This window comes from Conger conger, chromosome 1, assembly GCF_963514075.1.
Source record: "Conger conger chromosome 1, fConCon1.1, whole genome shotgun sequence".
Classification (NCBI taxonomy): domain Eukaryota; kingdom Metazoa; phylum Chordata; class Actinopteri; order Anguilliformes; family Congridae; genus Conger; species Conger conger.
Genome location: NC_083760.1, coordinates 74696649 through 74838967, shown reverse-complemented (window position 1 = coordinate 74838967; position 142319 = coordinate 74696649). Strand labels below are relative to the sequence as shown.

Genomic DNA, 142319 nt, shown 5'->3' with positions numbered 1-142319 from the left:
CAATGCAGGGTTAAGGGCCTTGCTCAAGGGCCCAACAGCTGTGCGGATCTTATTGTGTCTACACCAGGATTAGAACCACCGACCTTGCGTGTCCCTGTCATTTTGTGAGGTTGAGGAGGTGCGGAGAGCCAGGTGCGACTAAGGGGGCGACCCCTTGTAAGCGGACCCACAAACGAGCCCGCCACTAAGACCCCGGGGGGGTAGAGGAGACAGCACTGTACACGGAGACAACTCCGCACAAATAAAAGAAAGAGCCCCAAATAACGGCTCAGGAAATAAAAACTACCCTCCAAAACCAGGGCGAAAATCACAAACGAAAAATGAGTGCGTAAAGGCTAGCACTACTGCCCGGACCGGGGAAAACCCAAAATAAAAGTACAACCCAGTATAAAAGACTGGGCTAACGAAAATAAAGACTCAGGAGTCGCAGCTCCGAAAAAACACACAAACCAAAATACAAAATACCGGGGACAACGTCCCTCACCCACGGACTCACACGAGCCGAAAACAAAACGAAACAAAGAACCAAAGAACCTTTAGGAAGGCGTCTGCTTGTGCACACTGCACTAACGAGCTGAGCGCCTTCCTTACCTTTTTCTTTAAATAGAGAAACGAAACCCCACCAGCACGATACCTGACTCATTTGGTTACCGAGTCTACCGTGTGCTTTACCAGCTTTGAGCCAGAGCGAACAGTGGACACCAAAGCGGAGACTGAGGGGAAATGAGGGCTTTAAATACCTTCAGGAGGTAGACATCAAGTAGGCACTAACGACCACCAGGTGAAAGTAATAAGCCCCCCTGGTGGCCACCATCAGTACTACCTCCAACCCTGACACATTTACCTTAACCACTACGCTACAGGCCGCTACAGGCTGATGTAAATGTAGCTACTTGCATATAAAATGTTATACAGCACTTGTATGTCTCCTGGCCCTGATATTGTAAAGAACTGTGGCTCTTTGATAATGACCATTTGATCTTCCTCTTACATGGATTTTCCATTTTTTCCATTTTTTTCATAGTGAGTGAAGGTAGGGATATTGGCTATTCAATAGAAGGAAGTTATTTTATGCTGATACATTTTAATAATTCTTGTACAGTTTAGTTGAGAACAGTAGGGTAATGAATTGTTTAGAGATTTACATTGTCCTTGCCTTTGCTTTGTCCTTGCCTTTAATTGTTGAATAAATACAACACATGTATTAATTATATATATCTATTCTTGGTATTTGGTGCATACTGTAGTGGTATTCAAGGAAGGATTTCATGTTGTGCTTCACTTTCGTTTAAATTTTAATAACAACATGTAAGTGTTAAAAATCTTTTTAAAAGCAGCCGTTTAATAACGGTGAGGATTCAAGATTGTCCTTTCCTGTTCGTTTTCTCCCCATTCGGGTGACGCGTGGTGTTGGCAGATGATGTCTTGCCCTGTGGGACCCCTGACCACAGGCAGCACAGTCACAATCCTGATTTGATCTGGACCATTGTGTGTGTCACTGAAGGAACAGCAGCTACCCATGTGAAAGTCACCTCCTGCTTCTCAATGGTTCACTGGCACATAGACGCATCTCTCCTCGCCAAGTTCAGTGCTTTAGACTTCATTCGGATTTGTATTCCATTTCAATGACACCGTTTTGCACTCTGCTGTAGCTCATTCAGGTCAAAATGAGACCTTCCTCATCATCCTTCAAACATGTTAGTCCTGTTTCCTCAAAACAAAGCTAAACTAAGAGCAACAATGACGGAATGCTACAGTACTGCACAATGATCTAGAACCACCGAGGGGTGGCCTGTAGCGTAGTGGTTAAGGTAAATGACTGGGACACACAAGGTCGGTGGTTCTAATCCTGGTGTAGCCACAATAACATCCGCACAGCCGTTGGGCCCTTGAGCAAGGCCCTTACCCCTGCGTTGCTCCAGGGGAGGATTGTCTCCTGCTTAGTCTAATCAACTGTACGTCGCTCTGGATAAGGGCGTCTGCCAAATGACAATAATGTAATGATCTGAACTTTACTCCGGCTACCCTATTACACTATCCTAACAGTCATCGCTGTGAGCTTGTGGTGCTAGGGCTTTAAATCTAATGAAACACATTAACCTATTTGTGCTATTGAAGTATTATTGTTTGTCACAGTCGTTTTTATTGCTAATAGTTCATGTAGTGTATATGAATTATTGAGAAGTGTGGGTGATAGCTGTCGCTGAGGCAATATGAGTTGCTCACTGTGAAATAGTTCCAGCTGGAATTAATACTGGAAATGACCTAACAGACCTTTTTGCAGGCTGATTTGATACGTTCCACGGATTATTTCCAGGCTCTCTCTTTTAACAGAAATTTTATGCACACCATGCAAATGAAAAAAACCCCATATTATCCTGCATGAGGTTTGCATTTCGCAGAAATTTGATTCTCCGTGAGCAGCTGAGATTTAACTGGTCCGTGATTAAGACCAAAAGTGCCATAAAATTGAATACACTTTCTAACATAAAGCTGCAAACAGAATCCTCGAGCTCCCCGCTGGTAAGAAGATTATTTTCCATACTGCAGATACAGTAGGTGTGTTTATTCTGTTATGTTAGGTGTGTGTATTATATAGGTCTGTGTATTATTATGTGTCATCTCTAGATGGCTTAACATGACTGAGCTTTGGTCAGCGGTTAATATTCTGCTTATTTTCAGGGAATACTAAACTATTCATAACAGAAATAAATAAATAAATAATATTTAATATTTTTCATCTAATATGCACATTTAAAATAGATTTTCAATAATATAATAAATATAATAAATATCTTCACTGCCACAAAGGCTTTATTTTCCAAATGTATATGGCCTGCATATGAGAAAATATGCTTTTTTATTATATAATTGCAATCAATGTTTATTTGATATTTCACAGGCACAGATTGTATAAACTAATTAATATTAACTTGCATACGCGATCCATTATCCCCAACATCAACAGCAACACATAATAATATACTTTTAGAAATCATGTGACTGAACCACAATGTTTTTCTAGTAAAAAAAAAAAATTACATTTAAACGAGGCTGGCTAAATCCAAAATGTAATACAATCTTGACATAAAGTCAAGATTTGAAAGTAGTTTGTGTACTATCTAATGAAAAACTGAATGTTTTTATGCTCAATATGGATATCTTTAAGACAAAGTTTGGTCAAAATTATAGATCATTCTAACAGGATACATGAAATTAGAGATTTAAAAAGATAACAACAAATGAAATGTTACAGTGAAATCTTTGCATTTTGTCAAATAAAGTCACATATTAAGTAATAGACCACTTTCAGATAAAAACATGATCAAGGCTGGGTAGCCGGTGAGATGTCTGCAATAGAACTGTCTCCAGTATGTCTGGTATAACCTTCCATCTGATTTTCTTATAAAACTGCAGGACAGTGTACCAAAGAGAATTGACGCAGTTTTAAATGCAGTAGTCACAACAAAAGGTGATCACAATAAATATTGATTTCATATTTTACTGTTCATCGCTCTTTAAACTAAAACTTTATACTAAAGGTTTCATTATTCTTTAGGGATTTTTTTTTACATGTGCCTAAGACATTTGCACAGCACTGTATTTCGTATTAAATCTCCTATGATGCTCACGACTGAAAAACTGTTAACTTTTCTGAACAAACTGTATCTGTACCAGTGACATTAAGGTTGATATTTATTGTATAGACTTGGACATTTAGGACTGGAATATTATTTTTGCCCTGTGGTGAAAAACCAAAGAGTCTTGTGATTTGCACAATGGGGTAATGTTTTATTTTACAGTCCATTAGTATTTACTGGGGAAATACAAGCTACTTATATCATTATTAGGTAACTATTTCGATTTGAGGGGTAAGTACTATGAAACGAACCATGAAACAAACTTGTTTAATACTTTGAATATACATACATTCATTCATAACAATGGTAAAGCCAATTCCATAGCACTTACTTAATAATTACACATTAAGTAGCTGTTACTAGTAATGTACTTGACGGTACATTATTCTTCAGACAACTTTTGCCCCATATATTCTGTTCACTGATCGAATGTCTCTATGGAACCTGTCAGCCAGCATCAGTTCAGCCTTCGTTAATGGTGATGTTATTGAGTGGCATGTTTTGGGAGAAAAGCAGATTTCCATGCTGTGGTTGTGAACAGACTGGGGCATTGTGGAGCCCTGGCAGCTGACTACCCCGGGGAGAGCAGGGCAGGATGGGTACCCACAGCTCTGGTTTGTTTGTGGGTTTTCTTTTCTCATAGTCATGCAAGAGCATAAAATCCCTTTTACTGTCTATATTTCAGAGAACTGGTTTCAGGGAAATGTCACAATCAGTGCAACAGAACAGTGAGGTGAGTGTTATCCTGCTGTCTAAAAGTGGAGGTGCCGTTGGGAAGGTCAGGGCTCGGAGAGCCTTTAGACTCAATCTGGGCCCTACTAATACAGCATAAGGCCATGGGGTGGCATGCCCAATGTTCATCACAACTGACTCACTCCTAATCTTATTAGGGGTTACTTGGTGTATGGAAATTATGTCTTTTTTATTTTGTAAGGGTGAGGAATTTATTTAAAAAAAAACCCTGTGCATGTATTTCTTGGTATGGTACATGTTATGCTGATGCCTTAAAAAAATAAAACAGAACTAAATGAAATTAAAGCCTTGCATTTACTGAAAATGTACTGAAAAGCTGTTATGAATACAGACTGATGCACAAATTGAGGAATTGTGCCCTTTGACCTGCGATGTCTGCTCTCTGGTTGGTCCAGGAGTCGGTGGTGGGGCGCCTTGTGCGTCTGCCCCTGTTCAGCTCCGCGCTGGAGATGGCGAGCGTGGCGTACGCACACGTGAAGAGCCGCTACGCGCTGGCGGACCTGGCGGGAGGCGTGGCCGAGCTCAGCATCCGCAGCGTGTCACAGGCCGCTGCCCGACAGGCCACGCCCGTCGTCCGGAGCCTGGAGCCGCACCGTGAGTCGAGTGCCAGCCCCACTCTCCTCACCAACAACCACAGCCTCTGCCCTCTGCTTTATAGGCCATATTCACAGGGACGGTTCACTTCCTACAGTTTAATATTAAACAGTCTAATATTATGTTGGTGTAAGTGTCTGTTTTTGACAGTTTACAGATAAAGAGTATTTTTAGATACTTATTAAAGTTTCTCACGACTTGCCAGCTTGGCTGGTATAGAGGTGTTGAGTGTGAAGCTGACAGGTCATGAGGAGTTTCTGTAAGCATCTAAAATATTCTTCCTCACAGAAACATCTGCAGCTTGTCCTTTATCAAAGAAATGGAACTATATGCTTCTGTTGTTGTGACAGGGTGTGGAAAAATGAGACTTGTTATCAAAAATTCTAAATGTAGGTTTTCAAAGCTTATGGAAGTGCACAAAATGTGGAACATTAATTTAAATAAATGAATTATTTGAAAGTTTGCGTGGTGTGGATACTTGATAGAGCCTGTAGGTCTTCATATCAGGTCGGGAGTTTCACCGATTATGCATCAATGATAAACTTAGGGTCAGACGTTGTTGACTTCTAAGTCAATGTATAGTAACATTTTCAGTGTTAAATCAACACAATGCGGCTATTGGATATCTATTGGATATCTATTCTGAGTTTTAACACTCTGCCGGACAGAACATTCTCCATTTCTCTGTTCTGCGTCATCTTCCCACAGTCAGAGTGGCCAACAGCTACGCCAGTGTGGGTTTGGACCAGCTGGAGAAGAGGGTTCCCATCCTGCACCAGTCTGTGGAGGAGGTGGGTGCCACAGGCCTGGTGGTGTGTCTCACGCCCGTCTGCACGGCTGTGACTCACCGGGCAGCCTGCCCACATCCACCTCCCCTACTGCTCCTCAGACCCCCGGCTGACTGTGTGCCACACTCTCTCAAACCTCATTCCCACCTGTCCTTCACTGTTCTCTCTCCTCTCCATTCCTCACTGTCTGAGAATACCACTCCATCCTCACTGTGGCCTGTTTGAGCAGCTCTGCGAAACACTGAGGAATGGTTTGGGATTTTGTGTCCAAATCAGAAGGACTAGAAGAGGAGTTATAGTGACATAATTCTATGCAACCAGTTATAATTGACAAACAAAAAGCATACACACACATGCATGCAAACCCACAGGCACATACACACACGCACACACACGTACACACAGAATTAAAATGTAGTATGGTGTTTTTTCCCTGCGCCTGCACCACACTGCCCTCTCTCAGGTGATGGGTCACCTGAAAGACGCCCTCTTCCTGACCCTGGATGACCTGCAGATACGTGTGAACGAGGAGCTGGACAGGGTTCAGGACGGAGCAGAGTGGCTGGTGGAAGGGACCCAGAATACCTTCAGGGTCTCACTGAGGATAATAAGCACCTCCTTCCTGGGCACAGCCTTGACATCAGGGCTCGACAACTTGCTGACGTATTCTGAGGAGTCCGTCGACTACTTCCTGCATCTTCCCCCTGAATTACGTGAGTGAAAGAGAGTGAGCACAAAACCCGGAACCCTCCCAAATCTGGAACACGGACTGCAGTAAAAAGTCCTGCTCTGGGTTTTACTCAGTGCAGTAAAAAAAAAGTATTCTGGCACTTTTTAACTGCACAAAGTAAAACCCAGAACAGCTCTTTTAACTTCAGTCCATGTTCCAGATTAAAACCTGGAGGAGTCCAGGTTTTACTCCAGTTAGCCGGCTCAGTAATCCTGCCTGGTGATACAGGGCCTAGCTCTCATGTTTAGATATTACATATTTTGCAGCAGGCGAATACTATCATTTTCCTGTTTGTGCATCTGGAAAAACTGTGCTTATTTATCCGGCCGTTTAATGAACTATTCAAACAAGCAAGTGACTGCGCAGTTGTATGGAGCTTTACAATCAACAAGCCTTGCTTCAAACACTTCATCATACAGGCACAAGAGGGCAGTGTTACACTGTGCCGAAGCTATAGTTGTACCATGATGTTCTAGTACTCAAGTATTTGTCCATTCAGTTACAGGAAGTGGCTGGTGTAGATGCAGGTTTTTGCTTCAGCCAGCACTACAACACCGGATTCAACTTTATAACATGCTCCTTTGTTCATTATTCTATATTTAGTGGCCTACAATTTGGTTATTTAAAGAGATCTCTTGGTTGTGTGTTTTGTCTTTAAAAAGCTTGTTGCAGTCCATCTTTCCCATTGTATCAGCTCTAGTACTTCTGTTCTGTTACTGTATTACTGTAGTCATATTTGCTGTGAATCACATTCTATTTTCCAATGCTTACACATTTTTGTTAGGCGCTGTGGGTTTGTCAGTGTGTGCCCTGTGCCCTGGATGACTGGTCTCTGTGCCCAGGCTGACTGTTTATATGTGTCCTGGCTAATTACCTTTCTGTCCCTGGCTGACTGTGTCTCTGTGTCCTGGCTGACTTTCTCTCTGTGCTTGGATGACTGTCTCTCTCAGTGTCCTGGTTGACCGTCTCTCTGTGTGCCATGGTTGACTGTGTTTCTATGTGCCATGGCTGACTGTCTCTCTGTGTCCTGGCTGACTATGTCTCTGTGTCCTGGCTGACTGTCTCTCTGTGTCCTGTCTGACTGTCTCTCTGTGTCCTGGCTGATTGTCTCTCTGTGTCCTGGCTGACTGTGTCTCTGTGTCCTGGCTGACTGTCTCTCTGTGTCCTGGCTGACTGTCTCTCTGTGTCCTGGCTCACTGTGTCTCTGTGTCCTGGCTGACTGTCTCTCTGTGTCCTGGCTGACTGTCTCTGTGTGTCCTGGCTCACTGTGTCTCTGTGTCCTGTCTGACTGTCTCTCTGTGTCCTGGCTCACTGTGTCTCTGTGTCCTGTCTGACTGTCTCTCTGTGTCCTGGCTGATTGTCTCTCTGTGTCCTGGCTGACTGTGTCTCTGTGTCTTGGCTGACTGTGTCTCTGTGTCCTGGCTGACTGTCTCTCTGTGTCCTGGCTGACTGTGTCTCTGTGTCCTGGCTGACTGTCTCTCTGTGTCCTGGCTGATTGTCTCTCTGTGTCCTGGCTGACTGTGTCTCTGTGTCTTGGCTGACTGTGTCTCTGTGTCCTGGCTGACTGTCTCTCTGTGTCCTGGCTGACTGTGTCTCTGTGTCCTGGCTGACTGTGTCCCTGTGTCCTGGCTGACTGTCTCTCTGTGTCCTGGCTGACTGTGTCTCTGTGTCCTGGCTGACTGTCTCTCTGTGCCCTGGCTGACTGTGTCTCTGTGTCCTCAGAGCGGGAGCTGGAGCTGAGGATCCAGCAGTACGAGGAAGACAATGATGAAGAGGAGCCGGGAACATGGACCCGTGTGCGGGGCCTGCTGCTCTACCTGAGCCTGTACCTGTACCACCGCACCCTGCTGCTGATGGCGAGCCTACAGAACATCCAGCACATCCTGGGGGGCCTGTATGACATGGTGAGCAGAACCCCTCCCTTCACTAAGACCCTTAAACAGTCAGTATAGGTGTAGGCTACCACAGAGCCACCAGAACTGCTGGGCATAAAATCGGCAACCAATTTAGATCCAACGAACCAGGTATGGTGAAGTAGCTGTGAACTTACCTGCTTTAATGAATCAAATAAGCGCACTGTGTATTTCCAGGACCAGGGTCAGCCACCCAAAATTCTTGTCATTATTTGCATCGCAGGGGCCCTTTCCCCGGACCATTAGCTCATGCCCAACATGCTGTCAGTTTACACCGCTGACCAATCAGGTAAAGCATATGGAGGGGATACAAAAAGCCATTGGCAAATCAAAATATAATCACCATCTCTTCACTTTTGAAGAGAATGCAGTGTTATATATTTCACATGTAAAAGCTTACATTTGCCCTGAGAAAGTGAATATGGGAGACCATGGTACAGATCAATATGGGAATTTTGCATAGTTGCATTTGCCCAATAATGATGGCTTTGTTTTCACTTATGTATTATAGCAACCCACTTCTCCTGTGTGTGGCAGGGCAAATTGAAAAAGAGTTATTAACAAATCTGTGTTTTAGACCAAAGTGTTTTTCAATTAACAGATGATGTGTGAATGCCACAGACTCCAAATACATGTAATTTAGGTCACTGTCTTATGAGTTATAATGCAGTATAGTTTTGGCACATTACACTAGCAAGCAGAGACTGTCAGCCATGCAGTACAATTAGCACAGCCGGGGCATGTTGAAACGTTGTGTTCAAACATTCCCCACCTATTATAAATGCATTCCACGTGTACCATGCACTTATTTGGTCCTATTTAGCACTCACTGTTCATTTCTTCCCAGACATTCATTACATATTAATGTTGTCTTATGCGGTTAGTCTAGACAAAATATAGACCATTTCTACAGAACAATTATCAGATGAAAAATGTAAACGGTAAGAAATGCTGGATTAACCAACCATTGACTAGTATTAAAACATTTTGAATGCTGTTTAAATTTGCCTCATAGTCGAGGCATGTTGGAACAATTTCACTCTTGCTACTTTCGATTGAAATGTAATGGCCAGGAATGTCCTAGAACCATACTGATGGTCTATAATTATAGCAAAGCCAGGCATTTTCTTTCTGGATGAAAAATATGACACAATGAGACGGCCCTCACAAGGCTAATCTTCAGCTAACAAAAATACAATAAATAATATTGCATTAAATTATGCTGCTATACTATATATATATATATATATATAACATATTAGAAAGCTATAAGTTACCACATCAAATATTGGAATTAATTAAATGACATTAAGCAACCTGTTATAATTGGTTTATTGTTAATGACACTGAAAAATCTATATATCCTTTTGACATTGGAAATAATGAAAAGCAATTCGATACAAAATCGAAAAATGGGTGGGTTAATATGACATCATTATCTGCACAAAGAGAAAAGGAACTTCACCTGCTGAAACAAGAATAAGAATAGCTGTAGCATAGAGGTTACATGCTGAATGTCATTTCCTCTGAGACTGTCATATTGTTCTGCAATGAGAAGTACTAGCCTTCTCATCTAAGAATCTCTCTCTTCTCCATCACACTCATAGAAATGTGATTAGAGGAGCCAGACACCCATTTGACAGGTCAAGAGCCAAATCACCAGCACCTTCAGGTGAAAAGCCTGACACAGCCTTTGTTCAGCAGTCAAGACTGAAATCAGGAAATCATTTTCACAAGTAGAACTATATATTTTCACAAATATAATCATTGATATAATGAAAATCCCCATGATTAACGATGTATTTATCATTTTATAGCAGCTGATTAGTGCAGCATATTGTAAGTAGCATTGCGTAGCAACAGTACTGTTGTGAAAGTCATTTCATTCAACTTTCTTCATTTAAGCAGATTTATTTAGTAAATAGTAGGGTTGGAATCTATGGAAGCCATACAGGGCTGTATCATTCACAGTGCACAACATGTGACATGATTCCTGATGAGGGAATAATTTCATCAAATAATTGTAACTAATTATACAATCAAGATCTGTGGCTGCAATAAAAAAACAGCATACACACAGCCCTCCATGTCACTGAGTGGAATGAAAGCAACACAAAACATATTTATTTACAAAACCCATAATATTTTAATATTTTCAGGTGCAAATTTAGCACTTCATCAAAGCATTCAGATCTGCCCATTATCAATGTCTAAAGAGCTTCAGTGGGGTGTTTTATGGATGGTTTTCAAGGCCTGAAATAATGGGTTACTGATTGCACCTTTGTGAATGTATTACTAATGAGAAATACACAAACACAACAACAGAACACACTCTGCTTTTCTAGTGGAGATGTCATGGTAACACATCACAAAGAACTTGTTCTTTAGTGGTTCCATTAATAGCTGACTGTGTTCTGATTGAACTTTGGATTGTTGATTGAGGTTAATGACAACTTTTTTGTTCCATCACATCAGATTTTCTTAGTTTTGTTGTTTTTCCAGATAAAAACAATGTTATGAAATAAGATGGATTTTTCTTTTTAGCACAGCCAGGGATGCAGTCCACACATTTTTTTTACGTGCTGAAGATAATAATTACAAAGCCAAAATAAACATTCAAAATGGAGGATGGTGGTATTCCAAGCCTGGAGCCAGTGATAATGTCTCTACCCACCATGCATTTCCTTTGAAGGAGTCTTGAAGAACATCAAAACACCCTTCCTCTCTTTAACTCAATCTGTTTTGGAATGAAAATAGCTCTGCTACGTGCCCAGTACCATGGCTTGGGCAGCCAGATGGCTCCTGGCACTCACTGCACTTCCTGTCTACATGAGCAGAGGCAGGGCCCTGTCTTTGGAGAACATGACTCTGCTAATTAAATGTTCTGGGTTTGGGTCCCAGGGGGTCTGGTGAAGAGAGGGAGGGAGGGAGGGAAACCCCACCATGAACTCCACTCCTACTTTGAGAGGAGAAGAAAATAACACAGACAGGTGACCCATAGTATACACCATAACAATTCTGCAACATACCCATCTGCTGTATGTTCTTATACCCTCTTCACATATATCCAATTATTTGAAGGACAGAATTATGAAAATGTATTGATACAATTGTGTGGCCACCCCTGGTCCAAGTCTATGTTACAATGAATCAACAACAGAGGTGTTCATTTGGTGATGCTGTGAGAAGATTTCAAACGTTAAATGTATGTTCAAACACCTATTAGCCTATTTTCTCAGAAGGGTTCTGACTTGAGGTGGCTGCAGGAAATCTTTTGAAGATCTGCCAAGCACTAACTGATATGGTGCCAAGTAGGAACCTTTGCGCAAACCTTTGCGTATGCAATGTCCACTGTTTATTTTCAGTCAGTAGTGAGTACAAATAAATAGCAGCCATGCATTAAGATTAGCAGAAAGAGGTCATGTTTAAAGGTTGAGCCAAACCAGAGAAAATGGGGTATGTTTCTTTTTGTCCAAACGGCTACATGGAGCCAGTCTGTGAGAGGGGGGAGAGTGTGTGATTGTCTGGCCTGATAGGGCAGCAGAGACTGAGGCTATGCCCAGGGGGATGTGGGCCTACGTGAGGCATGGAGTTCGCTGCTCTGCACAGACGCAGAGATAAGGAATGAGCCTCAAAGGGCAAAGGCAGGGGCACACCAGCTTGGCACACGTTGCCCAAAACAAAGTGTGTCTGGTTTTAAGTTGTGGGATAGTGATTTGCAATCATCTGTGGAAATTTGTTCTATTACCTTCAATTCTGTAAGTCTCTGGATTAGAGGTGTTAAGTAAGCATAATGAATGATAGAAGAAAAGGTTCCTTATTTGTGCTCAAATTACCACAATCCAAATAGCCTTCAGTCAGTCATTATTGAGCCATACCAGTGTTACTTAACCATCTTGAAGTAAGGTCTAATTTAATTCCCCCTTAGTGGAAACACATGTACTATGTAACTTAAAGTACAGTTCATGAATATTTGACATTTGCTTTGGTATGTAAACAATTGCAACACATTTTTATTACACTCATTATTTAACTATATTTCACTTGTATATAGTGAGTTATTACAAATGAAAAAGATTTCTGGCCATTTCATGGAAAAAAGGCTAATTCAGTGGTACACTCATATCAATCATGCATGCTAGATGCATACTGTCAAAGGATAGATTAATTTTAGCCCAAAGAAGAGTCCAAGGCCTGAGTGCTCTCAAGCCAATTAAAGCTTCATAACACTACATTAATGCGTTTAGCAGACGCTCTTATCCAGAGCCATGTACAAGAGGAGATTGAGAGGATGAAAGGATGAAGAGAGATTGATCATTTCTAGATAATGTGGTGGGTTTTGCCAGCATTCGGTAAGTGGGTGACTGGTCTGGTAAAGTAAGATGGAAGCACCCAGCCTGAAATAGGTGGTGGGAAATGGTGAGATTGGCAGGTGTGGGTCATTCTGTAGGACCCCTCCCTGTAAAAAAATAGTCAAAATAAATAAACAAGAGGTCAGGGAGGGAGCTACAATGTTCTGAGTGCATGTTTGCAATTAGAGTAGATTTACACAGAAGTAGGCCTACTTTAAGCCTTTTCATTTAACATTTTTTTATTTGCCCTATTCTGAAGCTTCAGAAAGTAGTTGCCATTTTGGGAAATATGTGTGAAGAACTTCTGGACTGAACAAGTGAACACAAACAGGCTCAAAATAATGTTCTCCTTTCAGGCGGCCAGCAGGCCATTATGCAAAAAATAGTTCAGTGCCGTGTGTTCCTTTCAACACTGCTGAGATCTGAGCCAGCATAGATCAACACAAATATCCGTACGTAACAGTTGGGAAGGACCACATTTCTCATTCACCAAACTTTACATGACCAACCCTCACATAAACTAGTTTCTACCAGTGATCGGTCTGTGACTCCCTATCTCTCTAGACCCCCTTACCTTTATCAGTCAATTGGCAATGCATTTGGCAGTGTTCCGTCTAGGAAAGCACTGCCAGTTGTGCATATGTAGCTGAACTACATAATCACTGGATGTAATATTTCATTAGCATCATTTATCACAGGTTTTCAACCAACCCACCCCCCCAGTTTGTACGTTTGAGCTGGCACTTTTTGTACAAGCAGTGAAAAAATCACTCACAGTTTGGTCTACATACAGTGCTTTTGTGCTGTGTGAATAGCTCTGAAAAAGTAAACTTGGTAAAATTCTCGTTAGCAATTGTGATTGTTGTAAATGTTGGAATTGTATTTTTCATCCTGATTTTGTTCAATGATTCCACTCTCTTCTATTGTTTCTACTATCACCCTTTATTTAGAAACACATATCAAGTATTTTCTACTGCAATATTAAAGTATTGTAAAAACAACTAAACAGTGAGGTATTGCCTAATCTAAACAAATATTCCTATAGTATTTCATGATAAATTAGTTATTTGAACTGATGATTTTGGAATTTTTCGATTTCGGTTTTTAAAAAACTGAGCACAAATCTGTGAGACTAGTGCCAAAGTGATTGTAAAAAACTCTAATTGACTGTCGGCCCATTATCACATCCACAAGGGCACAGATCTCCCATGGCAGTCAGAAGGCAGGAATGTCTGAATGATAATTATCTTCGCTTATGACGTAAACACTGCAGAGAAAGCACAGGCAGCTGCTACCACAGGGAAGAAAATCTACACTATTTGAAAAATTAGCAAAAGTAAAACAAATAGAAAATAGAAGCAAAATCATATGGATAAGCCTGTATACCACACTATACAATTATATATTGAATAATATAAAGCCCAGAACCGCTGGCTTGATGCGAAGAGGGGCTTTTAGACAGCTTTCCCTGCATTACCTATGCTGCACACTGCATTGGAGTGGCCTACATGAACTGCCCCTTTCTTTTAACCTAAAAGCTAGACGTGTCGGCTGTGTCAATAGGGACATACATAGCTATTTAAAGCGCTTCCGTCTCCCAGAGACCACCCGTGTGGAGGCCCATATTCATATCATTAGCCTGACTTCTGTCTTACTGCAGCAGCCCAACTGCTGCTCAGCACCCTACTGCTCCTGTGGCTGGGCCATAGAGGAGTGGCTGTTCTGTGCCCTCGCTAAACAGCAGAGAGGCTGGCCTGCCTCCTGAGATCAGTAACAGGCTGAATCCCAGCTCACCTGGCCTCCTGAGATCAGTAACAGGCTGAATCCAAGCTCACCCTGCCTCCTGAGATCAGTAACAGGCTGAATCCAAGCTCACCCTGCCTCCTGAGAGCAGTAACAGGCTGAATCCCAGCTCACCTGGCCTCCTGAGATCAGTAACAGACTGAATCCAAGCTCACCCTGCCTCCTGAGAGCAGTAACAGACTGAATCCAAGCTCACCCTGCCTCCTGAGATCAGTAACAGGCTGAATCCAAGCTCACCTGGCCTCCTGAGATCAGTAACAGACTGAATCCAAGCTCACTCTGCCTCCTGAGAGCAGTAACAGGCTGAATCCAAGCTCACCTGGCCTCCTGAGATCAGTAACAGGCTGAATCCCAGCTCCCAGCAATGAGGGGTTAGAGGTGTTTGTGTGTGTGTCTGACCGTGTGTGTGTGAGTGTGTGTATCCGTCTGTGTGAGCGCGCGTGTGTGTGTGCGTGTATGTGTTTGGTGTGTTATCTCAGTGATTCTCCTTTGCCCTTATTCACCTGATTGTATCTAATGCAACATTATTCATTCATACATTCATCCCTTTGTAAGAAATGCGATGTATGAGTCATCTCATTGCCTGGTGTTGCTTCGCATTAATTAAAGTCATCAATGGCATCACGTTTCGTCCATTAAGATTGCTACTGTTTCAGTAAATGTCAGTATTAGGTGCTTGTGTGTGTGTGTGTGTGTGTGTAGTGGCTACTATTCCAATTTGGCTGTAATGACGCTCGTTAGAAATCGTTAGAAATCGTTAGAAATCCCACAGGCGCTCAGAAAGGGAACGATCAGAAACGTGACTCGGCTAGAACCTGGCTGCTGGGTCTCCACCAGACCGCCAGCTGTCATCCAGGCAGTGGGGTGTCACGTTTGACCCACATTACTCTGCTCTCCAGAACATAACCCTCTCCTCAGGAACCTATACTGCTCTGACAGGCTCTGACCTGTCGCTTTGTCCAACATATTTTCTGCATTAAATTAGGGGCAGAGGGCGGGAACTGAGGGAACAAAGGAAGAAAGAAGAAGGTTTGCTGATCTGTGCCTGTGTTTGCCTGTCTGGCTGTCGCTCTACAGATGGGGCACTGTGGTGTGTCTGACTCACGTGCTCAGCTTCGTGGCACATGAATGTGATCTTTGTCTGCTCCCTATTTATGGAGGAAATTTGGGTCAACTCTCCACTGTATAGTTTGAAAGGATGTATTGTGGTTTACAGTATGTCATTTGACAGTACTTTGACGCTGCAGTGTACTACATTCACATTATAATGCATGACAGCACAACACACTTAAAAAAAAAATATATATACATTGTGTGCTGTCAGCCCTTTCTACTGCTTCAGACTTTCTGAACCCCGCTGATTAGATGAAATACAAAGAGTTTGTGTCCTACAGCAAAGCTTTGGGAAAGGAGGCTTGTGATTGGCTGGGATTTGGGGTGATGAGAGACGGATTAGTGCCTCCTGCAGAGACATATTGTACCAGGGAGAGAGGGAGAGAGGGAGAGAAGGGGTTCTGTTATGATGATACAAGGCAGGTCACTCTTCACACCAGCTTCATTAACTCCATTCATGAATTATAATCACCTTAACTGTGCAATACTTCAGTCACTGCAGCTGTGATTTTTTTGCAGATGAGAGCTTCCTTATGGTAAATACTGGTAAATGGTAAATAAGTGACTACATTTATATAGCGCTCATATATATATATATATATATATATATATATGTATATATATGCTTCTCATTCACCCATTCACCCCCACATGGCAATGAGCTGCCATGCAAGGTACCAAGCAGCTCATCAGAGGGGACTGACCCGGCAACCTTCTGACTGCCTGATGACCACTCCTACCTCCAGAACTAATGTGGTCCTTATGCTGCTCAGTAGTTTGAGGATAGTCACCTTCCTCAGACACACCAGATGGCTTCCCTCACAGTTCCTTGTATTTTGCTCAAGTTGGGTCAATGGCAAATCAAACCATTTAATGTAACATCCATTTTGCCTCTCTCCCCTACCTCTCGTTGATAGATGGGTCTAAACCAGGTGGTGGAGGCAGTTCTGTTGCTGTCTCAGCGACTTGTGGCCTTCACCGTCGCCCAGGGGCACCAGCTGGTGGCGCTGAAGGATGCGGTCATAAGCCAACTCTCTGAGGTGACCCGCATGAACTTTGACCTTCCACCCATCAGCCAGGCTCTATCACTGCCGGGCTGGGTCCGGGACAACCTGCCGGTGGCCCTGAGCGACCTGCAGGTGCTCAGCAAGCTACTCCTCCAGCTGCTGATCAACACCACTCCACTCTACAACATGGTGAGGACCCCAACTTCACAACATCATATCAGGGCATTCATTCACGTGGGGTCTGTGTGCACGTACATGTTTTTATTTACTTTTGTGTGTGTGTGTGTGTATGTGTGTGTGGGGTGTGTGTATGAGTGTGTGTGCTATTCATATATGCATATTATGCCATAGTATGCCAACTCAGGATCTACTGTAACATATTACCAGATTACATAGTTCATTCACAGCAAAAAATGTAAGTAAATTAATATTTCATGAAATGGTAAGTCAATTAAAAACAACCATGAGACTCATCCATGAAGTGGACAACTCAATGTTTATAAATCAAGTACTTTCATTTGTTCTGTAGGAAAAACATATCTTGTTTTTCTTTTTCTCTGATTTAAGAGGTTGAAGTTATCATCTGCAGAAACTTTCTTAATATTTCGAAATCAAATTGTGAAATGAAATGCTTCTAAACAATGCATAAATCACTTTGACTTACTCAGTAATGACTTAATAATGCTTTTAGAAGCTAGCCATTCAAAGCTCTTCACTGTGGTGCTGGGGGCTACACTGTCAATCTCAGCTAAAGGATAAAACATTCAGCGCATGTCATCTCCTCACGTGCCTCTCCTAGGTTAGCAATAGAGCGTGACCAGGTGTGGAGCTAGGTTCCTGACGGAGGCTGTTGAGTGAGAGTGACACGTTGGCCAGGTGTGTGAGAGAGAGGAGAGAGGAGGCTTCTGTGTTCTGCTGCGGACCTGTGTGGCATCACGGTTCTAAAATGTCCGGAATGCAGAGACACAGGGCAGTGGTGGGGATGTCAGGAATGTCCATGTTTTAGCTGCCATCCAGGCGACGTTTATCTGACCCATTTATTTAAAAAGGGATCCTTGTTTCGACTGGACTGCATGCAGAAGGGGGAAACACAACATAAAAGGTATTAATTTGCCTCGTAAATGATGGCAAAAAATAATGTGATCAGTTTTTATAACACTAATGCAACATACTCTTCGATTCAATCTTTCTGTCAGAAGTCAAAGGGCCACAGTGAAAATCTCTGGTAGGCCTTTTTTTTTTTTTTAGCACTTTCTATATTGATGAATACTTTCGGTGGGGGTGAAATGTACATGATCCCATGATGTGTGGGGCAGGTGCAGTATGTGCTGCACTTAGGCACTTAACCTATTTCAGCAGGGCTTAGTTCACACTCAGATATACGCAAAATGCCAAATGCTACTATCTCAGCCAAGGAGTCAAGGAGCCAGTTATAGAGAACGGTACCAACTGTATGTGACTGTAAAGCATATGTAAAGTAGCCAATGTGACTGCTTTTGTGTGGGCCAGAGTTTCTAGTCTGTCTTTTGAGGGAAGTCCTGAGGGACTGTATGTGTGTGTGTGTGTGTGTGTGTGTGTGTGGGTGTGTGCTTATGCCTGTGCTGAGGTAAACTGGAGATAAGAGAGGAATGATAAAAAACGTGTTTTCCGCATTCCCATTGTTTACGGACAGACACTGGTTTAATTTCCTTCAGGTGCTGTGAGATTGATGATATATTATTTGGCTTCTGTCTCAATTGAGGAAGTGTGCACCCCAGCTCAGAGAGATAAGCGCTGTTTCCACGGTCTCAGATGGGGCTCCCGGATGTTATTTCCTGCACACTGGTAGCAGATTTTCAGGGGATGGATGTAATGAAAGATCAGTCTTGAGTCACCACCTATGAACAGCTGGTAACCACCAGTTCCTCATGCCTCTAACCATAAATATTAATGATTTGTCCCATTTTTGGAAATAAAATAAAGTTGGAAATAGGCAGCACTCCCATAAATCAGTTATTGGATAAACCACAGCCTAGTTTCACATCTTTATTGTCAAGAATATTTACTAAAAACTGCTACAATAAGATATTTGCAATATAAAGTATATAATAGTGATGCATTGTTGGGACGTTTTTGTGTATTGCTTGATTTTGTTTTTTCAAGCCTCTAACCATAAACTTAGAACACATCTGTATCGTGTGTGCATGTGTATGTGTGCCTGTGTGTGCTTGCTTGTGCCTTATTTGTGAGTGCCTGTCTGCAGTAAGACAGTGCAGTGACAGATGTAGAGATGACAGGGTGGCAGGGTACCCTTCCTGTTGTATTTAATATGGGGTGTCATGAGCTGGCAGTCTGCATGGAGTCCTGCATAATGCAGTAGAAACTGAGTATTACAGGTTTTTCCTCCAATAGCTAAGGTGCAGATATTTTGGTTGATCTATTATGAAAGATGCACACTGTAGGAAGGGGTATACTGGAGAGATTCTCCACCCTAGCACTGTAGAATTATGACACTACCTGCTTGCTGCGTATCATCACAATTTGGTACCTAGTAATTCTTTATCTTTTCAGTAATCAGCCTAGAGGAGATAGATCAATCTGGCATGCTTTTATATCAGGATTTGAGCCACAATAAAGGGGAAAGTACTGAATCTGAGTCACACAGCCACGGAATGATGAATGGTGATTCACAGAAAGTAAATCTAATCAATAGAGGCGGTTTGACCTCTCAGAAAAAAGAACATGTAATTGCCCTCATTATGGCCTTCGGTTGAAAATCACAGGGGGTAAAGCTGAAGAGCGCAGTTGAGATGGTCAGATGAGTCATTCATTAACAACACTATGGACACTATACATATGCTATACATATACTCCAATGATTCAAGTGGCTCAGGCAGTAAGAGCAGTCGTCTGGTAGTCGGAGGGTTGCCGGTTCGTTCCCCCGCCTGGGCTGTGCCTCTATATTTTGCTTGTAGTTTGGTCCCCTGAACTGAACACAGTACTAAGTGTGGTAGACAGACAGGAACCCTTTAATTGACCTAATGCAGAAATACTTACCAACTTGTGTAGCTATCATTTTCAGTGTTTGGTAAAGAGTAGTGAACAAATTAAGATTGAATGTCATTGCTATTTAGTCATCAAAATGGATGGTTCTGTGTCTCTTTAGCAGGAGTGTGCTCATGCATTAGACTGGCTCATAGTCAAAGCAGCACGCTCCTTTATACACATACACACATTTGTCGGTAAAGCAGTTGCTTTTTTGGGAACATTTGGCCCTCTCTTCATTCATTCTCACCCTCTTTGTGGCAGGTGGTTTAAATGTGAACACGGTTAAAATGGGCTATGCCGTCTCTGTCCACATTGTTCCATTGCTGTTCTGTTTGGGTCTATTTAGATTAATTTTTACTCATCAAAATTCATTTGATGAATTGTGCTCATCATTATTTAACTGCATAGAAAAATACAGAAATTAATTTGCTTAAGACAGCAAATGGTTTGGAGATCTGGCGTGGTTGTGTGGAGAATGATCAGGGGTATTTCCTCTCCTCTCAGTGTTCTCTTTGTTATCCGGGGGGCAGCCTGTAGTGTAGTGATTAAGGTGCATGACTGGGACCCGGAAGGTTGGTGGTTCTAGTCCTGGTGTAGCCATGATACATCCTCTGCTTAGTCTAGTCAACTCTATGTTGCTTTGGATAAAAGCACCAGCTAAATAACTATAATGTAATCCACTGTCTCTCCTATCACCGTTCTCTTGCCCAATGCTCTCAAATGTGTCCTCCATACTACATATACCTCTGCCCTTTCACCTCAACTTATTCCTCCTCACGTATGTGTAATTTATTTTCTCTGCCGGTACCCGCTGACTGCTCTCTCCTTCCCTCCCTCTACGCTCTCCTCCTCTCCCTCTGCTCTCTCCTTCCCTCCCTCTACGTTCTCCTCCTCTCCCTCTGCTCTCTCCTTCCCTCCCTCTGCGCTCTCCTCCTCTCCCTCTGCTCTCTCCTTCCCTCCGTCTGCGCTCTCCTCCTCTCCCTCTGCTCTCTCCTTCCCTCCCTCTGCGCTCTCCTCCTCTCCCTCTGCTCTCTCCTTCCCTCCCTCTGCGCTCTCCTCCTCTCGCTCTCTCAGCTGCAGCGGCCGTCGGAGCAGCAGCTGGAGGACTACCTGATCCAGGAGTACCTGTCGGAGAGCAGCTCCCCCCGCCGCGCCTCGGTGAACAGCCTGCTGCTGAAAATGGCGGACGGGCGGCCCCGCCGGCGCCGGAGCCTGTACGCGCGTTTCCGCCGCGGCTCGTCCGGCCCCGGCCCCGCCAACGGTCGGCGGGGGAGCCTGAAGGAGGACAGCCTGCCCGCCACGCCCTGGGAGCCGGACTGCGCCCCCTCCACCAGCACTGTGCGCCGCCGCTCCTCTGCCACCGAGGTCCTGCTCGCCCCCATCAAGCAGCTGGTGTCCCAGGGCCAGCGGGCTCTGGAGTATCTCAGCCCCACGCCGCACCAAGAGGAGACAGAATACCCTGAGAACTAATGCAGTGTGTGTATTCAGTACTGAGCTTTTCTTCTTTCAATACCACCGATCGTTTAACAAATAGATAATATTAGCTTAGGTCTGGAATGAGTAACCCAGAAATCACTGTTGGGATCTCCTAAATTTGAGTCTTGGAGCATTGTCAGCCACAATTCCCTCACGTATGTTTATGTTTGCTTACTAGGCCACACAAAGATATAAATCGGTAAAATAACAGTATGCGGCAAGTAAAGTGTCTCCCTATGGAATGAGGGTGAATCTTATTTATACTTTATCAACAGGAAGAGCACTAGAAACTAAGAATATTTAAATTGGAGTAAATTGGCCTCTATCTTTAGACTGTTTAAAGTAAAGATTGCTGTAGATGGTAGATGCTGTCAGTCCTTACCCCCCTCCCTGCTCTGACACAGCCTTAATGAGTGCTGGATGTGCTGGTGCAAGCACAGCGGGATTTCTACTGGCGGGAGCGATTGGGCCCCTAATTTAGACTGCATGACAGTTATGTACTACAGTACTACATCAAGCCTCCTTCCCACCACCATGACACTGCTGTTTCCTCATTAAGAGAAATGCTTTTTATCCCCACCTCAGTGTTAACCCCATTCTCTAATGTGTAGTTCCACTCCTCTCTTCCTTTTTCACTTTCCCCATCCTTTCTTCATTGGGTTTTCACTGTGACCTCAGTAATGCATACCCATGTTACTGTATCTTTCACCTCAGCTTTCCAACTGTATCTGCTTTACCTCTCATGAAAAAAACAAAAGATTTCACTTCCATGGAAACCCTGCGTTTTATGAGTGAATCACCCTCAGTGAAAGCATCTGCAAGGTGAACAGGTTAGCAGGCGTTGTGTCCCCGGGCCCTGGTAATGAGATCTCATGTCTGAGTCAGGATAGACTCACGTAGTGCCTTCCGTACCCTTTCCGATTTCACCCACTCCTTCCCCACCTCCAGACAATGGATACTCACACATCTGAGCGTCCATCATGCTTCTTACGTAATCATGAGATGCCTTTTATGTCAGTGTTAAAAAGGAGCGGAATACCATTACAGGCCCTGTGGGTCAGTCGCGCGTTGCTGATGACGATTGGATAATGAGAGGTAGAGGCCTTGACTGTGTGCGTAGTAACAACCACCCACACTCCTGCCCCCACATCAGGGAACACGCAGAGGAAGAATTGTGTTTAGCCAGGCATCTGCCACTGTGTTGCTTATGTTTGGTTTTATATTGGTCACTGTGAGGGGCTACCATTTGCCCTTCTCACCTTCACTGGTGTGCAAAACATAGAAATGTGTGGTGTACAAGCAGACATGAGACATTTCCCGAGTGAAGTACAAGCAGACATGAGCAGTTCCGGTGTAAGGTAGACCCTTTCCAGCATCTGCCAATCTCATTTGGTAATTTGTATAATTCCAGGCATACACATTTGTAGGATGAGCTACATCAACTCAAGATTTATGAGAGTCTAAGCATGTTAGAAGACATGATTTTAAGGTTAACTTGTGGTAAACAGGATAGTAGCTTGGGTAATGTGTTTGAAATTGGAATACATTTGCAAACAATTTTAAAATATTCTATAAAATACAAAAAAACATAACTGGACACACATGGAATATATGACTATGGCTAAAGTTCAAATGTACTTTCTCAATATCTGAAACGTATGTGTTGCTATGTTTGCTAAAGTTCCGGTGATATATGTATTTTTTGAAGGAAGATATGGTTGACTTATTAATATTAGATATTCAGGACATGGTTTAATATTAGAAAGTAATCAACTCAAGTTAAATAAAATGTTTCTAAATACATTTTTGCTTATCACAACTATAATCTTGATATTCATATACAATTCATACCTTCACTGCCATTTCTGGTAATATTTTACACATCTTAATTTGTATTCTTTAATGAGTTATTATTTTATGTAGAGCTGTGGTGTCCACTTAGTTTCTGTTCTTTAAATTTGTCTTGTACTCAGGTTTAAATCAGTTAAAATCAGAACCTCTGATTTTCTGGGAACAGGAGTCAGTTTAGGTGTCTGTCAGCTGATGGGTGGCAACAACATACAGTGGTTATTCTTCTGGATAATTAACCAGAAGCATGTAGGATGAAATCCTGTGTGGGTTTTTGATCTGAACAGACTCTGGAAATGTACAGTTGGATAAATGGAAAATGTGTTTGGACACCTCATCAGAAAAGCACTTCTGGCAATAATATTAATAGTAACAAAGATTTAAACCTTCTAGACAGTGGACCTCCAGGACCTGCTGTGGACACCACTGTTATGTTACCCGATGCTAGTAGGCTACATAAAGGCTATGCAAATCACCTTTATATTGTGGGACCTTTTACATTTTAATCACTTGATTTCAATAAATAAAAATCTTGAATTCATGGTGTGGTATACATTACATGCTGTTTATGAAGCTGATTTTACAATGTACATCTCATCACTTCACAAACTTTATATATCTCTTAATGTCTTTCTGTAATGTCTCTTCTCCACAAACTATATAATGTTCAAATCCAAACTTAGGGACATTAAGGGAAAGCCAAGAACACAAATAAAACCATTAGTTTTCCAACCATTTATTTAGCAAAACAGTAGGAAATTACATTCTGAATCAGTTTCACTTCTCAATGTAAAAAAAGACAGCAATCCAAGCAATAATGAACCCCCACCCCAAAAAAAAAAAACCTAATACTGTAACATTTTCATACTTTCCAAACTGGGGAAAACGCTACGGTCATATAAAGTCCAGGTGCAGGAGCTCATGTCAAATGCAGTTCTGTCAGATCCAGACACTGGCTGCCTGTGCTTCTGCCCCTTTTCACCTGCTGCAATTAATTTTGGTAAAATAAATGTTTTTCTTTTTCTAAATTGGTATGCCCTTTTCTCACTTTGAGCACCTGCACCTGAAAATGTCTCTGTCATGGCCCTACTCCATGCCATCTGTTGCACAGCAGACTGTGAATTTGATGTACCCTCATGGAACATTTATGGGATTCACAGTTTCACTTTCAATCAAAGCCAAAACACATTTTTCCACCCATCATATTGGAGTGGAATTACTACTGAACATCACTCAGATTGCATCAATCCTTCAGTGTCAGCTACAGCTTCAAATACATCTTTTCAGTTTGAAATGATGGCTAATTGAGCCATTAAGAAAAAACATTCTTCACACAGAGCCCAGGATTCCTTTCAGTTCAACATGCCGACCGCCTTTCATTCTCAAAATGATTTCCTATTGTCAAAAAGGTATGAGAGTAGACATTTTAAAGCCATTTTAGAACTACTCTACCTCCCCAGTTCAAACTTGCAAGCTACATAAAACCAATCCCCTTTCACATGCTCCACTCGGGGCCATGGATGCAGCACGTGGGTATCCTCCAACAGGCTCGGTCATCTAGCAATTCAAAACAACAGTTTTGAAAACATGCATTTCTTACAATATCACTCAACCAGTAGGGTATGGCTGTACTACTCAGTGCGTTTCCTCCCAAAAACCGCCGACATGCTCCTTACGATGCCCTTGAAGCCACCCTTCTTAAGGGCCCTTGCCTCCCTGATGAGGTCGAACAGTTCGTGGAACACCAGCAGAACGCCATGGTACGCTTCAGCAGCCGAGATTTCAAAGAAGCCACAGTCAGCAGACAACGCCAGGAGCCGGCCCTCTTCACTAGACACAGTGCGTTGGTGTTGGAGGTCACGCTTGTTTCCAACGATTATGATGGGTGAAACTCCGGAGGTCTTCTTCGCTTGCTTGATGCGATGCACCTGTTGCCGGACCACTTCAAAGCTTGAGCGGTCACATATGCTGTACACCAGAATCAAACCGTCGGCCCATTGCAAATGCTTTTCAGTGATCGATTCCGTAGTCTCACAGTTCTGAGAAGGTGAATGAATGAATGATTATAATTTCATTATAATTTCGCTCGTTTCTGGAACCACCGTTACCAATATCCAAAAACATTAAGCTGTTTTGTGCTTTTTTAAAAAGCTTTTTATGATCTATAAAGACTAGATGATTTTCACATGTTCAACCACAGAAAAAACATCATTACCTGTGGGTACAGCGAATCCCAGATGTTGAAAGAAATGTCCCGTCCATCGATTTTGTCGTTGTGATTGTATATGGATTCTGTGTATACAAGAAGAAGTCGGATTATTAAAGAATCCTGCGTAGCCCACATCTAAACTGAACAACAACAGCAACATTGGGACTGATCAATTCACCAAAGTTCTACACAGTAGCTTACCTATTTCGCCGTACTCGCCGATGAATCTTCGTGTGAGAAATCGTACAGTGAGCGCTGTAAACAGATGAAAACGCACGGTAAATGTGACATTAATGTAGTCCAAAAAGTAAATGTACACTTGTAAAAACAGCTAAGCTAAATCTTCAGGCTCGCATCATGATAAACACTAAACACAGCTTTGCTCACGTGTAGGTTAAACGATGCTACACAAAATATGACAGTAACCTAGTAACTACTCAACGCACCTGACTTCCCCACATTTTCGGCTCCAAGCAGCAATATGTTAGCTTCCACTTTTTGCTGCGCTCCATCCATTGTTTTGCCGCTATGATTTGTGTTGTGTTTGACTTGAACCACCATTTGAAAGCCTCGTACTTCCGATCTTACTACAAAACGTTTTCACTGTCACTGCACACGCCTGCACCCACAGCTGAGCTTATATATACTACACAGACGGGAGGATCCTATAAGGAGGTTGAACTTCAGCTGAGCCAATGGGAGAAGCCAGTTGAGGGAACTCACAACAGAGCAAGTGGGATGCCCGCCATGAAATGGTGAACAAGAAGCTACTCTCCCGAAAGATACGGACAAACTGTTAAGAGGAAGTGTGAGAGAATGAACAGACTTGAACTGTCATTCTGTCTTGGAGAAACAAATAAATTACACCGTAAATCAACGTTTGAGCGTTGTGTCAGGCAAAGCGACATTTAAAGTCACCATGGCAGAAGTGAATTGCTTGAACTTTGTAGATTGGACGCACTATGAAAATGTAAGCAGCTGGTTATAAAGGAAAATGAACCAGACTGTTTGAACTGTCACCATGAAAATAATATGTATAAGTCATCCTTACTTCACCAGTGCTTATCACTATAGTACCTACATAATGTAATGTAGGATGCACGTTATTCCAGGTGCTTAGATGCTGTACATTTTGCGCGAGCTTAAAACAGTATGTTAAACACTATTGGTCGATTACAGAATAACTGAAAACGGCAAACTAGCATGAGACCAGGCGGCATACCAATAGGACACTCTATTTGCATACATTAATATAAGAATTCTACAGTTTCATGAAATTACTTACTGTACGTACATACTTTACACACAAACTACATGGTCCACCTCAGACCTGATAATAAAAGAAAAAAGTAATCAACGGGGCAGGTTTTTAATCGGGCTAAAGCAGGGCTTTTCAACTAGTGGCCTGCTGGCCAAATGTAGCCCAACACAAATTGTACCATTTATTTGTCATTTAGATCATTGGGAATGGACAAGTATTATTCAGATGCATCACAGCTTGTGAGTATACAGTCTGTATCTGTCAGTGTTTATACCATCAGTGCTTGAATAATATCTATGCATATTTTATGAAGGCAACTGTTTTGATGACTGCCAAGTACAATACTTTATGTTTTATGTTTAAAATTATTCATAAAGTGCATTCTAGACAGTACATTGAAATTTCACCGAAGAATCTGCATCCCAAGGAAGTAGTCTGGGTTTACAGCAAGATGAGAAAACAATATGGATCATGACTCCCTCTGGTGGAACAATCCTCAACATAACAGAACTTGGTGGAAATAAAAGCTAGTTGCAGTAGCCCGGCAATATGTTTGGTTTATGACCAAACTGGCCTTGCCAGTGCCCTTACGGAAAAGCTGCTAGCGCATTAATTTATTTTCAGTTATTGTCTTACATGAACTCAGAATTCTAACATGATAAATAATGCTGAGCTTACTATCTTTAGTGATCTGGTTATTGGTCATCACGTGAATACATTTTATATCAATGTATAATTCCAGGAAGAAATTTGGCTTTAATACATTTTTTCCCAGCCACTAACAAAACATTGCCAAATGATATCAAAGTGTGCATAGTCAAGTTTTTATTCTGTACAATAGCAAAACACTCCCAAATTGGATGAGCAATTGAACAGACAGCAAAGTGCAAGTAAATTTCAAATGTTAGGAGCAAGATAACTTATATGCATATAAATATATATACAAAAATGTATGCTTTTAGCCAATATAAATGCATTCCAGTTAAAATTCCATCTATACTGTACCTGAGGATTTAAGACATTTCCACCAATGCCCAGAAGTAATCCCAAAAGGATACATTTGGAATTTGGGAAGTCTACCATATAAGAAAAAGATGACATAAGATTGTTTGACCCCATTTATATACTTATTATGGAATTAATGAACTGTTTGTTAAAATAGTTTGGAATATTGCATAAAAATGTGCAGACAAAGAGACAGTGATTGAACAAGTGATTGTTCTATAGGAAGCCATATGCAAGTCCTTTCCTGTTTACCGTTTGAACACTTGCAGGTCCATTTTTCTTATGCAGACAATAGTTTAAATATACTCCCAGATACCATTCTTACAAATTAAAAGTCAAGACCAAAATACAATAACTGATTAATTATGTTAATATTAATATTAATACTAATTCACTCATTTCAAATCCAATGGGCTGGAATACAGAGGCAAAACAAAAATAGTGTCACTGTCCAAATATGGACTCCTGTAGAATAAATGTCCTAACAATTATTATTCAACAGTGTACTGTTCTCATAATCTACTCAAAATCAACAGACAGAAATGATCATTTCTGAAACTTCAAGTACTTCTGAGATATAAAAGTGAAGTCAAATTCCCAAATAAATGAGCTTTTCCCCACCAAAGGGAAATTAATTTATTAGCAACAAAGGTTTAAACAAAGATGCTGCCTAGAGCCCAATATAAATATACAGAGAAGAGACCCTTAAGGCAGTGTTCCCAAACTCGATCCTGGGGGCGCCGTTTATAATGGTTTTGGTTCAAAACACAGTTGCAATTCCAGAATTTTGTGCGCTTCATGTCTTGAGGGATTAATTTACCCTCTTAATAGCTAAACATTCCATGAAGAATAATAGTCTTATGTTAATGTTGTGCTTATTATGCTGTATTGTATATTGTATATGCTATAACTCATCACATTAAAGACTGGAGTGAATCAATAGGCTAACTGCTAAAATTATTCTACCAATAACCATTTGGTAGATAATGAAGAGTTCAAAAACAAAGCAAATAACGAGTCAAACCGGCAATGTGTTAATAACAAACTGAAACACATGCTGAATGACCTAATTATGAGCCTATTGATTCACCTAATTTGGTCCATTTATACATTTTTTGGTTTGCAATAAGGATTATTACTCTTCATGCCATGCATAGCCATTTCTGACATAATATAGTTAACAAGGGTTAAAATAATTCCTCTAAACATGAAAACTAACCTCTTGTCAAATTTCAGGGATTGAACCAAAACCAGCATACACAGGGGGCCCCCAGGACTGAGTTTGGGAACCACTGCCTTACACAAGATACTTGCACAAAAAAAAAAATCATTCCTATAATGAACCAAACGGACTGAAAGGTGAACTTCACCACCAAAATAGAAACACCCTCACACTGACCCTCACCCTCAGTACTGCATTAGCCCCCAAACAGCAACAGGTCTTCAACAGGCTACAGGAGTCGCATAATGCATGGAACAAAATACTGTATAAAACATCTTTGTAAATCAATCGTAAGGGGCTCACATGGCTTAGTTCATCAGGTGTTGGCTATGAGAGCAGATTGGGACCCTCACCCAAAACACTGTAAATTGTAGCCTCATACATGTCAAATGTTGAAACTTGTATGCGTTTAGCATGTAGTGCAGTGTAAATTGGATCAAATTCACATAATTCCAGGCCAATACTTTTTACAATGGTAATAACCAACCCTGTTCCTGGAAATCTACCATCCTGTAGCTTTTCATTCCAACCCTAATTTGGCACACCTGACTCTCTCCACAATATCTTTATCTGTTGAATGCGTTGTGCTGGGTTGGAATGAAAACCTACAGGATGGCAGATCTCCAGGAACAGGGTTGGTTACCACTGGTATTCAAGGTCACACTAGAACAGTGCCGTCTACCAAATGTGTGAACGGAGATGGTGGGAGTTTGCATGACGTTTCAGTGTTCTCCTATGCACAAGGAGGGCCTGAGGTAGATCCTTAGAGACATGGCAGGACAGCGCAGAGTCAGTGTCTTTATACAGAGTCCCGGCTCTCTTCCTTTGGCTCCGTCCCCACGTCCTTGCAGACTTTCTTGGCCAACGCGGGGCGGTACGCAGCGATGAATTCCCGCATCCTCTTCAGCGTCTCCCGGACTTTCCCCGTCTCAGCCCCGGCGTCTGGCTCCGTCACGCCGTCCTCCGCCCCGGGGCACTTCAGCAGGGATGGGTGGAGCGCGTCCCCAAACGCTCTGCTCAGCTTCTTCTGGAAGTATTTCTGCATCCTGAACACCAGGCCGCTCTCCTGAGGCAGAAGCAGATGTTAAGACAGACGCAGCTTTGCGTACGTCTATTGCTGTTCCCGGACTGCACTGTGCAACATGACGTATGAAGCATCTGCCACACTTGGGTAAGTAATGAATAAACAGAAAATACATATTAAGACAGTAAAGGTGCAGGATTCATACCTCTGAATTCTTTGACAGGGTTTCCAAGAGAACCCATATATCAGAGACAAACTCTGAAGGGGTCCGATATGGAGGAGACAGCTTCTGAAGCAATCGTCCACGAATCAGTGTGATGTCAATGTAATGTGAGGACAGCTGAACAACGGACAGAAATACAGGTTCAGAAATACAGAGCCAAGTTAAAACGCAGTGAAATTCAGTACCTTTGGAAGGCAGCCCAATTGAAGTTTTGAACACACCCACCTCTACTTTGCGATACAGGACACTGCTGTACTTCTTACACATCAGGGCGAGAAGGAGATGCTCACATTTCTGTTGTCATTGAGAGAAAGACAAAATGAGGACTCAAAATAGAGCACTGCAGAACACGAACATACAAGGATACAGAGTCTCTGGAGCTATGCCTGACATACTTCTCTTCTGGAACTACTACTGAACAGAATTCACCGTTAAAAATCTTGCGGGACCTCTAAAATTTAACCAATCAGAGAGCAGAGGTGAGACCCAATAGGGGACCACAAAGGTGGGCTCTGCTGGGCAACGGCCAATTGCAGTGTCAGGGCTAAAGGCAGAATGACACAGCAAGCAGCCATGAGCAGAAATGGTAGCATTAGAATGAGAAGTGCAGTGGCACAGACTGGACAATCATACCCTCTGGTCCAGGAGGCTGAGAGAGGGCAGTCTGGGTCTCTCATCGCTGTACAGGTCCCCTACGTCCGACAGGTCCCGACACAGCATACACTGCCAGTCCGCACTGCTAGTTAGCACAGAACCAGAGAGCTTTACTGCTTCATGTCAGCAGTCACTAGCTAGTTATCCACTAAAGTTAGTTTGCTAACTAATCTAAGTTTGAGTTTTTTTCCCCCCAACACAGGGCTTAGTATATCAAATTCCCAAACTCAATTTGGAATGTCCAATCATCTGCAACAGCAGCCATGTTCATGCAAGGACCCCACTGTCGATTTGAGAGAATGTAGACATCCACAGTGCCCCTCCAAGCACACAGTATCCTGAAACTACTTCTGTATAAACTGCAGACTACATCAAAGCTTGGACAGAGTGGAGTCGGAAGAAGACCTTTCCTATACAGCTTTAACTGCATCCACGAGTGCCTGCTCGACCAGCAGGGGTAGCTAGATAGCAATGAACATGGAAACCCAATCCGACTGAACCCTCCCATTCCCTTGACGAGCAATCGTCAATAGTGTGTTACCCTATTACAGAGCTACCGGCCAGTCAGATCGGCATTGATCAGGAACCGATCCGAGGTCACAAGGCTCATCCAGGCCCCATAACAATGTTGTTAGCTATGTAGCAGCCCCCTATATGACCATGAACATATACAGTATAGCTGAATGAACATGAACATATACAGTATAGCTGAAGTGAATTCAGCCATGTTGTTTAATATTGTAACTTTGGTGAGAGATAGTGTCAGTGCTTCCACAGCCTTTGTGGCGGTGGGCATTCACCACAGCTGACCCTGGTCTCTTCTGGGCTCAGGGAGACCTGGAACAGGAGTGTCCCACCTGGAGGCGGAGCTGATTGGTGGGATGTGGCAGTCCCTGTGGAAGCCCCTCCCACACTGCACGCACACGGTCAGACCTCCAGCTACCCGACAGGCAGCGCAGCACAGCCGCACGGTGTTGTGGGTAGACTGGGTGGGACGGCGGCTTGAGCCCTCAGGCTTGGAGACAGGCAGTTGGAGAGCGAGGAAAGGAGAGGAAGTTAACACCTGCATCACCGCAACTGAAGGAAGCATTGATATTACAGGCGGATAGAAGTCATACCAACACATATGTGCTGAAACCACAGAAGAAAAGGGAATGTGCTTTCAGACAGAAAAGAGGAAGGATGACAATGGGGAAGCTTAGCATGCACAGGGAAGGAGAGAAAGCGTTGAGCTAATTGATGAATTAAAGGCTTTTAAATGTGACAGCGGCAGTGCTTGATCTACCTGCAGAGCAGGGCAGTGATTGGCTCTTTGACGAGACTTTCGGGGCTGAGTGGGGTTGGCTTTGGGGCCTCTAAGCACAATCAGCTTTGCCTTTGACTGATCTGACAGCCTCTTCTTAGTAGCTTGAGCTGATTGGCCGTCTGGGAACTGAGGTGACGGGAGTCAAAAAGCAACAGCAAAAGCAGACAAACGGAGCAGTGGGCAAGCCAGGAATATTAGCACATGCACGCACACACACATGCACAAGCCCATTTTGTTAATTAAAAATTTACATGAACCAGATTTTGAACATTGAATTAGCCAAACCGAATGGAAAAAAGAACCATAAGTCACTTGAATGGGAATGTTTATAATCTCCAGGCAAAGCAGAGTGCAGAATTGGTCCAGTCGTACCTGATCATCCTCGATCATCTGGAGCAGGATTTCGTCTTCAGTTGTGCCAGGGAGCAGTCTGAACTGGGGCATTGGGCCACCAGAGGGGGGAACAGAGATGGGCAACCGCATCACAGAGACCCAGGGAAGACAGGGCCTGGGAGAGAGCAAAAGATTAGAGCCTAAAGTGCAAGCACGCACACACATACACACACACACACACACACACACACACACACAGACAAGCACTCACAGACAAGCAATCACACACACACACAAGCACTCACACACACACACACACACGCACTCACGTGCATTCACGCATTCGCACACACGCACACCGCACTAAAATACACAACACAATAGACACTTGCTCACATATATAAACACACACACATACATATACAAATAATACCTGCTAATTGGTCCTCCTGATTCCTCATCTACACCAGAAGCATTGAGACAGGGAGAGACAGAAAATATCGCACCGGTCAGTCCACAGTGGGAAATATATACACCGTTTTAAGCATATATTTGGATGTCCAAGAGTCGTTACCTTTCAGCACATGTGAACTGAGACATTGTGGTTAAATCTAGTGCATGACCTAGTGACCTCTGGCGTAATTTAATTGGAACTTCTGAATTTGATTAAAAAAGCCTAAACTCACTCTCACTGTTGAGGCCTGTGCCAAAATTGTCTTCACCATCTTCATCATCATCAGTCTTCTCTGTCTATTGAAGAGAAAAGGAACACCAAGGATGAAGTGCGTACTGGCAGTGACTGTGTGGACTGGCAGTGACTGTGTGGACTGGCAGTGACTGTGTGGACTGGCAGTGACTGTGTGGACTGGCAGTGACTGTGGACTGGCAGTGAATGTGTGGACTGGCAGTGACTGTGTGGACTGGCAGTGACTGTGTGGACTGGCAGTGACTGTGTGGACTGGCAGTGACTGTGTGGACTGGCAGTGAATGTGTGGACTGGCAGTGACTGTGTGGACTGGCAGTGACTGTGTGGACTGGCAGTGAATGTGTGGACTGGCAGTGACTGTGTGGACTGGCAGTGACTGTGTGGACTGGCAGTGACTGTGTGGACTGGCAGTGACTGTGTGGACTGGCAGTGACTGTGTGGACTGGCAGTGACTGTCCCGCAGTCTGCAGGCTCCTCTGATAAACGCACCTCTACAGGGGAGCCGCGATAGTCTGTCTGGTCTGTCGCCACAGCCTCAGCATCGGGAGTGTACTGTAATGTAATGGGAGCGCCCACAAGCAGCTGTCGTAAAATTGGATGTTTCTCGGAAACTGCAGAATCTTCCAGGGAGTGGTTAGCTTCAAGTATTTCCCTTAAAGTGGCAGGCAGCCTTGCGGTGCACTTCTGTAACTGACGCACGCGGATTTCAATCGGTCCCGCCCTGATGGGTGGGGCCTGTTGACTGGCAGCTGACTTTGAGTCACAGTTTCTTGAGCTGGAGGCCTTGCCCTCTTCATGCTGCATTTTGATTGGTTGGAAGTAGGGTTCTTCTGCAGGCTTGCTGCTGTCCTGATTGGAGAGTTGCAGGCTGTGCGGATCCTTCAGGAGGGACAGTGTGGAGGGATGGTCAGGCTGAGGACAGGACTGCACTCTGACTTCCTGTTCAGAGAAACAGTGAGTGATGTTTAAAAGAGTAACAATTTCTAGGTTTTATATGCAATTTGCACAAGAGGGCAATGGAGACAAACGATGAAAGTATTAAATACATCCGTTCTTTAGTTTTGGAGAAGTAAGCGTTTTAAATGTATCGGCCTATATTCAACCGGTTGAGAATGTTCTCCTCATAGCGTGTCACACGAGGATAACCACTCCCCTTATCCCTTCCCTATAACTTGTGACCCATGGTTTGCACTTCTGGCCTCCAGGCAAGACAATGAAAATATTTGACTAACATTATCTTTAGCATAAATGTTCACTTAAATTACAGTGCCTTTAAAGGACTATTTTAAAATTTCTGGTTATATTCATTTAGCATTAAGGTAAAAAAAAAAAACGTGTGGAAGTGGGAGCACAGTCTGTCAATCATAGCTAATTGACAGTTCTCATTACCACGCTCAAACAGGCTTCGAAAAATGTTTTAAAATACATTTAAATGACTGAATAATAAAAGAAATGTATGCACATTCGTTTTTTTGTTGCCTAAAGACAACTGATGAGTGTCACATTCAACCACTAAGTTACTCCTTTAAAACACAGAAGACAGGACATCCTTAACTCAGGAAACAAATCACTGTCATTGGTTTGCCTGTTTTAGCAGGGGAACAGAACTGGAACACAGTGTACGGGATAAACAGTATGACCCTAATGGCAGCAGGAGAAAGAGGAGCTGGGAGCTCTGTACAGCCAAAGCGAACAGACGTGCAAGATGGCCGACAGCTACTAACAGCCATCTTGGGAGAGAGGCAGGGGGGCTACACTAACGGATGTTTGATGGGACCGGACAGAACGACACTCCAACTGGGAACACTGCAGATCCTACACCTGGGGAGCCATCACACCGGATTATTCTCACTGTCTGTCCGATCAATAGAGTAGAGCTGCTGCCATTCAGCTGCAGGACATGAGAACCCTCAAGGACAAGCACCGTCACTGAGAGGCTCCAGCACAAGGGTCTTCAATTACCCAGAATGGGCCAATATGGGTGCAGGCTTTTGTTCCAACCACGCGCTTATACACAATTCAACTAATAAACCACCGAGTCCTTCCTAAGGACCTTGAATCAGGAACGCTACTTGCTTGGTTGGAACAAAAGCCTGCACCCACACCAGCCCCTTCAGTTGGAAGATTGAGGCACACAATCACATCACACACATGGAAACACGAGAGAGAAGCACACAGAACAGCGTTAAGACACCCACCGCCTGGTTCTGGAGGGAGTGGCTGAAGGTGGGAGAGCTGTGGCCTGGCTGAGGCTCTCGGGGAGCCCCCACAGTCACGACTAAATCAAGCGTGGGGACCGAGGGAGCGTGGGCCGCTGTAGTGTTAGCTGGGTCCTCAGGGACAGCTCCTGCGTGCCCCAGGGCTGCTGGGACTTCAGCGCAGAGCGGAGCGCTGGTTCCGTTGGTGAAGGTGGCGTCTGTGTCACCGGCACGCCAGCTATCAGGTGACCCTGCGGCGCAGGGAAGCTCCGCCCCCTCGACCTGAGGAAGCGCGGCGTCCGTTTCCTTCACGGTGGAGGTGGGCTCGTTCTCGGTGGCGGGAGGGCTCCAGTCGGCCGTTCTCTCGCAGCCAGCAGGGGGCGCCCTCTCGCACGGGGAATCCGCAGGCGCTTTGATGGGCAGGACGCACTGCAGCGGCTTGGACTGCTGCTCTTCTTTGTCAGGCCAAACGCGGCCGGTTAATTCGGCCAGCTCCGTGGAACAGATTTCAGACCAAGGCCCGTGTGGGGCGGTATGCGATCCAGCCGTTGCGTTTGGCACCGCGTGTGCGTTCCACTGCTCCGGACAGGTATGGAGGATGCTGGGAGCCAGCAGGGAGAGGACCACAGGCAGGACAGAGACAGGGGGGGACTGAGACTCAGGGAGGGGGGAGGGGGCAGGGGCACTGACCCTCCCCAGCTGCTGAGGAGGCTCAGCGGAGCAGGGGTTTGGCTGCTGCCCAGCCAGTTTGTCATTTTTGGGTTGGTAGGGATGAAAGGACCAGGTCTGCTTGTTTCTGCGCTGTCGAGAGGGCTGACCCTGAGCCCTGGGGAAGGAGTCGGGGGCTGAGGGAGCTGAGGTCTGAGCCCGAGCGGAGTAGGGGGGAGGAGGAGTGATGGATGAGTTGGAAGGGAGTGTCGACGCGGAGGAGGACTGATGTGAAACGGACACTAGGGGGGCGTGGGAAGCGGCAGTAGACTCCGAGGTAACGGACAAACTGCACACAGAGGTGGGGGTGATTTGGGGAGAAAAGAGGGGGCTGTGCGAAGGAGAGGGGGCAGGAAGGGTAGTAGAATAGGGTTGATAGGAGGAGGGTGCAGGATGAACATTTTGCCTTTGAACAGGGGGAAGTGATGACTTCTTTGGAACAGCATCATGTCTTTTGCGGAAAAAGGGGACTTCGTTTGACACGATTTTACCTGCCGAGAAAGGTAACACAAGTAACTAACATAGGCTGAGACTAAACTGAACTGTCTGATAACTGACAAATGCATGCAACTTAAATGTGGGTGTACGTAATCAAGGCCGATAAGTTCAGGGCAATAAAGCATAACAAAATAGCATTTAGAAGAAATTTCAGGAAGGCAGTCTGGCAACTGGGCCATTGACTAATAAAACGTTTCTTAAAGGTCATAGATAAGTGGATGCAAAAATATTACAATTAATTATGAAATCTGGGCTGTAAGCAGGATCTCACGCACTTATTCATACAGAGTGGAGAACATACCAACTGTGGCGATTTGGCAGCAAGACTGCTGGTCGAATTGCAATCTCACATCTATCATAGAGGCCGGGGGAAAGGCACTTTGGGACAGAAGGTCCTGCAGCTGGGACTGGATCTGTAGGTGAGAAGAGGTAAGAGTGGGACTCAGGCTGTGACTTAGACCCCAGAAGGCTTTGTGAGGTACAGTACCTTTGCTGAACATGTACATTCTACACATATTTGCCATAACCGTTGTATTGCTACTTCTCGGTAAATTTGTCATCTGATCACTCTGTAATGGTTCAAGTTTTTAATCTATGTGGTCGCTTCTACACTTGGACCTGTAATTCCTTCAAGGGGTTTCAGCACACGTGTCCCTGGTTATGGTTTTGCTCTATTGTACGTCACTCTGGATAACAGTGTCTGCCAAACGACTGTAATGAAATGTAAATGTAAGATTCTACATTTGACATGCTCATACATTAGCGTGAGTCTGGTTCCACAGGAGAGACCACATAAGCGCACACAGGAGTAATGTACCTGTTTTTTACAGGAGAGCAGAGCCGAGTGGTTCTCCATCTGTAGAGCTCTCTCTGTGAAGGACAGGATGTACTCCTGTCTCTCGTCCATCGTTCTCAGATCATTCTGCCGCTCCGTGATTTTCTGCGCCTCACACCCACACAAATCCTGAAAACCAATCAGCCCATGGCTCAGTGTACACGTCGCAATGCACGCACACCTGCAAGCTGACCAAGTTCACTTGTTGGCAAGAGGTTGAGTTGTTCTGAAGATGTTACCGTCTCTAAACATTCAATGTTTAATGCCCAAAGCTGTCCAATTACTTTTTTTTAGCTCCTTTTCAGAAAATGTGGCCTGAGTAACATGGTACAATAAATAAATAAATAAATACACCGTTATAGTAAATGGAAGCCGAGGGAAGAACAGATACCTGAACGTTCTTAAACAGCTCTGCGGTTCTCTTCAACAGGGCACAGCGGATATAGATCAGCATTTTCTGCAGTTTACTCTTCGCTTTGGATTTCATGTCCTGTAAGTCCTGCAGTCTGGTGGTTCATGCAGAGACTGTTATCAAATACATTTACTAAATTCATTTAAATTGTATAACAGGCTGCTCTTTCTTAGATTGATCCAGGCACAATCAACACAGCGACAGATAACAAAGAACAAATCTCCCCTGTAACCAAGGCACAGTCTCAAATGGCCTCAAAGCAGTTCATAGTCAGGATGAAACTCGATTAAAGCATGGCATTTTATTGGAAGGCTCGTCAGCCCATTTTCCTGCGTGCATCCTAAATCAGCAGTGAAGTTGCACAAAGCTGTCACTATTATAGTTGACGGGGTCCTGTGCATTTTGTTGGCATTTTTTTTTGGTTCAAGATAATTGTAGAATGTTTTATATTTTGTTTCACATTTGGCTCATTTTTTCAAGCAGTACACGACAGTGCCTTGAAAAAAACACCAGGATTTGAACAAGAGTGCAGAATATACCTTCAGCCCTCTACAGTATGTTAAACTAAGCACCTGAACATGGCAGCCTTGGTATCTAGATGCAGATAACACTGTGGATTCCATGATGACATCACTAAATGAGCCGTGCAAGCACAGGTAGAGACTGCCTGACGGACGGGGTTCAAAACACCATCTACCTTCCATCCAAGTCCAGCAGAGTCTGCTTCACCACTGCACGCTGCTGTCTGACCCTCACCATCAGAGACTCAATCTGTTCCCTCTGTGCAGTCACCGCCTCATTCAGAAACTGATAGCTAAGGGGAGAATACAGGGGAAATAATGCTGCGATGAAAGAAATGCTTTACAGGGAAAGAAAATTTAAGATTATGTGTACTGCTGTATGTGACTGACATACCCGTGGTTCCTGTGATAGGTCAACTGGCAATCCCGACATGTCAGCTGATTGCATGACACACAGAACAGCTTCATTGGCTCTTCTCTGTGTGTGGGGCAGTATAAGGTGGGGATGAATCCTGGGGAAAGGTAACAGTGGGTTTTAGATTCACAGAATGTCGTGTCTAGGAAACGAGTCCAAATCTCCAATTTGTCGAAAAACATCTTCACGAGGGAAAAGACACCACGGCAGCAAGCTCTTCAGGAAAATCTGACTTTATTTAGCACAAGGGCATAAAGCTGGACCAGTTTTTTCATAAACATGGACCTGGACTGTCATTTTTACACCCATTTTATACACAGTTACTCCTCCTACAACTGCTCCTCAAACTTCATTGTGGCAAATCACCCACACTGTTCTTATCTTAACTCCTCCCCCCAACAGGTGCAAACATCATTGTGGCAAATCGCCCAAAGTCCTCATGCTCTGCCAACTGTGTACAAAGTTCAGTCATGCTCTGCCAAAAGTCTATAAGTCTATAAAGTAAAGGGCGCCCCCGCCCTCGCGAACTGCCTCTAACATACATGTCATCCATGGTTTTTTCTGAGCATACACGTCACTCTGTATTTTTCCACATATGGGTCACTTTTCTAAAATGAACTAAGCAGCAGTAATCATTGAAAATATACAGACATACTAAACATTTGATTAATATTCTCTTCTAATATACAGACATACTAAACATTTGATTAATATTCTCTTCTAAGTGAGTAAATGTACGTTGCATTCTTTGCTCTCATTTCAACAGTTTTCACTGTGGTTTCTTGTGTTTTCATAAGCTCAGCTGTAATTAATGTTCTAGGTTCATTTGATTTGATAACAAGCAGCAGTTAATCAGTTTGAAACTGTACAGGTTACATATCATACTTTCATATGGATATACTGCTACACTTTTAGCATACATCATCGAGAGTTTTGGAGGAACCAGCCTGCTCATCAAGGTTGAGTCTGGTTTTGACTTGTGATTGTTTATCATGCTTTTAGGAGGGAGGTCTTTTGTTCTGTGAATTTTCCCCTACAAGAACACTGCAGTGACTTAAGCTGGTGTGGTTTTTCCACTTTGTGAAATACCTGGGGGTAGTTTCTGGGGCAGGACCGTGTGCTCACGGGTCACCCGCACCCTCTGGTGTGCAGACACACAGATGGAGCACAGAGCCTCGCCACACTCAACACACCAGCCACTGATGGCTGTGTCCTCACACCCCGCACACTGAGAGAGAGAGAGAGGGAGGGAGAGGGAGACAGATAAACCCGTACTATAAAGCAACAACATACTGATATAGCTAAAGGCAAGAGGAGCGCCTGGAGCTGGAACGCACCTTGGCAAGTCGATGTGTACCCGGTCCATTGGTGGAATCCTTTAACAATGGATTGTCCGTGACCTCAAGGGTATTATAAGACCTTTTGCAATTGGGGCACTCTGGGAAGGTGTTAAAAAGGGATTGTTTTACACAGGACGTACTCAATGAGTCAATAATCTCAATAATCATAACAAACAATAGTAGGCTGTACGCAATCAAGAGATGGCCTGAACTCTGACTTAGAAGTAAACGCAAGCTCTTCTACACAAAATGACATTGGGGAGTTAATTGTAGCGATTGCTTATCTCACCAAACGGTGCCTGTGAAGAAAAAAGGAAAACATCCTGCTTTACTCATCAGTCAAAGTTGAGAACAAATGTTGATTGAATACCAGCTTATATTAAAACAGCACCTAATGCATATGGAACTTGATTGTGGGGCCCTGGCTGAAAATGTTAATAATTTTTCTCAAAATTTGGCTCTCATCAGTCTTGCTCGTTTATATTATGAAAGAAGCTTCATCATTATCACAATATGTTATTGTTTCACCATGTTACAGCCCATTGGGATCGCAAAATTAACACTGGTCTGGGTTAAAGGGTTAGGGATGGGAAAGGACTGACTGACTAATGACAGGTGTATTAGTGCTTGCGACGCTATTTCTGTGTAGGAAACCACAGTTGCTGCACGCAAGTGGAGTTAAATCACCAGTGACTAGGATAAGCACAACCCAGACCTACTCAGTGTAACATTCCAATCCGAGCATGCATTCAGAATGAGGGTAGACGTTCATATAAGTGTCTTTGAACATTCGTTTTAATTTAACTCAATACATTCCATCCCACACACTGTCAATGACTACTCAAGTTTATGTTCACATATCTGTGATAACAAGCCACACAGACATAATGTAGCTTACCTCTCTTGCTTTCCTCGACACCCACTGGCGGTGGTACGCACACTTTACACACAGAATGCAAACAAGGAAGAAGTTGAGGACTTCGACTAGGCCTTAATATTGTCCCGCAAGCGGCACATTTTTCCAAAGAAGGTGCTGCTGCAGGGGGTATCACGGGTGACACTGCGTCAACAACCTCTGAGAGAGGCGCCACTGGACTTCCACGATCGGTGGACAACATTCCTCACAAGAGAACGAACAAAATAAAATGTTACGCATAAGAATTTAAGCGACAGCTAGACATGTCACTTAGCTAGCATTAGCCCGGTAACAACGTTAGCGTAACTTACCTATTTTAAGTCCTACGTATATAGAGTCCAGCGCAGTTCAGCAGCTAGCTAGCTACAAAAAAGATCACGGATTCACCTCATTATATTACATTTTTTGTGTAGGCTATGACAATTTGCATTTCAAATTTATTTGCGCACTTTCACTTCACTATTCGTGACGCGAAGTTAGCTGAAATGCTAACTAAAAGGTTTAGCGAAAAAGTTTACGCACGAATGCTCTGAACACAATCTATCCCTCCTTATTCAAGCGTTTTATCAGAGAAGCTACAGAAAGCTCACAGAATGTAAAGTTACTGAAATATAAAAATACAACTGTAACACCACCAAAATAATGAAACACTATGTTAATTTGTTAGGGATCTCAAACAGCTTTATTCCGACCAATCAAAAAAGCATGAGGGGGGTGGCGTTGTGGGTTACGTCACAGTCCAGGCACTGACCGAGCAAGATTGGAAAAGAGGAAAGTAAAAGTCGTGGGTCTGTAGTGTAGGGTGTACCCAAACCCCGCGCTGGGTGCCAAATTATTTATTATATTATTTATAACAGCCGATTATACAATGTTTTTGTCCTTTAAAGACAAAAAATAAAATAAAATAAAATGTTTTGCCCTGAAATTAGAACGTTCTATTTGGGTACTAACGAGTACCTTTTACAAGCAAAAAAGCTACAAAAGAAGGTACTGCTTGTGATGGAAAATTTTATTAATCATTGCAGTGACAAGTGTTTGTACATTCATTAGGAAGTTTTTGATACATTTGTGAGATTGCATGAAACCATATCATTTATGTTATTGTACTGGCCTAATGAAATTATGTGCTAAAGTGACTTGGAAAAAAACCTATTGAGTGAGAAAAATAATGGAAGATATGGTATGATATTGTAAGGCTGAAATTATTAATCAGAGTATTGTCACTCATCAGTGCACTGGTCAGCTCTTCAGCTGGCTTGCTGACTTCCTCTGATGCTGTGGCAATAAAGTGGCTGTAAAGTAATTGAACTCTCCCCCGAGTGGCACCCATACTGTGGGGGAAGGTGCGAAAGAACATTGCATTGGCCCAAAACAGCAGTCCCCCCCTCCCCCCAAATTACCCCCTCCTCTCAGATTCTTCATTTTCATGTTTGGTATCATTTTGCTTGGCTCAGTGTGACTGGTGCAAACAGTACACCTCAGACATCATAACCATCCAGGAACCTTGGGAAAACTGTGCAGAAATCTGTCCCAGTGAAAGCCATTTGCCTCGACTACCTGGCCAAATCCCACTGCCTGGTGAGGTATGCCAATCTGGGAGATCTTCTAGCCAGACTCTCATGCACATAGTGCATGTAGTTTTCATTGCCAGGTATGACTTTTAATACTCTGTAATTTGGTTAAATATTTTCTTGTAATACTTGTATTTATGTTTAATTTGAAACGTAATGGAATTGGCTTTAAGTAACCTACCTGGTAAAATAAATTGTTAACACTTGATGTGTATGGTTTCTCTTACTGAACACTCTCTGTTATCTATACAGGTAGCTAATGTTGGTCTTCTTGGGTCCCTGAGGCGCTAACATCCATACGTAAAGTAGTAGCTTTCTACGCAACCTCTGAAATGACGTAGATATCTAGCCAGCTCATGAGTCATGCACATAACGGCCGATGTGACATGCGCTGGGACCAGAGAGTTAAGATACAGGATTCCTTTAGCAATCAAGTGTAAATTATCAATAATATACTGAAATTTGATATATGAATTACATACATAATTGGAATCAGATAATACAATTTATTGGTGAAGATTTATTGGCCCTATTTTGAAGATTCTTGGTCAGCCCGGACCAGTATAAAGCGGAAGGCAGAGTGGTACTACTGTCTTTGTAACATTGTTCATTTATTGGCTGATCTAGTCCCTCCGCGTAGTGGTAATTAACATTTAACCCTACTAACTTCTTTCAGCAACACCAGAAGGACAAGCATGTAGATACCTTCGTGCCTCGCTAAATTCCGTCGTTGGGTTAGCGCGGGGCAAATTTTGATATTACTCAGCAATGGTGACTTTGAGTTACAGTAACTCCACTTACTTGAATTGAAATTCACTTGATCTTTTCAGTACCTTCCATACACAGCAGATAACATTCATAAATGTCTCCAACATATATTTTCAAAGGTCTGCACATTGTGTTCAAGAGCACATCCATAAGCTATAACAAAAGCAAACAATCAGAACAAAACTAAATAAAAAACTAAATAATTTATTTAAATATAGCTCTTCGAAAATGTTTTGATCTCAGTCACCGTTCTTGCTCAATTGAATGTCCTCAACAGAATTTGCTGTGATTGAATGGTTTTTCATTTTCTCAAATATTGTCTGCTTTTGCTGAGTTAAAACAATCTTCCATAAAGAGCTTCATAAAAGAGTCTAATTACAATCTATTTACCCTGAGGTACCATCTGTTTGTTCTTTATAAATGAAACGAGTCACATGCTATATTACACAGGACTAGATTACAGACATAGAACGATGCACATTTTTTTTGTGTGAATTTAAAATAAAATAAAATCCTGCAACTCGTGACACAGCTGACTATACTGAAGGTCTGCAGAAAGAGAGAGCAGAGAGGCTGCCCTTCTTACATATGTATGTTTAAAGCTTTATTCAGACAGTGGGAAACAAAGAGGGCCACAGTGAGGGGTATGATCACAGTACAGGCTGCTGTGGTGGGGAGGTGAGCCCCTGTTCACACATGGGGGATTTGTAAGTGGGTTGAGTTGGCCAGCCCATGGACAGCACCACATGATCCTGTTTCATTGATTGATCATTTCATTGAAGTCTAATATAAGACTAATGTAGAGCAAGGGCTTAAAATAGGAGACGGTTTTAATATTTTTCTTGTGTTCACATTGAGTGACGCGTTAATGAGAATATACTTAATGAGAATATAAATAAATGTGCAATGGGCCTTTTACCCCTCTGACTGACTACCTTATTTGTAAGTAAGCAGCGGCTCTACTCCGAGCTCCCTCCAGATGTCCGAGCTCCTCACCCTATCTCTAAGGCTGAGCCCGGCCACCCTATGGAGGAAGCTCATTTCGGCAGCTTGTATACGCGATCTCGTTCTTTCGGTCACTACCCAAAGCTCATGACCATAGGTGAGGGTTGGGACGTAGATTGACCGGTAAATCGAGAGCTTCGCCTTCTGGCTCAGCTCCCTCTTCACCACGACGGTTCGATGCAAAGCCCGCATTACTGCTGACACTGCACCAATCCGCCTGTCGATCTCACGCACCCTTCTACCCTCACTCGTGAACAAGACCCCGAGATACTTGAACTCCTTCACTTGGGGCACGTACTGAGAATCCAGACGGTGATGATAAATGCAGTGTGCCAGAAAGCATAACTGTATATGGTGCTTTGAGATCTGGATGGGTAATTACTATGCACTTCCCTCGATGGGGGTTTATGGCAATGGATCAGCAGCAGGGATGACACTACTAAAAGTCAAATTATTAATGCATGGAGAAATGCTTAAAGGGACCATTAACCATCCAGAGTTTTTCATATTATTTCAGTTTTACTGCATATTTTTTGCTTTTTCACTTGTCTGAGATGAAGAAGAGTGCAGGCTTTTGAGTTTTGTTTAGACTACAAATCCCCAAATGCCTGATACCCATCATTATAAAGCCCACGGTTTGTCAGAAATGTCTGTAAGTACTGTATGTAAAATATTCTTCATCATGCACAAAAAACTGCCGGGGCCAACTGAAAGTCGGAATCGGAGTCTGGTTGTCGGGAAGTTCAGGAGAGACTGATACAGAGCTCAATGTTCTGTCTGTAGCTACTGTTCTCTCAAAGATTTAACATTTTAATCATGTTTACATTCTCCAAATAATAGATGCTGGCTTTAAATAGGGTGCTGGCCAATATACACAATACTTCATATTTATGCATGCTATTTGACCATAAAGAACATTTATGTTCATACATTAAAAAAAACAGTAGTTCCTTGTATCATTCAAACCATTGTTAACTGTGGGGTTGCACCTCCCTTTCTCTAGAATCCATGACAGGAGCAGTTGGATGTAAAATAACAGAAAAAAGCTCAGTAATGACTGAAATAGTTAAAACATATAAATCACCTCCTGACACCACGTGTCATAGAGTAAAAGGCACACAGCTGTTCTGGTAGTAGACTGATCTTCCTGCTGGGAACATACATTTTATGATCTAAGAGAAAAGCCTTGAGTTTATGGCAAGCAAAGCCCACATAGAGAAATATAATGTAATTCATGGTGATGAATGTATCTATTTATAGCAGATTTTACAAAAAGCCTTGGGAAAATGCACAACTCAAATGCAGTGCTCACGAATGAGGGACAGAGGTTACTCAGGTTTCTGTCGCCATCTTGGCTCTAGTCCTCCTACTTATCTGGGAAACATGCATCTTGATTTCCACCAAGAAAGTGGGAAAAGCTTTAATTGCATGGGGATGTTAACATTAGTTGCAGAGATTAGTTTAGACATTAGTTTATGACCAGTTCTAAGTTTTTAGAAAACAGTAAAATGCTTTTTTTCTTTTAGAAAATAGTACAATGCAACATTCCCCACATCATTGTTCCTGTCTTTCTCACAGGCGTGCACTATACGGCACATATAGAGAACATTTAATGACTTTTATTTCATATATTAACATTAAATATCAGGTTTTGGGCAGTTTGATTCTCTCACATTTTGTTTTCAGTTTATTGTACTTAACCTGTTCATCTACAGAAGCCATACACTGCAGTATCTGCTATTCTCTGCATTTTCCGTACTTTAATTCTTTGCCTCAGCCAGACCCTAAAAAACGACCTGTCTTCTTTTCACTAGGCAGCCCACAAACTTAGCAGTGAGCAAGTGAGTTGGGAAATGTTATCTAACAAAAAACATCTAACAAAAGAAAGGCAAATGACTCGTTGTAAACGATAATTAATTAAGGCATTTTACTTCCAAGTAGTTTATTCATCTTTTATTCTCACAGTCTGTTTCAATTACTAAAGTTATCTGTTACTAAAATATATACTGAATGCCAAAACCTTGCGCCTTATTTAACACTTCACAAAACATTTCTACAGTAGAACAAAGTGGTTCAACGTGTTTTATGGTTTTATACCTTTTTCCTCTCACCACGTAAACTACATTGCGGGCATTGTGCCCTGGAGGATCAAAGCTCCTGTGGTGTGATCTTCTCAGCAGGGGGCCGCTGTACTAGGGGGTCTATGGTGATGGAGTGCAGCTCCTCTTCCTGGGACAGACTGCTTCCTGGGGAGGAGGAAAAGCTCCTGGCCTCTGCCTGGATCTCCTGGGCTTTCCTGGCGCACACATCCAGAAACAGCTGGGGGTCGTGGTCGCTGGAGCTAGAGTTGTCCATAGCAGGCTTGTCCTGGTATGCCATGTCTGGCTCGCTGATGGAAATGGTTTATGGTTTACTCTCACTGTTCTCATGTGTATGTTCTCATATCTGCTTGAGTAAGTTATACATCTTATTTTTAAATCAAAATGTGTTGACAAGACAGATATGATCGTGCTTATCCATATTTTCCACATTCACAGTAATGGCTTTCAGTAGTGCTAATCAGCCAGTCACAAGTCAGGAGCCCTTTTTCCACCAGCTGCATTATACCTAACTGATGAATAGTGCAGTGTGCTACCAACTACTAAGTCTTTTTCAGATCATATCTACCAGATACTGGTGATGGGTGATGTACTTACAGTAGAATACAGTAGTACCTAAGAGACTGCTCACTAATATCTCACTTGCCAGAGACATATGTCTGTCATACTGAGCATCAATTGCACCACACATGTGGAAATTTGGAAATATAATGCAGAGCTGTTTCCTGTGTAATACACATTAGATTACGTTTTATTTAGCAGACGCTTTTGTACACGACAGATAATACAGGACCCCCTTGTGGCGTACCTGTGGTCAGTGTCGCTCTGTGTACTGATGTCACTGCTTGTGTCATTGCCTCCATCTGTGTCCACCAGCCTCGCTCTCTCATTGGCTGCTGCCTGGCTCCTCCCACCGTTGGTCCGGGGCCTCCTCCTGAGAGCCTCTCGGATCCGGCCCTTCAGCACTGTCCTGGCCCCGCTGCTCTGACTGCTGGGGCCCATGTTCCTCAGGGCTGCTGTCCACAAGCCCAGCTGCTCATCATCGCTGGAGTCTCTGTGGTACAGTCACACAAACACACAAACACTGCTCATCATCGCTGGAGTCTCTGTGGTACAGTCACACAAACACACAAACACTGCTCATCATAGCTGGAGTCTCTGTGGTACAGTCACACAAACACACAAACACTGCTCATCATCGCTGGAGTCTCTGTGGTACAGTCACACAAACACACAAACACTGCTCATCATCGCTGGAGTCTCTGTGGTACAGTCACACAAACACACAAACACTGCTCATCATCGCTGGAGTCTCTGTGGTACAGTCACACAAACACACAAACACTGCTCATCATCGCTGGAGTCTCTGTGGTACAGTCACACAAACACACAAACACTGCTCATCATAGCTGGAGTCTCTGACGTACAGTCACACAAACACACAAACACTGCTCATCATAGCTGGAGTCTCTGACGTACAGTCACACAAACACACAAACACTGCTCATCATAGCTGGAGTCTCTGACGTACAGTCACACAAACACACATTGTAAGAAATATGCCTCTGATGCCACTATGTCTGCTGGCCATAAATTACCTTGAACTTATCAGTATTATAATCAGTTGGTACAATGGAATAGAATAGCGGGAGAGATCAGGAGCTACTTGAGTCAACAGACATGCTAATTCAGTACACAGCAGGATGGCAAGTGCGTTCTTATATAATGTGTATTGGTTAGGGCTTGTGATGGTATGAAAACTAATCTCTGCAAAGGTTCTGGGTTCAGACTAACTCGGAATCCAGAATAAGTTTCATGTATTGCCATTACTGTAAATAAAAATAATTTTCATGAAGTTGAGAGACCTTCCTTTTTCTACTCAAACTGTGTATCTGACGTGCAAGCTGATGTTTGCGTGTAAAACTGGGCCCACTCACAGCTCCTCCTCGCAGTCCTCCCGGTACATCATGGGGCCCATGCAGACGGCACACACATCGTCCATGCTGTGGAGACAGGGGTGGCAGAACAGGCCTGTGGAGCGTCACACGCACGCGGCCTGGTTAGAGCAGGACGCCACGCTAGCGCCTCTAAGCGTAGGCCTCTACACCACTAACATGCAGGAGGCATAAGCTTCACACAACCCCTTCATCCTGCCCAGTCCTGTTTCTGGAGACAGATTTTATACTTCAAAATAACTGGATCAGCATATTGTGCCTTTCATATTTTGAAGTCTGTAGTGTATTTCACAACTACCATGTGTGAATGACGCTTTTGCAAGAACAGACCAATGCCAGATTCACCTTAAAATACAACAGCATGCAGTGGATTTTGGCATGAAGTTTGGGGTACCTTTGCATTGCGGTGTGATGCAGGCGAACATATTGGGGTCCTCCCTCCCTTTCGCCAGCTTTCCACAGGCCATGCAGTGAACCTCAGGGGCCTTAAAGAGTTTTGAGATGCAGGACCCAGCAGGAAGGCTGTAGATGGGGAAGGCCCATGAGAGACTTTGCACAAGAGGCCTGGCCTCGGATTATCACGCAAGGACATCTTTCTATTCTTCCAATCATACATTCCAGTGAGCACTAAATCAGGTATGTATTAGACTAAGTCTTCTGCTTCTGTAGCCTATACACTTACAGGTTTGATGTGCTGTGTGTTGATAGATGCTCTTCTGCATACCACTGTTGCAATGTGTGGTTATTTGTGTTACTGTCACCGTACTGTCGGCTTTGACCAGTCTGGAACTTCTCCTCAGACTTTTCTCATTAACAATGCATTTCTGCCTGTAGAACTGCTGCCCACTGGATGTTTTTTGCTTTTCACGCCATTCTCTGCAAACTTAGAGACTGTTGCGTGTGAAGATCCCAGGAGATGAGCAGTTTCTGAGATACTTAATCCACCCTGTCTGGCACCAACAATCAGTCCATGGTCAAAGTCACTTAGATCATGTTTCTTCCCCATTCTGATATTTGGTCTGAAAAACAGCTGAACCTCTTGACCACGTCTACATGCTTTTATGCATTTAGTTGCTGCCGCATGATTGGCTGATTAAATATTTGCATTAACAAGCTGATGTACAGGTCTACCTAATAAAGTCATCACTGAGTGTATATTTACCCCTCTATGCATTAGACTTGCTAATCCAAAAAGAATTATCAATTCATCCAACCACAATCCACTGATCCATCTTCACTCTGTTAGTCATCATATTTATATTCAACTACTTTGCTGAACACAGCTAATCTGAGTGATAGCATAAAGCAGAGTCTTTATACTGAGCTACCCTATCATATATGGACTTTTTCCTATATCCCTGGAACAATCAGGTATCCACCCAAAATATGAGTATATTTATACAACAAATTCAAATATGTTGATGATAAATAGGCTGGTTTAAACGGTGCCTCACCAGGCTGCTAGCATTTGCAGTAGGTTGCCGTGCACCTCGTCAGCCCTGCTCTGGGCCACAGACCGTAGCAATGCCTTCCTTAGGGACGTACGCTGGGTGAGAATGCGGTTGTACAGGAAGAAGATCCTCTCCTGTCCCACAGAGGAATGGACATTAGACATTAGATCTTAGAGGAGTGACATATTGTTTCATTCACTGGGGTCTTCCGTTTTGGCTACTGTGAAGCGCTGCAGTATCAAGGCAAGGACATTTTTTCAGCTCAAATTGTTTTCCTAACACATACACAAGCCTACACGAGCCTATCTATTTGAAATTGCCATATTCAAGTGAGTTCCTTTTTGGTGATGTCATATCTATCTTTGAGATTAACGTAAGTGAAGTGTCTTGATTGGTTTTTGGTTCGGTGGGATTGTATTTATGTGAAACAATTATGGCCTGAAGCATTGCTTATGGTGGTGCAGCTGTATAAGACAAACCTTTTGGCATTACAATTGAGTATAATATGTAATTTTATGAGGGCGGCACGGATGGTGCAGTGGGTAGCACTGCCGCCTCACAGCAAGGAGGTCCTGGGTTCGAATCCCTGTCGGCCGGGGCCTCTCTGTGCGGAGTTAGCATGTTCTCCCCGTGTCTGTGTGGGTTTCCTCTGGGTACTCCGGTTTCCTCCCACAGTCCAAAGACATGCAGGTTAGGCCGATTGGAGAGTCTAAATTGCCCGTAGGCATGAATGTGTGAGTGAATGGTGTGTGTGTGCCCTGCGATGGACTGGCGACCTGTCCAGGGTGTATTCCTGCCTTTCGCCCAATGTATGCTGGGATAGGCTCCAGCCCTCCCGCGACCCTGATCAGGATAAGCGGGTTCAGATAATGGATGGATGGATGTAATTTTATGGACTCACTCGTTCACGTTTGGGGTAGTAACTGGCACAGATAAACCTCTGTAAACGGCTGCTGTAGCTACCAGCCATTGCAACAAAGAAGGAGAGACCATAAAGGAATCCTGTGGCGGAAAAGAGAATTCAAACTGTGAGGGGTCTGTAGACATGAACGTTTCACCCTGTATACTTGTTTAAGCATTATAAGGTCTTTAGATCCATTTTGAGTATTTAAGACAGAGCCAGTGTTATTTAATCTGTGGTATTTCAAATAAAATTGTATTTATACACATACTATTTGTAAAGATTTTGAATTTTTTTTCTTTTTCTTTTTTTTACATTTAAACTGTTTCCTTTCCCTTATGTCATGAGTTTGGTTTGAACCAGAGCTCAATTTTTTTGCTGACCACTAGATGTCAGTGTTTGCTAGTACAGTACACCAAGTACTCAAGCTCAGCACAGTTTCAGGTGACGTTCCATGTTGGCCATGACCTTACCTATAATGAGGTAGCCATAGTAATCCGGTTCAGAGGGCAACATCATGCACTTTTTACTAAGAACAGTAATATTGCTTTTCTGCAGGATTTCAAAAGACGCCACAAGATCCTTGAAGATGTCTGAGGCATAGCCTGAACCATTCACTTGCACTGCAACCACAATAGGGGCTGGGGAGACACACAATCCATAATAGAGCTTAGTGTTGTTTATTGTACACAGTCCTTTTTTAACTCTGCTCTTCTGGGTCAAGGTTATTTGAGCATTTATTTAGTATGGACATTTGTGCTTCAATTGTTACACAGATTATTTTGGAGGATGACATGGTATTCTGTAAAATAACATCTTTACTCAAAACAGTTAGAAACTGGGTGGACTTGTGAATGTACACCCAGTGTTTCATACTGAATACCATATTTCACTATACTCCCCTTCTAACAGGACCACGCTCACCTCTGGCTACAATCTCCCCCTGGGCCAGGTGCTGCACTACATCAAACACCCAGAAGACAACGAGGTCCAGCAGAACCACCAGGCAGCCCATGGCAACATGCCTGAGGATAGATACTGAACTGACAGCCGCTCGCTGACTCTCTCTGGGCGTCAGGGTCAGAGAACCTGGGGGCAGACAGCGGCATGAAGAGGGATCAAATCTCACATCTGTGAGAGGCGCATTACATAATGTGGGGCTGACTCGCAGCACCTTCCTTTCCAACATCCTGCTTCGTTCTTCGCTTCCTCTACCTCTCTCCGTTACCTGTCCTCCCTGCTCCTTCTGTCTCCTCTATTGCGGCACTTCCTTCCTGCTTTTCCTCGTCTCCACGACCAATACGTTCTCAGCGCCACCCATTACGTTTTGAGACCAACAGCACTTTCACCTCTTCTCATTCCACAGCCCTGTCCGTACCCCCCTCTCCACTCACACGGTCTGATGTAGATGAGGTCCTCTTTGTCTGTGAGTGGCAGCACAGTTGGTTTCCCTTGCCTGGATCTCATAAGGTCTATCTGCACAAACTGTTCAGTGATGTAGATGTTGTCAAAGTCATCCTGACGGAGGAACCTGCTTTTGTACAGGACAGCCCTTCCCCACAGGCGAGATAAGTGAACAAATGTGTTTTATCGTGCAATTGTCTTTCATAATGCAATAGAGGAGTTAACAAGACAACCAGCATCATTTTGAGCTGTTATATTAGACTTACTGCAGGTACATGAGCAGCAAGAGGAACAAGCCTACATATCCCAGCAGCCCCATGAACTCCTGGATGCGATTAAGGTCCGCAGAGACCTCCTTCATGATTCCCTGGGCCACCTGTTGTAGAGACTGGCTGCTGTTGAGTTGCGTGTCAAAGTGTATGGAGGCTGAGATGTTGAACTCAAACTCCCGCTTCATCTGCTCAAATGCAGCAATAGTTGCTTAGAGGAAATAGAATGACATCAGAAAGGGAAGGGTGAAATGACATTCTATCTGTGCTGCAATCACTACATGTCGTAACAGCGACAATATTCAAGGCTCAACCTATCTTTACAATGAACAGCACTGAGGTACGTATGTGTCTTCACAACTCAGTGCTAAGAGAATTTCTAGCCACATTTGGGTATATTTGTTTTAGTAAAATATTTTATAAAACAATAACTGTCTTACTGATGTCAATTAAGAGTATGATATAAAAACAAAATATTTTTTGTTTATTTCTCTTAGATTGTCTCACAATATGATATATGGCATCCACAGAGATCTTTAGTGGTTTGGGAGTTGTACTTACAGGCAGCCAGTCTGGTCTTCATATGGCTTGCTATATATTTAGGTATTACACAGAACAACTGGAGCACTACAGTGAGAGAGAGACAGAGCAGTACAGCATATGAAATACAACAGGAAACTTCATGTACTTCATGTACTAAAGTCTGTTGTGTCTACTGTGTCCCCATTACTTGCTTGACTTTTCCCGCAAACCAATATTCTGGCTATCCCTCAGGGAAATATAGTTCAAAAACTTGACTTTCTTTAGTCACTGTTAGCCTCCTTGTGTGTTTTTCTTTCCAAACTTCTCCATAGTCCTTCTTTATTTTGCCCTCCTGCTTTGACTGACATTTAGACATTTATCAGTGGCAATGCTGTTGAGATGATAGGTTTAATTTATGTGAGAGGAGTGCACAGATGGTTCTTTCAACCCTTTTAAATATTGAAAAGTATTGCAATCACAAGGACTGGGGAAGTTCACAGATAGTTATGCAGGAGATTGAGTAAAAAAAAAGGACAAGGATCTGTGGAGGTCACCTCATCCTGCCTTTGTCTTTCCTCTCTCTTTAGACCAGAGTCATGTTTATATTAATAATCAATGGCACCAGTTGGACTGGGTCAGGCAAGAAATAGTAGGAATGATGGAGCTAAATAAGTTTAAAATGGTTTTCTTCCTTTTTAAGAAAGTGGTGATGTTCTATACTTCTAGACTGAGCACTGGGAACTGAAGCCCAATTTCTCTCACACCTTGTCACACTGCAGCCAAAACAGCCATCTCCAGCCTCATTCCATAATCCAACAGACCTACTTTTAAAAGAAAATCAATTTAGCTCAACTACTTATCAAGGGAGCCATTAACTTGTGGTGAACCTAACATAATCACCGACACTCCAGCCTGTGCAATAAATTTTCACACAACAGGGACCTTAACAAACCAAACAGTGGGACATTTAATGACCCAAACAGTGGGCACCACAGAAGTCTGGAACAGAGGAAAACAAGAGCAATGATAGCGACCTTCTAGCTGTAAATAACTGACTGATACCAACCCCGAGCAAGACCACAAAGTGGGCGAAAGCCATCCACCACATGGCAGAGGAAGGAGAACACAGACAGGAGTTCCATGCAGTTGTCACGGGCCTCATCAAATAACATGTTGCACTTCCTGTAGGGGGTACCCAACTTGTCATTGCACACCTCTCCAATGTTGACCAGGAAGTGGAGGACGTTCCTCAGGGTACGAGCTAGGAGGGAAGAGAAAAACAGTAGTGGGGGTCAAAATGATACAAATGAAAGACCTGAAGTTCCAGAAAACACAATCTGTGTTAATGATGTATGTAGGGCAATATTTTATGCGAACTATGGGTCAAACAAAACTGCCCAATACTAGGCAACAATGACTGAAGCACTCAACTAACATTCATCACACATTGTGTGTATGAATGGGTGAATGAGAAGCATCAATTGTACAGCGCTTTGGATAAAGGCGCTATATAAATGCCGACCATTTACCATTTCTTCTACTCAATGAGAATCAAAGTGAGCTGTAAAGCCCTGTGGACTACAGGGCCTCTCTTTTGCTAAAGCAGCTCTGTAGGTCACTGACTCACCCACGTGTCTCACTGACTCTGTTAAAGCCTGTATGAGGTTCTGCACCCTCCCTGCAACCGCATAGGTGTTCCTGCTAATCTGCTTTATCTTATTCAGCACAGCTGTGAGGGGAAACAAATGTGCCACGGTCAGCTGCCTTCAGGTGATCTGCAAAATGATCTGGAAGAGATGGACTGCTGATGTTGCTTACTTACACATTCAGATATACAGTACGTGATCCTATATATATATATATATATATATATATATATATATATATATGTATATATATATATATATGTCTAATAATAGTCTGAGGAAGCCCTCTCGGCAAAGCCTACTGTACTGTCTAAAAAACGCTATCTCCCTGCCCATCACTTTATTTTGCTGTTAATATCTCATTCCAAATCAATACTTCACATGACCGCATTCATGAAAAAGATGCAACTGATTTATTCTGGTAAATTCCCAAATTGTGACATGATTGATATTTTATGATCACACTGTATCCAAGTGCGAAGTGGGACATATTACTCAATAACTGGGTTATTATAGTGTTATGTCCAAGCAGTCACTGATGTATTGCAGATTACATTTATATACATAAATATTGAACATGTAAATGTCTATGCCACACAACCAACCTGGCACTGTCAATGGTATCCAAAAGGCAATAATACATTAAATAATATAATGAAATATGCATGTCATCCAAGAAATTCAATAATAACATTAACAACAAAAATGTAATGCTATTTGCAAGTTGAAAACAAGAGGGACAATCCAAGCTGTAATAAAAAAAATAGATAAACCATAATAGCTCACTCGCAAGCTCTTCTATCACCACTCTATCTCCCCATCATATTACAGCCAGCTAATCTAATTTTCTTAGAGCAGACAGCCTCTTCCCTTTTTAAACCCAAAAGCTGATGTATTTCTCACACCAACTTTATACCATGGTCTGGATGCAGATGATACAGACTTTTGATAAGGACATTATAGTAACTGAAAGAATAGCACAGAAACATAATTGCTATTTTTTTAAACCACATTATATATGTCATATACATTTTTAAAAATAGAGTATGTATGTGCCCAAATAGGATATATTTACCCTTGCCTCTGATCATTTGGAACATGGCTATTGTCATTTACATTATGCACATTTTAAATAAACACTTTTGCAGGCAACTAAAGTTTGAGCATGATGTCACTACTCCCAACTTAATCTACACATTTAATTATCGGACAGAAAAGAAAAAAAAACAGCTTTATTGTGTTTCATAAATAATGTTTTTTGAAATAGTCAGTCTGGCAAAACGTAGCCTATAAATCACGTAGTGTAGTGCAGGCTACATTGTTTTTCGGAAAAACAATCCAGCACAGGACAGGCCACTTCCTTGTGTTTTGTAACAATATCCTATACCCACACCTATATGCGATTAGATGGCTTGTGGTCATTTTTCATGACATTTAAGTGACTTTTGAGGACCACATTTTCTTGGAAACCTTGTCTATATGGGACCGGTCCATTAAAACCATGTGTGTTTTGAATGGGTACTCACGAAGCAGTGGTGCTCGGGCTCGCTCCATCAGCTGACGGGTCTGATTCATGGCCAGTTCAGCCCCGCAAGCCACGCTGCCTGCAGCACGGTCAAAGTTCTCCAACATGTTGGCTATGGGCCCCTGGACCACCAGGGAAAAGATCAGGAATAACAGGACCTTTTGTCCCTTCACTGGGGGGCAGGAAAAAACAGCAAGGTAGATAAATTTTAGCTCAAAATGAATGTTGCACGTGCTAAATGTTTTGTTTTTATTTCATTTTTGTTACAGCTGCAAACGTTTTGTTTAAATGTCATGGCATACAGCCCTATACACTTCTGGAACATTATTATTTTTCACCATGGATGTCAAACAGTTGCTTTTACTGTAACTCACAAAAAAAACAGTCAAACCATTTACTGTGTAAATATTAATGGACACTCACTGGAGCAGAGCATCGGTAGCATGAGCATCACATTCGAACGGACGCGGACGGAGAGGCCCATGCCGAATGCAATGAAACCGGCAATGGTAACTGTAGTGATCAGGCAGTACCATACCCCATAGTTCTGCAAGAATAGAGCTGTCATTCCGTACAAGGTGGCTAGAAACAGCCCAAACAGGAATGCGCCAAGACTGCGCACCGCCTCAATAAGTGGGGAATCGTGCGACTGCCCTGACTTTCGTCCTTTAACATTACGTCTCCTTCCCACAGTTCGGGACGTGTAAGGCCAGCCCGTCCCAGTGCTTCCATTTTGGATCATCTGTTCGCACCAATAAAGAATGACGGCAAAAATAACGGGTTAATGTACTGGGCAGCAATGAACAGGTTATTGTGGCAAATAACAAATATGAACAGCAAAGAGAAAGATAAGGTTAGATCTAGCCACCAACTCAATAAAACTATAAATGGTTAGGCTAGCTAACCGCTAGATTGTAAATATTAATTTAGCTGACGTTAACGATTGCTTCGTCTAAACTAACGTCAGGCCATACACCTACAACGGAGGGCGGCGCTGCTTAGGCTATGACAGTCAATAACCTTTCCTCTAGGCTTTTATCCTACAATCTCACAAAATAGTTTGATCGTCAAAATATCCAAATTTCTAGAAAATAATCATGTTGCCCAAACGATAAAAATGGGACTGAAAATAAGAACGTTCTGTTGCGTAGCAACCAAACGAGCTAACGAAAGACACTATTAACTGTCAAATTATAGGTAAATTGCTAGCCTTGACATACAAGTTGTATGTCAAATAATTATCTCGACGGAATAGGCGAAAAAAAACAGTAGGCCTATGATTCAGGCAAGCAGGGTCAAACAACGTCGAAAAACGCCTCACACCAGTAAGTTAGCTGGCCTAATAACGTTACATTTGAACATAGCTAGCTAAATTGTTTTGTAGAATCAATTGGTTAACTAGCTAAATTTAACGTTAACGTAATTATTTGGATTATTAGGCCTAACGACGTTAACTAGACTGAGAAGCAACTATTAGGCCTACGTACATAAATTACAGCTGCCGTTAACTTAGTTGTTTTCTAAGGGGTTTCTAAGAGACATATTGTCCAAGTCCATAGGTAATACGGTTGGTAGCTCATTTATATATTATGACCACAGTACTGGAAAAAAAATAGCTCAAGCTAGGTTTTGAAACAGCTGGTATCTGGTTGATGAAATTAGCTAGTTAGACCAGCTCACAACATGATTTGACCAGCTCAAGCTATGTTTTGAAACAGCGGGTTTCAAGCTGGTGATAGCTGGGTTTTACACCAGGGCAGTGGAGTGAAACACATCGACCTTTTCTCTCCACAGCTATAGAGAGGATAAGTTCGCGGATTCTCCCGGCTTTAGCACACACATTTGTCTTTAGCAAGCCAAAAGAGTTCCGCCTACCTCGGCTATGCGTCGGTGCAATTTTCGGAGCTGTCAGCGGTGTCGGTGAGACATGGATCAACGGTGTGGTATGGTTTAAGTTAGGCCTACCATAGCCGAATATCACAAAACCATTTTTATTTAGTAGGCTACGCAGTAATGTGTATATTTCTGCCTTTGTTTTGTAGCATTGTTTTTTGGACTCCTGTACAAGATCCCAATGCCCATCGAGCTCAAAATTATTTTTGCGTGTATTTTTGTAGGTGAGTAATAGATGTTGTTGTTTTGGTAAAAAACTTTCTAATATATGATATGTATCTAGACCTAACTATCAACAAAGAAATTATAAGATACAGTTTGGTTTGAGACAGTCAGGCTGGATGTACCTTTCCTGAAGTTCAAGGATGTTTCAGCCTAATACAGGATTTGATCCATTCAGTATTTCAGTTTCGACCTATCATCTTATTGGTAGTCAAGCCTTGTTACTTCCAGTGCTGAAAGAAGAGACTTCTCTGTGTTTGTGACAGGTTTGTGCGCTGTGGGTGGGGCACTCTCCACTTACTTCCGTTGTGCAGTCCTCCTGATGTTTCCCAGTATGCTTGGGTCCCGGGGTCGAGCCTATATAATGCTTATTGTCATGTATGGCCTCTACCAAGGTACATCACCGAACCCTTCTGTCGCAGTAAAAAAAAAGAAAGAAAAAGTGAAATAGTTTGGCTGCTTAAGTGGTAATGCTAAATGATCCTAATGCTCTTACTGCATCATAACAGGGCCAATCTCCAATATCTACAACAATGTGCAGGATGTGGCCTTCTCCATGGGCTGCAACATTGAGCTGCAGATCCAGCACAGCAAGGTTATGTGGAAGGTGGTGATTGATCCCTTCATGCAAGTGATGCAAAGTATTGTGGTGGGTACCCAGAGCTGGCCTCTCTAGAACCGTGAATACAATGTGTGGGGGAGCCACTGGTACCCAGTCATTCCACTGAAATCTGTAACCCCGTATGCGTGCTGCTTTTGATCATGCTCTCCTAAAATAGGATGACAAAGGGAAGTTCCAGGATGAGGCAAAGAATATTACCAGGAACTTCCAGAGCATCAGAGAGGAGGTGATGGGGGAGTATGGGTACAACAGCCTCAACCAGGAATCTGCTCTGAAGGGCAAGAGCACCCAAGAGCTTTTTGTTGCCAAGACTGTCCTGCGATGTGAATGTGAGTTCAGCATAGTAATACACTGTGGTTTGTCAGGTTGCATACTCCACTCTCACAAATGGTACAGTCCATCATTAACCTGATGATTTACATTGCGGTTCGACAGGCCTTTTCTCTAATTCTCGGCCTTATCCTGTCATAGTGTGTAGAAATGAGGTATGTATGGTCATTTATCATAATTTAGTCCTTATGAGTTTGTCTTATAACACTGTCCAATGGAGTTAATTTGTATGCTTAAAATCTTTGTTAAATATTGTTTCATTAAATTATAACAATTAGCTACATTTTCAGTTTACCTTTCAGTTTTCTAGAAATACATTTGTTTACTCCCATTGTGTTTCTGTTATTCTTTTTTTTTTTTGCATTATTTTGAGTTACTAATAGCTCATTTGCTACAATAATAAAACATTTAATAATACATTTCATTTAATCTCAGCTGTTGTAGATCGAGCTTGGACAAACCTGGGTTGTGTTGTGTCAGCTATTGTCGAGCAGGGGATCGATCGCTGTCGGGACTGGTTCCACGCCAAGTGGCAGGACTGCATGGACACAGTCAAGGCCCCTGTGATCAGCCACTTGCTATGTGCACCGATGCATTTTCACTTTCTTTGTGATGTCATGAGAGGTACAGAGTTCTGCAGCAGTGTAGAGAAAAGCCATCGGGCATAATATTAACAATAATAAAATTTTATGGTGCTTTTCATGGGTGAGGCCCTTTTTGTTCCCTCAGTTATGACACCTTGGTGCAAAGAAGAGATTCCTGTGGAGGGTAACTTTGGACAAACCTACGACAAGATTAACAGCTCTATCAACAGCCTGGGGCAGGACTTCAGCACAGTCTTGGTTGCCAAAGTACAGTACTGCCATCTCTGTTGCCTCCACTTTAATAACCCTCATTATTTCCCTGTCTGTTTTTTTTTGTAGATATACTGTATCTTAGTCATCTGAGCATATTTCTCTAACTTGTCCTTGAAAACACTTAGCCTAAAATACATCATTCACCAATAACTAATAAGCTCCCACTGTAAGTCCAGAAAGGGTTATTTCTGTTGAACCCAAGTGACAGTCTGGGTTATTGCATGTAGCTGTGCTGCCATCTTTGATTAATAAAGAGCCTGTCTCTGCAGAAGACAGAGCAGCAGTCTTTGCTCGGGGTGGAGGTATTACAGGAGGAGTTCACACAGGAGCTGCGTAAAAGCTTTGAGGAGAAGAAGGTCTTTGTGGAACAGGTGCTGGAGGTGTTCCAGGTCCTTCTCTCCTGTACCTTTATCTTGATCTTTTACTCGTAAGTTATTTCAGCTATTCTTCTGACGTGTTACAGATCTTTCACATACTCAGTAAGAAACCAAGTAAGTAAGTTATACTGTTATGTGCTGTACTTTGTCATAAAGCTGTGAAATCATGAAAGAGACATTGTTTTCCTTTTGTAAGCTTATAATCATTTGGTGAATCTGGTGTCTTAAGCTGGTTAAAGTTGTGAAGAAGTAGTCTGCATGTGTTTTGTTAAATGCAACTTTATAGTAAATTTAATAAATATTTTCTGGAAAAGCAGATCAATCTAATGAAAAGGATATCTGAGTAATCTTTGAAATGCTGTAAAATGTCTTATATCAAAACTAGTCATAGTGATAATTGCATTTACTGACCATCCACCCCCTCTGTCTCCTCTTTACAGGGCGTTTGATTATGCCAGACAATACTGCCAAGCCATTCGCTTTGACAACAAGTACATAACCACGTACTTCAGACAGATTGATGCCCGTAGGAAGAAGGCGGTAAGTGGCTTGGTTGTATTACTCATCACTTTAAATATCATCTTAGCTATTGTGTTCCTTTACGTTTATCTAGAGGGATACAGCAAAAATAACTATATCAGAACTTCTCTTTAGGGCAAGCGGTATCTCTTACCACTGAAGAAAGCCGAACGTGGCAATTTCATATACCCATGGAGTCTGTCCATACACCCCAGCGAGCTCAAGCCTGTAGTATGTTTTCTGCTCTCTCCTTTTTGTTGTTACAATTACGGGGATGGCCCCAATGCTTCAATCGCAGGATGAAACCCTCTCATGCTTCATAGTTTTATGAGGGAATATTGAACCTGAATGTGTAATATGTTATGATACTGATACTGTGCATTCTAAGTAATCCAAATGATAAATTCAAAACATTTTTATCATCCATAGACTCTAGGCTTGCTGAAGGTTTGTGGTCTGGCCCTCTTCATTGGAATTATATTGGCCACCGACTGGATCCTTTACCACATCTTTGACATCATCCGCAGGCACTCATTTACTGAGTACTCCTTCACCAGTGAGTTCTAACCCAGTCTAACCCAGTCCATAGACACACATTTACTGAGTGCTCCTTCATCAGTGAGTTCTAACCCAGTCTAACCCAGTCCACAGACACACATTTACTGAGTGCTCCTTCACCAGTGAGTTCTAACCCAGTCTAACCCAGTCCACAGACACACATTTACTGAGTGCTCCTTCACCAGTGAGTTCTAACCCAGTCTAACCCAGCCCACAGACACACATTTACTGAGTGCTCCTTCACCAGTGAGTTCTAACCCAGTCCACAGACACACATTTACTGAGTGCTCCTTCACCAGTGAGTTCTAACCCAGTCTAACCCAGTCCACAGACACACATTTACTGAGTGCTCCTTCACCAGTGAGTTCTAACCCAGTCTAACCCAGCCCACAGACACACATTTACTGAGTGCTCCTTCACCAGTGAGTTCTAACCCAGTCCACAGACACACATTTACTGAGTGCTCCTTCACCAGTGAGTTCTAACCCAGTCTAACCCAGCCCACAGACACACATTTACTGAGTGCTCCTTCACCAGTGAGTTCTAACCCAGTCTAACCCAGTCCATAGACACACATTTACTGAGTGCTCCTTCACCAGTGAGTTCTAACCCAGTCCACAGACACACATTTACTGAGTGCTCCTTCACCAGTGAGTTCTAACCCAGTCTAACCCAGTCCACAGACACACATTTACTGAGTGCTCCTTCACCAGTGAGTTCTAACCCATAGTCTAACCCAGTCCATAGACACACATTTACTGAGTGCTCCTTCACCAGTGAGTTCTAACCCAGTCTAACCCAGCCCACAGACACACATTTACTGAGTGCTCCTTCACCAGTGAGTTCTAACCCAGTCTAACCCAGCCCACAGACACACATTTACTGAGTGCTCCTTCACCAGTGAGTTCTAACCCAGTCCACAGACACACATTTACTGAGTGCTCCTTCACCAGTGAGTTCTAACCCAGTCTAACCCAGTCCACAGACACACATTTACTGAGTGCTCCTTCACCAGTGAGTTCTAACCCATAGTCTAACCCAGTCCACAGACACACATTTACTGAGTGCTCCTTCACCAGTGAGTTCTAACCCAGTCTAACCCAGTCCATAGACACACATTTACTGAGTGCTCCTTCATCAGTGAGTTCTAACCCAGTCTAACCCAGCCCACAGACACACATTTACTGAGTGCTCCTTCACCAGTGAGTTCTAACCCAGTCTAACCCAGTCCACAGACACACATTTACTGAGTGCTCCTTCATCAGTGAGTTCTAACCCATAGTCTAACCCAGTCCATAGACACACATTTACTGAGTGCTCCTTCACCAGTGAGTTCTAACCCAGTCTAACCCAGCCCACAGACACACATTTACTGAGTGCTCCTTCACTAGTGAGTTCTAACCCAGTCTAACCCAGTCCACAGACACACATTTACTGAGTGCTCCTTCACCAGTGAGTTCTAACCCAGTCTAACCCAGCCCACAGACACACATTTACTGAGTGCTCCTTCACTAGTGAGTTCTAACCCAGTCTAACCCAGTCCACAGACACACATTTACTGAGTGCTCCTTCATCAGTGAGTTCTAACCCAGTCTAACCCAGTCCATAGACACACATTTACTGAGTGCTCCTTCACCAGTGAGTTCTAACCCAGTCCATAGACACACATTTACTGAGTGCTCCTTCACCCGTGAGTTCTAACCCAGTCCACAGACACACATTTACTGAGTGAGTAGAACTCACTTCACCAGTGAGTTCTAACCCAGTCTAACCCAGTCCATAGACACACATTTACTGAGTGCTCCTTCACCAGTGAGTTCTAACCCAGTCTAACCCAGTCCACAGACACACATTTACTGAGTGCTCCTTCACCAGTGAGTTCTAACCCAGTCTAACCCAGTCCATAGACACACATTTACTGAGTGCTCCTTCACCAGTGAGTTCTAACCCAGTCTAACCCAGTCCATAGACACACATTTACTGAGTGCTCCTTCACCAGTGAGTTCTAACCCAGTCTAACCCAGTCCATAGACACACATTTACTGAGTGCTCCTTCACCAGTGAGTTCTAACCCAGTCTAACCCAGTCCATAGACACACATTTACTGAGTGCTCCTTCACCAGTGAGTTCTAACCCAGTCTAACCCAGTCCATAGACACACATTTACTGAGTGCTCCTTCATCAGTGAGTTCTGACCCAGTCTAACCCAGTCCTGCGCGGCCAGCTTCAGTATTCAGGGCCATGATCTGGGGTCAGAGTTGTGTTATTCAAGTTTGCATAATAGCACGCGAAGCATATGTCTGGACTACTTATGTACCTGCCAGATCCAAAATAATTATGTTCTTGGGGGTACTGTATACTATTTCAGTACTTAGGTTGCATTAGCAAGTGGACACATGTTGTTTTGTCATGTTTTCTTCAATATTGACGACAAAAAAATATCAGAATAGAGTAAACTGCAGAAAAAAAGGATTTTTATGAAAGTATTGTGTCTACTGCATTCCAGGCAGTCATCAAATTGAAGTCAACGTTGGTGGACATTCTATGCTAGCAACTCTCCTGAGGAAAACCATTGGCGCCTTTAACACCTCCTCCAACATAGACTTGATGTCCAGCAATCGCAGTACGTCACCGCTACATTCTCTAATGCTGTCCTCTAGCAGGGAATGATGTCTGATCAGATGTCTGATTTGAAGATAAATGATTTGTTCACATAACTGAACACAAACAGGGCATTCAATTGACCATAGACTATAACCCCAATTAGTAGTACTAATTTTTTGATTGTAAAAAAATAATCATTCACCTGCTGTTAATCGAAAAGTGAGTGTTGCTGTTTGATATTTTGTTGAAATTGTCATCACCTTTGCTGTATGGTGTGCCCTCTTTTCGCCCTGAAGCTAATCAGTTGACCTGCCGTTGACCTGACTTTCCTTCCCTGGTGCAGACTGCCTGCCTCAGCCCCGGGCCCTCAGCTGGGAGGAGTACCTGTGGGCGACAGGCCCTGTGCTAATGATGGCCGTTATGTGCTGTGTGCAGGTGTACAGCAATCGCCTGCGCAGGGTCATCTGTGCCTTTCACTTTCCCAAGGTGAGCCAAGCATTCTTCCTCCATTTCTGGGAAACAATAGATTGGCGGTCACAGAATTAATCATTGTCATGGCAAGGCCCAAATTAGCCACTGTCCCACCCGGGGCCAGAGGCCCCCAGATCATAAAAGCGCACCTAGTCTTTCAAAAAGGCCAGTGATAGCCCATGCTGTCACATTGGATCCTGTCCAAGAAAATTCAGAATGTGGAAACTTTCCTGAGTGGAGCTGATTCACAATAATCACAATAAAGTAAATCACATGGAAATGCAATAAAGGCAAGTTACAAGTCATCTTGAAACAAATCTTAGATATGTAAACATTTCTCACTTGTGTTTAATCAACTGACATCATATTTTTTTAAACAATGACCCTTACAATAGGACAATTTTTTAAATGCTTTTTATTTTGAACTTTGTAACTGCCAGAAGTGGAAAGCAAAGGTTACATTCATGTATGTTTGAGTATAAACTTCATCCTGGGAGAATTTTATACATCACAAATGATGTATTCTCTTCTTTACCCATGTGGATAACTAACATGCTCAAACTGAAAAATTATATATCCGCCATTAATTTAAAATGAAATTAAAACTTAAATATGTTACTTGTGTAAGTATTTACACCCTTCACATATTTACAATTTACAATATTACAATTGTGACACAATAACAGCTTTAGGTGATTTTAAGCTTTAGGTGATTGCACATTCTTTGGGCATACTGGACATGCTGGTTGATTTTTGGATAAGTATTGCACACCCGTTGGGAATAATAATTTTAACCATTCTTGTCAGATTTGCATCTGCTCTCTCGAGTTGTTTATGGACAGTTTTGTGGGCCACTGATTTCTGATGGGGTTGAGGTCAGGACATTGACTGGGCCACTCAGGGTTGTGTATTTCTTTCTGGAGCCACTCCAATGCAGCTCTGGCGCTGTGCTTTTTGGATCTTTGTCATGCTGAAAGTGAATTCTGGCCTCGGCCTCAGTCTCAGAGCTTGAGCAGACTGAAACATGTTTTCTGCCAGTATTTTCTCGTACCCCGCACTGTCCATTTTCCCTTCAAGTTTCCCAGCCTCTGACAAAAAGGTGCACTCCCATTGCATGCTACTGCCACCTCCATGCTCCACTATAGGTATTCATGTATTCACTATTAATTGGAATATGTGCAGTTTATGCTTTGTGCCACAAAATAATTGCATTTTAGTCTCATCTGGCCAGAACACCTCTTCCACATTTTATTTGAATCACTCTTGTGATGTGTGTGTGTGTGCTTTTATATGTGCTTACATTCAATTTTTGTGTGTGATGTGTGTATATTAAGAATTGCCATTTTGATGATTTTCAGTGCTTGACGGAGGGAGTGCTCAAAACTTATTTGTGTTTAGAATGTAGGGGGGAAATAGGGTTATGGCAAGACACAACATTATCACAACATATAAGTAATTAGTATAAGTAACTTATTATCTGAGTATATCAGAATTGTATATCTGTGCCCGATCATGTGGCAGCAACTAAATGCATAAATGCATGCACATGTGGTCAAGAGGTTCAGCTGTTTTTCAGACCAAATGTTAGAGTGAATATCTCTCAAACTGCTTATCCTGGGATTTTCACACACAACAGTCTCTAGAGTTTGCAGAGAATGGTGCAAAAGACAAAAACATCCAGTGAGCAGCAGTTCTGCAGGCAAAAACGTGTTGTTAATAAGAGAGGTCGAAGGAGAAGGGCCAGACTGGTCAAAGGAAAGTGACAATAACGCAAATAACCACACATTACAACAGTGGTATGTAGAAGAGCATCTCGGAACACACAATGCTACCTCTAATTGGATAGGGTACAGCAGCAGAAGACTTAATAAGTCTAAAAATAAGTCTAATAAATACCTAATAAAGTTCTCACTGAGTCTATACTGTAAATAGTGCTGGCAGTCCTTATAATTCATCTCAGCATAGCTGTGAGTGGAAACTGGAATAATTAGCTAAAGCTAGTTACTATAAAACCCATTATGCAGTTGGTGTACACAGTAGCCTCATGCTGCTTGCAGTGGTGTCCCAGTCATATTGGAGAATAGATATGACTGTATTGTACAAAAAAAAAAAAACACTTAGATTAAGTTCAAGATGCTGTTTCATAAAATCCATTATGATTCATTATGGATTCTATTCACGCTGCCAACATGTTGAATCAAAACCCTAGAAATGAGTGGGACTTCACTTGAGAGTCATTGTCAGTATCCTTGACAACAGAAACAATGTTGAACACTGCTGCTGAAAAGCAGACTGTGAGAGACTTCTGATATCCCAATGTGATGACGGGCATATTTCTGGTATTATAATCACAAATGTACTGATTGCATTTAATCCTGCTCTTTACCCTGAACCTAAACTTTACCATAATTCTTTACCACTTGCAATCATAAATAAAACTCAGGACAAAATTCAGGATTCAGGTTTTATTTAGATGTAGAGTTCTTACTTTTTTATTGGCTTCCATTGCATATATAAATTCAACAACATAAAACTGTTCTTTTTTTAAATTAGGTAAATAACTTTGAGGAGGAAAGCACTCAAAACAGTAATTACATCCAGGATTATTTATAGCAGAACTGCTTCTTTCCTATGACCGTTTCCCTCTAGAAACAGGGTGAGATGTAACCTTGTCAGGGGCTGTGCATTCACTAATTACCCCAGTAAAAACGGCATCTTGATAATACGTTGAATACACATGGATATGCTGGCAGCTCTCCCAGGCAAGCCTATGTTTATCAAGCCGCAGCAGGAGAACATTTATTATTGTTCAGCCATTCTTCTCCTTATAGCATGGGAAGGTTTGGACAAATAACGCATCTTTAGTCTTTTCTATCAGTCAGTATAAAAACAAGCAAATGAAAACAATGTCACACAAAATGCCTTTCCAGCATGCATTCTTATTTATTATTTACTGTCAGTTTTTGGTACGTATCATAAGCTACTGGCTGTCTCAGAGATGGTTTACAAGTATTTGCATTCATACGAGTTTCATATAACCATGAAGGAAAAGTAATTAATTTGCAGTCTAGTTTGTATGAATTATGCTTAACTGTATTTATTGCTACAAGCTTCTTGAATCATTGCTAGTGATTTGATAATTAGTAACAAGTGAACACTTTCTTAAAACAAATACCCGGTGGTCCAGCTACACACTATAACAAAATATTTATCACCAAAAAGGTATATTTATTTCTGAATATGTGCAGTGTGTTACAGAAGAGGAACAACTTCTGAATAGTCCAGTATTCAATTAAGTACTGTATGTATAGGAATTCCATTTTAACCTGTAGACATGAGTGTGCACTGGGTGAATATGGGCAATATGCATTCTTGTGAGAAATGCATTTTCATATGTGTGTCCAGTAAAGCAGCGCTGAGCTGAAAGGGCTTACTGTAATAGTATTAGACATCTTGTAATTAGCCTGCCAATGTTGCAGCCATGCACATTCAATGCGATTACATCTGTATTGCGGCACTGTATCCTTTCATACTGAATCAGCTGAAGTGTGGTTATTATTACTACCCCCTTTCATTATGTTCTTTACCAAGATTACCTCTGGATCTAAAAGAATTACACTAATGCGAATGGAGTTGGGTAGTGGGGAAACTATTGATGCACAGTTCAGATACACGTCTTCGCAGTGGCTTGTTACCATGAATCCCACTATAGTCTCATCTTCTCCTTTTTCCAGTCAGCTAATGATTCATAAAGTGTAAACTTTAAACTTTAAAATATGTTAACAGAAAAAGTAAGCAGAAAGTAAGGGTAAAATCCATGGTAACAGAAATGTAATGATGCATCTGTCACAGCAAATAATTAAACGGGCTGAGCAGGTTACAGTCTGAGGCATTACATTATCTGGTAAGAAGGAAGTCAAAACTAAGATAAATAATATGCAATATATGTGAGTGTTCTTCATATTTGTCCTTGTAACCATTTTCGGGAAGAAGCCAGTAGGTCCAGGAGCACGCAGCATCACATTAACCGTACAAATGTCATGAATGATGTGTAAACTGGTCAAAAAGATGACCTGTATAGAGAAAGTGTGAGGCTGAACTTGCTGAACACTGTCTTCTGTTGTGCTCTTTATACGGTGTCTGTCACTGTGCACCTCTCTGTGTGATTGGTTAGCGGGAGAAGAGGCGGGCTCTGTTCCTGTACAACCTGCAGATACAGCGGCGGATCTCATACCTGGACACTCAGCGCAGACGTCTGATGAAGCGCGGGAGGCCACAGAGGAGCGTGAGTGTCTGTGGGGCCATGGCCACTACAATACAGTACTGCCACTATGCTACTTGCATCCACAAGTTTCTAAAATGCATATTTACATTTGTGGATACCTCTACCCATTGATTTATTGCCTTCTACTGTATATATATCTTTGCTATCTGTTATTTCATGGTCATTCTCTCTCCCTCAGGTGCTGCCCATCATTTCCTGGATGTTTGGGAGACTAGGCTTTAAGCTTCAGTGGTGTTGTGTTTGTGGGGAGCGACAGAGAGGGAACCACGGTGTGGAGTGCAGTGTTCAGGGTTGCCAGGTGGCCTACTGTCTGCAGTGCTGGAGAGACCTGGGCAGGGTCTGCTTTGCCTGCACCTCCTATACTCAGTATGACATTGACAAGAGCGACAGTGACTCAGATACCTATCCAGAATAAACTAATTCTTCTGAATGAGTACCCACAGTCATATACAAATATACACATTGCAAACACACACACACACACACACACACACACATACCATGTGGTAATTTACTGTAAACGATGCTCGGAGGAAAAAATGCCATATGTATGTTTTAGGACCAAGGGCTTAGTAGTAATTATTATGAGAAAATTATTGAAGGAACAAGATGAGTGAACATTTATTAGAAACAGTAAATAATATATTTTGTAATTAACAAAGGTTTGTCAGTATAAGTATAAAGGTATATTTAAATTATACCACACAAAACCAGATTACTGGCCAATTTTCCTGTGACTACCACTAAGTTGACTAAATGGACACATCTGCACATCCGGATGTGTTATTGTAAGCTGAATTAGCTCATGTAGACAGTATGTAGTGATAGGCCTACGGGTGCAAACAATGAAACCTCAAACCATGTGCAATAACTCATCCAACTACAGGAAAGGAAGGAACATGTCTAGTCTATGTCTGTCTATATAGTTCTGTTTTTCATTATCAATAAACCACAATAGCCAGTAATTATTGATAGAAAACCCATTTACATTTTAGGTGACACTCTTATTAAGAAAGAAAATTACATTTAAAAAAAGTAGTCAATCAGCTGTTATTTCATGCATACCGTATGTTTTACCATTTTACAAAAACAGCTGTTTTGTGTTGAGTCCCCACATTTTCAGCAGTGAAAACTAAATTAACAGATCAAATCAAACCAATAAAGTCATGTATTTGGTTGCATGGCCCTGCATGCAAGTCCACACTTCGGCAATGGTTTGGAATCTTCTTTGCCTTTTTTGCAGGTCTTCACTGCTGCCTCTTTCAGTTGATCTGGTCGTTCGATACTTGCTGCTGAGGAGAAGATTGCATCTTTCAGAGTAGCCTCTATAATTCTGTAAGCCTTCTGCGTACAGTGGCTTGTGATATTTCCACCACTGCCCGCTGGTGATGTCACTGACCGTTTTAGGGTTTTTATTCACAGCTCTTATGGTTTCTCTTGCATCAACTGTAACTTTCATTGGCCAACCTGTATGATGTTTATTTCTGAGTCCACCACAGTTTTTTTGCTTTTTCAAGACTTTCCAAACTGCTGTACTTGCTATAACCAATTTCTGTGCTATCCATCGGAATGAATTCTTATGCCCTCTCAGCTCTCAGATCAGTTGTTTTTCAGCTGTAGTTAATCCTCTGGTCTTCATGGTGGTGTATGCCTCCTGACTCCAAATTTCATCCAGACTACAGATGAAAACAAATTCTAAATCCAAGACTAGACACTGCTATTTTGTGTGTGAACAATCCATGCAAAAGGAACCTGAGCAACAGTCACCTGTTAACTTTTGCACAGTTGAAAATGGGGGACTCAACACAAAAACAGCTGTTTCTGTAAAATGGTACTTTTGCCCATATTAATATTTTGATATCAAGTCCAAATGCCTTAAATATATAGCAAAAGTAAGACATTTCACTCCACTGTTATGTTATGACAGTTGGATAATTACTCAAATAAGTTATATTAACGGCAGTACGACTCGTCAAACATCCAGTGGAAACGCATTCCTTGTACTGTCCGCTACATCTGTGAGAGGAGCGCACGGGCCTAAGCACAGGCTATTCTGCTGTAGGCTACTATAAAAGTGTTACTGTAAAATCTTTCGGACAGTAAAGAGTTAAGATCTGTAAGGAAATCCCGCCTCGTCGCTCTTCAAGCAGAGAAGCAGGATTACACCATCGCCGTACAGTCAGACTGCTTTCAGAGAGCGCGGAAGACGCCGAGAGATCATTTTGAGTTATTTTCCCAAGTATATAAAAAGGGTTCAGCTACAGTCCCGTGAGAGCGTTCAATGTAGTAGTGTAACGGCGAAAGTTAAGGAAAGGTAATTGCAATCGTTTTGCAAGATCGCTGCGATCCAACCAGGGAAAGGATAAGTGCTCCTTTCTACATCGCATTTTGGGCCGAAGAACTGTTGGGTGGACAGGCTGTTTCAGTGAGAAGCTTGTATGAAGTTTGCGCAGGTGAATTGGCCAGGAATCAGCAAAGTACCCATGACGCATTGTTAAGCCGTTTTTAAGTACCATAGGCTACTACTTGTATTTATTTAATTTTTATTATTATTTTTTTTGTACGAGAAATCCATGTTATTTTGCCCTTTCAAATATGAAATGACAGCATCGCTGGGATAAGATGTCCGTGGAAACAAACCTGCCCGTCAAAGGTGCTTCACCTGCAGTTAGCAGCTGCGAGCAGGAAAACTTACAAGTTAGCATGACAAAATAACCTACTTGAAAAATACTTTTTTATCCATATTTGGACCACAGAGCCACGCTGAGATGAATATTACGAGGAATAGAAGTCACCACGTGATGTTTTTTACTCGTGCCTTGCAAGCCCTAATTTTGTTCGAGAGCACGCTACAAATTACGATAAAATTCACCCTTTCTCAAACGCTGGCAATTCCCAGTAGCAGCCCTCTTGGATTACTACAGGACAATGGTTTCGGAACACTTTCGCCAGCGGAAAGTCACCAGAACTCAACGTGGAAAGAGCCAACTGCCGAAAAGTTTCATTCCGGGAATGGCACCACACGAAGAGCTCTTCCTTTTCATAAACGTAGGTCCTACCACAAGAAATACGGAGTTGTGGTCGATTTGATAAGTGAGATGAGTTAAATAATGTTAGCAATAGGCCATCATTTTAATTTGCTTTGTTTTTTATCAGCACTGGTCTGCGTGATCCTCACGAGAGGAAGTTATTGTAGACTAAATGTAATTGCCCTATTATCTGAGCCGTGGCACAGTGTTAATAGTTCATCCATTAATTCACTTTAATTGTATCTCGTCACAGACTAGTATTCGTGCTGATTGCCCTCTGGCCCAAACTATAGCTTACCACAGATAGGCATAATTTGACAAAGGGATCAAATTTACCTATGCCACCGTTTTTAGTACAATGTAATCACCTATTGCGTGGAGAAATGTTTTTTTTGAGAGCCGAAGGAAGCATGCCCAGGATTTTGAGTCATGAACCCACGCAGTTTTTGATGATCCCATGCAAAAATTGACAGGATATTGTACAGGTCTGTTGTCACAGATCCATTCAGAAAAGAGCGAAGACACACTAAACAGGCATTCACAAGACCAATTTTTCTAAATCGAAATGGATGATAACATCTCAACATTTTAATGTAGTTTCATTGTTCACAAGTGTAGCTTACTTAAGTTTAATGACCTGAAATGTTTGCCGTCTATCTTATCTCTACCCGTTAGGAATGTTTACGAGTAGTTTGTATACGACGTCATTCAGAAAAAGCATATCCTTTTCAGCTTTAAGTGTTTCCAAGAATTTAAATTATTTGATGCTGCTGCTAGTTTATAAAATGACTATCCTAGCTGGTTGTCTGACCTGCGATGTTCCTGTTAAGTCAGTGTATCTTAGGACAGATTTCTGCCCCATAGTAAGCTTCTGAGATGTGTTGGTATGCGTCCAGTCTTGTGAATTAGTCTGTCCCTGTTATAAAAGTCAAGTTAAGTAATCATTTATTTAAAATGCTTTTCACAGAAGTCTCAACTGATTTCAAAACATAAAAGGTAGTAAAAATCTTATGTTTAACTTTTTTTTGTTGTTGGTAGATTGCAGTGCGCTTAGCTGGAGTTTTAACCTCTAGACCACAGATCTGCATTTCAACTGGAATAGTTGTCCACAGCTTTGAAAATCTGCTCCAGTTGAAATGCAGATCTGTGGTCTAGAGGTTTAAACCTGCTAAGCACACTGCAATTGACTCCATATGTTTAGCATGTGTTTTATAATAACATCCATTTTTTTATTTTTTTATTATCAATATCATTGTACAGCATAGTGCCTTTTCGAGGGAAATGCATACGGATTTGTGTGCAATGCCTCCCTCACATTATTCTTTTCAGGCTTTGAGTGTTTCCCTTTGTTGATCCCGTCTGTTTTGGGTATGTATAGGGGGCCCTGTGGTCTCTGAAAAGAGTTAATTGCATCCTCCTGTAAAAATGGTGGGCCAATAACCCTGCATTTTAGCTCTTTCCAACAAAAGAGTGAGTGTTCCCCTATGCTTAAGGCTAAAGTAATTTGTAGCCCTGTATTACTGCTGACATGATGTTGCTTAATCTGGTGTATTTGGTGTAGACGGGCTTTCTGGTGTATTTTTATTCATAAACAGGGCTTTTTTGCTGATCTCCAGTAACGTAGAGATGGGGAGCCTGAGATGGGGTTTGCTGGCTGAGAGAGTGATATCTGACTGGTGATAGTCTCAGTGTAGACACTATGCAGGCAGGCCAGGTGGCAGGAAGAGAAACCAGGAAATGATTTGCAACTATTTGCAGACGTCTTTGTTTATTTTAGCATACAGCATATAAAGTGGGGGAAAATAAATGTTCCTTGCATTCATAATTTGATTCTGCATGCAGTTTGTTGCGCAACCATACACAAGTAGACTCAGTACCCCATGTACTGTACCTTTCCTGGTACTCCACATGTTTGTCTTTAAACATTGCATGGATTAGCCTATACTGTAGCTCCCTGGTCTGCCAGGATGAATGGGGAAATGCAAATATGTAGCTGTTGGCAAAGCCATGCAATTTCCTGCAGCAGGAAATTAATTAATTGTAATAACTATCAATTAAATTTTCTTAACAACTTCATTGTTTGTTCACAATTCTTTGTGTAAAATTTGATAAGGGTTGACTAATGACATACAGTAAGTGACCTACCGGTATATTCAATATCATATTCTTTTTTTTTGTGAACAGGATTCTCATTTTTCATACAGTAATTAATGTGTGATCAGAGTCATATGTGAACACCTCTTATGTATCGGATTTTCTTGTGAGTTACCTGCCACATGATGAATCTCACTGCCTTCTCACCAGCTGTTCAAATTCTGAAATAATAATAAACTTCTTTAGGGAGTTGCAGTGGATTTATTACTTGTTTGATAATAAGAGTCATTTGTAAAAATGAAATAAATACTGATTATAGCCCTAGACATAACAACACTGGCCACCTCCTCTGAAACTGAAATAACAGGGTTCTCAGATTTCAGCTGGTACTTCTCGTACTGCTATTGAATATTTGTGGAGGATTGTCACAGACAGACTTTCTGAGCTTAGCAGATTGATCCACATCCCTATTCTCTCCTTCCCTGGTGCAGACCACCACCAAGATCAGAATGGTGAGCCACTGGAGAGAACCAGACCATTTGTCATAGTGGATGGACACAGACAAAAATTGAGTAAGGCCCTACAGGTGAGTTCTATCACAGCCATAGAACAGCTTCTCTCTCTCTCTCTCTCTCTCTCTCTCTCTCTCTCTCTCTCTCTCTCTCTCTCTCTCTCTCTCTCTCTCTCTCTCTCTCTCTCTCTCTCTCTCTCTCTCTCTCTCTCTCTCTCTCTCTCTCTCTCTCTCTCTCTCTCTCTCTCTCTCTCTCTCCTCTCCCTCTCTCAGCACCTCGTTCAGTCCCCACTGTGAATTCAAACTCCTGTTAAGGGTCAACCACATGACAGCACTAGTTTTTCTTTTTTCTATTTCTATGAGGAAAGAGTGGGGAATTCTGCAGGAAATGACTTCAGACCTCCTGTCAGCTGCACAGGAAGTGCCCGTCCCCTTAAAGTGGCCCCTCCTTCCCCTCCTTAGATCATGCTTTTTATGCAGGAAGCTGGCTGTAAAATATGTCAGGGCTCCAGTTTCCTCCTCCTCTGCCGTTTGAGTGGAGAACGGAAACCAGACAGCAAATTCCCCCCCGTCTTTTCGCACTCTCACAGTTAGGAAGCAGATAGAACTGGATAAGAGAGGTAAATCCTTGCGCTTTCAGGCGGTCTATTGGATCGAGTCTAAATTTAAACATGTTGGTGATGAACGCCTTCTACATCACAAAGACATCTGTGTGAGTGGATCAAGATCACTGTGTGGTCATAGTGTCTGTGTTTCTATGCACGCTCCGGTTTGAATATTTCTGCAGAGGTATTGAATTGCCATGGTTACTTGGGAATCTTATCAAAAAACCTGTTCTTAGGTTGAGAGGAAAGGTGGGGGACTGTAGGGTGTACAATAAAAACTGTTTCCAGTCGCCACCCTCAACACACATCTATTGAATGCAGTTTGGAATGAGATAAGTGTGGCTTCCCCGGTCCAAATAATTCTAAAAAATAAAGATTTCTTTCCCTCAAATTACCTCTTCAAATATTTTTTTTTTAATCAGTCAACTTCAAGCAATTGATTATAGAGATTCTCCTTATGAGAGATGTTTGTGTATGTCTGCTTGGTTAACCAGAGTGGTGTAGTTGTAGTTGTTGGCCAGCTGGACCACAGGGATCAGTGTTGTTTCGTGGTAACTCGGGGCCTGCTGTAACATCCAGCCTTTCGTACAGTATGTGTGAGTTAGCCATGGCGTTATCACCGCGGCGTTTTTTTGGCATTTGGATTAGAAATGGGGTTCGTGCCTGTCCTTCACCCCCAAATAACCCTGGAGCTTGTGCCGGCCTCACGGGCCCTGCCGTGAATAGCTGCAATGTTGTGTGCCTCTGGAGCTGCTGAGGCCGGGCTCTGCAGTGCTGCCCAGCCAGCCCGGAGATGAATGGCTTCACAGAGCGGCGCCGTAAGCCACCGCGTTTGAGACACTCCGGAGAGTTCCACCATGATCTGGATAAGGCAGCAGGTCGTCACTAATCCCCAGACGATTCGCTATCTGACATTCTTCGTGTACGAGTAGGCTGAGGTTTATGTGGGCGTTTGGGCCGTGTCATCTTCTTAAGATGGCTGAAAGTGATGACTGGAAAGTACCAACAGTTTTGCTTAACTTATAAAGATTTGAAATCTTATTGTGAGAACTCTTTAATATTAACACCCACCATAATGGCATGATTGGCATTTTGGTATGAATGAATGAATGAATAGGGCCAGGTTTCTATCATCTGCATAATGATGACTGAAACGCCGGTTCTGGGTGCCTTTTCTGTCTCCTCTGTCGTCAAAGTGATCCTGAAAAAATAGAAAGGTAGAGGTGAGGGCTGGAGAAAAATGTGGGGAAGGGCTTATTACTATGGGGTCTGTCCCTGGTGGCCTACAAATGTCCTGCCCAAGTCTAGATTGCAGGGGGAGGGTGAGCCTGGCTGATAGAACCCGTCTCTCTAGGCTGATTAGAACCACTTGTATGGGGTATTGCCTTACACTAGGATAAGAGCTTTCCCTGTACAACTGCTTCACAGCGTGCATTCCCCCTGATCTGGCAGACGTCTGGATGAGGACGCTGTGCTCCCACTCTGCTGCAGCTACTCGACTGATAACCAGGACCTTTCTATGAGGCCCCAGATTTAAAGCGAGATTGAGAACAGTGTACGATGGTGTGAAAGGCTCTCGTGTACTTCGTGTCTCTCTGAAGTGCCCTTCGTGTCTCTCTGAAGTGCCCTTTGTGTCTCTCTGAAGTGCCCTTCGCCCAAAGGGCAGGTCTTCCGCTGGCAAGACTCCAAACGGCCTCCCCCAGCCCAGCTCCGCCCATCTCACTTTCTTCCCCACATTACTGAGCGTCCTGAATGGACCCCACCCTGCATTCATCTGGCACTGCACTCATCCTGCTGGCCTAGACCTCTACACCCTGGAACATTACCACACAAACGCCCGCACACACATACACACACATACACACACACACACACACACACACATACACACACACATACACACACACATACACACACATACACACACACATACACTCACATACACACACACACACACATACATGCATGCACGCACGCACATACCCACACACGCGCACACACACGCACGCGCACACGCACACGCACACACATACACACACACACACACACACACATACACATACACATACACACACACACACCCAAACCTGCTGTACACAGACTGAGAGGGAGTAAGTGGAAGAGCAGAAGAGAAAGGGAGAGAGGGAAAGGGAGAAGATGAAGAGAGGCAGGTCATTACCTCATAGAGAAGGAGTGATATATTGTGAAAGAGAAGGAGGTATTGTGGCAGAGGAGAAGCTAAGAACGATACTGGGAGACAGTCCTGAAAGTGGAGAAATTTGAATTTTGAAACGGTGAAAGGAGCAGGGAGTAAAGGAGTGAAATTCAGCTTGGTACTCTAATCTCTGCTAATCCAGGGAGGAGAGCAAGACAACAGCCAAAGAAACAGGGTGAAGTGGGTGTCCCTGGGCTGAGCTCCAGAGCTTTGGGTGTAATCCTTCATTAATGGCACATCCAGTTTCAGTTCCTGATATGCCCTCTTTCTTCTGGGTCCTCCAACTGCTCCCACAGACCAAGACCAGCCGCCTGAGTCACCCTCTGTCCCAACTCTTTTCTTCTTTTGTGGGGCCCAGCCCACCACCATGACTTTTCATGCTTGTTTTTCCCCACATGCAGCCAGATCCCCACCCATATGATGGAGTTCTGGGTCACCAGCTGGACCAATGCCCAGGCCTTATAAAAAAATGGCCCTATAAAGCCTGTCATTCTTTCGTAAGGAAAGCCCCGTCTTAGGTAAGACATGAGGTATATCCATTTGACCATGGGACAAAGTTTTGAATCAGCCTAAGACCAGTTGTTATTGGTGAACAATAGGCCAGTATTTGTGGATTCTTTGATGATATAGTTGGATCCGGGGCTCGTTTGACTTAGAAACCGCAGGGAGCAAACACGAACAGTTGTGTTCTGAGCTGAACCGCCAGCCCGCACACATACCCCATAGCACTTATGCCATTTCCAGATGTGTCAGATGACAGATGTTTCATAGAGTCTGTGCATGGAGTAAATGACTGCGTTGTGGACTGATTCAGTGATGTGAAAAGAATGTTTGTGTTGAGGTGCCTCTGTGTGACTAAGGGACACTTATTTGAGTGTTTTAGTATGGAATGCAGTTCGCTCCCCTCAGCTCAAATGGAGTATTTGCTGTGTAGTAAGCAAATAATGTGACGTTTTACAATAGTCATAAAATCCAGTCTTAAAACCAACTGTACTCATAATTATAACAATGCCCTTTCATATACAATTCTGTTGTAAAATAAGCTCAATACCACAGATAATATTTCTAATAGATTATCATGTAGCTGAGAGCAGTGCTATGATAGGGGATATTTTAAAGCCTGTTATCCTAAAGCTGTAGCCTGCAGTTTAATCTGTAATTCTAACCTCTTGATTAACCAGTCATTTTAGAGTACAGTGTACCACACATAAAATATTCTTAATGTAGCTGTCAGATTGAGGGTCTTGCCCTTTCTACAACAGTAATATAACGGATGACATAACTGATATTCTAGCTGGCCTCCCACAGTCACATCCAGGATGGGGGAATGGAGGATGGGGGGGGGGGGGGCACTCTGCCTTTATCCCGTCCCCTTATCCGCTTAGTCAGGGAATCTGACTATATGTCCTTCACACCCCATTGCCATTCATGAAACTAGTCTCTTCAGCAATAGCAAAAATAGATATTAAGATTATTTTATCACTCACTTGCTTAAGGTTGACTTCTTAAACCTTGGAACATTTTACAGCTTTTGTTTACTTCTTTGTCTCCCCTAAAAACGAGCATCGTCCCTTTACTGACACAGTTGTCACAGTCAGCCATGCATTTATACCAAGAGGCATTAACCATGCAGCGAATGCGTTTGACTCCTGCAGAGAGATCTTAATTAAGGGTATCTCCCATACACAGCAACAAAAAGAGCCTTTGGAAGTCTAGAGTGCTCTAAATACTGGTGGTGCATGCTGGTAAATATCAAATACCAAGGATATTTTATGTTAATTAAACCGCACAAGACAAATAAACTGTGAAATATCAGTGTCCCTCGGAATGCAAATGTCAAGTCTGTTTTGTACTGTTTTAAGTTAAGTTACTAGCAAGCGGGCCTGTTTGTTAAATCATGTGTTTAAAGGTTTCACAAACACCCCTTTTGTATGATGTGAAATGACTTCTCTTTAAGGACTCCCTGTTTAATTTGGTGTTCGTAATCATGGGCTTGCCCACGAGCGACAGACGACCCAAAGTTACCCTCCCCTCAGAGGGTGCAGCCTCTCTGACCTTTGTGAGGTACGTGTGGCAGTAACGGGGTTATGTGTGGCGTGCCCCCTGCTTCGGAGGAGAAAGCGAGGAAGCGGCAGCAGCAACAGGAAGTCCCGGCGTTTCACCCCGGCTCTCTTCAAAGGTGGAGCGAGGGGTAGAATGCCAGGAAGAGGTGATGCGAGGTGGGCTCAGGCTGGCCGGAACCTGGGGTGGAACACTCCACCTTCTCGGCCCTTTTCCTGCCGTACATTGTGCTCTGCCATTTTTTTTTATCTAAACACAGGAAGAGCGGTCAGCTGGCAGAGGTGCGGATTGTGCGATGACTTTGGAGAAAGGACAGGCACAGAGCAGAGGTCACACAGGCCCGGCACATGCCCCTTTCAGTCAGCTGATCTTTTAGACGTCATGTTTTGCAGTAGTAATGTGATTACAGATGGCATTCAAGGACTCGCATTTAGTGTTCCTGTATTTGAGAGATCGAGACTCCCAGCAGAACTGCTGCAATTCGCAAGCTTTACTTGGATTGCTTTGGTTTTCGTGCAGGTCTGCATGTGGCTTAGGTTGGATGAACATCAACATGAGCTCATCTGAAAATGAACAAATTACTTTGAGTAATTAATTACCGTTATATAATATTCTGATATAAAATGTAACCTTGAATTCTTAAAAATCTTCTGTTAAGAATGGAATTTCATCGCAAATAAAGGTACCTTCCTTTAAACCCTGATCATGACCTGGGTTGGGGCAGCACAAAAGGTTCCACTCAGTTCCACTAAGAAGCGTGTTCCTTGCTGTCTCAGTACATCCTCATACTGAGCAACAGAGCCCTCATTGAGCCACTTAATGCTTATGACTTAAATCTGCATGTCACAGACCCCATGGTAATCAACAACAACTACAAGCTGATAACTACTAAAGATGATAACAGATGTCTGGAGGGTTTTTCTTAATCAATTCCTATTTTCAGGGTGCAATTTTCAATCCCTATGGTAACAGGATATACCGTTTCAAAGCGGTCCTATCTGTATAACATATTTTAAGATGCCTTTGCTTTAGCAACAACAGATTCGTATTTTGTAACACTTAAGTGGTAAAACAAGTGTGGGGGAACCTCACTTTGAACCTTCTCTGCATTTTGGAAATCCAAATGCTACAAGAATCTAATGTCAGTGTCCTTTTCACTTTCAGCGGACCAAATGCGTAATAGTTTCTCATAATATTAAACCTCGGAGAAACGTTGATAGATTGTCCATTGTTTACCTAGAATTTCTCTGGAGGAATTATCATTGTTGTCTGTTTCGCCATTGTATACTTCTAAAAAAGTACTTAGAATTTATATGTTATTTATATTTATATTGTCTACGTTTTTTATAGGCTCTCTCAAACATGATGAGCCCAAATACAACCGTCTCTGACCAGTATTTTTAACGTAGTTGCAGAGAAAATGTGTTACCCCCGTCTGTGTGAAAGAAAATTCAGTATAACTTCAGCTCATCAAAGAACCTGTAATTTAACTGACAACTAAAAAGCACTTTAGCTAATGACATTACGTTTCCGTCGTTGTATAATTTGTTAGGCTTGCATAAAACTGCACAGCATTTTTTTCGCCTGCATAACGAAACTGGAGCATTTTCAATACACGTGTTGCGCTTTAACTAAAGCAGCTGTCGCTATATAAATATTTTGACGTTTTAAAACAAAAATAAATTTTGCAATGCCTACTTCTAAATAGATTACTTCTTTTGGAGGAGTTCCAGTGAATCTCTCGTCTGAGTGAATATTTTTGAGGAACACACTGAAAACACTGTTGATAACACAATAGAGGGTAATTTCAGTGACGTGAAAATTTTATATTTTATATCGGTGAGCATCTAAATTCTCAAAATACTTTATTATTATTCAGTATGCTCATAAATAAGCCTGCTTTTGAATAATAAATATCATGTGAAATTATGGAATGTGTTTGAGTGTTGATGGGGGTTGACAAAACATCAATCAGTGGACTTCAATGAATATATCAGTATACAAGCTGGTGTTATTGTACTTATCTTTTATGGTCTTCTCAACCTATTGCTGTCTGAGGATAGCTGCTAGGAGAGAGTTTGGGACTGAGAGGCAGGGGGTATCCACTTTATTTCAGGATAAATATAGGTATAGTTTAGTAAGCAAAATGCAGTATTTTACATTTCGTAAGTAATATAATTTAGTTTCCATGTGTCGTTTTGGAGTCTCCGACTGTCCTTTTTGGAAAACTGCCTAGACATAGATTAGGATAAAACAATGCACAATGCATGGTCCTCAAATTTGAAAGGGGATTTGTCCAGTGTTGTGACTTGTGTTTCTAATCGCACCAGGCACAACTACAATAATCTGTATCCAGTCAAATACAGAAAATCTTTGCAGTAAGAAAAAGTCTTCCACTTTCACTGTGTTTGAGCATCTGTGATCTGCATCTTTGTTTTAGTCATTCTGACTCTTTTATAGTAGATGCCAAATGATTACCTTTCAGGAGAGCCTGTAGTCAAAAGGTTTCAATAATAGTAACCATTTTATTTTGAGCATGTCATTTTTAAGCTTGTGTCAAAAAAAGGGGCGGTACTTAAGAAGTTAAAGAGATTGTGGGTTTTTCCCCTCTTTTGGCTGATTTTTACTTTCCCAGTAACTGTTAATCTAATAATAAGTCCCCAAATCAAATAACATCACATGATAGTCTGAACAAGGGCTGAGCAAGTTCACTCTTGTACAGCAGATTTTAACATTGCTTCTTAGTAAATACCTGATTCAGTTGAAGTACGAAAATACCTACAAGTTTAATTCTTTGGAACTTGTTTTTGTTTGTTTTTCATGATTAGCAAGCTTATAGATTTTGGATTAGCCATCAGCAGCTGATTCCTTTTACTTCATTGCAGTACTTTTGTGCACTACATGTTAAACAAGTATTTCAGTGCAACTGTGTGATTGTATTGTGTTAAAAAAAAATTAAGATCATAAGCTTAGATGGGAGTTTGTTGCTTTTTTTTTCTGTTACAACAAGAGTGATTCATTTGAGGTGTATAATAATATCGTACCATATTTAATGTGGTATGCTTAATGGTCCTGCAAATCAATCAATGGGTTTCAGGTAATTCTGAAATAAAATTAAGGTGTTTAGGCTCACAGCTACTGTGCATTCAGGAATTGACAATATGTTTAGAATCCTGCTATATAGGAGGACCTTATGTCCTAGCTGGCATATTGCTGTTGAGCTCTTTCTTTCTGTGTTGGCCTGGGCCCTTACTCTAAGGTAATCAACCATAATAAACCATCAGTGCTGATAATGCATTCGATGTACTAGTCCCTCAACTCAGCTGTGTCTTCCGATCCACAGAATGGCCACCCAGACAAGCTGATGTGTGAGCTGCAAGTTGGAGGCACCCTCTACCTGCTGGACCTGGAGAAAAATCAGTAGGAGGACATTTACCGCTTATTAAACTGTACACCTACCTGCCCATCGAAATTAGCATTAGCACTGAAATTATAAACTCTCATAGGACGTAACAGAAATAAGGCATTTTAAAAGATGAAACAAAGTATATAGGTATGTAGTGTGAGATCTTCACTTTGTACACTAACTACTCTGGCTGACCACATGAAGCATATTGCCTACAGCACCGTAGATTTTGGAATCCAGTGGATGCTCACAGAGCCTATGCCTATGCACTCTATACATCTTTCTTCCACTCTGTTTCCTGCAGTGATCTGATGCCCAAGCCTCCCAATGTGTTTTACTACCTTCCCAATGGTACTGGGGTCTCGCTGGAGGACCGTCTGCTCGTGAGTCTCCACATCCAGCCGAGGCTACCTGGGGATAAGGCAGAGCCTGTAGATTTCGCACCCTCCAGCTCCTGCTCTTAAAAAGCAGTAGCAGCCAGATTTCTTGACTAGCATTTATCATACCCTAGCATCATTGCCATTATATACACTCTGTGAGCACTTTATTAGGTATTTATTAGACTTATTTTTTTTTACTTCTGCTGCTGTAGCCTATCCATTTAGAGGACTGACGCATTGTGTGTTCAGAGATGCTCTTCTGTGTACCACTCTTGTTATGGTTATTTGCATTACTGTCACCTTCCTGTGAGCTTCGACCAGTCTGGCCCTTCTCCTCTGACCTCTCTCATTAGCAATGCGTTTCTGCCCGCAGAACTGCTGCTCACTGTATGCTTTTTGTTTTTCACACAATTCTCTGCAAGCTCTAGAGACTGTTGTGTGTGAAAATCCCAGGAGATCAGCAATTTCTGAGATACTCATCAACCATTACATTACATTCATGGCATTTGGCAGACGCTCTTATCCAGAGCAACATACAGTTGATTAGACTAAGCAGGAGACAATCCTCCCCTGGAGCAATGCAGGGTTAAGGGCCTTGCTCAAGGGCCCAACGGCTGTGTGGATCTTATTGTGGCTACACCGGGATTAGAACCACCACCCTTGTGTGTCCCAGTCATTTACCTTAACCACTGCGCTACAGGCATTCCACAGTCAAAGCCACTTCGATCACATTTCTTCCCCATTCTGAGACTTGGTCTGATAAACAGCTGAACCTCTTGACCACATCGGCATGCTTTTATGCATTTAGTTGCTGCCACATGATTGCCTGATTAAATATTTGCATTAACAAGCTGGTGTACAAGTCTACCAAATAAAGTGGTCACTGAGTGTGTGTGTCATGGGTATTTGTGCTGTGTGGACATTCTATTGCTATAGCTGAAGGTAATGAACAAAGACGGGATAAAGATGACAGGTAGAAGTAAGCTTGATAAAGTGTTTGTTTAAAACGGACTGCTCAGGATGTTCCTTTTCATGAAGCGTCACTCTCTTCATTCCTGTTGCTTTGACAGGTACACTGCTACTACCATGGCTCAGTGAGGGGGTACCCTGAATCTCGAGTGGCCCTAAGTACCTGCTCGGGGTTACGGTGAGTTCCCACACACTTTTTCTGTTGTTTTCGGTCTCAGTTCTGATATTTGTTTGCTTTTAAACCACCATTACCTATCCACCTTTGCTATTCTCGTAATGCTCAATTCATGCAGCTGGATAGCTTCTGAAGCGGTTTAGGTATAACCTTAGGTTAATCAGACTTGCAGACTTTGAGTCAATAGTCCTCGCTGTGCGTCTGTCTCAGTGTGCCATGTGTCCTATTGCTCCAACATTGAAGGAGCTTTTGGTTGGGTTATCACCCAGCGTTATTGGTTGTGCCAGAAGATGGCTATTTATAGCATTGGCTTAAGAGGAAAGAGGAGACTGAAACAATGGACACTTGTAAATGGCAGCGCTGTTCAAGTGATTACAGATGCTCTGAAAGGTATAGATCACGCTAATGGTGCCCGTGTCTCCCATCGGAAGAGAAGTGCATTCTCAGCAGTAGGTCTGTTTCACAAATGAACATTTAATGGCCGTGGCGTGAAGTAGTTATTTAAAAAATGACAGGGTCACCCAGAGCAGGGCTGAGCTCATTCCATTGATAAAGCCTTGTGTAAATAGCTGATTAGTGCTAGCATTGCTAGCAGAGTTGGGTGTGATAGCGTGCGGGAACACTGTGACTGTGTGGCGACCTGGCACACTGCCGGTGAGATTAAGTGTGAACTTTGACCTTCCTGACTAATCTGCTGGTTTAAAAAGCAGCACTCGTGTGGTGGAGTACCTCTAGGGTTACAGGGAGATCCCTGTGGATGTTGGGGGGGGGGGGGGTGGGGGGGGGGGGGGGGGGGGGGGGGGGTGGGGTTTGTACTGCTATAAGAGCTGTGCTTGTTACCTGGGAGCTATCAGTTTGGATCAAAGTCCTTAACCGTAGGGAGGAGTGCTAACCTCACAGGGCCTAGGTTGGGTGGGACTATGCTATTGCACATTCAAGTCTGGCTCTTCACTCACCTGGATAGCTTACTGTACAATGTTTCCCAACCAGCTCGTCAGCAGTCAGCTGTTGACTGTGTGGTCACTGTCAGAGCATTAGACTGATAACAGCTATTAGTTTGATGAAGGAAAATCAATTCTGTTTGTGTTGATGCAAAAGTATTCATTTTGTATTTATAACCATTAAAAAAATGAAACGGCAAATAGTAATTAGTGAATATATGCTGAGTAAACCTGTCATTTCCATTGGCACAAACACAGATTTCTTTCACTTAAGATTTTGAGCAGATTAAATGTCAAGAGGTCAGTAGTACAGTATTGGAACAGCTCGAAACCTCATTAATTGCAGCATGCAGCATTAATCCACCCTACATGCGCAAATATGCTATTGGGGGCTTAGGGCTGATATGTATAATTCACTCTGTAAAGCGTCTTCTGTGAAAAGCACTATACAAAATAAATTGAGTTGAAAAAATAATTGAATGCACAAATGGTTATTATACTGAAAGGCATTAATTACTGCAACTGAATCATTTGCTTCCTCCATTTCCTGTGCTTTGTGCCTTGGTGTAAAAACATTTCAGTGGAATGGTTAAACACAGACTGGCTCTGTGCTGTGCAGTGCATTCTGTACAGTGTTTCAGCTTCTGTGGAAATGTCTTCGTGGCCAGGTATGATGTATTGCCCCATACGTATTGTTCAGCATCAAGTAGACGTATATGGTGGGGAAATGGAATCCGGAGCTGCCTTACTGTGCAGGAAGCAATCTGGCCAGATCACGCAGGTGTCATTTTTTACAGTTCTTACGCAGGAGTAAGTAGATCCTGGACATACCACTATCAATCTGGCATAGCAGAAATTATTAAAGAGATGAATCTTTTTCATTTTATTGTGACTGTGGGTGGAATGCTGTCATCCACTGCACACCAATGTCTGGATACACTTCGCTTTGACATTCCCGTCCTCAGCAATAGCTGAGCTTACTGCGGCCATTTTTCAGTGCCCCTTCAGCCATTTGCCTGCTTTTGGTTATCCACAGGCAGAGGGGCATAAATAGCTGCAATTGCCTCTGCATTTACATTGCCACAAATAAGTTGTACCCAAAGTTCTTGAAAGTAGCTTGCTTTCTCTGCATAATCATGAGAGGGTATTATCCAGGTTTATTGGTTGAAACCCACACACTGATGGGAAAATCCAAAGACATACTGATATAAGATGCGTTTATTCACAAGATCATTGTGCTTGTGTAAAAAGTGTAAAAAAAAATAAAGGTAAAGGTAGAACAAAGAAGACTTTGCACCATCAAAAGCGGCACATACCTGAATCATATACTGTACTGTAGGTTCATCACCTACACAATTAGCCAATAGGATACCAGGGCCTAGGAAATATGTCCAGATTCCATATTCCTATACATGCATAAAATATCACATGCGTTATGGATTGGATGAATTATGGGTATGGAAGTGTGTTTATACTAATGGGAGGATAATAGTTTTCCATAGCATTCTTGGACCTGAGCGCTTAACATTGTTTCAATTTGGTTCTCTGTGTTCATTTTTGTTAGTGGGAATTTCATTTTACCAAAACGTGTGTTGAGTAAGGGAGTACGAATAGTCAGGATCTCTTTAACTGGTGTCATTAACAGGAATAAAACTGGTTTGGGTCCATTTAACTGCAAGTGCCTACCTTCAGGACAGATCAGTGATTCAATGCTGACTATATTTGTTTTGCTATTTCAATTGTACTGTCAATAACATTCAGCAGTTCTCATGCAGTGCTCTGCAGAAGGTTTCCAATTTGGGATATTTGCTAATAAAAGGAAATGATTCAGTTGCTTACTTAATTTTGTCCTTAACTTAATAATTTTAATCATGAAAATAGGTTTGCAATGAAATCAATCCTACAACTACTACTACTACTACTACTAATACATTCCTGTCATGATTTTCATGCAGTGAATGAGAAGATTAAGATTGTGTGTAAATCTGTTCCACAGGGGGGTGATTGTGATCAATGCGATGGTGGGCTTTGAGTTGCTACCTGAGGAGAAGGCGAAAGCAAAGGGCTGGAAGAAGAGTGGGGGAGAGGAAGAGGAGGAGGGGATGCACCTGCTTTACCCCTCCCACCGGCTGGAGTCTCGGACCGGGGGCTGTGGGGTGTCCCACACTCAGGTGCCCCCTCTGTCTGCCGTGCCCCACGTGCACCGGGTAAGCTGGCGGGGCCGGAGGGGGCTGCTTTTACGGGGTGGGGTAGATAACCATGGCCAGCCACTCAACTTACATTTATTGTTTATATTGTGTTGAGCTCACTCTCTCTCTTTCTCTTTCTCTCTCTCTCTTTAGAGTAAGAGAGACATTCTGTCTGAGACGAAGTACATTGAGCTGGTGCTGGTGGTTGATCATAAAGAGGTAAGATGAGATTGTAAAGATACATTTCACACTCTGTGTGATCGTTACCAGTAGCTGTTTTCCTGACTCATACAGAATGCCTTCCATATCTATACCTGACTACATGTGTTTCTTTCATTAATGATGTAGACAGTTGCCATAAGTTAGTGAAGTCATTATTTGCTACTTTATGTCACTGTGAGATTGAAGTCCAACAGCACATCGCCCCCTGGTGTCAGTGACGAGTAAACCTACAACACTCAATATCAGGAGCAGTAAGGTGTCACTTGAGCATGTGTAAACTCTTGTAACATACCACTGTGACCACTTAATTTCTGTTCATTTTGGTGCTTGTAGTACATCAACTATCAGAAGAACAACAAGACCATCATCTATCGCATGTTGGATGTGGCCAACCAAGTGGACTGGGTGAGGCTGCCTTCACGTATCCATGACACAGTCCTTTCTTTCATTACTGCAAGTTGTTTCTCAGTTTGCGGCTCTATTCAGCCCCCTAATGCCTATTAATGAGTTGGCCCATCCATGTTTTGGCATGTTTGAGGTGGCTATTGTGACGCCCCTCTCCCCGTGCTGTCCAGTTTTACAGACCTCTCAATGTACGTGTGGCTCTGGTGGGCCTGGAGATCTGGAGTGACCAGGACAAGATCCAGGTGGACAAGAACCCCACGGAGACGCTCAACCGCTTCCTGGAGTGGCGCACCAGCAAGCTGCTGTCCCGCCTGCGTCATGACAACGCCCAGCTCATCATGTGAGTCACATGACCTCCACCCAGCTCATTATGTGAGTCACATGACGTCCGCCTATCACAGCGGCTGTGAACAGGGTCTGAGCGGAGTTCTGTCACATTTAGGCTGGGAACATCTTTGTTAATTAAGTTGAGACGTTTACCAGGCATAGAGGCAAATGAGAGCTTTCAAAGTATGTAAGCACCTGTAATGACAAAGTTAATGTGTATGCTGTGTGTGTGTGTGTGTGTGTGTGTGTGTGTGTGTGCACAGGGGGGACTCGTTTGACGGGACCACAGTGGGGATGGCGTCCCAGTCCTCCATGTGCTCCAAGGACCGGTCAGGTGGCGTTAACGTGGTGAGTGACACAGCCTGGTCCTTCGGTCAAGTCACAACACCCAGTCTGCGGTCTGCAGTCTGGAGAGTGACCGCGCTGCTGTTTCCATGACCGCAGGACCACCTGGTGAGCGTGCTGGGCGTGGCCTCCACGGTGGCCCACGAGCTGGGACACAACCTGGGCATGAGCCACGACACGGCCGCGCGGCGCTGCCAGTGCCAGAACGAACCGCGGCTGGGCGGCTGCATCATGGAGGCCTCCACCGGGTGAGAGTACTGCAGGACCCCCCACCCCTACAGCACATTACTGCAGGGGCCTCAGGACCCCCCACCCCCACAGCACATTACTGCAGGGGCCTCAGGACCCCCCACCCCTACAGCACATTACTGCAGGGGCCTCAGGACCCCCCACCCCTACAACACATTACTGCAGGGGCCTCAGGACCCCCCCCCCCCCCCCTACAGCACATTACTGCAGGGGCCTCAGGACCCCCCACCCCTACAACACATTACTGCAGGGGCTTCAGGACCCCCCACCCCTACAACACATTACTGCAATTGCCTCAGGACCCCCCCCCCTACACCACATCACTGCAGGCATGGGGGCTTCATACCTCCTTAACTGCCGGAGTTACAGTTATGTGCTGTGAGTCGCCAACAGCTTTGACCCAATCAAAAGACTTTCCTCTTCACCTCAAAATGGTGTGATTTGATTTAAGGCAGTGAGTGATGAATTACACATGATAGTACCATGCCTTTATGCAGAGTGAGTGTCCGCAGAGCGGGATGCTTTGAAGGGGCTTGTGTTCCTGAGAGTGTGCATTTGAATGTGCCCTGTGCCCTGTTGTATGTTTGAAATAGGAATGTGGCACTGTGAATGCGGGTATGAACCCCACAGTGAAGGGCTCAGGTGTGCCTAACGGATGAGACACGCACCCCTCTCCCAGGTTCATGCCAGGCCAGCTGTTCAGCAGCTGCAGCGCGCGGGACCTGTCCCTCAGCCTGCTCCACGGAGGGGGGATGTGCCTGTTCAACGTGCCCCAGCCGGAGAAGCTCCTCGGGGGGCCTCGCTGTGGGAACCTGTACGTGGAGAAGGGAGAGGAGTGCGACTGTGGTCTGGTGGATGTACGTGCTCTGTCCTGTGCATATACTTTACACCTGACCGTGATCTGGTTTACCATCTTTCACTGCACGGTGACACTCACTGACAGTACCATGTGTTGTATTTACTTGTCTATGTTGCTGTATGTATTTGATTTATCTTCGTTTTCATGTAGCTACCTTGCTGTGTTCTATTCTGTGCTGAACTCTTACTGCTCGTGTTCTATGTTTGTTCATGTGCTTGTTCTTTGTCTGTGTGTGCGTGTGCGTATCTGTGTCTGTGTCTGTGTCTGTGTCTGTGTGTGTGTGTGTGTGTGTGTGTGTGTGTGTGTGTGTATTGATGCAGGAGTGCAACGATCCCTGCTGCAACGCCAGCACCTGCAGACTGGTTCCGGGCGCGCAGTGTTCCTCTGACGGTATTTGCTGCAACAACTGCAAGGTACAGTATGAGAGTCTGTCTATGGGAAGCCCACTGCACAGCTGCCTGTTAAACGTCTATCATCGTCTCTGCACAGGCAATTTCTCTCTCTCTTTATTTTTTATCGTAAATGTAGTTTCGCCGTTTCATCCTTCACCCTCCCTCCCCCGCTCCCAAACCAATTGCCTATTTTCAGAGCCCTGTTTCTGCCTTGTCATCTCGAGTCTCCTCCCCCTCCGCAGCTGCGGCCCGCAGGCTGGGTGTGCAGGGACCCCCTGGGGGAGTGCGACCTCCCGGAGCACTGCACCGGGGCCTCCCCCTACTGCCCCGCCAACGTCTTCCTCCAGAACGGGGCGTCCTGCCAGGAGGGAGAGTCCTACTGCTACAGTGGGATCTGCGCCAGCCTGGACTCCCAGTGCCAGATGCTGTGGGGGCCCAGTGAGTCCTGCGGCTCCTTCTCTGCTCCTTTAAACGGCTTCGGAATGAGTGATAGAGACGGATAGATGGATAGACAGATGCATTTATATAGCGCTTTAATCACACTCAAAGCGCTTTGCAGTCATGAGGGGGAAACTCTCCTCAACCTCTACCAATGTGCACCGTCCACCTGGGCGATGCAATGGCAGCCATTTTGTGCCAGAATGGTGTAGAGAGGGCCATCCAGTCTGTTTACTTGAGACTTGAGACTGCTTAGCACTGTTGTCAAGCCTGGTCTTGGCCACCATTAGGGTCTATGATTCTACCACAGGGCCTTTCTTTATAGATTTTAAGATGTGGATATGGGACAACAGCCAAGGTACTACATATGGCTAATGTTGCAGGGGTCAGGCAGAACACTCACTATAGCACATTTGGGGGAGCTCAGCTGAAAATGGCCGTTGTCTCTGCACGCTTCCTCCCACCCAGACTCCACCAAGGGTCCTGACGTTTGCTTCTCCTCCGTCAACAAGCAGGGCAGTAAGAACGGCAACTGTGGCCAGACGCCAAACGGAACGTACATTCCTTGTTCTGCTGCGTAAGTACCTCTCGGTTAAAGCGGATCATGGGATCAGCATCCGCATTTGGTATTGCGTAATTCCCAGGGGCCACTACTTCTGGTGAGAGCCAAGTTCAGACATCTGCCCACCCCACGGTCTGAACCCAACAGCCCCCATTTGGGCTTGTGCCAACTTCACCCCCTTTTACAGGCTGGCATTTGTCAGCAGATAATCCTGTTCCAAAAAGTGCTCTCTTGTCATCTGACTATCATGGCTGCCATGTAGTTTTCTTTACCATAGAGGTCAGAAATGGTTGTCCTTTTGAACAAATTGAAATTTTGTGCCAGTTTACTCCTCTTAAGTGTAGCTTGTCTTGAGACAATAGGTGACAATAGGCAACTGAAGACCCTCAGCTGCCCGTCGTTACTGATAGCTTTCACCTTCAGGAATCGGTTGATTCAGTTACCACAACATTGTTTCCCCTCCAGGTATTTCCGCAGTGTTGCATAAAGCGAATCACCTTCGCGTATACCGCAGTGTAACTGTCAGGAGTACAGTACGGTTGCAGCAGTGAGGTTTTGTGTCCTGTGACAGAGATGTGCTGTGTGGGAAGATCCAGTGTCAGGGGGGAAGTGAGCGCCCCCTGTTGGGCTCCAGCGCGCAGATCCTCACCACCAAGGTGCGTGTGAACTACACCGACCTGGTCTGCCGCGGCACCTATTTGGACCTGGGGGACGACGTCTCTGACCCCGCCATGGTTTCCCAGGGGGCTGCCTGTGGGGCTGGCAAGGTGAGGCCACTCACACGCTGTACACTGCTCTAAAAGCTGAAGGTGTTCTTAAAGTCGCAGGCATCAGTATTGGGTAGCCCTTCATTTGTTGGAGTAACTAAGAACAGAAGCGTATTTGAAAACTTTGTGTTCTGTGTATTGGTTTGCCTGCCTTCGTGGACCAAAACATTTTTTGTCTCAATTTCTTATTTTCCAATAAAAATCAAGAGTCATTTCAGTTCCTGCATTATTTGCTGGCATCAGCGTGAAAACATTGTGGTGCGAAAAGGAAATTCTGTCTGCGGTGAAATGCTGAATCCTTGCTTTCGATAGGCATACATCCTGAATGGTAAAGCACAAATGGAATTCCCCCGTAAATGTTAAGGTTTGGCACTTATTTAGTCAGCCAAACGAGTGAAAATGATACCATCTTAATCTTTTGACAGTGATATAATTTTATGGTAGTGATTTGTCATGATCATTTTAGGCGACTTAACGGCAGTTTTAACTGCCACACTTTTGATCTGGGCGATGCGAGGGTACGTTTGCATAGCGCCAGCAGAACCTGCAGTGACTCATGCTTGTGATTCTGCTCCAGGCTTGTGTGAGCCAGCGGTGCCAGGACGTGTCAGTGTTCGGAGTGGAGGACTGTCAGAGGAAGTGCAGTGGGCATGGGGTGAGGCGGCGCTGCGCCACAGCCCACATCATGTGACAGAGGAATTCTCTGACTCTGCCTTAACCGAGCTGCCCTGTGCTTCCTACCCCAGGTCTGCAACAGCAATAAGAACTGCCACTGTGACGCGGGCTGGGCCCCTCCGGACTGCATGTACTCCGGCCACGGGGGCAGTGTGGACAGCGGACCGGCCAGGGACCCCAAAGGTACGTTCCTCTGCCTCGGGCCTCCATGAACAGCAGCACTGTCTCCTCTGCCGTGGGCCTGCATGAGCGGCAGCACTGCGACTGTGACTAACCCCTCATTAACTCGCGTCTCCCTGCTGCCAGAATCTGACCCCGTGCGTGTGGCCCTCCTGGTCACCTTCCTCTTCGTCCTGCCTGCGGTGCTGCTCTTCCTCGCCCTGCGCTACCCCCGCTGCCGGCGAAAGCTCTCCTGCCTGCGGGGCAGCCCCTTCCACAAGGGCCCCAGCAGCCGCCAACAGAGCCGGTAAGGGCCCCACTTCCCTCCTCACTCACCTGGAAACGGAGACTAGGGAATTCCATTTATATATTTATGATATTCTTTTAAAGGAGAACGGGGCAGTGCCCCGTTTAGACGGGTAGAAAGTAGAGACGGTATCAGAGAAATGACCGCAGCTGAGAAAGCACCAAAGCAGGGCAAATGGCCGAGAGCTGTTTACCCTATGGACAGTTTTGCATGACTGGCCATGGGATTCCATGTATATAGTTGGAGTAAAATTTCAGTAGTTAAGCAGGAGAACAGTCATCTCAGGTAAACAAGATTTATACTCTTGAAGTAAATTGTTAATGAGATGTACTCTATATAGGAAATATATTGGTCATAAACATGAAAGGTCCACTTGGTCTGATAATGGTAGAAAAATCATGTCAGCAAGATTTGTAGAAGCTGCCCGTGTTGTCAGCGGGTGCTTTATTATGCAGTTACCCTGGCCTCTGTGCCGTAGTTTGGGGTGGCATAAATGGATTAATAGATCACCCTGAGAGGTAACTGTATAAACCTGGTGGGATTGAACCAGGGCTAATTCAGGTTTATTGAACATGATGTCTAAGTGACTATCACCCTGTTTGTTTTGCTCCAGCATCCAGTGAATGAATAATTCATGAAGCATTATGGGAAATCAGAGAAAGATCTCATTGATTTTTTTTTTTTTTTCACTGGTACTGGTAGGCTTCTTTGTGGTCTGGTGTTGCAATTTGGTGGCCATTTTGAAGAGCCACAGTTTTATATAAATGCTGTGATCATACATCCACAATTTGAGCCGGCAACACTGTTGGGACCAGTTTAGCACTTTGAGTGTGAGCACCAAACAGTTCTGTGTGTACAGTATGTGGCTCTCCAGAACCAGTGTTGTACAGTGCATCCCTGTGTAGTATTCCTTCATTATTATTGGTCAGGCCCTGGTGGTGTGACCCTCTGCCGTGTTCTGTGGTTGCCTTTGTGCAGGACCCCAGCGACGGAGCGGGTGGACTCCCGGAACGGAGAACAGGTCCAGCCGCTGAGGTACCACTGCACCAACCAAACTGAGATCCCGCTGACCCCGCCGTCAGACAAGGTACGGTACCGTCCGGTTGGCCAACAGTGCATGCGAGGTGTTAGCACATGTTGCCCAGATCAACTTCTACCTGCATGTCACAGACTTCTATTAAAGTTAGGGGAAAAATGACTTTCGGAAAGTCCCGACCAACTTTAAAATGCATTTGGTTCTCATTTTCTTAGTTTATCATATCACCATTCAGATTACGCATGATTAATGTCGAGTGCATTCATTTTGAGCACCAAACATTTGTGTTTATATGATATCATATAATGTTATGTGTCTTATGTAGCTTCTTTCAAAGCTAAAAATGACAATACAATTTGTTGTTCTACAAATGCTCTACTAAACCCTAAACAAAGAGTATCCCCAGCACTGGCATTTACAGCCAGGAAAACTTGGACCAGGTTTTCTTCACCAGAATCTGAAAACAACTGTTCTCAGACCCCAAACATAATTCCAGTTAATAGGCACTCATTATGTCTCTGTCTTTATTCAATGATATGCTGGAGGCTGGTAGTTTATATTCCCCAGTGTAAATCAGCTGGTAGTTTATATTCCCCAGTGTAAATCAGCTGGACGTTTTTATTCCCCAGTGTAAATCAACTGGTAGTTTATATTCCCTAGTGTAAATGAGCTGGTAGTTTATATTGCCCAGTGTAAATCAGCTGGTAGTTTATATTCCCCAGTGTAAATCAGCTGGAAGTTTATATGCCCCAGTCTAAATCAGCTGGGGTGGCACGGATGGTGCAGTGGGTAGCACTGCCGCCTCACAGCAAGGAGGTCCTGGGTTTGAATCCCTGTCGGCCGGGGCCTCTCTGTGCAGAGTTTGCATGTTCTCCCCGTGTCTGCGTGGGTTTCCTCCGGGTACTCCGGTTTCCTCCCAAAGTCCAAAGACATGCAGGTTAGGCTGATTGGAGAGTCGAAATTGCCTGTAGGTATGAGTGTGTGAGTGAATGGTGTGTGTGCCCTGCGATGGACTGGCGGCCTATCCAGGGTGTATTCCTGCCTTTCGCCCAGTATATGCTGGGATAGGCTCCAGCCCCCCTGCGACCCTGTTCAGGATAAGCGGGTTAGGATAATGAATGAATGAATAAATCAGCTGGTAGTGTATATTCCCCAGTGCTGTTGTGAGTTTTACATTGTGCAAGGTCTATTAGAGGGTTTTTGTCTGCACAGGGGAGTTTTTTTACCTCACATATGTGCTATTTTGGGGCTCTGGCATGGTGTTAGTCCTTTTCCTTCATGCCCCTCTGTTACTCACACCACAGTGACTGTCCTCTGTAAAAATGGCTGTACAAATACGGTTCATTTCATTTATCTCATCTCAAATGAGAAACAGAAAGTGGCAATGAGGGGACTGTCCCTGTCTTATAGATTTTTTTATTTTTTTTTTACTATACAAATATTTGCATTCGTAGTTATGGCAAAATCATAATGTTAGTAAGCACATCTGCCACATGGGACCAAGAGTGGGACACACTTGTACCTTGTGAAAACATGTTTATACTGCCCTGTGGAATCCATTCTGTGTGTACTGTGAAAGGCACTGAGAATGAGAATTTATCCCAAAAGCCTGTAGGGGGCAGCATATGCTCTGCATATTGGCTGGTATCAGTCTTGTTGTTTCAGTTGACAGGTTTGGTTCCAGGATATGTAATGTCATTTTTGTAGCGCTTACATTTTCCTTCACTCTTTTTTTTCTTTTCTAAGGTTGTCGGTCGGTATTGGTATAAATTTTCTCATGAAAAATGGAATCCAATTTTTTTTTTTAAGCCTTCACTGGAGTGAGCAACTAGACCAAGTATCTATAGAAACTAGTTTATTCTAAACCTACGTCTTTGCATCATTGCATGTCATCTTTCATAAACGTTATGACGTGTTAACTACTGCATGAAAATAACACTGGCTATTCAAATATCTTGCATGGAAATGCTGACTTTATAATGCATGACATGATGGAAAGCAGGATTTATGGTGCAATGCATATAAATACATATTCTGTAATGCAAAAAAACGCTCACTACCTGCAGCGTTTGATATAACAATCGCGTTCCTATAATGGCTTACTATCTTTTTTATGCTAACTCCTAACTCCTAACTCCTTCTGACTTGTGCTTGATTTTCATTGGCTGCCACTCTACCTTGCACTTTCTCCTAACAGGTTCTGGACAGGCCTGCGCCTCCTATTAAGCCCCTCCCACCCGACCCGGTGATAAAACACACGCAGGTAACCTCGACCCACCCCGCTGGGGTCGGCTGGGAGCTGAAGGGAATTATTCCATACGGATCCGTGTCAGCATATTACAGTTTCTGCCTCACAGTTTGCCACGTGGAAAATGTATATCCGTCAAATTTGTTTGGGTTGGGGTTTCCCTTGTATTTTTGTTGTGTCAGGTGGGACATGTGGGACATAATTTCAGAAAAGTAATCCGTAGTTTCAGTGGGGGAATTAACGTTTTACTTTATATAAATCCTTTACCAAATCCGACAGAAAATTGTTACTCTCAGTTTTTGTGAAACTTATTGACCGCTTTGAGTATTGCTCCTGTCCATATTTTCATCCCAGCTTTGGATCGAACAAATTATGGTTTTCTGCATCTTCGCACACATTCTGCATTTGGGTGGCACTTTTGGAATCCGTTTTGGGAATAAGTGACTTGTTCAGGGACTGGCATTGGCAGATGAGCTGCTGACAGCCGTAATTTTGAGCAGGGTGAAGACACATACTGTAGGTGTGGATTCATTCCCTTTTCCACCATTTCTTTCTGTTCTACTGTGTTCCATTTCAGTTGGCAGGGGAGCGGCCAGCCCCTCCCAACAAGCCTCTCCCCCCTGACCCCATTCCCACTGGCACCAAGGTACAGGTGGAGGTGTTCTGGGTGATAAAGTTTGCTGCCTGCTGTAGTGCTTGTCTTGATGCTTTATAGCTTCAGATACTCTAATTAAATACCCTAGTTTGTAGTGTCCCTTCCCACCATCCACTGATTGTCTGTTCGACAGTTGAAATCATTTGACTACATCATTTATGGGGGGGAAAACCTGCTCACTAAATGCAGAATCCTTTTGTTTTTTATCTTCTGATTTGGGGTCAATCAAGTCTTTTTTTTAGTTAGATTTAATCTGATGTAAGTGTTGTGATTCTTGCTTTTGTGCTGTGCATGGGGTGTTTGTCAGTTAGTGAAGACCTGTTGTGCCTGTGTTGTGTCGTGTTGTGTTTCGTTGTGTTGAGTTGAACAAGGGGTGTCTGTTGTATGTGATGTGACTGAGCAGTGCATGTGGACCCAGGAGTCTGGTGGTTGTTATTGTGCTACTGTGCAGATTGTGCAGTGTTTCTACAGTGTTTCCACACTGTTCTGCTTTACCCCTAAGTTTTATAAAGTGATTAAAAAAGAAATAACGGCCAATATCTTTTCAAATGGCTCCAGTCTTCTCATCATCAGCAGTTCTTAAGAACGAAAGCACTTAGTCTGATGGTGGAGAGTGACCTCTGGACTTCACTCTCTTCACCATCTCACACAGCTAGTGTGAGCTGACCAATCCACAACATCAATGAACCTCAACAGCCAATCAGCGTCCAATCATTTATCCTGTTGCTGGAAGAGAACTAGAACCTCAGCAACAGAGACTATGGCAACATCAGTGCAGTAGTCCCATTACTGTGAATGGGCCTAATTACCTGAGATTGTGAGCAATTCCCAAGCATATTGTGTTTCCTTATCTCCGTCTGGGCCTCTGTATCAGGCTACAGTTATTGGCTATGGGGGAGCAGTGCTTGGTGGTCACTCTGTGAGGCACGTTGGCAGGAACTGCCCGGCTGGTTTCATCCACTCCTCTTGTCTCTATCGCTCGTCTGCTGTTTCAGCCGATGGGGGACCGACCAGCACCTCCAAACAAGCCTCTTCCTCCTGACCCTGTCCTCGCAGACAGACAGGTACCAGGGTGGTGGAAGAGTGGGGGGTGGTGGGGTAGGTGTTTAGGGTGTAGCTGCAGTGTGATTAGTGTAGCTGCTCCCGTCGTCACACACTTTCGCCTTTCACATGAATCGCTCAAACACCCTTTTCACTGTCCTACCCCTGTCCGCCTGCTCTTCTCAGGCCTTCAGGCCGACCAAACCACCCGTGCCCAGGAAACCCTTGCCTGCTGACCCGTCATCACATCCTGTCCCAGGAGTCGCACCATCGCGCTCCACCTCTGGAGTCCCTGTGCAACCTGGAGCCAGTGTATCTTCACTTCCGACTTATGGCCCACGAGTCGCTGTTGTCCCAGCCAGGTTAGGCAATTTTATCTCATCTTGCTGCCTATCCATTGCTGCTTCCATTGTAAGTTGACGGCATTCTGGCTGTTTCCTTACCCAAGAGCATGTGCTATGTTCTTTGTGTCTCTCCTGTACAGACGTGCTCCTCTTCCACCAGTGCGGATGGCAGAGTCCAGTAAACCCCATGCACCGCCCCCGGTTTAAGCAGCTGGGATTTCTGTGAGCTGGATCACACTCCATTGAACTGCACTGATCCTGCAGGAGGGATCTGCTCTGAGCTTTTCAACCACACACAACCTGGCTGGAGAGCTCCTCCACACCTCCAGCTCTAACTATGCTGCAATCCATCCATCCCCTTTTTCCTGAAGTCCTTCTTCCCTAGCACAAAGACGCTCAGTCCAGCAGCAGTGCCTAGGCACTTTTTGCTGAGTCACGGCTTGGGACAGAACCTGAAGAGAGCCAGTTAACGTCTTCCGGCAGCCAGAGATGCCTTTGTACCATGATTGCAAATCAGTCACCTGGGAAATCTGCATGAGTTTCTACATACGACTGGCAGGACGCTCAGTTTGGAAAAGACCTTCAGACTGCAAGAATGTGCATAATGTAGGAAATGGCAAAATGGACTACAGCTATGACTGCTTTGTGCACACTGGAATGATAGCACTGGAACCTATACTCAACACCTATTTTCCATGTTTCTGGATTAGGTGTATGAGTGTGTGGATAGAGAGGTAAGCACCAGTGATTGACAGTTACCTCTCCATCCTTTCAGAATTTGTGATCTTTGCACAGGGATTCGGCGGTTGTTTTGTACTCCACCTTTACGAGAACCATGACCCTCACCTCACTTTCTTCCATAACCCACTAAATCCTGGGATGTCAAGAGCTTTAAACCCTCCATCCTAACAGCCCTCAGTTTGCACTTCAGCTGACAGGGTCATTGTGTAATCCATACATTTTAAGCCTGGGGGATATTTAGTTGAACGCTCTGTTCTGTGTTTGCTGTGAAAAAAAAAAAGAGAGAGAGGAAAACCAGAAAGTGGAATTAAACAACGGCTCCAGTCAGGAACGTGTGGGATGTTTTTCAGAAGATGGTGGAACGCTGTGAGTGTGGACTGATTTCTTACTGCTGTCGATTTATTATCCCTTAAGAGATGAGATCTCACTGAAGGACGTTTACCAGAAGAGGACACGCATGAATTCTTCAGCAGGAAGCCACACACAGTCATAATGGGAGCCTTTTATTTATTCTAGAATGTGTTTGGAGCCCCCTGGTTAAACCCAGGCCCTAATGGACATTTAATGCACTCCAAGCATAGGGCTGTGGTTTCAACTCAAGCCAGAGTGACAGTTTCCCAGAATGTAAAGAAAATTTTTTATTTTAATTTCCTGTGAAAACTAGCTACTAGTCCCATCTCCTGACTTAATACATATGATGAGGTATACAGTATGAACATGACTGTTTTCTGTACTTTATGAAAGCCCATGTAAGATGCTGGCCTTGGTGCTTCTGTCAATTGAAAGAAGTTGAAAATGTGTTGATCTGACTGAGCCATTTAAGGCAGTCCAAAGCAGTGATGCGTGAAAAAGATACAAGCTGTTACTGGTAATGTACTGAATACTGGAACTGGAACTGAAAGCGATCTTACAGTAACTGTTTAGAGGTTTTTTTAAATTTGTTTTGTAGTTTAGTTTGTTTTTTTTAAGTGAATTTTAACACTAGACCCATGAGTCCAATGGACAGTTTTCTACTGAAATGAAGCCAGTGCACGTTCATCTGCAGTGAGAGTTTTTCCCTCATGAGTTTTCTCATTTCTCATTATATTATATAAGTCAAGCAACATCAATACATCAATGTAAAGAGATTACCTAATTTTGTTTGTGAACCGCTCATTCATTTTATTTGAGGACATAATTCACTGCAGCACATAATATGCAATATAAACCCCTGCAGATCTGAGAGACTGAAACTGATTTTTTCCCAACTGAATATGGCAGATGGACAATGGACATGATTGTTGCTGTAAAGTATTTTTATTTTGACATACTGGCATGTATGATTATCATATTATCAAATACTGTCACTCCTGCATTCCTGACTTCACTCATGAGACGATGGAATGCTTATTTTTCAGGGCTCGGGCATTTAAAGATTACAGGACAAACCATATGAAAGAAAGTATCAGAGGGAGAACGTAAACAATGCACTTAATGCTTTGGTATGCAGCTTTCTGCACTTGTGTTGAGGCCTGTGTTGGCAAATTAAAATTTATGTTCAAAAACATTTTCAGGGGTGTGCTTTTTTTATGCATGTGTTTGTTTGATTTTGATTTTGCTTGATTTCCCTAGACTGCACCAGTGTGCTGAGGAGCTTGTGATGAATATCTTTAGAGATTTTGGCTTAGCACAGTGCATTAGACAACAATACGTACTGATTTTAATTAGGAGGGTACTACAGTGCCATGTATCGGGTAGTGGCTACTAGGATTGTACTATAAGTAAGCTAAGTTGAAAGAGTTTCAATAGCATCAACCTCCCTGTCTCCTGCAGCTTCTGTCACTGCACACTGCTCTTCTGTCCTATACAACCTCCCATATCTCTAACTGTCCTGTGATCCCTGCACACTTATTCCCACACCCTGTCCCTATGCATGTCATAAGATGATTCATACAAACAGCTGTAAGCGATGGATAGATATTAGAAAACACATCGATTCGGAAGTATACAAGGGAATATAGAAGAAAATCACATCCCAGAGAGTAAAAAAAAAAAAGGCTAACTCTAAACTCCATGAAAATGGGGATCAGTGGCCTGTCTAGTCATAGAGAGCTCTTGGTTTTAGTTAAGTTTCAGGTTTTGGGATCAGTTCCCACTTATGGTTGCTAGGTTGCTATTTGCTGGGTTTACTTCTGCACGTTACTGACTGGTTAGTCTGAAGCAGTTTAAACCTTTGCTGAAAATCATAAGCATGAACCTTTGCTGAATTTTAATGTAAAATGCTTAAAATAATTGTAGCTGATTATGCCATGGGGTATGGTCAGAGCAAAGATTTAAAAGTTCAATAGTGCAGTCCGTGACACGGGTACAATTTCTGTTCTTTTGTCTCTGTACTCCAGCACATTAGATTTGAAATTAAATAATGATTAAAGTGCAGACTGGCATCTTTCATTTGAGAGTATTTACATCCATATTGGGTGATCCGTGCAGGAATTGCATCCCTTTTTATACATAGTGTCCTCATTTTAGGCGATCAAAAGTAATTATCTGATTAGTCACGTGTACTCAATTGCTTCCTTAGTGCAGGTATAAGAAAGCTTCCAGTATCTAGTCTTGATTCTAGGCTTTCAATTGCGTTTGGAGTCTGTTATTGGCATTTGCTTACATGAGGACCAGACCCAAGAGTTGTGTCAATAAGTCAAGATAAATGTTATGAGACTGAGAAATAAGAAAATAAACAGAAAAAAGAAACAATTTAAGTCACCAACTATGAGAACCTTGCTTAAATCAAGCCATAGTAAAAGGTCATAATCTTTCATAATCTAATCAGTGAGGTGGGTCTACAGTGATATTGTGATCCTAAAAGCCAGAAAGCAGAATCACTTGTCTTTACCAAGTAGCAAGATGAAAACTGCATGTTGCACACGTGACACCTGTGAAATGGTGGGTAGATATTTCTGTTTTATTCTTTGTGAAGGTTTGTTTTTATTTTCTAGTTCTCAATGTCCCTGCCATTGCCTTAACACAAATAACATAAATACTCTACTGCTACAGCTGAACTAGGTTTAAAATGGCTGGTAGCTGGTCGGTCAGTTTAGACCAGCTTCCAGCTTGACATGGTGTAGCTGGATGACCAGTACAGACCAGCTCCCAACTTGAAATCGTTTGACCAGCCCAAGCTATATTTTGAAACAGCTGGTTGACCAGCTACCAGCTCAGACAAGCTACTAGCACTAGCTGGTTGACCTGCTTATACCGAGCTAGACCAGCTTTATGACCAGCTTGGACATGCTGCTTGACCAACTCATATCCAGCTAGACCAGCTTATGACCAGCTTTGTTTAAGCTGACATAGCTGGATTTCACAGGAGGGTAACATGACAAAACTTAAAGACAATTAATAGTAGTTATTTATTGCAATAAATCTTGTTACATAGAAACAAGTTTGAATCTGTCTCTGCTCAACTGCCCCCAGTTTAGTGCATACGGAAGATGAAGTGAAAGCATGATCACATATATAGCAGCTATGTTCCAGTCAACGGTACATTAATATAGTGGCGGCAGAGGTCTGCTCTGGTGTCATTTCTGGAGATTGCTGATGGCTGGAGGAAGTGTAATGTATGAAAATACATGACACTTGTGATCAGGTAGTGCCGAACCTGCAATAGCTAAGTATAGAAACCACAGGAAACCTGTCTCTGAGCACGTTGTTTGCATGTCTCTGAGCACTTTTTCCTCTGCTATGTATATTTCTGTCTACTTCCTAGTTTATACACTCACTGAGTACTATATTAGGTATTTATTAGACTTCTACAGCTGTAGCCTTTCCACTTAGAGTTATAATGTGTTGTGTGTTCAGACATGCTCTTCTGCATACCATTGTTCTAATGTGTTACTGTCACCTTCCTGTCAGCTTTGACCAGTCTGGCCATTCTCCTTTGACATCGCTCATTAACAAGTTGTTTCTGTCTGCAGAACTGCTGCTCACTGGATTTTTTATGTTTTTTGAACCATTCTTTGCAAACTCTAGAGACTAGTGTGTGTGAAAATCCCAGGAAATCAGCAGTTTCTGAGATACTGAAACCACCCTGTCTGCCACCGACAATCATGCCACGGTCAAAGTCACTTAGATCACATTTTTCCCCATTCAGAGACATGAGACGTTTTTCCCCGTTCAGAGACATGCAACTGACTCATTATGAAAAAAAAAAAAAAAAAAAAAAAAATTGCACTTATGATGACGACTATATGTTTAGAACAGCAGTCCAGGTGTATTTTCCTAGTTCTGGATGTGATGCTTTGACTTGTGGTAGAACCTATGCACTTGTAAGTCGCTTTGGATTAAAAGCGTCTGCCAAATGACTAAAATGTAAATGTAAATGTAATGTAAATGTTTGCTGCGGTTTCTTTATATGGCTATTTCAGGTGGTGGACCACATGTGCAGCAAAACACTTTCCGGTAGGTCTCAAAGGAAGAGTATTTTTGGACATGCTACTTCACAAGTGTGCAAAATCTGAAGATGTCTGAATACTCTCTGAAACCACTGTATTCACCTGTGCGGTTGTGTCTCTATCACTGAGCAACTTATAAGATTCATATCCAAAATATTTTGAAGGTGAAAATTTGATGCCTATAATAAAATAATAATAGGGTAAAATGAGAAGTGTCTGAACAAAGATCTCAGTTTTTAACCAGAACACTATACCTTTTAACCATTTCAGAATGTGATATTGTGAAATTATTGAACAAACACTGTTCCATCTAATCATGCGTTTTGCACCCAGTGTGTTCTGTTTGCCATTCACAGTTTGAGATGTGTCTCTTGTCTCCCTCCCCCATTAGCTTAAGATGTGGTTGATTTTCATGCTTGCTGAGCAGAGGAAGTAGCGAGCTCATTTCTGCTCATTTCTTCCGAAGCTCTTGTCATATCTGATGTATCAGAGCAAGACATCGCCAACACCACACAAGGGCACAGACACTCATCTATCCGATCACAAACTCTCCTTCTCGCCTGCGTGTCAGCATGGTGCGCTGGGCACTAGCATGGCATGTCCTGGTTCTGCTGGGACTTCTGGACTCCTGCAAGGGGCTGCTCATCCCCCGAACATCTTTTGACATTGGTGAGCAATGCCTGTGGTTGTAATGTCTTTAGTTAAAAGACAGGATTCAATGGCAGAGAAAATATTTGTATGAGAAATATTTGGTACTGAAGGTTAAATATCAATCTAATTGATGAAGGTAGCTACTGAGGGATGGCACAGTGCAATGCTTATGCATATTAATTTTGCTTGTGTGTGTTTAAAGCTATTTGGCAATACACAATGTACCATGCATGAGCTGATCTGAGGCAACATTATTTTATGTTTTATAACAAATTCTAATTTATGACAAAGCTCAAGTCATAACTTTGACTTCTGCCTATATTGATCATTTGAACTAGACTTGATCGTGGATAAGGATAACTGATGCTTTATGTGAATTGCACCTTATCTGACCTGTGTTCTGTACAGTAATGTAATGTAGTAATAATTTCATCCTCAATCAAATATCTTACGAATGCTGTATACTATGAAATGCAGAGACTGCCATGCTTAGTGTGTATACATGCTAGACATATGAAAAATAAGAAGTATTGCATAAGTTCCTCAAAACTGCTACCACAAATGCTGAATATGATTGCATATTGCTCTTGCTAGTAGTGCGTCATAGTTTTGAAGTCTGATGTCTAGCTGAGACATTTGCCCTACTGCACGTTTCTGTTCTGGCCCAGAACAAGATGGTTTTCATGTTTTTAGAATGGAGAATACCAGGCACAGTGTACTGCATCCTGATTTTCAGACATATTTAAGGGTCACACTGCTCTTGAAAGGGATTTTTTCAGCAACCTCAGTGATGGATTATGTTTTTTAGAAATGTTATGATACCTCTTGTGTTTCCTTAAAAACATTTTTTTTATGTGAAATCATAGGTCCTTGAGGTCAAAGAAGCAAATTACAGTAATACAGTACACAAAGTGGACATCTTAATTAACGAGTAATTAAGTTGGACACATCCACATACAATATACTACTTTCCAAGCTCTCATTTGACACCTTCACAGTGCAAAAACCAATACAGCGTGTGACACACAGCTTTGTGATTTATAGTTTTGTTACAGCAACATAGAAGTCCTTTTGAATGTTCCTTCAGGAACTGACCTTTGAAATGCATAGATGTAACAACAGTATTGTTGTAGGAGAGAAATAGGGTGATATATGTTTCCAGAACTTCCAGACAAGTCGTTTTAAGATAAGGAGCGTGGTATAAAATAATGAGAGCAGAAATGTAGGTCCAGCTTGTTATAAAGTCCCACACTCAGTGAGTTTTGATTATAAAGCTTTGACGGTCATTTTTGATGTTTTGAGAGTGTGTCTATGGGAAAATAACCACAAGAGATGAGTCATCCTGCAGGATCACTTGCCTCTGAGGCCCAGAGGCCACATCCTCTAAGAGTGTGGTTGGCTGAGGAGGCAGATGAAAGATGGAGAGAGCAGCAGTTAACCTGAGAACACACACTTCTAGGTCTCCTCGGGCTCATGCCCTTGTGGTTAGGCTCCCTGGCATTCTGACTCTCTGTTCCTTTCTCACTTCCTACTTCTGAAACCAGGAATGACATCAGCAATAAGGAAATAATGCTGTACTTGCTAGTCTCGTTTCTCTGAACAGGACGTTTCTCTGTTGACCCAGTTTTACATGTCTGCTAAAGGTTTTACAGATTTACTACCTATCCACTAAATTAAAGAACCCCAACTGATAAATCTCTTAAAATATCCTTATATCCTAACTGACACAATTTCTTTTGCCCAATTTATGGGGCACAAATAAACAAATATGAGCAAAAATAATTGTACTACAATTACAACAGCCATTATTTATTTATTTACTAGGGACAGTGCACATTAATCAACATTTTCATTTTCTACATCAATGTACATGTGCCAGAGTTAGCTAATGAGGTCATTTGCAGTCCCTAACTTTCAGGTTTTAGGACTTAGTAGCATTCATAATATCAACAGTGCTGTCTGTGAGTATTTGAGCTGTGACACAGTTGTTTTGGCTCTGAACTCCAGCATAGTACATCCATAGTGGGTGACCCTACTAAATATGGTTGTAAATATCCTCAAATTAAAGCTGTCAGTTATTTCAAATATAATTACCTGGAGTGCAGAGTCAAAACAACACACAAATGTGACAGTCTATATACCTACAGACTGTACTGTGCATTATTAATATTATTGCTACCTGTGCTAGAGTAGCAGCAGTATCACAACAACCTGTGAGCTTTGAATGCAAAGTCATTCAACATGTTTCTCTTAAAATTCCCCTCAGTTCTGGTATTTTCCCTCCAGTTCTGGAACACGCACGCAGGAAGTGTAGATGGAAGCCCACTCTTTAATTTGTGCTCGTCTCTCTCACTCTCTCCCTCTTTCATCCTGACCGTTTGAACGTAAAGATATTTTAGTTCTAATTGGGCACCAGCACATTTGGTGCCCATGTGTATTCCTCCTGGAGTGTCCTGTACTTGAATTCCAAAACATGTACCCCACTCAGGTAGTTCAGGAGGTATACTGTCTCTAAGTAACATTACAGTGCAAATAGAGACCTGTGCACTAGATCCTGTGTAGTACAGTATGTTTGCATATAGTCAGACCTGGACCTGAAAGGCCATAAAAATAATAATGTTTTTTTTCTCTGTTCCCTACATCTGCTCACCTTTCAAAAATATATTATTCTCCACAAACAGCCTTTGTATTGATTAGCAGTGAAGATATACCAGTCATTACAGAAAAAAACTGCAGTAATTTTGTTTGGTCATGGGAAGCTGACCTCATTTTGGATTCAACAGTTTGCTCAAAGATCTTGTGTAATCCAGTGCAGTTGTAATAAGTAGGAAGAACATGTTTAAAAATGGCTGTCTTATTATTTTGATGAAATAAAGTTGAGCAAGTTTAGCCAGTTCTTTTCAGCAAATGCAATTTTTATTTTCTTGTAGGCTACTGTAACAAACTTGACACAATGGTGTAATTATGAATTACTCATTCCATTGTTATATTTTTGCACCAGCTTGATCCACTGTGGCATGCTATAGATTTGCATTATTGCAGGTTTCATGGGTACCCAACTATGTATGAAGGTGTAGTGCCTGCTTAGTATGTCACCTGTTGTTTCAGTAATGGGCATTGTGCTTTGTATGTGACCAGTTGTTTCAGTAATGGACATTGTGCTTGTATGTGACCTGTTGTTTCAGTAATGGGCATTGTGCTTTGTATGTGACCTGTTGTTTCAGTAATGGGCATTGTGCTTTGTATGTGACCTGTTGTTTCAGTAATGGACATTGTGCTTGTATGTGACCTGTTGTTTCAGTAATGGGCATTGTGCTTGTATGTGACCTGTTGTTTCAGTAATGGGCATTGTGCTTTGCATGTGACCTGTTGTTTCAGTAATGGCCATTGTGCTTTGTATGTGACCTGTTGTTTCAGTAATGGACATTGTGCTTGTATGTGACCTGTTGTTTCAGTAATGGGCATTGTGCTTTGCATATGACCTGTTGTTCCAGTAATGGCCATTGTGGAAGAGATGCTTTCTGTGTGCAGTGGTCTGCAGCTGCAGCTGACGTGGAGCAGGGTGCACGCGTACATATTAATAACTTGCAAATGAAGATCTTTGACCGCATGTGAGCACCAATAAAAGAGTTCTTCCAAGAAACAGATATGTCATCTCCACTTGGTTACTTTGCGCAACAGAGCACTGTGTTAAGTAGTACTTAACTTTTAATGCTTTGCTGAAATCAGTATCAAAAATATAGATAACTTGCATGGTGTCAGCCTCAAAAGCCCCACGAGTAGAAACATTTACTTTTTTCGTACAACAATAATTTTTCAATAATAGTTTTGATCAGTATTTGTGCCGAAGTCCAAATGAAATATACTATAATGACATTATATTCATAGAAGATGCCTACGATGGCACTGACAAAATAGTGGCATTATGAAAATCATGTAATGTATAATGTAATGCAATGTAAATATCACCTCAGTTAAAGAGTGGTGGTCCTGTATTTCCTTAGTCTTCATTTTGATTCATTTGATTTGCTCATATGCTTGCATGCGGCTCTAGTATGATGGAAGTACACTATCTCACCTAGTGGAACCTGAATGTATATTAAGAATAGGATGAAGGCAACATGAAACAAAGCTCTCCATGCCTCAAAGCACCATTAGTCATTCTCCTGTGTTGAAGCTGCCCTCTAGTGACAACAGTGACACAATGCACGTCAATACATCTTACACTGAATGGTGAGCTGCTATTAAAACTGCTGTATCAGTATTCGTATAGTATTGGTCTTTGTTCTAAATGCTCACTCACGTCTGTCAAGGACAAATAAGTATGCATAGACTTTGTATACACATGTGTTCACTTGTTTGGTTTATGAGTTGTTAACAATGAAAATGAAAGGGTTCAGAAAAAAATTGTTATTGTGAACTCATATGTGCACACCAGTTGTAAATTACTTCTTCTGTTTGTTCCTTGTGCCCCAGGAACCTCGGGCAGATCTGTCACCCGTTTCACTACTCCTGGTGTGGAGAACAGCACCACACTGTTGCTAAGTGATGACGGTGCCACACTGTATGTGGGGGCACGAGATGCCGTGCTCTCTCTGGATGTCAGCAAGCCGGGCATCATGGAGATAAAGAGACAGGTTACTTTCATTTTTATGCCTTATTTGTCTTGAGAATAGTATTTGGAAACACCCGACAGTGTTCATCAGACATCTTTACTTCACAACAAACTGCTGCTTTGAATATTTATATACTATGTCATAGCTAGAGAAAAACAGGTGTAGCCTAACCAGGGGTATATGAGTGGTGTATAAAACAATAGGTGGCAGACATGAGATTATGTTTGAGGAGCATGGTGATTTGCCACTTCAGTATAACTCTCCACATTCCTTTCCAGATTGACTGGTCACCAGAAAAGAATGAGCTTCGAGATTGCACTGAGAAAGGAAAGAGTGAGGTAAGATCAGAGAATAATGGCCTTTTTATTTCATCAACATTTGTCCTTAACTTTGATTTACAGTGTATGTAAACTCAGCTTGTTAAATTCAATTGTGAATGCTGAACTCCTCCAACTGTTTTTGGAACATTTTTTAAATTAGAAATTGTTAGTCAAAATGAAAGACAAATGTTGATTGTATCTAAAAAAAAATTTAAATGTATTTTTGATATAAAGATATTTTAGGCTTGGGTGTGAAATTGAGCTGTAATAAGAAGTAATCGGTGAGTATGCTTCACGCCACAGGCACAGGCTGACTTCGGGGAACAGGAAATGAACAGGCACAGGCAGTGTACCTCTAGTGAAATTGTGAATTGTGGGCTACTCTCTGACTTGACCTTGTCTTTTTTGGCAGATGGATTGCCACAATTTTGTCCGGGTCCTGCAGTTCCTGAATACCACTCACATCTATGCCTGCGGAACTTTTGCCTACAATCCCACCTGCAACTTCATAGTAAAACCCATGGCTTTCTTACTCTACCTCTTCACCCTCTTCCCTCCCTCTGTCCTAAAAGCCAATGAGCCTGCAATATTGCAGGCATATTGACAGAATGTTAACATCATATAACTATAACATGTTCAGATCGACTTGCAAAGAAAACATCTGCAGCTTTCCCTGAGATTCCTATACATTGAATTGTCTCTGAAAAAAAAAGATATAGTCTCAGCCATTTCCATAGTTTCTGGAGATGGACTGTGTGGTGGTGATTACATGCGATATTTATGTGATAACATTGACAGTGTTATAGATGACTAGTGCAAGGCCTTTTCCACTGGAGTCCTGGGGTCATACAATGACAGAGAGTGAAGACACTGAAAGTGTGATTCTGTCCCACTAATGCTCCCTCACCTTTAAGATACTAAAGGTGGACACTGAGACCAGACTAGAATAAGTTACTATGATGTGTTGGTTCCTGGATAGAATGACCGCATCTCTCCATCTTGGTCTCTTTCAGAACACCGAGACTTTTACCCTTCTGAGCAACTCGAAAGAGACACGAGAGGATAATCGAGGGCGCTGCCCTTTTAACCCGCACCAGAGGAGCACAGCCATTGCTGTTGGTGAGATACGGGTGGGGTTGGGCTAAAGGTGGAGCTGTGCCACATTGTCCAATGGCAACAATATGTGTTTCTTAGTCTGTGCTGTTGGCAGTCTACGCTCCTTTAGCGTAGTCAGCAAGATAGCCACCGTAGTTATTGTGATACACTTTAATCGAGTGTATCACAGTTCAATCACCCCATTATATTTTGTTATTTGGCAAGCCTGGGCATGCTTGTTGTTAGCTAGTGAGCTACAGGTCTGAATTGTCTCTCAACCAGCCCTATCTAATTGTATTTGTCATTTTATTTCCCAATGGTTGCAGTGTTATATGAATACATTTAACTAACAATGTTGCTAGTTGACCTTTCTATCAGCAAGATCCATGCACTGTGTACTACTGTACAGTGAATTGGGTATAGCTAAAGAGACATGCCCCATTTATATGTTAATTAATAAGTTCAATGAGATATTAAATCTATTGAACGTATAGTTAATCACAAAATAAATGTGTGAAACTATCCATGTCAACCATTTGTAGCCTCTCATGTGATATGTTTTTGATAAACAAAAAGTAAAATAAAAAAAAACTACAGGAAAATGAAAAATTTCATTATTACATTTTGTTTTTACTTCTGTGTCCTTAGATGGAGAGCTGTACACGGGGACTGTGTCAAACTTTTTGGGTGACCGACCAGTTATCTCACGTTTCCTGAGTGAAAGGAGTCTGAAATTAGACGACCAACAGGGCTGGCTGTCAGGTGAGCACCTCCAGGAGATCCATTTATTTTCCACTCTACTGCTTTTCCATGCACTCTATCCTTCTTTGTGGGTTATTCATAGGTTTAACAAAACATGCAGTTGAAAGGTGCAATGAAGTGTCATGTATAAGTAGCATCTGTGAGTGCCAAAGTGCAAAACAGTCCTGAAAGAAAATGTGTGTGCCCTGAACCTGTGTTTACTTTGTCTTCAGCTTTGAGACTGGAGTGAGTCTTATTGGCTTACTTTTGGCTTCCATTAATTGTATTATTATTTCACTCTTGTATTATTATTTTTTTTGTCTTGCCAGAGCCCACTTTCGTCAGCTCTACCTTCGTCCCCAGTGAGGGTAAAGTGTATTACTTCTTTAGGGAGACAGGCATGGAATATACATTCATTAATGACTACACCGTCTCTCGAGTTGGCCAGGTCTGCACGGTAAGTCACTTCCTTTGGGCCTCTCAACTGGACTCAACTCAACTGGACTCAACTCAACTGGTCTTATTGACCTCTATATCAGAGACAAAAAAGGCGTTTGATCATGGTTTATTAAAGATTAACGATAAATCATTGTTCTGGAGGCGGGATGTGTCATTCACCATTTCATCCAGTACAGTTTTCATTGCCACCCTCATTGCTGCATTTGTTTGAGGTTTGGAAAATGTTTCTTTTCTGGCAGAGTGATGTGGGAGGGAAGTTAACTCTGCAGAAGCGCTGGACCACCTTTGCCAAGGCACAGCTCCTCTGCCAGGCTGACACAAACTTGCCATTCAATATCATCCAGGACATGGTCACCCTCCCACCACCAGAGGGCGCTCCTCCAGACGACACACTGTTTTATGGCATCTTCAGCTCACAGTGGTGAGACAGAAATAAATGTTCGGTCTAAGTAAATAAGAGGTGAAAATTGTTTATTGAACACTTACAATGGAATACATTGTAAATAGTTACAAAAAAGATTTGCTACTGACACAGTATGAAACTTACAAGAACCCTCTTCGCTAGCTAACAAATAATACATGTAAATACTTATTTTAAAAATCAAGATGTTCTTATTGCCTTTTTAAAATAGCGTATAATTCTTACTTATCTTGCAAAGTGAAATTAAGGGGTGACTAACACTTGTTAATACATCCCTAGCAATAGAAATGGAGTGACAATACAATCACTTATGAGCGGTGCTGATGTGTAAAGCTATTCTTTGATAACTGGAAGATGAGGTTATGTGTTCCGTGTGCCTTTCTGTATTAACCAGGCCAGTGGCCTCAGGGCAGTCAGCAGTGTGCAAGTTTCGACTTGGGGACATAAAAGGAGTGTTTGCTGGAAACTACAAGACGCTTAACCGGGGCACACTGCGTTGGGACTCTGCTCACAAAGTGAAGGTGGCCAGTCCTGGGCAGGCAAGTGTTGCTGGTTCCTTAAAGAAGTAGAACAATGATTTATCCTTTCTGAGTTAGAGAACATAACAATGTTCTTGGACTTAAGAACAAAATAATATCTGAGGAGGAAAACAAGCCATTCAGACCATAAAATTGATTGCCTTCATTTTTTACTTAAAAAACAGTAAGTGAGTTTTACTTATGTACAGTATAGTAGTACAACCACAACTATCAATATTTAAACTGTTATTTATCTATTATATACAGATAATTGATGCTCACATTCCCCCTCTATTTGGTGTCTCTGCGCAGTGTGGACTACACGATGCCTCCGACGACAAGCTGAGTTTTGTGAAGGAGAACTTCCTGGCGGAAGGCAGAGTGCAGCCAGCGGACCGGGGTCCGTCACTGGTGTCTCCTGACCAGCTCTACAGCAGAGTCGTGGCCCAGAGGACACGGGCAGCCAGTGGCAGGGACTTCACGGTGCTCTTCTTACTCACTGGTAAGACATGAGCTGAGCGTCCCCATCCACACAGCTAGTTGTGTCGTCTAGGTAGTCAGTTCCCATGCCGGTGTGATTCATGTTGGTGAGTGGTGTGAGAAGGGGTGGTAACAATACTTTCTTTACACAGCAGGTACATTATTTTTGTACAATAATATATGAATTGCTGAGACAATAGAATATATGAATTGTATAACACTTCTTGTCATACAATTTTTGATGTTTAGCCTCCAATTGAAAACTGAAAAACAATTTGTTAAAGAATGCTGCTTAACAAAATATGATAATATAGGATAAGACAATCAGTCTCTCTTTCTCTCTCCCAAAGGTACACACACACACACACACACACACACACACACACACACACAATTTACAGTAAACAATTATAATTTATCTCAATACTGGCTGAAACCCTGCTACAATTTTATATCTCAATGTGTTACTTACTATATGACTCTTGTGTTCCCAAGAAAATGATTGCTTCACAGTCCTTGACTATGTTTCTTCTAGAATCTGGCTTCCTTCACAAAACAGTGCTGTCTGACAAAGGGCCTCATATCATAGAGGAGATCCAGGTCTTCAAGCAGCCACAGTCCGTTAAAAATATTCTCCTCTCCCTCACCAAGGTACCCTTCGCTTCTTTCTCTTCTTCTCCTCCGCAGCCTGTCCCTGCCTTCTCTTCATTAACACTGACACCACACCAACCTGACGTCTCACTGTGCTTCACTCCTCCCCTCTATCTCTGCCTGTCCCACTGTTACAGGACACATTCTGTTCTTCCTACCACACATCTTTCATTAAGCAGATTACTGATCAGCCTCCCATGCACTGTTGATGAGCTGTACAGATGGATGGATCATGGCAGGAATGTAACAACAGGCATCATTGCACAACTTCCACTATAGACAGGAACAGGCTGGACATGTAATTGCTGTCCATCAGACTTACATAACTACATATATCAGCAGTGATCTTTTATAAACTTTTTTTCATTTCAAGGAAACCCTGTCCTGGGCTGATGATTCTCTCCAAAAGAATATCTGAACCATCACACCATATTTGTATAGTGAGGGCATTGAATTTTGTCAGCCTCTGTAAAGTCCCAAGTCTGCAGTAGTATGCTGTAGTGTATCCTGAGCCAGTCTGTCTGGCCTGATCCTCCATGCTGATGGGTATTTCTGCTGTCCCAGGGAGTGGTGTTCGTGGGCTCCTCCGAGGGTGTGTTCCAGGTTCCAGTGTCCAACTGCTCATTCTACTCAACCTGTGCTCAGTGTGTGCTGGCCCGGGACCCCTTCTGTGGCTGGGACCCCAACCGACTGACCTGTGCGGAAGTCACCAGCATCTCCTCTGGCGCGTGAGTACCTCTTCCTGTTGGTCAGGAGGCCAATGGCCCCAAACAGTACAGAGCTTTGTTATAGAGCAACACTACAGACTGAGAATATATAGGGCCTGATTTTGTAAGACCTTGTGCCATGTGCAAACCCCTATTAACATGCCAAAACTAATAACACAACCAATGGTGCAAATAACATGAGTAATCATTGATCATGTTATAGTTTTTTTGTGCATTAAAAGGTTTTGTAATCTTTGTAAATCAGGTCCATAGTGCATAACTGAAGATCAGAATACTATTCCTCGTTTAAGAAGGCAAAGTAATGAAATTAGGATCTGAAGATCTAAATGAAGTGTCATATTGTATTATAACCTGCCAATAACGATGATAGGACAACAGGAAGCCAGGATCTGAATAAGTGCCATACAAATTCATAATGCTATGATGTGAACAGAGAGTGTCACTCATGATGTGTCCCTGCTGGTGTGTTGCTTTCAGAGCCCAGGATGTGGAGCTGGGAAATGTGAAGAAGGCGTGTGGCACAGTCCGCTCAGGTTCTGATCACTGATTGCATACATTTGATTAATATTGTTGTTGTTATTATTATTATTATTATTATTATTTATTACTATTACACCACTGAAGTAGAGGTCTGGAAATTCCTTGCATAACTGATGCAAACATGTGCACGGGGTCCCTGAAACAGAACATTACCAAGAGCAATAGTATAACTGCTGCCAGAGGTCAGTTATTTAAGCATCAGTGGTCGATCAGTTAGTAAGTGTTGTACATATTGACGTATATACCAGTATGGAAAATGTCAGATGCTCCTCTTTGATTGCTGGTTGTTTCAGGTCCCCCGGAAAGGGTGATATATGTGCAGATGAATGACGTGGTGAAGCTGCACTGTCCGAGGGCCTCCAGACTGGCGGTGCTACGCTGGGAGGGCCGCAATGGCAAACTCCGGGCAGACACCTTCCTGCAGCAGGAAAACGGCCGCTTGAGCTTCCTAGCCTCTCCCCACACGCTGGAGACCTACCACTGCGTCGCTGCCGAAAACGGCTATGAAGAGACCCTGCGCATCATCTCTGTGAAGCAAGTTTCTCAAGTCTCCCCTCGATCCTTCAAGCCTAACGACACCCCCATACAGAGCCGGCCTATGACAACACAGAAACCGAGTCTGGGGCCAATGAAGGAGGACACGGAAATGACAGCGGAAGTGGCCAAGGCGTGGGCGGAGACAGGGAGAGAGGAAGTGACGGAGGCGTGGAAGGAGACAGGGAGAGAGAAAGTGACGGAGGCGTGGGCGGAGACAGAGAGAGAGGAAGTGATAGATGTGTGGGCAGAAATTCAACCAGGATCAACCAATGTCCGAAAAGATGTGGCCATAGCCACTCAGGCAGAGGATGTCTCATCCACTCTGATCTATGAAAACTTCTCCAATAGGAGGCCATTAATTCAATTTCAGAGCCCCTTCCCTTCAAGTGATGTCAAGAGTTACTTCAGTGAAATGCTTGTGGTCACCCTTCTATTGGTGGTGTCTCTGTGCATGCTGATGGTAAGTGTAGTCTATATTTATCATCAGCGGAGTTCTGGTAAAACAGCTCTTCAGGGGTATCCCAGCACAGACGATGAGGCAGTAAGCTCTAAGGAGTGTGACCCCCTCTCTGAGGAGGAACCACCTGGCAGTTTGCTGAAATAGAGCAAGGAAGAGCGGAGCCAGGAGACTGTGGGCTGCACCACTCCACCCGGGTCCAGCCAGGAGCTCACAGTGTGTCTGTGTAAAGCACAGGGCCTATCCACCCTGTGTCAAATTCAGTAATGTGCCTCAATGTTATGACTCAAGCAAACTAATACTCTTGAAATTGTTGAATGCCTGATGAATGCGGCCACTGAAGTTGTCAGATAAAAAATGACATTGGGGAAATCTTCCGGTTGCTTAATTTGCAGAGGAAACCACACCCTACTCCCTTTGCTACTGTAAAAATCTATTTTGCTATTTGTTAATATGTGCAATACAGACAAACTTGCAAATAAATATCTTTTAAAGACCAGATGCTAAGTGCACTGGTAGAATGTATTGATGTTTAATATAATTTTAATGGTTTAATATGCTTTTAAGGATTTATTGGTTGAATGTGTTTCCTGTAGTAATAATAATAATAATGATAATAATAATAATAATAATAATAATAATAATAATAATAATAATAATAATACCATCATAATAAGATCTCCCAAGCATGGCACATTGCTTTTACATTAAGTTGGGCTAGTGTTTTCAAAGTTCAAAATAAATGGGTTGCATATACATAAGCTAATTGTTGATTTTTTTTAATTTACCTTATAAAATTGAATATTGTTAATGGCATATATTTTATTTTTGTATTCAGTTTTATTTATTGTTTTATTGTTCCTGCTTTGTGTATATCAGTGTCATCACATTTTCACATTTTGTATTTGCATATTCTTACCAATTCTTACGTGAAATTGAGTCATAAATTGAATTATTGATGAAGTCATTTTTATTGTTGTATGTTTTTCTACAACTTTTACAGCATGGATACTCTAATCTTACTTAAAATAACTGTTCTTTTCATTTTGAAAATAAACTGATAAAGAAAAATATTTCATTTTTGCTTCATTAACTACGAGTTTTTTGCAGAGACAGTGCAAATAGAAATCTTTGGTCACGGTCTTATTCTTCTTTTCTAATGTAATACTATCTCTCTGGAGAAAAAAAACAGTCATATGGCTGTGTGTGTCCGTCTGTCTGCCTGCTTGCCTGCCTATGTGGTGGGAATAGATTACATCAATTATAATGAACAGAATCTCAGTTTTCTAAAACTATGAGGGTAATAACATCCTTTCCTCTTCAACTGCCTGTGTCCCTGCAATTCACAGTAAAAACAATTCAAGGATAATTTAAAATGATGATTATGATTGTAGTTGTAATTATGCAAAATATATTGAATTCATAATTGTGAGGTACCTACTGTAAATGTATTGGGTGTTATAAAACTCATAAATAATTGATTTATTGATTACTGATTTAAAATAAAGATAACATAACTAGAGACTGAATAGGACATGTTACATGACTGATGAACTATATTTAATTTTAATTCAAACAAACCATAATATGCATGTAGGAAAACTGATAATAAAGCTGGTGAATTTGTAACAAGTAGGCCGAATACAATCTCATTTTAACAGGTGACCACCTTGTTATTGCCAAGGTTTTTGTGAACTGGCTTGGGGTGGGGTTAGTATAGTAGGAGAGGGTGGGACCTGTGGTTTGGACTGAGGCGGAATAGAGCTTATGTCTGGAGTAGAAGGGGCCCTGGCCTGCTTGTTGACCCGTTACGATGTGTTTTCGGTATTTGATTCTGTGTCTGATGTGTGAGAGGAAGTCAGGCTGGAAGAGACTCCACCCTTCACCCTTCACATTCAGGGTTAGCTACAGTTTGCCCTCAACAGCATTCTGAGGGCAGACGGTCGTGTCAAAGGGTAATCTCACATTAAGTATGATTCAGTGGAGGCTCCTCCATAGAGGTGGAGGAGGCCTGGCCTCCCCAATAATTTGAGAGAAGAGAGAGATTTAAAAAAAACAATAAATATATTTATTTTATTTATTTATTTTAACAAAAAACATATTTTTTATTTTTTATATTCATATTATTTTAGTTTTGTTCATAAATCTAAATTTTCCCATGGCTAAAACCCAATATTGCAATTGTAAAGCAACAGGCCAGATTTCCCTATCAGTTTGTATTAAGGGAGGCCAGGCCTCCCCTAGGAAATTAGCTTTTCATAGAAGTCAATGTAATGCATTTTTTTTCATGCCAATATGTGATTGGCCAGATCACTGAAAATGGGTGGGCAACGGAGGCCTGGCCTCACCATGCATTGTGTCCAGGGCTGAAAGATTGACATTTTGTTCGTCCAATCACATGCTACTGGTTCATTTGGAATCAACTATCCTTTCCTTTCCTATTCAACACAGAAGCCATTTTGAGAATTCGCTAGTCACTTCAGTCAAATAAACACTCGCCATAGTGGCTACGAGTGTCCTATCAACTTGTGCTTTTCAGGAAATTTAGAGAACACCCCTGGCTATCATCCCTGTGGCCAAACACTTTTGCTTAAAACTACCTCGGAAGTCGGCGAGATTCTGGCGCAATTTGAGATCTTGGGCTGGAGATATGCAGATTCCAGATACTAGGGAGTGAGAATGACATTCAATAGGTCATGTTAGACACCATTTGGGATTTATTGAACAGTTTTATTTTTAATGTAGTCCATTTCGTTTTATTACAAGTCAATTTAATAATCTTCCATATCAAATTACTGAATTGTTGCTCTGTGAGGAAATTCACTCTAAATACGAATAGAGTGCTGCCCTCTAGTGGATAACGTTAACGTTAGATAAAGCCAACTGGAACCATATTTTTACATATTTTATATTAAATATATTGAATAAAACTAAATATGATAAAGAAAGTGTTATCTTATCTTTTTTATATGCTAAACTTGATTAAATTGGTGATTACATGTTGAAGCTGTAGAAGAATGAAAAATGTAAGCTAAACAAAATTGTTTTTAACTACATAATTAAAATTCCTGCCTTTTACACATGTTCACTTGGCATTTATATTACATCCAAATGTCATTTCTCAGCTTAATTATCAGGCAGGCTCATAGACTTACAGCAATGTCATTTCTTCAGGAAGGCACAAGGCTAAGCTCTGCACAATGAATTTCATCAGCCAGAACTTTCTGACTGTAGCTTACACTCCAAATAGTATGCCTTTGGCCAGCACAAAGACAGATAAGAGAACAGGGAACATTCCATCGCGAGTGAAGTGAGCAAGCGGAAAAAAATGGCCTCCTCAATTCTGGAAGTCACCAGCCTCCACTGGTATGATTATAATCTTTGTTTAACAATCGGAGATTTTTTTTGAAGAGCAGCTTCGTATACCTAAAAGGGCGCTCTGGTTCGCGAGCAGATTTGGTGTTGTGGTTCGTGCAATTGCCTCTCATGCAGGTGACCAGGGTTAACGTTAAGTGTTCCTTAATTTCTTCTTTCTTTCGCCCACTTTTAACTTTTTGAAAGTTAAGAGTGAAAAGCAGTGAAAATAATTCAAGAAGAATGTAAAACGATGATTATGATTGTAATTGTAATTATGCAAAAAATATAGAATTCATAACTGTGAGGAGCCTACTGTAAATGTATTGATTTAAAATTGATTTATTGATAAATAAAATAAAAAACTAGACTGAATGTGACCTGTTAGGGAATTCCTGATTGATGAACAATACAACGTTTGGAAAGTTAAAAGCGAGCGAACGTTTTGAAATCGGTCCATTGGCGCAACTCTCGGTTGGGAGGATAGAAAGGAGTTTGCTTCGGTAGTAAAATCAAGCAAATCACGGCTGTCTGCCCCCAGTATGCAGTTGAAGGCAAAAAACCGCATCGAGCCCGTCTATGATCGAGCCACATACAAACGACCTCGTGTTCAGTACTGTCCACCACCGAACTGTAATATAACAGTTCGAAACAGTGCAAGTAAATCCTGTTGTAATTCACGATCTTTGCCAGTGCGCACGGAGGGCGGGTTCAACTACACACAGCAATGTGTAATACAGGGGTAGCCAATAACTGCTTACGTGCCGATTTCACGTTGCAAATTAGGGGTATCCACAAAATTGCACTCAGATTTAAAGCAGTTAGTTCTGTTTTTGAGTGAAAAGCATTATTTTGCTTGTCAACTAACTGGACAGTCTGTTTGACCCATGCACCGGAAATCATGAGCTGATTTATTTTGAACATATAGATGAGATGTGATGTACTTACAGCAGTACCTAAGATACGAATCCGCTCTTCCGTAAGACATAATTACTTTCAATTTCGCCACGATGCCTCACGGATTCAGAGAGTTCATTAGCCTTATTTAGATACCTAGTTCTGTGAGTGTCATGGAGAAAGTAAGGAAAATACTTGTCCATTTGTCGAAGGAAAGTTCCGTTCCTCAATGTGCTCGCTTCGTACAGGTCAGTGAGCAGTCTATCTTATATTAAGTTGCCTAACACATGCACCCTGCTATGTAGTTAGCTAACTTAACTACCGAGTAGCGTTAACACCACCTAGCTGGGCAAGCTAACGTTACAATATAAATATTAAGCTAAGTTACTCATTGACTATATGGGCTGCTTCAATACACTACAGCACAATTAATTTACTCCCATTAAATGTTCTGTCAATACAGAGTATAACAGGGCACTTTGCCGGTTGTCAAGATGACCAGGTAAAGGTGTGCTGTTCTCTTGAAAACAATCGATTCCTCTTGTTCGGACACGAGAACGGGAAAGAAGGGACAGAAGTACCCCTCAAGGTGAGATATTTCGTGAACAGGTTGCATAGTGTTGCACACCATGGTTGTGATTTGTCCGCGTGGTCATGAAAAGTGGTTATTTTACTTACTTGCAGTGTAATAACTACAATGTCGCAGTGTAAACATCTGACACTATAACCATTACGTATACTGTTGCTTCTGTCACCCAGAGAGCTTCCTTCTGCCCCTTCAAGTTCCTTTCGAACACAGAGGCCGCTACGCTTCCAGCGGACGTAGTGAGCAGTGGTGTGGACGTGGGCGTTGCTGTCCTGCTGCAGTCAGTCAACCAGAAGGTGCTGCTCACGCGACGCGCAGCGAACCTGAGGATTTTTCCCAATGTGTGGGTCCCACCCGGTATGACAATGCCAGATTATAGTCTTTCCTGAACGTTGTTTACAGGTTTGTCATCCTGGAGTGATTTCCCTTCTTCTGTTTTGCAGGTGGCCATGTGGAACTGGATGAAAGGGTATAGCTTCTACATTGGGAAAAATAAATCGATAATATAAAATGTCAAAGTAACCGAAAATTCCCCTCCCCCTCACCCCTCCACCCTTCCTGTATAAGGATACGATGAACATTACGCAAATAGCAACATAGGCTTGCCTAGTTTACCGATGCCTACAGAATTTCCTGTTTTAAACAGGAACAACATGTTGGGTAGAGAGATAGCGCATACCTTCAGATCTGAGTGGCCTCCGATATCACGGTCGTCCTGAAAGCTTGAAAGTGAATTCAGTGCCAGAGTGATGGTGATGAGGGTCTTGTCTGTGTGGAAGCTGCTTGATGCAGGACTCCGGGAGCTGCAGGAGGAAACGGGTCTGAAGCTGGACCCAGAGGCCGTCTCTTCTCAGCTGCTTGGACTCTGGGAGGTGTGTGAGTGGCTCTGCCTTCACTGAAGCGATTGCAGTATAGCCCTAACCATAACACTCATTTTTAAAGCTGAATTTTACAAGTGGTGCTACTAATGTTGACTAATTTTGTGAACAAAAATGTGAGAAACTGGTACAGATGTTTTTAGTTCCCTTCATTGGTTTGGCGTTTGGGGACCCTATGTGCCTTTTTGCCCATCCAAATGTGCTTTGTATGTTAATGGAAATCATATACAGTTGTGTTCAAAATAATAGCAGTGGGTTTAAAAACGTGAGTAAAGCTCAAAATCCTTATAATAGTTTTTATTTCGATGCATTGGGAACACTGCACATTATATCCTAAATCAAAACAAGAAAAATGTGTCAATTTTTTAATTACTTTACAGAAAATGAAGAAAAATGAATATTGGCCTGTTCAAAAAAATAGCAGGGCCTGCATTTTTCATTACAAACTCAAATATTTACTGTATAAACTGAAAAAACTTTCTGTGAATCACTAAACTAATATTTAGTTGTATAACCACGGTTTCTGAGAACTGCTTCACATCCGTGTTGCATTCCACAATTCCTCTGCATTTCTTGGTTTTGCCTCAGAAACAGCATTTTTGATGTCACCCCACACGTTTTCAATCGGATTAAGGTCCGGGGATTGGGCTGGTCACTCCATAACTTTAATTTTGTTGGTCTGGAACCAAGATGCTGCTCGCCTACTGGTGTGTTTGGGGTCGTTGTCTTGTTGAAACACCCATTTCAAGGGCATTTCCTCTTCGGCATAAGGCAACATGACCTCTTCAAGTATTTTGATATAGGCAAACTGATCCATGATCCCTTGTATGCGATAAATAGGCCCGACACCATAGTAAGAGAAACATCCCCATATCACGACGCTTGCCTCTCCAATCAACGTTTTAATCAAAGTACGCTGTTCTTTTGAACAATGTCTGGAACGACCCATTTTTCTCAGGTTTTCAGAGGGAAACGCATGCAAACATGTGCTGGCTTCATCCTTAAATAAGGGCCACCTGATTCACACCTGTTTTTTCACAGAATGAATGACCTCACTAATTGAACTCCACACTGCTATTATTTTGAACACGCCTCTTTCAATTAATTATTCAATTACACAGACTCAGGAGCATGTGTATCATGAATGTTGTCTGTTGGTAATGTAGTAATATATTTTCTACCAAAAACAGTGGTTGATCTGGTAAGTCATGTTGGACTGCTATTATTTTGAACACAACTGTAACTTGCCTTCATAAATGCATTTTGTGGCCTCAACCATTAACAAGCCAATACAAGCCAAAACATTTTGACCTCTACAGTTGATATTGAGCACTAATGAAGTATTTTTCTGTATTAATCTTGCCCTCCAGTCAGTGTACCCCCCCATGCTGTCCAGAGGGCTGCCAAAGAGACATCACATTGTCTCTTATATTCTTGTACACAGCTCCCTCTCACACCTGCAGCTCCAGGTATACACAGTCTGCTTATCTCTGTCCTTATTTGTGTGTAAATCATTATAACTCTACCGGTCCACTCCAGATTTAGGAGAGGGAGGGGTCGGGGGTGGTTTATGAAATGCTCCTCTCCTCTTCTCTCCCCTTCTCTCTCAGGCTGCTCTGTGCCCGGAGCCTGCGGAGGTCAGTGGCTGTTTGTGGGTGGACGCTGACCAGGTCAGAGCCATCGTGTCCGCTGTGGATGGAGCAGATGATTCTGTGGTGCTGCCAGGAAATGCGTCGCCGACTTTGTGGTAAAATGCTCCTGTCGTTTGCAATCTTCTTCTCAGGTTATTGCAGGGTGTTAATGCATGTAACTCAAGGGCACGGAATATTCCCATAGACTTTATAATTTATGTTTTTTAATCTTTGTTAATGCATGTCTCCTCCTTGCACTCTCACCACAAACATATTTTGTGTTGTATAGTCAAAAACAATGCGGGGAAACCTGCACCATATTAATCTGAAGTCAAGGTGCTAATGAGGAATTAGGAGCAGAACACAGTGGTTGCACACTAAGGCATGCTCTGAGTTAAGCATCCCTACCTGCGCTCCACTGCATGAGGCTCTGCTGTGTTCCTGTCCTGCAGCATGTCTGAGGTGTCCCCGGCCGGCCGGCTGATGGAGGCCACCCTGCCCCTGTCTGTGCTGTGCAGGCGAGCCCCAGCGGAGGGGGAGGATTGGGAGAGGGTGAGCACAGGCACAAAGTTTGCGCTGGAGCTTTGGCTAAAGACACTGAAGTCCCAGAAGGCAGTCAGCAAGGAGTGACCCACATGTCTGTCTCGTGTGGTGGGGCTTGAGCCAGCGCGGACTCCTGGGAGTCGGGCAGGAAATGCTCTGACCGTTTGTGATGATTGGTGTATCGTCCTTACCAGGAGGTCTGGGCGGGTGTGACCGGGGCCTTATGAAATATTTTGTCATAGTCTGGACTGTGCTGTGCTCCTTTCTGTGGCTTTGAGACCACGTGGAGTCCTTTCATAAAGGAATGAAGAGAAATACAAGGGAAGTGAAGTTTACTTTTGCTTTTGTGTATGTGTATGTGCACCTGCAAGCCACAAGGGGGCAGATCAATAACATGAATAAGAGGAAAAAAATATACCAGAATAGACCTCAACAATGTTGTAAGTTGTTATTTAAGTGCATTTATCATATTTTACCATACAGTTCTTAATATATACTGGACCCGAATACCAAATGTATGGGCTCTCATGCAGTGCATTGAATGAAAGACTGAACTAAACCTTTTAAAAACAGTTTCTGAGTTAATGGCAGATTTATATTTCATCCTTTTTCTGTCGAACCTTCTCATGTTTATTTCCTGGACTTAAATTGTTCATTTTATGGTACAGGTGCACATTTTTTCGCTTGCCTAATAAAAGATGGGATGATTTGCTGCCATCTAATTTGGATGTAACAGTAGAGATATTTCTCTGGATGTGTTTAAGGGAGGCTTTGCTTGTGCGTGATTATGAATAAGGTTGCATGAAAATAATCTGGTATCTGCTGGTCATTAGACAAATGTGGGCCACTCCCCTCTTCTGGATAAATGTGTGGATGAGAAACCAGGCTTCTCTGAAATCCTCAGTGTTATCCAAGTCCCTGTGCAGGGCTACCCGCGAGGCTATATTTAGCATTGTCATTCAGACTTTGCACTGCTGTTACAGTGCGCTGTACAATTTAAAATCGAATTAATCTGCTGGGCCCTGCCCTTGTTGCTAGACTCCTATCTGGTGAGTGTCATCTAATCGTTTACATGGTGTTTCAGCTCACATCTATAATACTGTGATGCTGGCCTTGGCAGTATCCATATGAAGTGAATCGGTGGATTAGTATCTATATAATATAATACAATCTGTAAATTAAGACCAGCCCACCCTGAAGCCCAGAATAGCAGGAGAGTGCTTTACTGTTGCCATTTATTTCTGATTTCCTCATCTTGCTCACAACCAAAGGGGAGGGTAAGGAGTTTTGAAAATGATAGAAAAGATAAAGTAAATATAAAATGACAGTAATAATGTTACTGCATGCAGTATTGTAAGAAACTGCCCTGATGGCATTTCACTCAGGTATCTGAACTGTGATCATAACCTGTTAACTGAATGACCAAATGTGTATGTGTATCTGAAGTTGGATGTTTCTCACTGAATTAGTGAAAGTACAGTTATGGATTTAATATTGGAATTGTTCATGCTGAATGTCCTTACAGGTTTATACATTTAGAGCGCAGCAGCCATTGTGGGGTGCACATTTCCTATAATGTGCCATTATTGGTGCTGAAATTAAGTACATTTCCTTCAACAGATGATTGAGACAATCTCACTAAGAGAGTGTGCTGAGATGTTTTAATGAACTGAATTATGTTAGACCCATGGTTTTTAAGATATGATTAGAGTGCTACTCATTTCTGTTAAGTATTTGTTTCCTGGTTATTTTTTTTCCTGGACTGTGAAGTTATATGGTTTCTGATTTCACATGAACTAACTTTCTAACACCATCTTAAAAAAGCTTTGCATTACTTTCTTTTGATGTATGAATGGTTTTTCATTTGTATGTCTCAAGTAATGGTTTCATAGCAACGCTATTCACATGTTTAATTTGCAAAAAAACAAACGAAAAAAGAAAAAAAGATATTGGGCTACTTTTGATTTTGATTTTTTTGTCCCATGTACGTTTTTATCTCCTCGCTATCATTTTGTGTCAAGCGGAGACCAGAAGCTATGAGTAACTGCCCACAAGGCAACATTATCAGTAAAAGCACATTTATCTTTGTTCTGGTGGACACCTCTGTTTGATTTTGCAACAGCAATATGAATGAAGTGTAATAAAAGATTTTTACATTGAACAGACTTTGATTTGTCTAATATTTACTGCTATCAAATTGTCATGGCTCAAGGGATTACTGTAAGCAAACACACCAAAAGTGTTGCTCATAATTTCCATGATTTCCAGTGTTTTACTGTTCTTTTTTTTTCTTCAGTTGCATTTGAATGCTCTTTGGTTGACTCATTCAGAATCGGTGACTTAATGAGGTTGGAGGATAAAAGAAAGGTATTGGTGTCTGTTGAGTGCAGTGCTGTCTCCCTCCTTCACCCTCTGCTTGGCCAGCAGCAGCAGGCAGCCTGTGCCCATTACTGTCCAGCACACACAAAGCACTTTTCAGCAGGACTGAATGGTGTTGGGATAAGTGAGAGCTCCGATACAAACACAAGCACACTGTCCATCTGTCCTTCTCTAATTCCACCCTCACTTAGATGCAATCTACTGTAAGAGCCTTTGCCACTTTGAGAAAAAAAAACAAAAAAAAAACTTTTTCCATAAATGATGAATTCATAAATGGTATTATTGGTTCATGTCAATGAGACCACAGTTTGTAGTACGCTTAATCAGACGTAGTTACGCAACCACACACAATCTGGTTTTCGGCCTTTTTATTTTGATTAAATACAGCTAGAACAGTACATATTACAAAATATTATTTTCAGAATAGCATTCACTGGGTGTATCACACAGAGTGTCACTGAGGTACAAACTTTGGATAATTTGTTTTCAATGAGTCACCAATATTGAACATGCAGGATATGTCATACAGTTGATATATATAAAACAGGAAGGTTAAAAGAAGATTGTACACAATTCTTTCAATAAAATGTCTGGTTTGGCACAATTACAAGGCTGGTGTAAGACTGAAAGACTGTAATTAGCATCAGAACTTTGATAAAACGTTATCAGAAAAAAAACAACATTGGCGATGGGGGTAAAATAAATAAATACAAATTAAAATTGTGTGTTTTGTCTTATATCCCTGTGCAACTACCATTCAGAACAGTACTGGTGAACAAAGTGTAACTTAAACATGAAGAACAGATCAATTTATCTCTGATTTTTCATTGTCATTCTTCTGTCATAAATACTGGAAATAGAAACGATGCACTCTGGACATTCATACAACAATATAATAGAATTGTAAAATATTCATAATACCTATATTTACATTTTTAAATATACATGTCTAAAAATGCAATTGATATTGATGGGCACAATGTACAGTATATCATTCAATGGCTGTTATAAATATTATAGACCAAGCACCACTTACCGAGTCTCAGATTTTTGTTTGTTTTATGGTCAAAGTTGAAGAGAAGAGATATGACAAGAGAATGATCAGTTAGCAATTAGTCACAGAAATCAGGGTGGATATACAGTGATAAAAACTGATAGACGTATATACTAATATAAACCTGCAAGCCTCATTAATACTAACCCCAGTATCTGCATATTGTATGCTCTGTCTGCTGTACATCACAATCACTAAAGCAATAAATAACAGAAATCAAAGTTTAAAGTAAATTTTATTCTTGGCATTACCAGTGTCATTGCCAGCAATCCTGTACATATTGTATACTGGACAGCCTAGTTGCATTGAAGTGTGTGCAACCCATAAGTATCCAGAAATAAGAAGTTTAAACAGTTTAAAAACACTTCAAGGTGGCTGTCTCTGAGGGTGAGTATGTTGGAGTGTACCCTGCATGATGGAGTAGCACCACCTCTGTCCAACAGTCTTACAGATAATGTCCATAGACTGCGCTTCTCTACCGGGATTCCACTGGCTGGAGTCTATCCAGAATAAGAACAATTCTCAAATTAAGGAAAAAAATTAGACACATAAAATGCTAGCTGTATGCATATCCAATTTCTTATTTTCACCAAAAATAATGCAATGGACTATACAAATGCTATGCTGGGATATTGCTCCATAGTTGTATCAAAAAGCAGTTGGCTAGCTGGTAGGCAACTATGTAAACAGAACACTGTGACGTCCACAAACTATACAAAATGAGATCTGTTAGTTTCTCTCACAATTGTAAAATACAAAGGCAATGATTACACTGCAGATTCCACTGTTCCTCAGTGCTTGACTGTGTGTTTAGATGTTAATAAACATGCTGAACAGTCACTGCACAGTGAATGCAGGTGGCATTCAGTCAATCTTGTCCTGTGTAACTGATCTGGCCATCTAAATGCGCTTTGGTTTGAAGAGATGAGTATCTCTTCAGTTCTGCCTTTGTGCGACCCCCAGGTCTGAAACAGGAGGAGCCGGACATGGGGCGAATGCCTCCCTCTGTCCCCCAGAGGAGCAGGAAGGTTCACTGCCACTTACTGCTCCACTGCACTGTGATCTTACAGTGCCACTCTTTTCACCTGCACAAGGAGTTCAAACATATTCCTCCAAAAGCAATCCCCTGTGAGCTAACACCAACTGGAGAAGCAGGGCATCTTTCAATGCAGCTGGTAACACAGGCGTCTGGTGAGACGCAAGTGTTGCTCATACAGCGGTAATCAGAAGAGGTCTGGTCTAGTGAAGCCTACTGTGACCTGTCGCTGCAGACAACCCAGTCATTTTTCAATGTTGTGGCCTGAATTAGGGATGCCTAGTCTGGAGGGTCTAGCATACAAAATAATAGCAGTCCAACATGACTTACCAGATCAATCACTGTTTTTGGTAGAAAATATATTACTACATGGCAAATAATTTACCAGTAGGTGTAGTAGAGTCATAGAAAACCAACAGACCCAACATTCAAGATACACATGCTCCTGAGTCTGTGTAATTGAATAATTAATTGAAAGAGGCGTGCTCAAAATAATAGCAGTGTGGAGTTCAATTAGTGAGGTCATTCATTCTGTGAAAAAACAGGTGTGAATCAGGTTGCCCTTATTTAAGGGTGAAGCCAGCACATGTGTGCATGCATTTCTCTCTGAAAACCTGAGAAAAATGGGCCGTTCCAGACAATGTTCAAAAGAACAGCGTACTTTGATTAAAACGTTGATTGGAGAGGGAAAAAATGTATAAAGAAGTGCAGAAAATAATAGGCTGCTCAGCTAAAATGAAATCTAATGCTTTAAAATGGAAAGCAAAACCAGAGAGACGTGGAAGAAAACGAAAGACTACCATTCGAATGGATCGAAGAATAGCCAGAATGGCAAAGACTCAGCCAATGATCAGCTCCAGGGTGATCAAAGACAGTCTGAAGTTACCGGTGAGTACTGTGACAATTAGAAGACGCCTGTGTGAAGCTAATCTATCGGCAAGAAGCCCCCGCAAAGTCCCACTGTTAAAAAAAAGACGTGCTGAAGAGGATACAATTTGCCAAAGAACACATCAACTGGCCTAAAGAGAAATGGAGAAACATTTTGTGGACTGATGAAAGTAAGATTGTTCTTTTTGGGTCTAAGGGCAGTTTGTCAGACGACCACCAAACACTGAATTCAAGCCACAGTACACTCTGAAGACAGTGAAGCATGGTGGTGCAAGCATCATGATATGGGGATGTTTCTCTTACTATGGTGTCAGGCCTATTTATCGCATACAAGGGATCAGTTTGCCTATATCAAAATACTTGAAGAGGTCATGTTGCCTTATGCCGAAGAGGAAATGCCCTTGAAATGGGTGTTTCAACAAGACAACGACCCCAAACACACCAGTAAGCGAGCAGCATCTTGGTTCCAGACCAACAAAATTAAAGTTATGGAGTGGCCAGCCCAATCCCTGGACCTTAATCCGATTGAAAACTTGTGGGGTGACATCAAAAATACTGTTTCTGAGGCAAAACCAAGAAATGCAGAGGAATTGTGGAATGTTGTCAAATCATCCTGGGCTGAAATACCTGTTCATAGGTGCCAGAAGTTGGTCGATTCCATGCAACGGATTCCAACACGGATGTGAAGCAGTTCTCAGAAACCGTGGTTATACAACTAAATATTAGTTTAGTGATTCACAGGAATGCTAAATCCTGAAGATTTTTCAGTTTATACAGTAAATATTTGAGTTTGTAAAGAAAAGTGCAGGCCCTGCTATTTTTTTGAACAGCCCAATATTCATTTTTCTTCATTTTCTGTAAAGTAATTACAAAATTGACACATTTTTCTTGTTTTGATTTAGGATATAATGTGCAGTGTTCCCAATGCATCAAAATAAAAACTATTATAAGGATTTTGAGCTTTACTCACGTTTTTAAACACACTGCTATTATTTTGAACACAACTGTACATGTGGAGCAAATGGAGCAAACTGTTGTTTATTTTTCGAACATAAACTATACATGGATACAAGAATGAAGAAGGAACAGCTATACATACCAACATTGAGATCTTCTTCAGAAAAATTACCGGTTGTTCACGGTATACATTTTTCGGCTTTTCATTGGTTTCTCTGGGTCCTCCTGTCATAGTGAAATGTTGAATGAGTTGAGAGAGCCATAACAGACAGCAACCTATGACAAGTGGCGACATGGATTCCCACCACCTAGAATACAAGACTGGCAATTTCCTTCCTAGCAATACTGTTTCATTTTGAAAAGCCTTAGTTGAGATTCATTAGATTTACATATTCAGTGTAAAAGGACAGCAAAGAGGAAAGAATGGACCGCAATGTTGCCTTAGTGACAAATGGTACTGAAGTGCCATTTATGCAAGTGCATCTGAGTCTCAGGTATTTAGAGCCACTTATTATCACTAATATCAAAAGGTACAGTATAGGTCATGCAGTGGTCATGTACTGTGTCAGAAAAGCACATAATGCTCTCAAACATGGTTAGTTTGCATTTGCTGGAGGTCATCTTTCTTTTCCACCACCTTTGAACAATGTATTTGTTTTAGTTTGTACAAAACCTTGCAACATTGACAACATTGATTTTTATAGACTGTTGAGACAAAAGCTCAGTGAGAGACAAATACTCTTGAAATGAAATGATTAATATGTACCAGGTAATGACCTACCTAAGTAATCCATAGCCATGCAGCTGTGTAAATATATCCGCCTTAATTCTTCAGGGCATGGATTCAACAAGGTGCTAGAAACTGTCCTGAGGAATTTTGAGTCCTGCAGATTGTTTGGCACGGATGATGCAGTGGGTAGCACTGCCGCCTCACAGCAAGGAGGTTCTGGGTTCAAATCCCGGGGCATCTCTGTGTGCATCTTCCCCCCCCCCGTGTTCACGTGGGTTTCCTCCAGGTACTCCCACAGTCCAAAGACATGCAGGTTAGGCTGATTGGAGAGTCTAAATTGCCCATGGCTATGGGTGTGTATGCCCTGCGATGGACTGGCAATCTGTCCAGGGTGTATTCCTGCCTGGGTGTATGCTGCGACCCTGTTCAGGACAAGCTGGGTAAGATGATGGATCTATGCAGGTTATTGGAGTAAATAAAAAAAATAAAAAAAGTTGTTGCCATATTAGTGGGGCCAGCTTCAGATAATGTGTGCTTTGTGACATGGCACATTTATTCTGCTAGAACTATCCTTTTGAAAGAGGGTAGACTGTGGCCATAGAGGGAAGCACATAGTAAATAAAAACGCTTACATATGCTGTGTCATTCAAGTGATGCTCACTTGGCAAACATCTCACACAGGATCACATCACCACCAGCGTGGATTAATCCATGGATTTATGCAGTTCATGCCAAATTCTGACCTTGTGGTCTGCATGTGGCGGCAGAAATTGTGATTCATAAAAACCAGGCTACGTTTTTCCAATCATCAATAATCCAGTTTTGTAGGTCACATGCCCACTGTAGCCTCATCTCCCGGTTTTCAGCTGATCCTAGCATGGTCTTCTGCTGCTGTAGCCCATCTGCTTCAGAGTCTGACGTGCATTCAGGGATGCCCTTCTGCAAACAGCTGTTAGCTGAGCATGTGTGGCTTCTGTTAGCTCTGACCATTCTCCTCTAAACTCTCTCATTAACAATGTGTATTTGTTATTTCTCTTTTGTTTTTTGTCAATCACACCATTCTCTGTAAACTCTAGACTCTAGAGACTGTAGTGCACAAAAATCCTAGGAGGGCAGGTGTTTCTGAAATGCTGGAGCCACATCTTACCACAGTCAAAGTCATTTAGATCACCTGTCTTGTCCATGCTAATGTTTGGTCAAACAAAACCTCTTTAACATGTCTGCATGCTTCAATATTGAGTTGCAGTCACATGATTTGCTGCTAGGAGAAGCTGGCTATTTGCGTTAATGAGCAGGTAAACCAGATAATTGTCACTGAGTGTACACTGTTCAGAAAGCAAAACAACCAATAGCGATTAAATTACCTATAGTCATTAATTGCTTGCTTAAAAGAGCAATGATTTCAATTAATTTTATGTATTTTTCATTTCCCCACTCCGAATCATTTCTTTGTAACCAAGGCAACAACTACAGTGCAATGTTGAGTAAGGCCTAATGTGCACATGGTGAACAGTGCTCTCTTTGTTTGGAGACTTCGGACAAACAGTGCCCAGCAAGTCTTTCCTTTTTTTCTTGACGCACATTTGCCATAAAGGTCTTTGAGTCTTTTACCTTTTACTTAAAACAAGCGTGTAAACTGCTCAGTGTGGAAATGCATTTTTGATGGGAAGCCTTGAAAGTTATTATATGGTCTTAGTCAAAGACATCTACCACAGAAATATATTATTTAAGGAAAGTAGAATGGCTATAGTATGATAAAACAAACCAAGGATCAAAGGAATCATCTAAAAGGTAAACACCTAGACACGGGTATTTCCATCAGCTTAGGGGTTGGCATTTTTACGGTGACCGAGTATGTCACACGGAAGGGCCGGTCACATCAGACTGTGTGTGACTCTGTTCAGGCAGCAGCAATAGGGGATAGGGCTTGATGTCTCCATGGAAGGCTTGTGTTTCCCACGCCTCATGTTTCCCTGTCAAAGCCGGCCGGGCACAAAGAGGCGTCTATGATGCCAGAGAGAAGTGGGGATTCTCAGTAACACAATCCAGAGGTTAACCCGGACTGTGTCTGGGGCCCAGTCCAACTGCCCCCGACCCTGGATGGACTCCGCTGGAATGTTTTGCTGGGAGAGGGAGCGCTTGCCGTGTGCCCGTCGTTTCTTGTTACTCCTCACCGTTCCACAGTTGATTGGATGTTCAGGCTAAGACTGATCCCTTTTTAATATGACAATGTGCAGGAGTCTACTTATTATCCACCAGCACCCATAATATCATTTCAATATCAAGGTTAAAATATTAGACTAAATAGCCAAAACCAGTATTGCATTAGTACAATTATTTTAGCACATGCCTTACTATGCCGTAAAAGATGTTGTCAGTGAGGAGACATTGAAAAAACATCAGCAGCTGAGGGATGTGAAGGCAACTTAAGGCAACCCAGCAAACCTAAACTTCATTGAGCACTGTAAATGAATGAATACATGCCCTGCTGAAAAAACCAGCTCAAGCTATGACTTGAAACAGCTGGTAGCTGGCATATCAAGCTGGCCATAGCTGGATTTTACACCAAGGTGCATTTGTCACTATGATGAGACATGCATTAAAATGCTGCTTTCCGTTCATTACGCCTGCCTCTAAATGAGCATGGTTAGAGGTTTACTTACATAGGGCTTGCCATTGGATGATTCAAAGTGGCTGTGGGTGGTGTACATGGGAATATCAGTGCCGTGGTTGCCTTGGTCGTAGACACCAGGGTCCTCGGACATGTTCATAAAGTCATACTGTCTTCTCTTACAGCACCAGTATGCCAGCTGGGGAAAAGACAAAAGGTACAAGGCACAAGTTTAGTCTGCCAAATGACTAAAATGTAAAATGTAGGTAAAGGGGTCCGAATCATCTAAACCAGTGCATTTTAGCAAATGTGGGTATGGAAAATAGGATCACTCGTTACAATTAAAAATGTGTATATTTTAGATGTTATTTTGCAGAGGGTGTTCAAATACAGTCAGGTAGTGTGTGTGTGTGTATGTAAGTAGGATTTATTTTATTTTTAAAAACAAGAAAGGAAAAGAGAAATGTAGAACTGGAGTCAGAGCCTAACCAGTGCAATGATGAGGAGGATGAGGAAGAGCAGAATCAGGGAAGCCAGCACCAGCAAGGCTATGGCCCAGCCCGGGACCACCTGCCGGCTGCTGCCTGCTGTGCTAGCACTCGCTGAACTAGCGGGGCTTGTGCGTGGTTCTGAAGTGGTCCTCGTGGTTTGATCACGTGTTGTTTTGCCCAACGGAGGGTTGCTTGTGCTGGCAATGCTAACAGGCAGGCTGCTAGCATTCTGGGCGGTGGTTCCAGGATTGGGATGAGGAGAGGTACTGTTTGGCGTAGAAGTCGTTGCAAACTTATCTGTGCTGTTTTCTGAAGCACTGGGTGTGTTGGCTATAGAGGGCTCGGTAGTGCTTGCCAATGGCGGAGATTGGGTAACACTTAAAGAAGTAATACTTGTGATGATGTCAGTAGAATGAATAGTCATATTTTGTGAGGAACTAATAACTGTAGTCATAACAGTACTAGCTGGTGGGTGAATAGTAGGACTAGTAGAAGTGTCTGACAAGGAATCATTAGTACTACTGCTGGATGGAAAACTCGTCGAGTTTCTTGTGGAACCTAAACTTGTATTTAGTGATGTAGTGAAATGAGTAGTGGGATCAATAGCACTACTGCTCAGTGAATATGAAGTAGTTGTGGAGTTGTTAGTACCATGAGGCAGCTGAGATTGAGTATTCTCAGTTGATGGACTTTCAGTAGTGTCGTTTGAAGTAATAGTAGTATCATCTGATGAGGAGTTAGTTATGACAGTAGTGCTGCTATTGTAACTTGTTAAGTCACTAATAGTAGTATTATTTTCTGAGTGGATATGAGTAGTGTTGAGCATGCTACCCATAGTTTGAGTAAATAGTGGAGTTTCAGAAACTGCAGTTTCAGTATTTGTGATTCCCATTGGAGAGGTGTTTTGAATTGCAGTAGTTTTGGTCAGACTTGGAGTTGTGGTCCACACTGCAGCACCAGCTGTGGCATTTTCTTGGTGTTCAACACCAGGCAGGGGCTTCTCTTGCTCTTTATAAAGAAAATAAATATGGGTGGTTTTAGAATACTAAATTAGTTATAGCTTGAAGTTCTGTTATTCTTTCTCAATATAGTCTGATGTACAGATCGACAGATGAATGGAAGCAGTGAAAGTAGTTAATTATGGTACTGTACCTTCAGTGATGTTGAGCTCAAGATTTGTTGCGGGATTATTCTTTACATAACTGAGAAATAGATTTTTGACCTCAGAGGGGTTTATTTCTGTGGTCTTGAACACAATTGTTGTGTTTGCTACCACAGATCCTTCACTGAAAGAAGAAGAAATAACAAGAAATAAAGTGGTCCAGATTCCTGTGCATTTTCCTTTTAACCTTTTTTTTACAGATCTGTCTCACTTGTCTAGGCAGTGCTTCAACCTTTGGAGCTCCACCAGTTTTCCATTTTGGGACATTAAAATCTTGTCGCTCAATGTTGCATTTTAAATTATATAAAAAATAAACTGATGATTTGTGTGAATTGAGAGGAATGGTATGGGGCAGGAAAAGGACCCTACCTGAAGGCCATCGCTGAGATGCCTGAGTAATTATAGGGCACTGATCTGTAGACATCATCCAGCTGAAACACAATAAAACACAACCCAGTGTGCTATTCCACCTCAGTCAGCTTTCTCCATCCCTAAACCTTTAATGCAGGTATTTACATAACAATGCATGTGAAGGGTGGTTCTGGTTCTGTACAGTTCCCACTTGGGTGAACACATTTCTTTCAAAGGCAAGGTTGATGCAGAATCAGAAGTCTACTCTATTATTATTTGTATTTAACTTTAATTTTACTGGGAATTTTACTCTTTTCTAAAGACCTAGCAAAATGGCCAATAGAATATAAAGTGATAATCTTTATTCAGGCTCAGACTGTTTCCCAGCAGTGTCATGAGGACACACACCCCATACACGAAGCATGAGCGCAGAGTCATGGTCTATGCCCCATCAATCATGTATGGAATATTCTGGAACAATGTTTGAGAGGTCCATCAACTAAATGTGAATTGAAGGAAACTTAATCATTGTACAATCCTTAATCATTGTACAATCCTTAATCACTCCCTACTCCCCAGCTAAACCACTCCGATCTGCCAGCTCTGGTCATCTTATGGTTCCCTCACTACGAGCACCTGGCGGTCGAGCTGCACTTTCACGCCTGTTTTCCGTTCTGGTTCCTCAGTGGTGGAATGACTTGCCTATCACTGTCAGGACAGCAGAATCCCTCCCCCTATTTTGATGCAGACTAAAAACACACCTTTTCAAACTGTATCTTCGCCCTACTTCCTGATTTCCCCCCCTCCCCTTTCCGATATCCCTATCCCTCTTGTCTAACCCCCCCAAAAAAAAAAAAGAAAAATAAATAATAATAATAATTGCACTTATGATGACTGTATGTTCACAGCACTTCATGTGTATTTTGCTAGTTTTGGATGTGTTGCTTTAACTTGTGGAAGGACCTTTGCACTTGTAAGTCGCTTTGGATTAAAAGCTTCTGCCAAATGACTAAAATGTAAATGTAAAATGTAGAACAAAAACAATCAAGTTCTTATCTGGACAATGGTGCCTTCCAATGTCTCTGTTGGAAGGTGTGTGTGCCATAGTTGGCAGATTCCAAAACTACCTCAAGCTTCTGAAGGCTTTGAACATTTTTTGTACATTTATTTGCTGATGACCAACGTAGATCTGCAGATTACTAACCAGTAGCGTGAGTTCATCTCGCAGTTCCTTGTAGTCCTCTGAGCTCTGGTTTTTGAGAGATTCATTGAAGATTCGGTTGGTGATTGTAATGCTGAGGAAGAAGACTGAGACTGGGCTGGCCACAGTGGTGCTGTTGCTAGGTGCCAGGGCCTGGGGAGTTGGTGTAGCACCTGTTAAGGGGCCAGTAGTGTTAAATGGAAAATACCAGCCATATCAGCAAATGAAAAACTTTTTGAATAAAGTATATATTCTCTGAACACCCAGTAAAGTGGTTTATGAACAGATAACCAAATAATGCATGCCATAGTCAACAAACCTTTCCCTGAAAGATTCTGGCAAGTCATTGTACACAGTTTAACACTGCTTAAAATGCTGTTCTCATGAATGGCACTAAAGAATGCTGCTTAGGGTTGTACCAAGCATTCATGAGTGAGCCTTGAAAGGAGCAACTGTTTCAGGCATGCTTTGGCTCCAGTCAAATACTCAACTTGATTTTCAAACGTCTATTTATTTTCTCTATTAGAACCATTCAAAGAGACAGGAATTCTTATAATGCTATAAGTCTATACCACGGAAAATCACAAAACATCAGCGGACAAATTAGTTGTTTTTGGGAAAGGAGTTCCTGCAGTATATGTGACCATGTTGAACATCCAGTGAACACTTGCACACCTGACTGCAGGTGCAAGCCAAGCCACTGTGTTCTGTGCACTTCTTTAAAGCTAGTTATCTGTATATAATACATTTTCGCTTGTTGCAAGTAAAAGGTTGCTCCTTCTCCTGAGTATTTCTCAAAAGCTCAAAGTTAACTTGGTAATACAATTTTACTGAATTTATTTAATCTCATTACATCACTTCTTTTTTCACTAAAGTATAAAATGAGGTAACCATCATGCAAACTCCCTTTGTCATCCATCTGCATGGAAAAAGCCAAAGCCATTGTCCATTGAAAAGAGAGAGATGGTAATTGACTGTCACAATTCTGGTAATGGGTACAGAAAAATACAAAAATGCTTAAATATACCACGTAGCAGTAAGTATTTTAAAATGTAAAATATATGGGATGGTTATTAACTTGCCAGGAAAAGAACATGAGTACACGTTGCCCCCACAGACCCTGACGGAGATGGTGAGAGAGGCAATAAAGAACCCAAGGGTCAAAGTACGTGGTGAACTACAGGGATTGGTTGCATCTTGCGGTCATCAAGTGTAAAAAAGACATATACCACTACCTCCATACCAAAAAGCCCTTTGGAAGGGTGGCACAAAGAAAGCCCTTATTGAGCACAATAAAGAAAACCAAGCATCTGGAGTCGACCAAACATAAATGGAATTATGATCCAAAAAATTCTATGCAATATAGTGCTCTGGCCAGATAAGAACAAAATTTAACGTTTTGGCCATACACACCATCAACATGTGCATATATAAGGATACAAGGAGAGCTGCTGTGAAATATGTCAGTGGGTCATTGATGTTTTGGACATGTTGTGCTGCCAGTGGTCCAGGGGCACTATTTAAGATCAATGGCGCAATGAATTCAATGTTTCTGTTAGGAAGCTGAGACTTTTGTAAGTGGATTTTCCAGCAGGACAATGGCTCCAAACATATAAATACATAAAAAATCCAAAACTGTACGTACTTACTAACTAACTGGCTGACTGACTGACTAAATAAACAAATAAATAAAAATCAGTGGCTCATCTACGTACAGTATTTTTAGAGACTAAAAAAAAGACTGCATCTATAAAAACGTTCCAAATACAACACTGCATCAGGTTTAAAAGGTTAATGAACTACAAATTAAGATGTCTACAATACTGATTTTGACCTTTTAAAAGTACAGATTAAACTTCTAAATTGTTAAAAAAAAAATTCTTATATGTGAAGAATTTCTGAAAAAGTCAAATATATCTTCTCAGCAAATTTAAATAAGAATACCAATTAAATCAAAATCTGAACACTAAAAATGAGAATAATGTGACATACTTTATATAATAATAATAATAATAATAATAATAATAATGATTATTACTATTATTATTACTATTATAAACAGATATTGTGTTTGTCTTACCTGAAGCAGCATATAACATGAAATTAAGTGTAATTCCCAAAAAACATAGAGGTAGTTGCACCATGTTGAGTAGCAAATGTCTCAAAAATGTGAACGATCCACATAAAAAGTAAAAGCCAAATTCGCCCAAATCCAATCCTTGGAGTAATTACAGCAATCTAATTTTGCGGAGGACTTCTTACAAAATGGTCTGTGTAATCTGAAATCTTGGGAGAACAGAACCCTTCTTTTATTCCCAAGTCACATATACAGGTGCAGTCGAACAGGTGTATCACGTGGGGCGGGGCCTGGTATCTCTGAAAGATGTTAAATGTGAGTCATTTGGGCGGCTCATTGTGACCATACATATACGAGGCCTTGGCCCTACATATATGCATTTTATTTACACAATACTGCAAATTACCAAATTACTTTTGATCCATAAGGTAACAACTAGTTATTTTTAGATGGTGTTCCGCAGTGCCGCCCAGTGGTGTATAGTGGAACAGTCATATCCGAATTAAACACAAATTCAAATCCCGGACTCGTTTCCTCTCTTGGTCATTATGTGCATCCCAGTCATGCATTTTCAAATTTATGGAAGCTGAATAGACTACCTGTAATATGTCGATAGATAATATACGATTCTATCAGACATGTATATGTAATTTGACGTATCGTTTTGCAAAATTATCTTGGTATGTACTGGTGTTCGTGATCACGTCTATCTTAGCATGCTCCAGGACCTGTAGACCACCCGCCATATTTAAAAACGCATGGCATCTAATCCTACAACCGTTTTACCCTTCTTCCCTTGATTGGAATTACATGGCAATGCATGTGGTGATACTTATTAGTTCCACCCTACAAGAAAACACGCAGCAAACAATTCTGAACGAGTACTTATGTGCAGGTTCTTTTCATGTCGGCAGCTGCCTTTCTTTAATAACTCTGGTGTTTTTTTCTCTGGTTATCTTTGTGTCGCAAAGACAAGTAAAAGCACATTAACTAGCCCACAATTTTGCAATTCAAACAAAGTGCGCCCAAGTTAATGTAAAGCATGGAAAATGATGAAACACGTTTGTAAGGCAATTATTTCATCCTGTTGCAAACCGTGGTCGGACTTACTGACATAGTTTGCTACAATGAGGTCTGAGAAGCCGTTCTCTGGCATAGGCCTACATCATTACTGATTCTGGCTACAGCCCCGACACAACCACCAAATGGCAGCAAACATACCTCAAAGCCTGTTGCACACCATTGGGAGAAAACATATTGTTCAACACAGAAAACGTAGCATATAAAAAAAGACCTGATGGTTTATATAAATGTGTTTTATATAACCACGAGCCCAAACAAGTCAAAGATGCAAACGGAAAATTGTTTTACGCATTGGAAATTACAGCAATCAAAACATTTCCAATTATAATGCAAAACTCACGGACGTCACAGCGATGACCATTACAACGCACTTCCCACTAGGGTCAGGCCAAGGAGCCAGCAATCAATTGCGCCCCCTAGTGGTTCAAAAATTGGACCGATGCCATTGGACTCCATTCATGTTTGACAGACACGTAGTGCTGAAACCCTATTTTTATTTATTATTATTATTATTATTATTATTATTATTATTATTATTATTATTATTATTATTATTTCTTTATTATTATTATTAGTATTATTATTATTATTATTATTATTATTATTATTATTTTTATTATTATTATTTCTTTACTAAGAGTGAATGGACAGCATAATCGTAGACCTAAAAAATTAGCCAGGTAGGTTCAATTTTCCATTTTTATAGGTCCCTGTTGGAGACTTGCACAGAGATGGACTCCAACCTGATTGGTCAAATGGGTGAAGCTTTATAGCCATTTAAATGTATAGTGCCACTAAAACTGGCATGTGAACACATGGTGGACTACGTTCCAAGTTTCGTGAGGATTAGATCTGTTTTAGAAAAAATGGCCATACCCACAACAATGGATTGACATGTCATACTCAAATGTTTAGCGGCATCAAATATGAACTTTTATCAGGTTTACTCCCAGCATGCTGTATGTCAAATTTGATTTCTGTTTCGATGAAATTAGAAAAAGAAAAAGCAAAAAATGGAGAAGCATTGTAAGCGTTTTCCAAAAATAATTCTAAATGGGTTGAGGCAAATGTGTTCCTTTTGAAGAGAGGTACCTGTTTGTCAATGTCACAATTTTGTCACACGCACTACAACACCACTAGGGGTCCAGTCTGTGCCATAATTTAATGGATCAGCCAAATAGTTCAGCCATCCAAACAAGCCTACCAGGTTTGGTGATTCTTGGCCGTACAAGCTCACGGCTATTTTAGATGAAAGGGGGGAAAAAATCCTCATAGCAACAATAGGGTTCTAGCAGCAATGAAATACTGTAGCTGACCATAGCTTCAGCACTACTGACAGCGATGAGGTTTGAAGGTGTTGTAGGTTTCCAGTTTTTTGATAGTGCTAAATAAAGAACGATGGCTGTCTTTCCCGTTAAATCTGTGACATACTCTGAGTGCGTCACTGACCTTCTTTTTTTAGCGCTCAGCCGGGACGCTGTAACTATTTGACGTTCTGGCAATACGCCCTCGGTGTGTTTCAGAGGCGCGCAATGTCTCGGCTTTCTCTTCTCATCTGGTTCATCGCATTGATTGCTATCGGTAAACTTTCACTTTACATTGCTGCTTAATTGTTACTGCATTTTATATTGTGTTCATGTGTGGTAGGCCACGTGCACTCTATTTTTATCATGTCTGTTCCAATTGCACTTTTAATTGGGAAAGAAAATTATGAACAATGTAACCCACCGAAAATGGCGTGTTACTGTAGCCTTTGCATTTGTGCTCCACTCCACTTGTATTTATCATTTTCAAAAAATATTTTTGCATGTTTGTAGTTGTGACCTTATTAGCTATGCACAGATGGCTTATATTGTTTGTAAGGAAGTTCAGATACAGATGCATACAGTTGAATTAATGAAATATATGGTTGTACTCTTGCCTTCTCTGTTGTCTGATGGAAGGGTTGAACTGCAATTAGAAATTCTGTGCAAAAGGAGAAAATATCAACAACAGAAGTACATTTTTGGATGAGGTGTCGTTTCACAACCTGCAATAACAGTTCAGTAACTGTCCCATTAATGGATCCAAGTATGTTTTATCCTGTTGGATTGAACACCTTTTTCATATACAGCTACCACAGTTCTAAAAGTAAAAGTGAGCATGATGACTTACACTCTGTGTTGTTAGAGTTGATGTGTGTGTCTGTCCACAGCAGGGGCAGTGGTTCTGCAGCACCCCCGATCACTGCGGGTTGCCATGGGCGCCAGTGTCAAGCTGCACTGTGACATCAGCGGAGTGATGGGGCGATGTGCATTCGCGTGGTGGCTACTAGTCCAGCCCAGAACTGGGCTCACAATCTACCGCAACAACAACGCAAAGATCATCACTATCACCGGGAGCTCCAGCTCTGCAGACCAAGCCTGCATCCTGAGCATTCCCAGCGCCAAAATCCCAGACACCGGCACCTATTACTGCGCTGTCAGTGATTCCCGTACAGTGCATTATGGGAACGGGACAACGCTTGTTGTTACTGGTAAGACCTTGCTGCATAAGTTGGCCAGAATGAAGGGCTGGAATGTATATCTTGACACTCACATGGGTGTTAGCATTCTCTAGGTTGTCAGCTTGGAAGACTTCAGGATGTAGATATCATAAATGTAAATGGAAGGGAAATTGGCAGGGGATAAATTCTGCACAAATGTTAGGAAGTATGTGTAGGAAGTCAATGTGTGGAATAGCTTGCCTGGACATG

At 42.4% G+C, this 142319-nt stretch overlaps 8 protein-coding genes across 14 annotated transcripts; 5 read left to right on the top strand and 3 right to left on the bottom strand.

Moving 5' to 3' along the window:
• Positions 1 to 4344: 4344 nt before the first annotated feature.
• On the top strand, positions 4345 to 21191 carry plin6 (perilipin 6). Its single transcript, XM_061247861.1, has 7 exons — positions 4345 to 4374; positions 4790 to 4988; positions 5697 to 5779; positions 6240 to 6489; positions 8229 to 8410; positions 16605 to 16883; positions 20796 to 21191. The coding sequence occupies exons 1-7, from the start codon at positions 4345 to 4347 to the stop codon at positions 21189 to 21191; spliced, it is 1419 nt and encodes a 472-aa protein (XP_061103845.1).
• A 3168-nt stretch (positions 21192 to 24359) lies between these two features.
• On the bottom strand, positions 24360 to 25882 carry zgc:171704 (Ras-related and estrogen-regulated growth inhibitor-like protein). Its single transcript, XM_061261433.1, has 4 exons — positions 25701 to 25882; positions 25456 to 25509; positions 25261 to 25337; positions 24360 to 25084 (listed from the first exon to the last, which is right to left on the bottom strand). The coding sequence occupies exons 1-4, from the start codon at positions 25813 to 25815 to the stop codon at positions 24677 to 24679; spliced, it is 654 nt and encodes a 217-aa protein (XP_061117417.1). The 5' UTR covers positions 25816 to 25882; the 3' UTR covers positions 24360 to 24676.
• Positions 25883 to 27323: 1441 nt separating this feature from the next.
• Positions 27324 to 41530, bottom strand: trim33l (tripartite motif containing 33, like). 3 transcript variants are annotated; one of them, XM_061217670.1, is made up of 20 exons: positions 41143 to 41530; positions 40814 to 41035; positions 39913 to 40013; positions 39665 to 39803; positions 38555 to 38672; positions 38337 to 38453; positions 37619 to 37733; positions 37210 to 37356; positions 36694 to 36805; positions 35187 to 36385; positions 33478 to 33927; positions 32969 to 33032; positions 32716 to 32743; positions 32322 to 32457; positions 31929 to 32075; positions 31501 to 31658; positions 30623 to 30728; positions 30215 to 30283; positions 29972 to 30106; positions 27324 to 29808 (listed from the first exon to the last, which is right to left on the bottom strand). In XM_061217670.1, the coding sequence occupies exons 2-20, from the start codon at positions 41031 to 41033 to the stop codon at positions 29542 to 29544; spliced, it is 3828 nt and encodes a 1275-aa protein (XP_061073654.1). In that variant the 5' UTR covers positions 41034 to 41035; positions 41143 to 41530; the 3' UTR covers positions 27324 to 29541. The 3 variants fall into 3 exon arrangements, with proteins under 3 accessions (XP_061073654.1, XP_061073663.1, XP_061073672.1); XM_061217679.1 differs by having other exon boundaries at positions 30623 to 30725; XM_061217688.1 differs by lacking the exon at positions 31929 to 32075.
• A 4793-nt stretch (positions 41531 to 46323) lies between these two features.
• On the bottom strand, positions 46324 to 56689 carry dcst2 (DC-STAMP domain containing 2). Its single transcript, XM_061247733.1, has 15 exons — positions 56371 to 56689; positions 55949 to 56119; positions 54404 to 54505; positions 53843 to 54037; positions 52816 to 52881; positions 52252 to 52465; positions 51976 to 52133; positions 51506 to 51670; positions 51055 to 51222; positions 50582 to 50682; positions 49684 to 49814; positions 48624 to 48751; positions 48212 to 48305; positions 47083 to 47328; positions 46324 to 46564 (listed from the first exon to the last, which is right to left on the bottom strand). The coding sequence occupies exons 1-15, from the start codon at positions 56687 to 56689 to the stop codon at positions 46324 to 46326; spliced, it is 2499 nt and encodes an 832-aa protein (XP_061103717.1).
• A 534-nt stretch (positions 56690 to 57223) lies between these two features.
• On the top strand, positions 57224 to 69100 carry dcst1 (DC-STAMP domain containing 1). Its single transcript, XM_061247623.1, has 15 exons — positions 57224 to 57272; positions 57742 to 57867; positions 58329 to 58457; positions 58572 to 58711; positions 58842 to 59013; positions 59495 to 59638; positions 59744 to 59850; positions 60126 to 60298; positions 60689 to 60788; positions 60903 to 60998; positions 61197 to 61323; positions 63832 to 63948; positions 64273 to 64415; positions 68575 to 68685; positions 68864 to 69100. The coding sequence occupies exons 1-15, from the start codon at positions 57224 to 57226 to the stop codon at positions 69098 to 69100; spliced, it is 1971 nt and encodes a 656-aa protein (XP_061103607.1).
• A 1750-nt stretch (positions 69101 to 70850) lies between these two features.
• adam15 (ADAM metallopeptidase domain 15) lies at positions 70851 to 100107 on the top strand. Of its 4 annotated transcripts, none has more exons than XR_009708692.1 (25): positions 70851 to 71733; positions 74300 to 74394; positions 82544 to 82620; positions 82911 to 82989; positions 84057 to 84133; positions 87068 to 87278; positions 87414 to 87479; positions 87816 to 87887; positions 88058 to 88227; positions 88478 to 88562; positions 88659 to 88807; positions 89488 to 89665; positions 89988 to 90080; positions 90302 to 90497; positions 90966 to 91074; positions 91631 to 91826; positions 92404 to 92481; positions 92573 to 92684; positions 92808 to 92967; positions 93946 to 94054; positions 96201 to 96266; positions 96829 to 96897; positions 97902 to 98004; positions 98134 to 98309; positions 98432 to 100107. XR_009708692.1 is itself a non-coding variant. In XM_061241103.1 (25 exons), exons 1-25 carry the CDS (start codon positions 71454 to 71456, stop codon positions 98496 to 98498), a joined length of 3039 nt encoding a protein of 1012 aa, XP_061097087.1. In that variant the 5' UTR covers positions 70851 to 71453; the 3' UTR covers positions 98499 to 100107. The 4 variants fall into 4 exon arrangements, 3 of the variants coding, with proteins under 3 accessions (XP_061097087.1, XP_061097096.1, XP_061097108.1); XM_061241103.1 differs by having other exon boundaries at positions 97902 to 97970; XM_061241112.1 differs by lacking the exon at positions 96829 to 96897 and having other exon boundaries at positions 97902 to 97970.
• A 2253-nt stretch (positions 100108 to 102360) lies between these two features.
• Positions 102361 to 116749, top strand: LOC133135592 (semaphorin-4A). Its single transcript, XM_061253119.1, has 16 exons — positions 102361 to 102657; positions 103436 to 103469; positions 103929 to 104131; positions 108590 to 108750; positions 109008 to 109067; positions 109462 to 109560; positions 110063 to 110168; positions 110793 to 110906; positions 111215 to 111342; positions 111584 to 111765; positions 112160 to 112304; positions 112596 to 112785; positions 113299 to 113414; positions 113979 to 114142; positions 114620 to 114675; positions 114976 to 116749. The coding sequence occupies exons 3-16, from the start codon at positions 104035 to 104037 to the stop codon at positions 115821 to 115823; spliced, it is 2466 nt and encodes an 821-aa protein (XP_061109103.1). The 5' UTR covers positions 102361 to 102657; positions 103436 to 103469; positions 103929 to 104034; the 3' UTR covers positions 115824 to 116749.
• A 2516-nt stretch (positions 116750 to 119265) lies between these two features.
• On the top strand, positions 119266 to 125726 carry nudt17 (nudix (nucleoside diphosphate linked moiety X)-type motif 17). 2 transcript variants are annotated; one of them, XM_061247316.1, is made up of 8 exons: positions 119266 to 120175; positions 120391 to 120516; positions 120711 to 120870; positions 120957 to 120982; positions 121293 to 121385; positions 122762 to 122860; positions 123002 to 123138; positions 123475 to 125726. In XM_061247316.1, the coding sequence occupies exons 1-8, from the start codon at positions 120101 to 120103 to the stop codon at positions 123650 to 123652; spliced, it is 894 nt and encodes a 297-aa protein (XP_061103300.1). In that variant the 5' UTR covers positions 119266 to 120100; the 3' UTR covers positions 123653 to 125726. The 2 variants fall into 2 exon arrangements, with proteins under 2 accessions (XP_061103300.1, XP_061103291.1); XM_061247307.1 differs by having other exon boundaries at positions 120687 to 120870.
• The last annotated feature ends 16593 nt before the right edge of the window (positions 125727 to 142319 follow it).

Coding starts and splice junctions, on each gene's coding strand:
- plin6 (XM_061247861.1), top strand. CDS start 4,345: ATGTCACAATCAGTGCAACAGAACAGTGAG. Junction 4,375..4,789: donor CAGTGCAACAGAACAGTGAG/GTGAGTGTTATC, acceptor TGGTTGGTCCAG/GAGTCGGTGGTGGGGCGCCT. Junction 6,490..8,228: donor GCATCTTCCCCCTGAATTAC/GTGAGTGAAAGA, acceptor CTGTGTCCTCAG/AGCGGGAGCTGGAGCTGAGG.
- zgc:171704 (XM_061261433.1), bottom strand. CDS start 25,815: ATGGTGGTTCAAGTCAAACACAACACAAATCATAGCGGCAAAACAATG. Junction 25,338..25,455: donor CGGCGAGTACGGCGAAATAG/GTAAGCTACTGT, acceptor TTGTATACACAG/AATCCATATACAATCACAAC. Junction 25,085..25,260: donor GGGATTCGCTGTACCCACAG/GTAATGATGTTT, acceptor TCACCTTCTCAG/AACTGTGAGACTACGGAATC.
- trim33l (XM_061217670.1), bottom strand. CDS start 41,033: ATGTTGTCCACCGATCGTGGAAGTCCAGTGGCGCCTCTCTCAGAGGTT. Junction 36,806..37,209: donor TGCTCTCCTGTAAAAAACAG/GTACATTACTCC, acceptor TCTCACCTACAG/ATCCAGTCCCAGCTGCAGGA. Junction 33,928..35,186: donor ACTCCCTCCAGAACCAGGCG/GTGGGTGTCTTA, acceptor TTCTCTGAACAG/GAAGTCAGAGTGCAGTCCTG.
- dcst2 (XM_061247733.1), bottom strand. CDS start 56,689: ATGATCCAAAATGGAAGCACTGGGACGGGCTGGCCTTACACGTCCCGA. Junction 52,466..52,815: donor GAAGACCAGACTGGCTGCCT/GTAAGTACAACT, acceptor ATTTCCTCTAAG/CAACTATTGCTGCATTTGAG. Junction 51,671..51,975: donor CCTCATCTACATCAGACCGT/GTGAGTGGAGAG, acceptor GTCTGCCCCCAG/GTTCTCTGACCCTGACGCCC.
- dcst1 (XM_061247623.1), top strand. CDS start 57,224: ATGATTCAGGCAAGCAGGGTCAAACAACGTCGAAAAACGCCTCACACC. Junction 64,416..68,574: donor GTGCCTTTCACTTTCCCAAG/GTGAGCCAAGCA, acceptor GTGATTGGTTAG/CGGGAGAAGAGGCGGGCTCT. Junction 68,686..68,863: donor GCGGGAGGCCACAGAGGAGC/GTGAGTGTCTGT, acceptor TCTCTCCCTCAG/GTGCTGCCCATCATTTCCTG.
- adam15 (XM_061241103.1), top strand. CDS start 71,454: ATGAATATTACGAGGAATAGAAGTCACCACGTGATGTTTTTTACTCGT. Junction 87,480..87,815: donor TGGTGGTTGATCATAAAGAG/GTAAGATGAGAT, acceptor TGGTGCTTGTAG/TACATCAACTATCAGAAGAA. Junction 88,808..89,487: donor ATCATGGAGGCCTCCACCGG/GTGAGAGTACTG, acceptor CCCCTCTCCCAG/GTTCATGCCAGGCCAGCTGT.
- LOC133135592 (XM_061253119.1), top strand. CDS start 104,035: ATGGTGCGCTGGGCACTAGCATGGCATGTCCTGGTTCTGCTGGGACTT. Junction 104,132..108,589: donor CCGAACATCTTTTGACATTG/GTGAGCAATGCC, acceptor CTTGTGCCCCAG/GAACCTCGGGCAGATCTGTC. Junction 114,143..114,619: donor ACCAGCATCTCCTCTGGCGC/GTGAGTACCTCT, acceptor TGTTGCTTTCAG/AGCCCAGGATGTGGAGCTGG.
- nudt17 (XM_061247307.1), top strand. CDS start 120,101: ATGGAGAAAGTAAGGAAAATACTTGTCCATTTGTCGAAGGAAAGTTCC. Junction 120,176..120,390: donor AATGTGCTCGCTTCGTACAG/GTCAGTGAGCAG, acceptor CTGTCAATACAG/AGTATAACAGGGCACTTTGC. Junction 120,983..121,292: donor ATGTGGAACTGGATGAAAGG/GTATAGCTTCTA, acceptor TCTGTGTGGAAG/CTGCTTGATGCAGGACTCCG.